The sequence below is a fragment of the Cyprinus carpio genome, chromosome B24 (assembly GCF_018340385.1).
Source record: "Cyprinus carpio isolate SPL01 chromosome B24, ASM1834038v1, whole genome shotgun sequence".
Taxonomy (NCBI): Eukaryota; Metazoa; Chordata; class Actinopteri; order Cypriniformes; family Cyprinidae; genus Cyprinus; species Cyprinus carpio.
The window spans coordinates 5,418,438-5,519,710 of NC_056620.1; the positions used below are offsets into that span (position 1 = coordinate 5,418,438).

General features: G+C 36.1%; 2 protein-coding genes across 2 annotated transcripts; both read right to left on the reverse strand.

The window, feature by feature from the left end:
- Positions 1-16,796: 16,796 nt before the first annotated feature.
- LOC109078103 (probable G-protein coupled receptor 158) lies at positions 16,797-73,308 on the reverse strand. Its single transcript, XM_042751838.1, has 5 exons — positions 71,781-73,308; positions 58,884-58,995; positions 28,742-28,844; positions 25,125-25,354; positions 16,797-17,021 (listed from the first exon to the last, which is right to left on the reverse strand). The coding sequence occupies exons 1-5, from the start codon at positions 72,623-72,625 to the stop codon at positions 16,812-16,814; spliced, it is 1,500 nt and encodes a 499-aa protein (XP_042607772.1). The 5' UTR covers positions 72,626-73,308; the 3' UTR covers positions 16,797-16,811.
- A 6,776-nt stretch (positions 73,309-80,084) lies between these two features.
- On the reverse strand, positions 80,085-84,735 carry LOC109102460 (patched domain-containing protein 3-like). Its single transcript, XM_019115797.2, has 4 exons — positions 84,037-84,735; positions 83,780-83,901; positions 82,470-82,615; positions 80,085-81,820 (listed from the first exon to the last, which is right to left on the reverse strand). Exons 1-4 carry the CDS (start codon positions 84,733-84,735, stop codon positions 80,085-80,087), a joined length of 2,703 nt encoding a protein of 900 aa, XP_018971342.1.
- Between the last annotated feature and the right edge of the window lie 16,538 nt (positions 84,736-101,273).

Here is a 101,273-nt window from a genome sequence, read left to right on the forward strand (position 1 = left end):
ACCATTTTTAGTCAGTTTTTGCTACAAATCCTTAAGCTCTGGTTAATTGTGACTGGTGTTTCATTGGGACTCATACCTGATTGCGGTTGCACCATGTCCAAATGCTTGTACCAGGTGAGCTACCGAGCAAGTTTTACTACAACTGAAAAGCCATCACACATGTGACTGGTTATATAATGCAGCTTGAAAATGCATTAATTTAGAAATAAAAGCAAGATGGTATTAGTGTTTTGAGGTCCTAGCATGTCCTAACAAGTCTTTATAGTTAATTTACATATTTGAAGCCCCCTGCAATGAAGCTGGAAAAAGCTGGAAACCACAGTGAACTTATAATGTATATGTAAGATTTTTTTTTTTTTTTAGACAAAAATGTAGGTAGAAGGCAACATTTTTTTTCGAATGAGCCTACTGTATGTTGCTCATAGAATGCGATTGCATATGGATGATGCATTTAAGAATATTGCAAGAAATAATACATCATACCGAAAATCCACATGTTTTTTTGCCTACTGTTTTCAGTGACACTAATTTGATACTGCTTACGTCATTGCAGTAGTGTAAGTAGTGACGTGGGAATATTGAGATGTAGAGAATGTAATCAACAATTGTTTTGTCTTTCAAATCCAGTTACTGTGTTATATGTAAAAAATGTCTTAGAATTTAAAAATGTCAAGTGATGAAATTATACTGCTTCAGCTACCAGGGAACATTCTCAGATGTTTTGCTAACATTCTGCCAAGGTTTTTCAAAGTTATGAACCAAACATTCATCCAGCATTCTAAAATGCTGGGTTAAATACAACCTAGTGCTGGGTGGAATTTGGACAAACCCAGGATTTTGGAGGTTTTTGACGCGCCAGCGGTTACGGGTAAAATAGGGTAAGAATGTTTTAACCCAACCTTCTGTGTAGTAACCCAACCGCTGGGTCAAAACATCCCAAATCCTGGGTTTGTCCATATTTCACCCAGCACTAGGTTGTATTTAACCCAGCTTTTTTTTTAGTGTAACATTAAAGGAATGTTCATTCAGCATTATCTGTTCTTTAATAATGTTCTCAAAATGCACAATTACATTTTAGTTGGATCTTTGTTGCTTTTTGTGTGTGTGTGTGTGTGTGTGTGTGTGTGTTTTTGTTGTTGTTGTTGTTTTATACTTGTTTTAGAATGTTTAGATAACATTTTAAAGTAATGTTCCCATAATGTTCGCAAAATAATAAAATTTAATGTTTTTAAAACTTTTTTTTTTTTTTTAATAAGGACGTTTGTGATTTGAATGTTCAGAGAACTTTGATAAATAATGTTTTTGTAACTTAATGGAAACGTTAGCACAATGTTCTTAGTGCAAATATTTGTTAGCAGGGACGTCTGATTTGACACGCTGTTGATTGTAGGTTAAAGCAAATTGCATTCTGGGATGCATTACAGAAGTGCACTCTGGTAGTATACAGCACATATTTGCAATAGTACACTAGCTTTGCAAGTGCTCCATACGTATAGAAAATTCACACATTGTGCACAGTATACATAGAGAGAAAAAAAAAAAGTATGTTACCTATCATCTCCTCCATGCCACTCACAGCAATGCATAATGGACTTGCATTGATGGCCAGTTGAAAGTTGATCCACACATACATCAGTCAAAGATCAATGAGAATTAATGTAACCTGACCTCTGTGTGTGTGTGATGTGTGTCAGCACCAGAGCCCCATCCAAAACATGAAAGACAAAGAAGAACAAACATCTGAAGCTGCGTAATTATCAGTGTGTTGCAGATGTGCCACGACCCCCCTTTCGGGACCGTTCGTGCTAATCCGATTAGCAGAAGCATTAATGGTCGTCCCACAGCAGTGGAAAAAGATGCAGGCACATGGTTATTTTGGCTCACTAGCTCTGAGTCAGACGAGGGATGTGCCGCAACTCTGGGGGGAAAGCCGAGAGGAGGCGACGGAAGTCCACGTTGCCTGGATCGGTGAGGCGAGACTGTATTTTGCATGCTGCAGGGAAGTCTCACTGCGCTCGGAGCGTTACAAAACACACAGCGCTTCAAGTGGCTGATTCCTCAGAGGGCTTGAGAACACAAAACGCAGTTGCCGTGGCGAGAGACGACAGAGAGCCAGACGGTAACCAGGTTGAGAAAAAACACTGAGTTATCCAATACTACACGATAGTGTAACGATATCACTAAACCTTCATATTTTTTAACCTTTGATCTTGTTATAAATATAGTATGTTTTTATTCTTTATTTAATTAATTTGGTTGTTTATTTTTTATTTTGTATTGTATTTATTTATATAAAATATAGATTTTTTTGAGTTTTTGTCTGTGTATGTGCAATAATGTGAGTATTATATTACAGGCACACAAAAAGGTAAATATATATTTTATATTATTAGCAAAAGACTACATTGAATACACAGAATACATATAATTATGAAATATTGGAAATATGATGTCTAGCACCTACTGTAACACTAACACCTTAAAAATACAAAAACAAAATTTACAAAAAAAAAAAAAAAAAAAAAATAAAACAAACAAAAACCTCACTCTTGCGGTGAAGGGGTTTAGCTGAATGTCAGGGCAGTACGAAACGGAAAAAGGAAAGAGACAGCTCTGACATTTCCACAGTTTGCCCGGAGCACTTACATCCACTCTAAATATTAGTGATGAGAAGAACTTAATGACGAGACCTTCCCTCTTCCCAGAAAAACTGAATCTTATTGAGAGAGAGAGAGAGAAAGAGAGAGAGAGAGAGGTGCACAGAGGAGCAGCTGACGCATGTCTCATCTTTGGGGATTTGACAGAGCTCTCATCCATCAGAGAAACATGCTGTTGGGTCACACCTGCTACACAGCACACACATGCATGGTCAGCACTTACTAATTTTATGTTACTGCATATTCATGAATCAGTACATCTAAACAACCTATAACGGCTCTACATTGAATTTTAAAGATTTTTTTTTTCTTGCATCACAAATGGTTACAATTCAGTTTTTCATGACCTTTTTTCACCCTTTCCCTAACCTGCAGAATAACAGTGGGTCTTCTTTAATACTGCACCTTCTATACAATACTTCTATGTGTAAATTATCTCTGGTTATGACTGGCTAACCAGCGGGCGTAGATCTGGACAAAATCATACTCAAACAATAAGTCTATACACTAGCTTTCAAAAGTTTTGGATCAGTATACTGTGTTTCTGAGTCTCTTACGATCACCAAGACTAGTTATTTTTTTATCAAAAATATAGTAAAAACAGTAATATTGTAAAACATTATTACAATTTAATATAACTGTTTTAGATTAAAAAGGTCATTTATTATTGTGATGGTAAAGCTGAATTTTCAGCAGTCTTCAATATTTCAGTGTGTCAATATATCAGATTTTTTTTTTTTTTGTGGAAATATGAAATAAAAAATAATTTTGAAACAATTTTTTTGCTGAATAAAGGTATTAATATAGAAGATATCATAAATTCAAATATAAATAGTTTTTTATTTGTGGCATAATTACAAAAAAAAAAAACACATCCCTTTAAGTTACAATTACAATGGAAGAGGATATGAATTCACAGAAACGTAAGGCTTGTAATTTTATAAAAGCAGTTACATTAATTCTTCTTTGAGCTGTAAAATTGTTCTCATCATTTTAGGGTCATTTTAGGGTTTTCATGGCAACAAAAATTGGATTTCATAGAAAAGGCTATTAGTGTGCATATTGTTTGCTCCTCGTTTGGAAACAATTCAAAATTTGAATAATTAATGATTGTTAATAAATTTGAAAGTGCCTCACTGCAACACAGACCTTTTCTTGTTTCTTTCCTTCTTTCTTTTTTTTTTTTTTATAAAAGGAGTGACAAGTTGAAAATGGGTGAATACTGAATATGTGAATATGTAAATGTGGATGGTATGTTTTATGTGCACATGTGACACTATTACCACAGCATCAAAATGTCCTCTTAAATAAATAAAAAACAAACAAACACATAAATCCATACAAACTATAGGTCTACAGGCCCAGGTGATGAGAGAGCCACCTGACTGCCTGTTCCCTCCTCAGCAAACTAGAGTAAATGCCAGTGCATACTGCATACAAAACCCGCCTCTCTTTCATTCCCTTGTTTTTAAACTCTCCATTAATATTCAATGCTGAGTGCTGGGAATCACAGTGATATTCCTGCTTGTTTCAGAAGATTGGGGTGGGTAATATGAGTGAAAGGTTGCATCGGATTTTAAGTACACAAAATTGTTATGAAGGCTATTAGCAGCATCTCAATTACGCAATAAAGCCATTCCTATGAATATAGTTACAGCTAAAGTATTTTTCACAATACAGCAGGGTCTCAAGTGCCTTATTGTTTTTACAATATATGCTTACAATGCATATAAAAACGAAAAAGGACTATTGTTTTTAGAACAATGGATTGTTATTTTATAAATTAAACTGCAGTAGTTGATGATAATGTATTTATTCTAAATGTGTGATGCAGTTATGATCAGTTTGCTAAACTGAATTACCTTAGATGTAGATTTACCTACAACACGCAAGCAAATCTGTAAAACATGATCACAGTTTAACTAATAGGAGGTAACAAATTCTTAATTTCCCTTGTGCAAAAGTACACATTACCATACTTTAAAAAGATTAATTGAAAAAAAAGGAGAAAAAAAGGTAAACCACATTTCCAGCTAAAAACACAATCAAGACTATCTTATGTTGTATTTGATAGAAAAGAAAGTCATATTAGGACGAATAGAGGAAGCTGAATAAATGATGAGAGTATTTCTGGGTGAACTATTCCTTTAAAAGCAGCAAAATAAAGACACATTTCCCCGGTGAAACTGTGTGAGAGGTACTGTCGTGCCGTCCGGCTCATCTGTGTCTGTGGCACTAGCCTCTGGAGTGTAAACCTGAGAACAGTGTGTTCCTCATCACTCACGCAACATCCACACAAAAACACACACTCCTCTTCAAAGCTCGCATGGGCATTCACTCACACACACTTCATTACACCCCTTCAGGGGCTCCATCCACTCACAAGCCGAGGCCAAAAAAGCATTTATTATTTACCTTTACATAATAGTCCTGGAAGATTTATCTTAATGCCTCCCGCTTTCATTTCTTTTCTTTTTTTGTGAGTTTCAACCCCCCTGCAGCTCACTTTTTTCTTCGTCATTCTCAAAGAAAGCACCCCATTATGTAACATGTCGTTTTCTCTGCACATCTTTGAGTCTTTGTGTAAGACGAAGAGAAAGAAGCAGAGTAGGAGTGGACCTGTCAAAGAGTGTTTGAACACATGCTCTCCCCCAAACACACAACCGCACACACACACTCTCTCAGAGATTGATAACACTGCAGTCAATCACGACGGCAGAGGAATTCACACAGCCGATGCCATCAGACTCATGTGGTGGAATTCAGAGAAACCCTATTAGTGCTGTCAGTCAAAACTCACACAAACTGCTGTGATTGGCAGAGGAATACAGGAAACAGATAGTGGCAGTCAGGAAGTGTACAACACAAAGGCAGCAGAAAAGAGGGGCAACGTGAACAGAAGTAGTACTAATAATACTAATTATAGTACTTGTACAGTATCTGCAGTATTCAGTATGTATAGTGTGTAAATTATTTCTGTATGCATGGAATACCTGGATGACAACCACAGCAATCTATGCTGAGTACTGAAACAGTGCAGTTCATCTTAATCTTTATTTTCATTGAGATGAATGAATCAAAAGTACCGTACCAAACAATATTTATATTTTTGTATTTATTTTCTTTATGTTTAGAAAACCATGTTAATGTCATGTTACGTTTGTACTTTTTTTTTAATTCATGTACTCCAAGTTATCCTAAAACATGGTATTACCATGTTACCTTTTATGAAAATTAAGTGTGCTTAATTTTACTTACTGTGCACATTTAGTGTAATTAAAATATCAAAAAAGTAATTATTAAAAAAACTGTACTTGCAGATAATATAATATTAATGAAATAAAAGGCCATGTTAGTGTACTTTCAAATTATACATTTTACTGTAAAGTACAATTTCATATAATTGTTTTTTTACAAGCTTTTGTAATACTTTAAACAGTAGTTATTTTGATTTTTTGACTAAAGCACATACTTGATTATAATTTTAACTAGTTTTTAATGTAGTTTTACACTTAAAATGAATATATTTTATTTTATATTTTTATTTTGCTAAATTGCAACTCATTACAAATGTGTAATTCTTTTTCAATTATATTTATTATAATTATATTTAAATATACAACGTTTCAATAGAAATGACGTTAAGGTTTATTTTAGCTTCCCATCAATGTTTGTTAGTACATTTGACACAACTTTTTAACCATAAATCAAAGACAATACACATGTTTATAAACTTTACATTTAAAGATATACTACTTAAGTGGGTATCTAACTGCATTGAATAAAATACATTTTTGTTTAATTGAAATTAACATGCAGTTAAGCATCTAAAATAAATTAAGAATATTATTTCTGTAATAAGTACTATTTTTAAAAGTATGTAACACTGTACTTCTTTTTCACAGGGGACTCTTTAGTATAGTATTTGTTAATTGACATCACTTCCACCATTCCATTACATGTCTTCTGAAAATAAATCTACGGATGTTCTGTACTGAGGACATCTCTAACGGGTTCAGGAATGAATGCCGGGCAATGATGCTGAGATAGCATGACTCAGTCTTTCAAGCGCTCTCGCTTCATCAAGGCAGCACTTTCACAATGCGCTTTAATAAAGAACTTCCGTTTCCGTGGAGCGATGTGGTTTCAACAGCTGGGCTGTGAAAGCTCGAGCAGATGAGATGACGTCCGAAGCCCTCTATGCAACTGAATGCTGTTATTTATTACAGTCATGCATGATCATTAGCTGGCGTGTTCTTCATCTCCACCCCCACACCAATCTCCAGGCACTTGGTAACAAAGGCCACGGATCATGCCGTTGATTTGCTCAAACTGACGTTTAATGCTTCCATGCAAATGTTGATGCATGATTCAGAAGTTCCACCGTCTTTGGGTTTGCAATTTAGCATTTCCATGAATTGGACACAAAATATGGCTTGAAGAGCTTGAAGAACTTTTCTTCAGTAAATGCCAGTGAAAGGATAACCTCGGCTAGTCATGCTTTTATAATTATTGGAATTCTTGTTTTTATTTTTACTTAATAGCGGAGTAGAGACAGGAAAGTAGGTGATTTTTTATTTTCTATTCAGTTTTGTTTATTTATTTATTTCTATTGTCAATACAGTCTTGTTTGGGTCATTTTCTTTTCATGAAGGAAAATAAATAAATAAAAAAATAATAAGAAAAAAAATTGGTAAAAATTAGCCTAAGTTGGGCTTTGTTATTTGTAGTTATTGACAAATTCCTATTTCCCATAAATTAAAGAAAATATTTGATTGATGTTTCCTTCTTACAATAACCTGGCCAAAATTACTGAATACTTGAGTCTGACACTATAGTGAACTTTATAATGTGTAAATGAGAAAATGCAAATGAATTTATCCATCATGCTGTACAAAGAATTCAATTAATGTCAAGTTTAACTTTAGATGTCACATTTATTTATTGTTTGTTTGAGTAATTGATTGACTAAAGGATCGATTGGGAGAATCTTCATAATCGTTGTATAATTAACTGTTAGATACAGAAGGTCAAGACATTTAATGAAGTGTTTGAAGTGTTTAAACCTTTAGCTACTTTTCAAGTGGAGTTTAATTTTAATGTTACATAATGTAGCAAATAAATATGTCTCAGCAAATTTAGCTTCTTACAACGTTAAAAAAAAAAAAAAAAATTAATGGGACATGGCAGTGGCTCATATTCATGATGTACCATCTGATAAGCACCTAAACCACAAAGTGTACAATAGTGCTCTTTAGAATAACTAATAAATGTATTTTATTATTGGTAGACAAGATGTTATTGGTTTGTTATTGAAAGCGTGAATGATAAAGCTGACTAAGGCAGAGATCAATGAGACAGACATCTCAAGGTCAGAACATAGACCATCTGCTTATTGATCCTGGATTAGTTTTCGTGGAAACCCACATATATTCTAAGAAATTGCCTTATGTTCTTTAAGAGGTGGTGAGAAGTGTGTGTAGGTGCGTATTATAGCACAATTAATAATGCAAGAGGTTCCTGTCCTTCAGAGAAGCAGAAGAAACATCGTAAACATTTGCTTTTTATGCGTGAACATAATGCTAGCCAATCCATTCAATCAATCATTTGGGAGATTCTCGTGTAGCTGCATTCAAAGGTCCTATATTGAGTGATCTAATGCCTGTTTCCTAGCAGTGACCTTATGCCATCCATCCTTGACCCCTGGGAAGCTTCTATGTTCTTATATACCAGCTGGACAAATGCAGGATTAGACAGAGCGTGCACCTTTTCCCAAACACCATAAATAATTGAGCACCAGCAGAGGTCATTCCTGGAGCAGGTCTAATTAAGGATGGAGATGGAGCGTGGAGACTGGTGGTTTCTGGTCCATGAAGGCGAGAACACAACCTCACCAGGTGTGTTTGTATGTGTGAGTCAAGAAATGCTTGTGCAATAGCATGCTGTAAGTTTGACAGTGCACAGCGAGAAAAGTCTGGCCTGCACATTTGGATATATTGTAATATATTTGGTAGTTTGATTTTTTTAATTGATATGGTTGTATTTCTAATGATATTTTTTTATGTTTTAAAATAAGATGAGAAATCTTGAATTAAAGGGATAGTTCACCCAAAATTGAAAATTCACCCTCATGTTGTTTCAAACCTGTAAGAACCCAAATTAAGATATTTTTAATGAAATCCGTGAGCTTTATGACCCTGCATAGACATCAAGGGAACTGACACGTTCAAGGCCCAGAAAAGTAGTAAGGACATCATTAAAATAGTCCATGTGACATCAGTGGTTCAACCGTAAATTTATGAAGTCACAAGAATACGTTTTGTCCACAATAAATAACATAAATAATGAATTTATTCAACAATCTCTTCTCTTCCGTGTCAGTCGACTTGTGATCACAAGAGTACCAAGCCGCATGCGTCAGGAGCCGGTGTTCTGACATAGAACCCGGATCTGCTGCACCTTGTTTACAAGCAGAAGAAGATGCACGCTGTAAATAAAACACGTCTTCGAAAACATCTAAGATTTTGACAAAGAGGATGACTTGCATTTTTTTCCAGTCTAACTTATTCGAAACAGAATATACAGACAATGAACTAAGAGAGATGGACATTCTACGTCAGAACGCTGGCTCCTGCGTTAGCAGCACCACACGTATGCATTATGGTACTCTCCTGAACATGTGACAAAAACTGACGAGAAGAAGTTATCTTCAATTGAAAAGTATTTCAAGTCATTATTTTTGTTTTCTTTGCACACAAAAAGTATTCTTGTAGCTTCATAAAATTAAGATTGTATCACTGATGTCACGTGGACTATTTTAACGATGTCTTTACTACCTTTCTGGGCCTTGAACGTGGTAGTTGCGTTGCAGGGTCAGAAAGCTCTCGGATTTCATCAAAAATATCTTAATTTGTGCCCCAAAGATAAATGAAGGTCTTATGGGTTTGGAACAACATGAGGGTGAGAAATTAATGACAGAATTTTCATTTATTTTGGTGAACTGTCCCTTTAATAAAGTAAATAGGGTCCATTTTTAATTCATGGAAAGTTACAAAGAAGCTAAGTACTATAACAAGATACTTCAGATTGTCATGGGTCAAGCAGAATGTAATTTTACAGCAATAACAACAGCTTGTCTGAGAGGTGAGAGGTGCTAGTCTTTTCAAGGCTTAGCTAACATTAATCTGAATGGTGATAATGTGAACAGGCAGCTTTGGGATGATAACATCATCCATTTTCATTCTTTCACAGCTCATCTCATTCTTTTCTCTCTTCTCATCCCATTTGGTTTGTAATCTGTGAGAATGTCTGTGTGGACATGTCTGGTTTAGGTGTGGGGAGTAGTTGGCTCCTCTTTCCCACATTCGGGGGCAGGAATAGGAGGTAATGGCTAGTGTTGTGTCCTCTGAGTCCTGAGGCGTGCAAATTACATCTAGTTTGGCCCCCACGGAATCAAGAGTTCTCTCTCCTTCAGAGCCATGTGCTGTTCCCTTCCCCGTCATCACCAAATCCACTGAGATATTTCTGATAGCATTAGGTTAATAGGTATGTGACCTGTGCTTTGTGTGGGATAGAGAGAAAAAAGATGGGAAATACAGCAAGAGACATGTTTGTGTTGTTAGTGTATGGGTGTATTAAAAAAAGAAAAAATGACTTTTGAGCTTTTTTTACTCTGCAGCTTATACTGGCTTAGAACCACATGCTTAGACAGGAATTCAGACAATCTTAAAAAAATACTAATGACAAAAAAATTCAAATAAATAAATACTGATGCTCAAGAAGGCAACACAATGAATTAAGAGATGGGGTGTGTAAACTTTTTGAATTGGATGAATAGGGTAACTAAGAATCACCAATTTATGTTTACATTAATTGCCTGTTTACATTACTGTTTAAATGAAAAATATGTCATTAAAATTGAAAGTAATCACTTTGGTAATCCAAAATACTTGTCAGATATAGCTTTTTGATTACCACCCATTTAAAATGTAACTTTAATGAAATACTCATATTTTGTATTTTAAGTTACTGTACATGTTTTCCGTTACTCCCCAACCCTGCCCTAAGGCCATCCAAGATGTGCATTAGGAATTTAGCATTACATCACTTGCACATCAATGGATCCACTACAGTAAATGTGCGCCAGAAACAATGGTTTGAAGTTAAAAATTGATTTAATAATGAATCTGGTTTTCATAAACATGCAGCTTTTTCTTTCAAATCCATTAATTGATGGACTGGAGTCACTTGGATTATTTGTGGATTATTGTGATGTTTTCATCAGCTGTTTGAACTCTCATTCTGATGGCACCCATTCACTGCAGAGGATCTATATTTGAGCAAATCTGTTGTGCTGAAGAATCAAACTCATCTTGGATGGGCTGAGGGTATTTTCTTTTGTAATTAGAAATATAAGTGTCCTAAAAATTACATTCAGTTCACACTTAAGTATATTCTTTTGAAGAATCTTATTTCTGTAATAAGTGCTCCTTTTAAAAGTATGCTAAAGTGTACTTCTTTTTTCGCAGGTGTCAGTAACATAAGGCGCACAGACAGGAGAACGACGGGTGTCCTGTGATCCACTTAATCCACAGAAAGGCAGTGGCATGTACCGACCCAAAGCATAAGGCCACACCCCATCCTGTGCCGGTCAAAACGCACCAGAGCACAGCAGTGTGTTTGTCATTAGCCTCCCGATGGGCTGGGCTCCAGTGTCAGGATGGCAGCAGGCCATTTGAACACGGAGGGGAAAGAAGTGGACAACTGGAGAGGGAGGAGGAATAAAAGGTAGAGACTGCTGATGGAAAAGAAAGAGGGCCTAAGGTGAAGACTGTACCTATGAGGTACATGATATTCATGCTCTCACACAGATTGATGGAGGGTGGAAATGCTCAGCAGGGAGGGAAGGTGTGTAAAACATATGAGGGACTTGAGGCACAAGGGAAGAATCACATCCCAATGGAGATAAATGAGAGAGATGCTTGAAAATGGGGAGATCTGCAGTTGCTCCCGCCAGGATTTTAGGATAGCAAGTATTACAGGAGTAGATTACCCAAAAAGTAACATTATTACATTATTTACTCATCCCCATGCCATTACAAACCAGTAAGTTGTTGTTTTCAATGGAACACAAAATAAGAATCTATTCACAGCTCTTTTTCCAAATAAACTGTCCTGCAGCTAAGACCCAGTTTCCAGTAGTTCTCAATTTCTGGCTAAATACTGCAGCTATGCTAATTATGGAATACCATCATTTTGGCCCACAGTAATCAGAAAAATGTTACAAAATATCCAAATGGGACCATGTAGCTCTGCGAAAAATTGTAAACAAATACACTCTAAAAAATGACCTGTTTCCACAACTTAAATAAATGCATGGTTGCAGATTTTCTGGTAACTGTCTGTATTTTATCTCTTTCCCTGGTATTGACAAGATTTTTCAACATTAATGACACAACGCTTCCCTGCCATTGATGAGTTATTCCAGCAGTTCTGAACAAATCTTCTGAAATACACGTGAAGAAGATGATCTGTGTAAACCAGAAGGATCATGATCATGATCACCAAAAATTCAACAGCAACTGAATCTGAATAGCATAATGATACTGAGAAAATGGCCCATTCCGATTAATCAACCGACAGTTTTTTAAATGGATACTGATCAAAAACAAAATTAGTGCTTTACTATTACATTTACGTTTCTCTGTTTTGGTAACTAGGATTTACACAAGCTCCAGTCTAGATCCAGAACACCTGAGAAGAGATGATGCCAGCCCCTCAGAGGACCTCAGATGATGCTAACCCAGAGACAACATCATTTTGATTGCATAATTGCTGTAAATAGTGTTAATCGTCTGTTTGTTTACGTCTTTTATTGATTTTTCTGAACATTTCTGCCGTATGCACATAAACTGACAGTCATTACTGATAAGCTACTACTAAATATTGTAGAAACTTAATTTTCTGTAAAGTTGCTTTGCAATGATTTGTATCGTAAAAAGCGCTATACAAATAAACTTGAATTGAATTGAATTGAATATAAAAAAAAAATAAAAAAAATAAAAAAAAAAAACCTGTACCATACTTTGTAAATGAATAAAAAATATAAATTATTATATGGACTACCTGGTCTCATGGCAAAAACGTACCTGGGGGAACTTTTTCGCAAAACGCGAAATACGTACCAATAGGTACACATCACTGCAGTTTCCAAATGAAATGAACACTAGAGGCAGTAAAACTCTGAAACCTTTTATTCCTTTTCACACAAATTTACAGAGTTTCGATTAATAAAGTGTAATTTTCGCACAATTATTTGAATATTATGTTATGAATTCAAAACTATTTTAATACGCTGGCAGATTTGAAAACTGATGCATTTGAATGTTAGCATTGCACATATCCAGCTTCATATCTATGAGTTTTCTTAGACAGTAGGTTTGTTCGGTAGCTCACAGAGTACAGAGACGTACTTGAGAGGTGAAGAGCTCCGGTTTGAATCCCGTGTAACTACGGTTCGACAAAACAGTTGAAATCTGACAGAGCATGTTGACAGAGCATTAACTTTTAGCGACAGTCCCCGGTTATTTGAATTCTGAACCGCCACAATATGTCCCTGAAGCAACGTAATATTAACACAGAAATTTGTACCTATATCAATGTAAAAAACAAAACAAAAAAAAAACGTGCCAGGGTTCCAACCTGTCTTCCAACTAATACGCTCGTATAGGTCGTTTGTCCAAATCCCTGAAATACGGCCCATCAGAGCGTATACTACAATTGTGCCCCTATCGGCAAAAGGTCGTTTTCATATTAATGTTTTGTTCTCTTTTATTTGCACTGTGATTTGCGTTTCGTGTAGCTCAGTTGGTAGATTATTGTGTTATACCTTGATATGCAATCATGCTATCATGGGTTCGATCCCAGAGAACGGACGTGCACGTAAAATGTATATGCTCAATAAATCATAATTTAGCATGATTTCTATGAGGGTTAGGTTTAGGGGGTGGGGTTAGGTGTGCTCATTCGAACGAATAAGCCACCCAGTAAAATATGTTCGAATTACTGTGAGATCGGTGTAAAAAGTCCACACATTGCATTTAAATAAATGTGCGTTTTGATTGGTAATGAGGTTATACGTCATTTCATGACGACAGACGCAAGGCGATACTGTCATTATTTTTACGCCCGCTAGAGGCCGCTTAACTTTAAAACTTAAATAAAGGTCGTAATAAGATGCTTGCACAAACGACCTATATGGTCGTTTTTTTGTTGGAGGACAGGCTCCAGGGTTCATGCATTGAACCTGTTTTAGCACCACTAAGTGGACTTTTCTCTTTGAAACTGCGGTGAAATGTGCAGTAAGGTACGTAAAAATGGTTTTGTCAGAAGTTTTTATGAGACCAGGTTGTATATTGACCATTAAAGTTAGTTAATATTTTATTAACTAATGTTAACAGAAGAAACTTAAAAATGCAAAAATGTACTAGTAACAGTAAATGTTGAAATTAACACACTGTAAGCTGGCAACAAAACTCTGGCAGGAAAAGAGTTAATGTGTCCTTGTTACATGTTACACAATGTAAAACCCGAGAAGCTACCAGAAGATGAAGCTTTAAGGCATTGGCAGCTAATGTGACTTAAATGACAAGCATCAGATATGAAGTATACAGAGAATATGTGGATGGTTCAAAATTCACCAACACAGGTTCCCCGTTAATTGTGCATGGACAGGGATGAACAAGCAGCCAGAAAAGTGTTTGTGTGTGTGTGTGTGTGTGTGTGCACATGTAATTCGGTTTCCACTCTCTCTCGCTCCACATCCTCCGCCTTATTCCAGACGCTGTAGAGCGAAGTTATTGCATGTGACATGCTTAGCAGTAGGAGAGGGGTGCGAGCTGAAAAAATTGCATTACTCCACAAAGCAGAATGCCAGGGGAACAAGATGAGATACATCTCTGCTTCTTGATAACACTAGAATTATTTAAAGTAGAAGGGGGGAGAAGGAGTGAAGAATATTTTTCAGTCTATATTTAGATTGGGAGCAATTGCAGCAGAACAGACAGGCGGAGCTTCTATCTGCTTCAGATGAGCTACACGGTGGGCCGTGAGCGGGCAGATCTATCTGTCTCTGAGCTTCAGATTAAACCACAAACTGAATCAGAGGGAAACGGCAGCTCGAAAAGAACAGACGCATTCTCATGGGCTACATGTAAACTGCTAAACGTAATGTACAGATCTAATATTTTGACATCTAGCTGATATTTTCTCCTGTCTGATAATATTCACTTTAAACTAGAGCCATCAGTCAGTTAAAATATTTAATTATGATTGGTTAATGTGATAACACAGTTGCTTTTAAGGGCAGAGAAGTTAGTAACGTGTAGTTAATACCAGTTTGTGTGGATGGCAGAATGTGTGCATAACTGTATGACACTAGAATCAAGACAAATAAATGATAATAAAATATTTTACAATATTTTAAACAATCAAACTTATTTAATAAATAAAAAGAAAATACCATCTATGATTCTCTGGACAAAAAAAAAAAAGTTGTGTTTATATTTTAAATATATTTATATATAAAATTAAGTATAGGAATATAAATATTTACATGTATTTACATGTATATATTTATATTCATATATTCATATTCAATATATATTTATATTTTAAATATATTTATATATAAAATTAATTATATGAATATAAATATATACATGTAAATACATGTAAATATTTTCAAAATATATACTGTATGTGTGTGCCTTTATATATACACGTAATAAATATACACAGCACACACACATATTATGTTCACAAACAATTCAATTTATTTATTATTGATATTATATATATATATATATATATATATATATATATATATATATATATATATATATATTGAATTTTATTCCAGCTAGTTTAACTTTGTTTAACTTTGTTTAATTTGTATTTAAATCATTTAAATGGAAATTCTAAATGAATAAAAATTAACAATAACTTGTAAAAATGACAAAAATGCCACAAAATTACTACAACTTTAACTAAAATTAAAATGAAATTGAAAAATACAAAAATAAAACCTCATTTAAAATATTAAAATATTAACAGTATCCCAATGATATTAATAGCTGTATCTTTTTTGTTTTATATATATATATATATATATATATATATATATATATATATATATATGATATATATATATATTTATATATATTTATACAAGAAATTCATTAAAAGATTAAACAGGACAATTTTTTTTTTTTTTTTTTTTTTTACTCTACCCAAGTGAAAAAAAAAGCACTGAATGTTAATTCAGAATTTTAAAAATGTTCATCATATCAGTCTTACTGTCTTACTAAACCTAATCACCCAAGAAGTCATATATAAGATATCAGATTCAGGAACACATTTGGAAGTGGCCAAAAGCATATGCTAAAAATTCCTAAACTGGTACATTTCTAAAGGTAAACAAACAGATAAAGGCATCTGTTTTCTATGCACTGGGAATTACGGTCACACGAAGAGCGATTAAATAGCTAAAATGCTCCTCCACCATCATTCCAACTTCATCTCAGATTATTACTTTCCAGGACCTTGTATGTGCTAGTTGCTTTAATTACAAGCCTCTAAATCAGTTCACTTTAATTACATTTACCCTTTCATGTCAAGACAAGTCCACAGTTTCCTGTGAATGCCACTAAACTGCAATTACTGTGAGCCAAACGGCTTTGCTGAATTAAGCACATGACGACATCTGTCTAAATCAATACTTTGACACATGGACAGCAGAGATTGTCCATCAGTGAAATATCTCAGCCCTTATTTTATCCCGCATTGCTTCGGTGCATATTTAGCTCCATGTGCAATGCCAACAAATGTATCGTCCTATAATGTCAATACCTTTGTAAATGTGACTTTTGCTGTATTTTATGTTGAGCTCTCACAAAAATCCGTAACATCAGTGAATTCAGCATTGATGTAAATACTGTGGACTGACTTTTCTCCATGTAAAAAGTCCCTTCTTTTTTTTATACATATCATGCAAAAATTACCAGATTTAACAGCAGTACATGATCATGACAAGAGTCCATAGAGCTAAACTCAAAATGATCCCGGAACATTTCTTTAATGCTTAAATTAGTCCCATTAAAAAGACATTCTCCATCTAATGGCAACATTACATTGCACTACAAGTCTAAGGATATTAGTCACCAAAGTGCCATTAATTTGAACACCCCTAAAGTAATAAAGTACATAATAAAAATGACTGCGTTCATTAAAGCTTACCGGAAAGTAGAGGAGGAGCGCTCCAAACAAGATGGCCTCTAACAGGATGAGTCCTGATGCTCTGATACTCTGAAACACATCAAAAACAACACATTGGAAAACCTCTTTCTTCAAACTGTTCTCTTGCTACAAATGGGTCAGTAAAAAGCCATTCGTTTGTGACTAATGCATAACGTATGCCTTTGCGCATTCTCCTTGGACTATTCTAATGTGTTCATCTTTGTTCTCTTCAGACTGATGCCTTGCCCTAGAACAAACCTGCTCTGTTTAACATTCACTCAACATTAATTTGATTGAATTTTAATCCACTTTGAGTGTTCGCCCCGATATCTGTAAGAAAAAAAGTGGTAACACTTTATTTTGATAGTCCACTTTACACATTCTACTAACTATGTGTAACTTAGTACAGTAACTACATGTAAACGATTTAATCCCATCGGTCATAATAGTGACTGTAGAGAAGGTTTTCATTTATAAAGCTGTCTGTTAATGTTACTGATGGATGTTTTAGTGCATTTAATGGAAATATGGAAAAATGTGATGTATTTTTTATTTTTTTTTACTACGTGAGAACATGGTGTGTAGTGTGAGAGAGGCATGGCTTGTCGAACATAGCAAATGTAACTAAAGAGGGTGGGTTTTTTGTGAAGTGTTAACTGACCAATCACTGTATTGCCTCAGTTCAAGCGGCACATGTGAACCAATCATTATTTCAAAGCGTGAAATGAACATGAATGAACATCAGAACTTATTTTATTTCAACCATGAAAAGGCGACAATACACAATATTTTTCAAGTTTAGGTCCACCGATGTTAATCTACTCTCCTGTCTGATTTGTTTGTTGAGCAAGATGGCGGATTCGGCGTTATGATTGGTCAGATCACCTGCCAATCAAGGTCTTTGTGAACGGTCAACTGCAGTTGTTAGTGAAGGTTGCACTTAAGTGTCGCAATGACAAAAATTACAGTGAATACTACACTAAATTAAAAGTTCAAATGTTACAAATAATTTAATTTGTTGTTGTTTTAAATTTTGTTTAGTTAAAATGGGACACCCTTTTAATAGATAAATGCGATCTCAGGGGAGGAAAACTCAAATACTAATCAATGAAAATGTGAAAAGTGGTCACATTACCCACAGGTGTCCATTTTTTATTTGTATTATTATCATTTTTTTTCCTCTAGGTGTGGCACTGTGGCATGTATATGTCATTTGGGCAGCTGGCTCAGGTATGTCTCCTTTAAAGCAGAGAAAATGAGAATTCCATTAAGAGGCAACAGGTGTGCTGTCAAATGCTTTCTGAAATCAAACGGCCAATAGAAAGCACTTGACAGCGTGAGCTGAAACAGAACAAAATTTCTAATCCTAACTCTGTCGCTTTTATTTAGACTTCTCCAGCATTTATGGATCGCTTTCAGGCAGCGCCCAGGCGAAGCATGCTTCCAGAGTAAATTAAAATGCTGGCACTATCAAAACTGAGTGCCCAGCCTAAACGGCGCCTCACTGCAGGGATTAATGAACCTTCCTCGCAGTCAGTGTGAATCCAGTCTACTATTACTCAGGCCACAGACTGCATGTCTGCTCAAGCTGAGACAGTAGCATGTGCGGCATACGCTTCTGAAATACTCTCTATATACATTAATAATGTCCTAAGTATAGTAAGTAGCTGTCCGGATTTTTAATCTGTACAGACTTCTCCTGAGAAAAAAAAATAAAAAAATCTTAATGAACCTATAATTAACAATAAAGAGTTTGGACATGATATTAACTGACATCATCAAAGAGAAAGTCGATGTTAAACTACAAGTTGAACTGAATCATGCTGGCATTTGCCATAAGTGACAGAAATCACTAAACCTGCTAAAATTATTCAAATGTATGGGTGTGGAAACCTGTCAAGAACATTTTCAAACTTAATTTTAATTCAGCTTTGACTCAAATGTAACATTTTACAAATGTAATTAGTAGTCGACCGATATATCGGCCTTGGCATTTGGCATTTTTCAAAAATCGGTATCGGACGATAAGTTTTTCTGCCTGGTGATGTGATCGAGGCGGGATTTTTATTTTGAGCACACAGTGCTCACATTCTCCCTCTTGTTCACTGTTGTTGTTAAGAGTTCTGTCTAATATGAATAGAAGTCTGGCTAATAATCAGTCAAATAAAAAAAAAAATATATTTATTTATTTGTGAAAAATACTTTGTGTTACGACCTGCGTTTCTTGTAGTTGTGTTGTGTGCGTGTGTGTTCTTTCTCCTCCCTCTCTTGTTCTGTCAGATCTCTGAGAGGATGTCCGCTGATGGGGTGTATGATTACCATTGGTGGTTGAGACGAGGCGTGGTCTTTATAAGGATGCTGCCGGCATTCAACGGGGACCTCATTGTTGGTTCGGATGCGGTTGGGTTGAGAGCTCCTGGATCCCTTCTCCGGCCGATGATCAAATTTGTTACTTTCCAGCGTAGTATGAAATCTATTGGTCACGTTCATTCATTTTCAACCTTGTGTACTAAGAATGTGGAGCAAAGGGGTGTCCTGCCGATTTGTTTTGGCGTTTTCGATCTTATTTGGGTTCTGTTTTGTGTTAGGCAGTTAGGGAAGTAAAATGTATTTTACTTTTGTTACTCGATTAGGTTAATTATTATCCTCTTTTTCTTTCTAGATTCATTTTATTTGTTATTTTGGCCTTTGGGACACCCAGGAGAGATGCTCTTTATTTCACTTGTTGGTTTTAAAATAAATCTAATTACTTATTCTGATTGACACCATGTATTTATTTGATTATCGACCGGAGTGATTCGTACTTGGGATTCCATTTTGTTATGCCCTGTTGAGAGTTCTTTTAACTACCCCTAGACGTGGGGCGTAATACTTTGTCATCTAAAGTATGTTTATTTTACACAATTATTTTTTAATCCATTGCCAAATTATTTCAAATTCCTTAAATATTAATGAAAATATATACATATATATCAGCTATCAGCCCCCCTGCTTTCCAAGATATCGTCATCGGCTATCAAAAAACAGTATTGGTTGACCACTAAATGTAATGCTAAAAATAAAACAAAATTAGGAATAACATGTTATACATCAATGAGGTTCTTTCCTGTGTGTCATGCAAGTCCGTTTGAGCTAAACTAAAGCTTGAGAAGTGATTGACATATCCCTTACATATGATACAATGGAAAACACCATGACATTGTAGATGAATAAGATCTATCTGTGAAGAACAGCTAGACTAATATCTCCCTTTCCTTTCCTAAAGTAATAGTTTAAAGCAAATAAAACTTCTCTTTCCTTCCTCAGCAAATTTTGTCTCTTTCCCTCTAATGGTGCAATCCATTCATTTAGTCTCCCGGAAACTCCATTCTCTCTGTCCTTTATCAACCTTGTCTGAGTCTCAACCTGTTTCTGCTCTAAATATCTGTTTAATTAACTCATATAAGCTTAAAATATACCATTTCTTATCTCCTTGGCATGCTGCCTAACATTTTGAAGTAAAATCAAAGTGCAAAGTGACAACCTGCAGTGATTAGTATATTGTACTTTTGCAATTATGTTGAATTCAATTACACATTCAACAGAGCAGAGTTGACAGATGGAAACAAAGATATTGAAATATGATGAAAACCAAGGCTCACAGGAAATATGTGCCCGTAACTGCATTTTTGTAAAACTCCAGAAACGTACCTATAATGTACAGTAGGTGGACAACCAAAATGCAAGTCAGTCACGTGTTAAAGTTATTCGCGAAACTACCCCTAGTTGGCGCAAAGGCACAGGTTGCAAACTGATTGTAATTGTAAAATTACAACAATAACATCATAATATAACATTGTAACATACTTAAAAACCATTAGAAAATTTACAGTGAGTTAATTTCAAAATGGTGGATAGTCGAATTATGCCTTTACTGTGTGACCAAAAATTGAATATTTTCTGTTTCAGTTGTTTGATCACGCTTGTGCCTCACGTGTACTTATTCACTGGAAACAGCGCAGCCGTTCACCATGCCATTCGTCGTGAGCACGTTCCACTTTGGCATATTTTTTGCTCATTATGTCCTATTTTACCTAATGAATAACAGTTTAGCTTCAAAATAGAAACCTTTGGATTTGTCTCGAATTTGAGAGGTAAGCCCAACCTTACCTTATGTTTCGCTTTAAATTATTATTATTATTATTATTTTTATTATTATTATTTTGTTTATAGCTAAGCCTACAGGTCCTTCTCAAAAAATTAGCATATTGTGAAAAAGTTCATTATTTTCCATAATGTAATGATAAAAATTAAACTTTCATATATTTTAGATTCATTGCACACCAACTGAAATATTTCAGGTCTTTTTATTGTTTTAATACTGATGATTTTGGCATACAGCTCATGAAAACCCAAAATTCCTATCTCAAAAAATTAGCATATTTCATCCGACCAATAAAAGAAAAGTGTTTTTAATACAAAAAAAGTCAACCTTCAAATAATTATGTTCAGTTATGCACTCAATACTTGGTCGGGAATCCTTTTGCAGAAATGACTGCTTCAATGCGGCGTGGCATGGAGGCAATCAGCCTGTGGCACTGCTGAGGTGTTATGGAGGCCCAGGATGCTTCGATAGCGGCCTTAAGCTCATCCAGAGTGTTTGGGTTCTTGCGTCTCTCAACTTTCTCTTCACAATATCCCACAGATTCTCTATGGGGTTCAGGTCGGGAGAGTTTGGCAGGCCAATTGAGCACAGTAATACCATGGTCAGTAAAACCATTACCAGTGGTTTTGGCACTGTGAGCAGGTGCCAGGTCGTGCTGAAAAACGAAATCTTCATCTCCATAAAGCTTTTCAGCAGATGGAAGCATGAAGTGCTCCAAAATCTCCTGATAGCTAGCTGCATTGACCCTGCCCTTGATAAAAACACAGTGGGACCAACACCAGCAGCTGACATGGCACCCCAGACCATCACTGACTGTGGGTACTTGACACTGGACTTCAGGCATTTTGGCATTTCCTTCTCCCCAGTCTTCCTCCAGACTCTGGCACCTTGATTTCCGAATGACATGCAAAATTTGCTTTAATCCGAAAAAAGTACTTTGGACCTCTGAGCAACAGTCCAGTGCTGCTTCTCTGTAGCCCAGGTCAGGCGCTTCTGCCGCTGTTTCTGGTTCAAAAGCACACTCCTGTGCACGGTGGCTCTGGATGTTTCTACTCCAGACTCAGTCCACTGCTTCCGCAGGTCCCCCAAGGTCTGGAATCGGTCCTTCTCCACAATCTTCCTCAGGGTCCGGTCACCTCTTCTCGTTGTGCAGCGTTTTTTGCCACACTTTTTCCTTCCTACAGACTTCCCACTGAGGTGCCTTGATACAGCACTCTGGGAACAGCCTATTTGTTCAGAAATTTCTTTCTTTGTCTTACCCTCATCGCTTGAGGGTGTCAATGATGGCCTTCTGGACAGCAGTCAGGTCGGCAGTCTTACCCATGATTGCGGTTTTGAGTAATGAACCAGGCTGGGAGTTTTTAAAAGCCTCAGGAATCTTTTTGCAGGTGTTTAGAGTTAATTAGCTGATTCAGATGATTAAGTTAATAGCTCGTTTAGAGAACCTTTTCATGATATGCTAATTTTTTTAGATAGGAATTTTGGGTTTTCATGAGCTGTATGCCAATATCATCAGTATTAAAACAATAAAAGAACTGAAATATTTCAGTTGGTGTGCAATGAATCTAAAATATATGAAAGTTTAATTTTTATCATTACATTATGGAAAATAATGAACTTTTTCACAATATGCTAATTTTTTGAGAAGGACCTGTATATTATTATATACTGCAATTATATTTATCCATTAGAATTATATATTTTTAATTCTTGTTCTGTGCTGATAGTTATATTTAAAGGATTTGTTTGTAAAGTGAGGGGAACTAAAAATATCCTGTTGGTACATTATAACATTATTAGGCCTGCCGTTATTAGCTAATATATTCTGCGCTCAAGCACATGCATTAAGTTTGCCACAAAGCACAAGCAGAAGTAGCCTAATAATTGTGAAAAAGGACATTTTAATTATTTATTAATAAACTAATGTATTCTTGTCAGCTGCAAGATGAAATTCGCAGTACTGACTCTCATCTCGACAGGATGCACATAATCAGTATTTGCTTTCGTTTTGAATTGGTTCATTTAAAAGTAGACATTTCAAGCTTTCTGTAGATATATTTCTCATGTAGCCTATGTAAGGCACCCCAGTTTTAAGTTATTTCATTATCAGGAAAAAAGGGGGGAAAATTATCATGAGGGCGATGCCCTGTCATGCATGAGCATCAATAATTTTCCACACAAACACTTGAAAATGAATAGTAAAAGAGCACATTTCTTTTAGGTTACAGTATGAGATCCACATTAAAGATATATCTTCACAAGTCTACAACTAAGACAGATGCAGTAATAACCTGTTAATTAAAGGCCATTTGATGTTTTAAAATAATCTAACGGCTGATGCCGCTCCAATTCGTTGATTTTGTTTGGTTTAATAAATCTCTTTTACATTAAATAATAAAGATACAAAGCAGGTTAAGTTAGATATTATTGTACAAATAATTATAAAATGCTATAGACTGAGAATTAGATTGCAGTTTCACATTATGCATATGCATTACAAAGTTAAATATTTTTTACATGCAATGAAACAAAATAAAACAAAAAAAGATTTGTAATGAAGAAAAAATATGTAGACAAATAAGAATAAATGTTGTGCATCGCACTCATCTTCATGCACGTCGCAAATCTTGCACTCTGATATTTTAAGGAATAGAGTACACTCCTGCACTTAAATGCGGCTGCAATTTTCTTTTTTTTAGTTTTAATTAAATTGTATGAAAGCAAGTAAGAAGGCCCCCTTTAAAATCACTGAAGTTGTCAATTAATGAAGCTCTTTTTTACATCGTGTGCACTTTGTTGATTATAATGAGAGAACTTGAGTTTAAACGTGAGGACATTTTATTAATCTGTCCATTCATTTCAATTTCAATGATTTAGCTAAATCATGGCCAGGTTTAATTTATTCGTTTCTTGTTTTAGCGAAATTATTCAGTGCCTCACGTTTTACTAAAATAATGAAAATAATTTATAAAACAGGCAACAATTTTTTTAATCAGTGTACAGACAGATATCTTTTCCCCAAGTAGTTATCTGTCAAAATAAATGATAGGTAACGAATAACAAAGTATGTGTGTGTTTTATTCTGTTTTATTCGCTCTAAGAAACGAACATAACTTATTAAGTAGTCTACTAAAGTTTCATCTGTGAAAATGAAATATTTTAACTACAGTGTTTTTCTTTCATTTTCCTCTGACTGCAGCCGTCAAATGTAACACATCAGCGAGGCAAAGCTGACAGCTATTTGTGCTTTGATGCGTTTGTTTGATAACTTCTGGTTAAAGCGCCACTCAGGGGTCAAAAGCTGCAAATGCACTTTGCAGACGCGGCGGCTGCGGCGCTCGCGGCGGTAGAAAGCACACTCTGGTTGGCCACCTACTGTAAGTACAATTCACTGCGGTTTACATCTGAAATGAACACAAGAGGAAGTAAAATGCCAACAATTTGTATTCAATTGTTTGATTATAAAGGCAGATTATCAATTAATTAACTTAATTGTTTTCATGAGGTTCTTTTGTGCAAAAGTATATCCTAACGAAAAAATAAATGCTTTTGCTAGTTATTCGAATTGATTTGAAACTAAACTTGTTTTTGTTAATTACTATCGATTAGGTATATAGGTGGAACATTAACTTCAAACGCAGTGAAGTTTTTAGCACCATTCACCGAATATTTCATTTCTGCTTTCGGTGCCAGTCAATGGACCTTTCACTTTGAATGTGTTGCAAAGCGTGCAAGAAGCAACGAAAAATCATTTAGCTGAAATGTAGTCTCAAGCATATATTTCCAATAAACCGGGTTTGCACAATATAGATTACACTTGCAAATATAAAGTATCTCAAAACCATCTGCTTTCTAATTTAACAGGGAATAAAATGTCACCTAATGGGTATAATACAGTACACCCGGCGTACGAGTGACTAATTGTAATGTAACTCAGCATGGAAACACCCCAGTGTCAATAAGAACAGGATGTGCTTCACGGAAACAATTGCCATCTTAATTAGCTCCCTCCGGCAGTACACGCTTACCTTGTTCCTGCGGAAATGGTAGAGCAGCACCATAATGATAAAATCCACCAGCATGCACAAGCCCTGGAAGGAGAGCACCGCCATACGCAGGGCGCCATCACCCCGGGCCACGCAGGGCGTTTCGTCCTTGCAGAAAGCACAGCCTTCTTGGCAGGGCAGACAGTAGCTAGAACTTTCTGGAACATCCCTGTGATGTGGCAAACTCTCCTTGCCCTTACCAGTCGCTTTCCCTGGAAAACAAATCAAATAATATTACATGATGTTCATGTAATGCATCACTCTGCATTACATTTCAGTTGCTGTATCTTAACACTTGCATATATTTGCATACATTATAATCACACCATCAAAAAAGTGCAAACAATCGTGAAATTAACAGCACAGACGTGACATTTAAAGCGGTCCAGCCCACCCTCGCTTCCAGTCATTGGTGGTCTCATCAGTAGGCAACTCACACTGTTTCATGTGCTAGCCAGGGTGGATGGGTGTGGACACACCATCTGGGCCGTCACTTTGATGCACCAGTTGTTTCAGCCTCAGTTACAAATCTCACATCTTTTTATGAAGACAATTTCATGGTATTCAATAGTTTTATTTTCTCTTAAAATCCAGCTGTGATGTGAGTTATCACTAAAAAATAATTTCAAAATATTATTCTTTTTTATTTGCTGTTTAATGGCAGTCAGTGATTAACCACACTGCAAGATAGTATAGAATAAGTAGATTTTAATGGTGAAGTGTATAATGTTTCCTATGCAACGATAAGTTGCAAGGTCATGAGTTTGAATCCCTATGCATAATAAACAGAAAAGTGTATACCTGAATACAATGTAAGTTGCTTTAGATAAAGATGTCTGCCAGATTTAAATGTACAAAAATATATTTTCTACTATCTCAAATCATTTTGCACCCACTCTCAATCATTAAAATCTAACAGGTCATTTTTAAGAAAAACCGTGAATAATGACAGTCCCTTACAGGCTGCAGGTTTGCTGTCAGCCCAACATACAGCAATTTTTATCTGCTTCATTCTTTAATAGCAGACTTTTTGTAAAGTCACTTTAAATTGTGAAATTTTGTGTTTAATTATATTTTTTTAAACTCACTGTTAAAACTTGTTTTGATTGTTTATAACACCAGGATTTTTAAGAAGGATTTGCAGAGCAGCAGGTGCTACACACAAAGATTGACAGACTTTTATTATATCCTTACTTTTATTCTTATATTGTGAGTTTCTCAAACCTGGTGTGACCTCTCTTCATGATGTAAGTTTGAATGTGTACAATGATGACTAGGCTGTGTTGGAGAAAAAGTGTAGAAGACTTTGACTATAGTGCTTAAGTTGTATGGACTACATTTATGATATGTGACCCTTGACCACAAAACCAGTCATAAGGGTACATTTTTTTAAATTGTGATTTGAAGATCATCTGAAAGCTTAATAAATAAGCTTACCATTGATGTATGGTTTGTTAGGATAGGGCAATATTTGACCGAAATACAACTATTTGAAAATCTGGAAATCTGCAAAAAAAAAAAAAAAATTCAAAATATTAAGAAAATCGCAAATAATGCTGTCCAAATGAAGTTCTTAGCAATGTATATTACTAATTAAAAATTAAGTCTGATATATTTACAGTAGGAAATTTACAAAATATCTTCATGGAACATGATGGAACACTTCATGAATGAACCTAATGATTTTTTGCATACTGTAAAAGTAAAATCAATAATTTTGACCAATACAATGTATTTTTGGCTATTGCTACAAATATACCCCACCGACTTAAGACTGGTTTTGTGGTCCAGGGTCACATATTTCTGTTTTGCTTTTTATATACTTATCTTTAGGGCTTTTCACACTGCACTTTCTCTTGGGTTACTGTCATTCTAAATCCATCTTTTAACCTGCATGGTTATAAACATTTCACACTTGCAGTCTAGTAGTGGGGATTTTTCACCTGAACTTATGAAACCCTCTTAATCCTCTTATCTCGTGCCTCATATTCATGTTTTAGATGGTCACAGAATCACTGCAAATTGTGTAAACAGTTGTTTCAGCATTTGAGGGGAAAATGTCAAATGGGGAAGAAAAACAAGTCAACTGGAGAAGAGACTTTTTTATTCTTACCTTTGTAGTCCAAAAAGTCCATAATGGGAAAAAAAGGAATATATAATATAAGGATGTGCAGTGCTAGAGCAGTTATGTAAACAGGTTGCATGCTGCATTTGTTCATTCAAAAGCACTGACAGTCCAAATATGCAAAAAAAAAAAAAAAAAAAAAAATGTTAATCTGAAGTTACAGGGATAAACTGTATTTACTTTATTTTTTTTTTTTTTGTTTTTTTTTTTTTTTTTTTTTTTATACCAAGGACACAACATAACCCAGAATTCTGTTTACCTGTGATCACCCAGGGTTAACTATTTCAAGTGCAAAGGCTTTTTGTGTGTGTGTGTGTGTGTGTGTGTGTGTGTTGTGTTTGTGTGTGTGTGTGTGTGTGTGTGTGTGTGTGTGTGTGTGTGTGTGTGTGTGTGTGTGTGTGTGTGTGTGTGTGTGTGTGTTTTTCACGAAAGAAAGTCATACAGGTTTAGAACAACATGATGGCCTGCCTTTTCATTTTATGTGACGTGTTCCTTTAACGTTACCTTACTATGATATATGGAATAAAAATCTAACTGATGACATGAGATACATATACACAAAATATTGCATTCTAAACATAAACCAGGATAATGAAGACCTGTAAGACGTCAACATTATTTATCCAGAAAACTGAAGGGATGATGGCTCAGTAGAGCAGATAAAAGAGAAACACAAGGAAGACGGCCAACTTCTCCCAGGAACACACTTATCAGAGATCACTGGAGGAGATCCAGAGATGAGCTATCACAGATGGAGGACCTGTGGTGATGTCCACATATCTGTCTGCCTCTCTACCTCTCTCTGCACAGTATGGAAGGAATATAGCTTTACAATCTGTTCTTAAAGCAGATAAAAGTTTCTGACTTCACCACAACTACAAACTCATTGCAAAACTATTCAGCGCTCCAGAATCTGGACTGTTTTTATGGTGCCTTTCTGTTAAAATTTAGAATAGCTGCCTATGTGAATATATAGTAAAATATAATTTATTGCTGTGACCAAAGCTGAATTTTTATTACTCAAGCCTTCAGTGTCACATGATCCTTCAGAAATCATTCTAATATGCTGATATGCATTCAAGTCTTGCACAGCTCAGCATCTGTGAACACTAAATCCCGCCTTCTACACTTTGATTGGCTATTTCAAACATTTTGACATTGACGAGCGCTTTTGAGCTGCTGCACTGAGCAGGAGCACACGTTGAATCAAGTGGGCCATATGGGCCATTCCTCTGGGCCGATGGAAGGATATACGTACATTTACTACAATTCATTTTTATATATACAGTATATTTACATTGCGGTGCTCCAGATGGTTTATATCTTGTTCTGTTTATATTCTGAGCATAGCACTTACTACAGTATAATATAAAAACATCTGCTAAGAAATGTAATGAAGATTGCCTGAAATTACATGTTTTATTCAAAAACAATACACATACATTGATCAATAACATTTTAACATACAACTTACTTTTAAAGCCATTGACTGCAACTCTGCTTGGATGATAAAAGCCGCTTTTGCAGTGACATTTATACTTGTCCAGCACAAATCCATGACCTGGGATGGGCAAACACTGTGGAAAAAAAGAGAGAGGTTGGAAATATCAAAACCATACCTATAGGAGGCAAGACAATATACCTGGGAAAAGAGTTTCAAGAAGAAAAAAACACATTTATGCAGGATGTTTGTGTATGATTCAATATACATTAGAGGTTAACGGTTCGATTCAGTAAAGAATAACTTAATGTTACTCACGGTTTCTTTGTAATCATTTGTGAAATTGACTAGCAATTTCTAAGTGAAAATAGTTTCAAATGTAAATCCTACACCATTCATTCATTCATTTTCAGTGTATATATTTATTTGGAGATTAAAAAAAAATTGCATTAAATAAGTTTTTGTACATTTTATAAAAGGATCAATATATTCTTCTAAAATAAATAAAGTAATAAACAATAGGAAACGTCATTTTTTAAAAGTTGCAAATGAGGTTTCAAACCAAATATAGTACATACTATAGTGATATTACTAAAACATGCTTTTATTGCAAAGTTCCAAACCAAATCTAGTGCGTACTAGCAATATGCAATATTGCCGTCACTAATAATATAATACTTGCTATATTCACACTAGAAAATATTTTTCTTAATGGTAAAATAAGTTTCAAACCAAATATAGTACCTACTAGCAATATGCAATTGCTATTGGCAATAAAAAAGTACCTACAAGCGATATTCATACTACAACATACTTTTTCAACAAAGTAAGTTTCAAACCAGATATAGTAACTACTGGTGGCATGCAATTTCAGACGTAGCTACAGAGTTATTTTTCAATTATTATGCTTTTGTAGCTGCCTCTTCAAGCAGTACACAGCAAGGCAGCTCATTGGTTTTGGAACAGAGTGAAAATTCATAGCTTTATAGCTTGTACTTTATTGCTTTATTATAGGATCTACACAGCTTCTTCTCTGTCAATAAAGACAAAGACTAACTTTCTACTAATAGCAAAGAGCCACTGGGGAGGCCGGGCTGCCGACTCTAGAGCTGCAATCTGTTCAGCAGGTTTAATATAACAGCGGTGTGAGTTTGACTGAACTGATTTAAACAGTCCTCTAATATATAATATTCAAACAAGGACATTTTTGGCACAGATCTCCATGCGTGTGCCAAGACATAATTAATATCTGAATTAAAGACAGACTCATTTGCTGAATTCAAAAAGAAAATTAATTCAGTATCTAGAGGTTTCCTTCATGAAACAATAGGTCAAAAGCGGGAGTGTGTAATCATAATCCTCAGTATTTCAGGCCTGAGTGTTTTGGACTGCAGTCCAGGGCCCAAAGCAGACATGTTGACCCCAGCTCAATACCGATCCACTCCAGCACACACTTAAACAAGCTATGAAGGGCCAAAGCCTTCATATTTGAGCAGAACAGCAGCGATATCAGCCGTAATGAAGCACAGAATGGTAGAACACTTACACAAATCCATCTTTAGAGAGAAGAGGGCTCTATTTCTGTTTTTCATGCTTCTATAGGATCAGTGTTTGAAGACAGATAGCCACAGGAGAATGGCCAGAGAGCATTATGGGCTCACAGCTAAATTATAAATATATAAATTACAAGTTTTTTTTTCAGCAGCATGTTTTGAAATAGCTATACTGGCAGTAACAGTAAAATGTTGTTGGCACACTGTAGTATGAAAGAGTGTTTTAATGACCTAAGTACACTCAGTATGCAGTAAACAGAAGGAGGTTATCTGGAGTGAGAAGGTTTTTTTTTGATGATGCACAGTGCGAGTTATTTGGCTTAAAATATAATTTTATTTCTGGCTCTGTTTGCACCTCTAATTAGCAATTCCTGTTTATAAAAAAAATAAAATAAAATGACTTAAGTTAAGTTACTTAAGTTACTTAATTCTTTACCAAAATACACAACTGTTCAAAAGTTTAGGGTTGGTAAGGTGTGTGTGTTTGTGTGTGTGTGTGTGTGTGTGTGTGTGTATATATATATATATATATATATATATATTATATATATATATATATATACACACACACACACACGCATACAGGTGTATCTCAAAAATTAGAATATTGTGAAAAAGTTAATTTTTTTTTGTAACATTTCAAAAAGTAAAACTCGCATATATTCTAGATTCATTACAAGTAAAGTAAAACAGTTTTTTTTTTTTTTTTGCTTTAATTTTGATGATTACAGCTCATGAAAGTCGAAAATCCAGTATCTCAAAATATTAGAATATTTCCTAAAATCAATAATAATTTAAAAAAAAAGGTATTTACAAAACAGAAAAGTTCAAGTTCTTTAAAGTATGTTCATTTATGCACTCAATACTTGGTCGGGCTCCTTTAGCACAAATTCCAGCATCAGTGAGGTGTGGCATTGAAGCGATAAGCCTGTGGCACTGCTGAGGCACTATTGAGCCTTCAGCTCGTCTGTATTGTTGGATTGACTGTTTCTCATCTTTCTCTTGAAAATACCCCATAGATTCCATATGCTTCTGACGTTGTTTCTGTTTCAGAAGTGGCTCGGTAGCTCTTTTCCTGAAGATGTCTGAGCTTGGTGACTCTTGATGCAAGTGTTTGAATCCATTTTGCTTGACAGTATTCTCAAGCTTGCGGTCATCCCTGTTGCTTGTGCACCTTTTTTCTACCCAATTTCTTCCTTCCAGTTAACTTTGCATTTAATATACTTTGATACAGCACTCTGTGAACAGCCACCCATTTCAGTAATGACCTTCTATGACTTACCCTCTTTATGGACCTTTGCCAATACTTCTTTGATAAATAGGAAGTTCAAAAGAAAAGCATTCATTGAAACAAATATCTTTTGTAACATTATAATAGTCTTTACTGTCACTTTTGATACATTCAATTTTAAATTACTTAAAAAAATAAATAAAAAGAAACTTCTTACTGAACCTAAAAAAAAAAAAATGTAATAAAACCATTTATGATATTTTCTATAAACCTAATATAATGCATTATAAAGGTATTCATAATGCCTTAAATATATATTTTTAGTTGTTACACTTTTTCATAAATACAAGTTTACATAAATATTAAGAACATAGTTATATAACATTTAAGTAAAATACATTATAATCCATCATAGCATGAAGAGGTAAGTGTCATAATACAATATAAATGTGGTTACAATAACCTATGAGAACAGTGAATATTAAATTTTGGTTTTATAAGGCATTTTGAATAATAATTTTTAATCAACTCAATGCAACCAAATATTCAAGATTAGAGATTCATAACAAAAGAAAGCTGAACAACTGATCTCTGGTTTGCCATTAATCTGGTTATTGTGGTTACGGTTGTAATTATTTTTTTTTTATTTTGTTTTTTTCTCCACTTAGCCATCACATTTTGAGCTATGGCTTTTATCCTTAGCCGAGCTGAGATCAAGCATATCTTGACTTCCAGTAAAGAGACAGCAACACTCCCAATATTTTTCATTGTGTACTCCAGGAACTGACCCCTTGGGCTTCAGTCAATTCCTGCAATAAAAGCTTCAGGAATCACACAACTGAAAACAGCTTCTGTCCAAAATGAGAGAAACAGACTCTGGCCCACGCTGAGAGGAAGGGACATGTTCTTCTGATAGAGCGTGAGCTGCTGTGGGTATTGAGCAGGTGAGAGCTTCAGCTGGGAACACTCTATCCTAATTAAATCCAGACAAACACATCGCAGACACAGACACTGGCAGATCTAAGCCGCTGGGAGGACACAGGATGAATTCAGTAGCTCTACACACCTTCACGCTGTTCACTTTTAATCAGAATGAGAAAGTTAGAAACATTTGAGAGAACATTTGATTGACTAAGACTAGGGATATAGGGATTGGTTTAAATAAAGGAGCTCCGTCTCCAATAGGGCTGCCCTGACAAAAGATTTTCCTAGTCAACTATTAATCATTCATTTAGTCAACTAGTCACGCGTTTATGATATTTAATATGTTATAACATTTTCTGCTCTGTGCATTCAGAGGGCTTTGGGACACGAGCAATGTCTTCTCCTTATGTTCCAAAGCAACTGACACTTGTTGCAAAAGCCCCGAAGTGCTAATTTTAAGACATCAACTCTTTCCACACCATTGATGGAATTTTCAGGAGATAAATTGTAATTGCTATTATAAATCTTCTGAAAGAGTGCTGAATGTCTGGATCAAAACATGGTAAAGAGAAAGCAGAAACAAGCGATTGCATGTGTACACAGATGCATGTGTAAAATAATGTGATCATCAAACATTAAACAACATTTAAATTAAAACTGCCAAATGTTATTGAATGAAATGTCGACAAAGTGGTATAGGACTGTGGAAGCTTTGGGAGAACTGATGGAAGTGTTCTGATCATTGTTCTGAATCTGATCTAAAAATAGTCTTTGCCAAAAATGCAATTTTCTCAGACTTTGTTCAATTAAAATGGCAGAAGCTGTTTTGTTTTTTTTGATATTATTTGTTGTTCGGTTTTTATATATAAAAATATTTTTTTGGGGATGAAAGTTTTGTAAAAATGATGAAAAATGCTGGCGGTGACGGGCAACTTTTTTTCAAGAAGAAGAAGAAGAAGAAGAAGAAACGGAAAGATTTATGGCAATATTTAATATTCCACTGCCAGAGAAAGTGAAATTAAATTACTAGTGTATTGGTGTGTGTGTGTGTGTGTGTGTGTGTGTGTGTGTGTGTGTGTGTGTGTGTGTGTGTGTGTGTGTGTGTGTGTGTGCGTGTGTGCGTGCACGTGCGAAATGTGCTATACAAATGAACTTGACGTGCACTACAAAAGTATAACAAGCAGAAACTTGGAAAATAGGAAAATAGGTTTGACCAGATTGCAAAATACAATACGAGCCGAAATATAGCTTAAACTTATGGACTCATGTACCTCTCTAATTCAGCACAAATGTTTCTATGGTTGTGATATAACATTTAATTGCTTACCTTATATTTCTTTTGTAAACAAAGCTTTGTACTAAAATTGTGCTGCAATATTCACCTAAAACATAATTTGCTTATAAAAACAGTGGCTATTTGCACTATTTGCAAGTGTAAAAAGCAAATAAATGCAATAGTGCAAATAGTGATAGAATCTATTAACACTATGTTAATTAGCAGGATTTTCTGCAGTTTATACTGCCTATTGTAAATGTGGCAATTATCTGCACCTCAGTATTGTAGTACATTATAAAACAGTATGCAGTAATAAGGTATTGAGTATAATTAAGAATTTTAATTAAAATTATTAAATGGATAGCCCTAGTCTTCACTGATGTCACAAATGTATCCATCTTTTTCCTGACAAACCAATGGTAGCCACCATGAGGATTCTCTACTTATGATGTACTTAATTTTTAAAAACTGTACTTGCAGTGTAATTAAATAGAGTATACTTTTATGACTGTGTCTTATACACTTAAGTACAGTTTTAAAAAGTGCACCTTGTAAGTTAACTGCTAGTGTATTATAATGATTTTATGTTTGTTAGGGTTTTAATAGGTTTACATATTTTCTTAGTTCCTTGTATCCCACTTTTTACTGTATATTATTTCCACAAAAAGTACTCTTTTTAAAAGTAGCCTATGCTAAATTTTTTTTTTTTTTTTTTAGCAAAGGATGTTTAATATACTCTCGTTTACCTTTTGATCTGATTTCCAAATTTTTTCTTTGTATCAATTGACATGTGATTTATCTCACAGCAAGCTGGTTTGACTCAAGCTTAGTACATTACTGAATAATATTTTGAAATGCCTATGGATCAAATATAGAGGCTGCAACCAGTGCCGGTTGCCCTCTCACTCGGACTATCCCACCCCCTCACTCAAGATGAGTGTGAAAATAGATTTTAATCTATGAAATATAATGGTTTATTTAAAAAATATAGCTGCCAAATGTATAGGCTTTCTCGTATTAATATGATGCTACTATAGCAACAATTTAAGACAGTCCATTTCACAGTCGCATTTTAATTTTTACATCTGACACACAATCTTCCCGTGCAAGCGGTTCAACTAAGAATGCAGCAATACTGATTAAGCAGCCCGATCTCACAGCAATTCGTACATTACGAGGTGGCTAATTTGTACGAATTCGTACGACCACACTCGTACAAATTCATACGATTTTTGCCAAATCGTACGTATTTTACGAGTTGCACATTCGTATGAATTTGTACGAATGACCTACACCAAAGCCCGCCCCTAAACCTAACCGTCAGTGGGGTCTAGCCAAATCATACGAAATCGTACGAGTGAGGTCGTACAAATTCGTACGAATTAGCCACCTCATAAAATACGTACGAATTGGTCGTGAGATAGCATTGGATTAAGCTAAAGGTATGATGAAATAATTTTTAATGTTTGATAGAGAGTTAGATGATCGTAGTTAGTTGTTTATTTCACTGTATTGTTATTGTTTGTTGCTGTTCATGTTGTTCAGTGAATGTATGATGTCAGGGAATTGGTCACAATAAGCTTGTTTCATTGTTATTATTAAAAAATTAAGAATTTATGTTGTTATCACTTGTCCGTATTTGTCATAAAACCGCTGACTAAGTCATTTATTTCCTGGATGTCAGATTTTCGAATTTGGTGGCTATGCGATTTTGTTTTATTCAATACTCTGACATCTGTATTTGCTTAGTAGGATCATTCACTCAGAAGCATTTTTTATTCCACTGCTGTACTTTTTCATTGTATTTCAATGTAAATGCGCTACTCGACATCTTCGAATGCTGCGCTCTCGTCTCAGGTCTTCAGATTCTCGCACATAATACATCATTCTAAAACACGGCGCTCAAGTTCAAATAGGCTAAATTCAGTCTCTACAAACATGTCTCTTGCACTTAAAAAAAAAAAAAAAAAACTTCCACTGACCTGTCTCGCGTCTTAAACACTACCTGTGTGAACCCAGTATTCCAATAGTTGTAGTAGTAGCAGGTTTGTTTACGATCCGACAAATACGTGAATAGGCCACATATGGTTTGGTTTTGTTTTTTTACTTTGTGCTACGTCATCGCCCCCTTTCGTCACCTCAGCTGCCTCTTCATCAGTGCTGCACTGGCGCCGGCTCTGGTGGCCACTGATGTTCTTTTGTGTCATCTGAAATGGCCATGCTATGCCAAAACTAATAGAGTAACCAAAATATCTTTACAACAGTGACCCGCAGTTTGCAGAGGTGAAATCGATCTAACTTTCCAGCCATAAATCACAGTGATCCTCAGACATCCACCGGTTTCTTGCATGCGCTTCCTGTTTCTCTCATTCTCTTTTAGTCTTTTTGTGAATGTCAAAGGCACAGTTGTGGCAGCTGTCAGTCAGTGTGTGTGTGTGTCTGTGTGACAGGCTAATTGGCCCAGTGACACTGCTCACACTCAGAGCTAGAGGTTTTTAATGGCGGCGTCACACTGTCATGCCAGGAGGTCCATTCCGCGTACACATGCCTGTGGTCCCAGCAAACACCTCGACCAATAATAGGACTCCAACTGCACTGATGTCTGACACTTTTATCTTCTATACCTGTATATGATCCTTACTCCAGAAGCATATTAAAAGTTTATTGAACAATGTGGGTCAACCAAGTTATACCAATGCAAAATTCCACTATTGGTCTGGACTTGTTGATTTATAGTGCTGGTCTAGGTGGTCAACCAGCTTTAGACCAGTTAAACATAGCCAGAACCAGTGCGATCCTGTCCAAATTAACTAAATAAAAGAATGGATTTACATATTGACTAAAATTACACTTACACATATGCTTTTGTCCAAAGTGACTTAAGGGATACTCCATCCCAAAATTAAAATTTTGTCATTATTCACTTACTCCCATGTCATTCCAAACCCATAAAAGCTTTGTTTGTCTTCAGAACACAATTTAAAATATTTTGGATGAAAACAGGTAGGCTTGAGACTGTCCCATAGACTGCCAAATAAATAACAGTGTCAAGGTCCATGAAAGTATGAAAGACATCGTCAGAATAGTCCATCTGCCATCAGTGATTGAACCGTAATGTTATGAAGCAACGAGAATACTTTTTGTACACGAAGAAAACAAAAATAACGACTTTATTCAACAATTCCTCTCCTCTGTGTCTCTCCAAATCAGCATAGCACCATTTTGACAAATCTGACTAGTATGCAAGCATGCTCATGGCACATACGTACAAATGATGGTATTTTCACGAATACCTTGTAAAATTAGTGAAGAATTTAAAATAACGGTTCTTTTGTATGGTCACATCAGGACATGACATCATGTTTTTGGCTCATTTAGATGCATTCATCTATCACTCGAAATGCACCAATTTTGTTTGGAAGTGGACCTAGATTCCCTTAAAAGGCTGTTTGTTCGGTGTGCACCAAGGTTTGGATGGCAGCATTCACACTTATTGAATTAGCCACACTGACAAAGCAATTGCACCAGAGTTCTCTTGTGAAATAACATCCTGTTTTGGGTTCATTTAGATGTCTTGGGTCTATGTTGCATTAATATATCAGTCGAATCTGCACCAAAGTTTATTTGGAAGTGGAAAAAGATTCCCTTAAATGTTGGTTGTTTGGTGTGCACCAAGGTTCAGATGGTAGCATTAACACTTATTTAAATGAACCATACTAACAGAGCAATCACACCAGAGTTTAAGCGAAACAAACCTTCCAAGTGTAAACACCCGACCCTAGGTTTCTTTAACGATCCCTTCATTTATTATCCCCATAGCAGGTTGCTTTAATTAGCTTTGCATTGTTTGTTTGATAACTTTTATACTCTCTCACAGGCAGAAATTGGAGGAATATGCCAGCATAAGCAGCAAACAGCTCTACCTCAATTGGCCTGGGAGTAGAGAAAACAATAACGCTGTGGTGTTGGATCTATTTTTGTGACGGGTCTAAACCAGCAGGAGGGCCTTTGAAAGTGCTTCTAAAAACATAGAACAGCAGCACACAGCACGCAGCCCCATCACTCCTGCTTCTGCAGGCCAACAGATCTAGGAACAGAGTAAGGCAGACAGACACGTGCAGCGGAGACGGAGGGGTTTTGGCCAGCATGTGGGGTCAAACGCTGGCCGTACTGAGAGACAATGTGTCCTGAGATCTGGCCTCAGATCAGCTCTGGAGCTAATGCGAGTCCTCGGGTGGGCTCTACAGCAGCTGAGGGTGAGAATCAAAACAACCAAATCCATCTGCTCCATATGCTGATGTCTAGCAGTTTCCAGGATGATATTATAAACAAAAGGTGCATCGCAACAGGAAATAGAGCTCTGGGTGTCTTTCTACAGCTTCCCCAGTCTGTGCAGCATGTTTCCGTCTGCTCATTAAGTCTCTGTGGAGTCGATGTGTCGATTTTCAGTGTTTTCTCCTATTTCAGCTTAATAGGTATACAGTAAGTATAAGTAAGCCGTCTACAGGTTGATTCCCCTGAAAAGTGTAAACACTGTCTTCGTGGTGCTTTCAAAATATCTTGATCAACCCAATATTTCAAACTGGCAACACTTTATTTTAAAGAGCAGGTCAGATGGGTTTTTGAAAAATCTCTCTTTTGCAGTTTATAACGTAGCTATCCTTAAATGAAAACAATCTGCAAAGTTATAAATCAAAAAAAGTGCATGATAAATAAAGAATATTGTGCTCTCAAAAGAGAGAGTCGGTTCACCCTGAATTCGCCGTAAACGAGTCGTTTTATTTTCGACTCTTTTGCCTGGTTGCCTGTACGTCACTGGGTACACATTTGCATAATCCCCGCCTGCCCGCGAAATACGAACAGAGTGTGATCTGCCCACAAACACTTTTGCTATTAGTGGTGTTCAAGGATACCACAGAAATACAATTCGAGCCTTCTGTTGTGTGCTTGTCATTTTATCAAGAACTGCTTCTCTAATCTGGGCTTTTATCTTTTCGTTGGCTTCAGACAAATCTTCTTAATTTGGACTAACAAAACTTCGCTGAACCACGACCGGTAAGTAGGACGCAATTGATACGTTAGGTGTACATCCGTTTCAATTGAGTGCTCAAAATATAATGATTTTTTTTTGTGCCAATATGTGATGTATACCTAGTGCAGCTTTAGGTTTCCAGGTAAAGCACGATATTACTGTCTTACTGAAAGGTAGTTTCTAAAAAATTCGCGAGTGAAGCTAAGAATATGTTCGATTATTGTAGACTGACGTTGTTCTAAATTACTTTTCACGGTTTAATAATAAAGAATGTAGTGTAGCACACAGACTTTTATAATACTTGTGAAAACTGCTGTTTATTGTGCTTGCTGCACTGCCAGTTAACAGGGTTGAAATGCGGGAGAGATGAGTGATTTCGGTTGGTGCTCCCTGTGATACAAAAAAACTGTTCTGCGTTCTGATTAACGCAAAAGTTAAGACCAAAGCAGTCATTTTGTCTGAAGTCGTTCTCCGATAAACATTACACGAGTAGACATATTTTTGGTTTACAAAACTGTATTGTTTTAATCATTTAGTCACCACGTTAGCACCTCGGCTAACGTAGTCCACCCTAGTGTTCACAGTTTAGCAGCTAAACTTTAGCTGTGGGCAACATTCGCTGCTTGCATAAGTGTTTTAATATATTTTAATGTCATTATAAGAACGGATTGACTATATTATTTTTTTTATGTAAAGGGTGCCTTGGTCAATGGTAGCGCTGGCTAACTGGCTCAAGGACTCATCTCTGTCCAATCACAACGGTTTGGCCAGCTGACAATGCAATCAGAGCAGAGTAGGCTTGAGGAAGGGAGGGGCTTGCTCTCAAACTTGCTTTGAAAACAAATCATTTCCTAATCATTTGGCAAATGACTCAATATTAAATGTATATTCTAGAGAGAAAATTACAATGTTTTCTGACCTTAGATGCATATGAAACCTAGATGTAGGGAGCCTCCAATTACAATATTGGACACTTTAAAAGGATACCATCTGACCTGCTCTTTAAGAAACCAGTTCTTACTATTAACTAGTTTTGCTTATTAGCATGCATACTGGCTACATATGGTGACCCTGGATCACAAAACCATCTTAAGTCACTGGGGTATATTTGTAGCAATAGCCCCAAAAATACATTTTTTTGGGTAAATTTTTTATTTTTTTTTATTTTTTAAAATCATTAGGATATTAAGTAAAGATCATGTTCCATAAAGATATTTTGTACATTTCCTACTGTAAATATATCAAAAACTTATTTTTTTTGATTATTAATATGCATTGCTACAAACTTCATTTGGACAACTTTAAAGGCAATTTTTCTCAATATTTAGATTTTTTTTGCACCCTCTGATTTCCAGATTTTGAATTAGTTAGTTTGCATTTCGGCCAAATATTGTCCGATCACTAATAAACCTTAAGCACCAGCAATAGCAAGCTTTTATTTATTCAGCTTTCAGATTAATGTATAAAAGCTAAATTTAAAAAAATTTACCCTTATGAGTGGGTTTTGTGGTCCAAGGTCACATATTAGTATTTATAAAGCACATTATTAATGCCCTTTATTCTGCATATTTTAGATCCCTTAAGCCTACCTAAACTTAACCAACTTAACAACTATTAGGAGTTTTTATTGAGGCAAAAGTCGTAGTTCATAATATATCGGGACTTTGGTCCCCAAACTAAAGGTTGTGTGACCATCAAACTGGAATCGAACCAATAGTAAATGAGTTTGGGGGTGGGGCTATATACAAGTATTTTGACAGAAAGTGTTCTGGAAACCTATTGAAACAGCCATTATTTATTATTGTAACACAGATATACATCACTTCACCTTAAGTTTTAGTGTGGAAAAGTAAGTACACTATACCTTTAGTACTTATTATGGAAAAACTATATAGTTTAAAAAGAATATAAGTGCAAACTGTGTGCCAATCATGTTTTTTTCAAAGCGCTTAACTTCAAGTCAATTTGCAAATGAATGCAAAAAGTGTTATACAGTAGTTTAAAATTTGCAACTGCAGAGTGCTTTTTTGCTTTCTTAGAGGAACATTGCAGTGCGCAGTATTGGTCGTGTTTGTTTTGGTTCATTTGTGATTTAAAGTATGTTTATTTCAATTCCAGTTCCTGCCTCCTTCCTCCCTTATAAAGGTTTTACAGTCGTATCTACTGAAACTTGTAATGCATTTACATTTATAAGTAATTACACATTTGTAATGATGAATCATTGATGTCTCTCTTTGTCATCTCACTGGCTCACCACTGGATGGACTACGGATATGAGAAAGGTAAAGTAGACATTGAGATGTTGGTGTTGCAGTGGAGGTCACATGCAAATATCTACCACGGCATGACACCAAACTGTGCAAAAACAAGTCATTTCAGACAACTGGTTTAACAAAACAAATGCTCTTTTTTTTAATTTATACTACAATGACCTCTTATATGCACAAAATGATAACTTTAATTAATGTTATGAAATCCCTTTAAAAAATGTGTTCAGTCAAAAATAATAAGTGTCTGTTGATGATCATGAATATTAACATTATCTGTTTACCCGCACTGACACTATCAGATGAAGAACAAAAGAATATTCCTTAAAAGAGACCAACATCTTGTGTTTTGGATTAATTTAATTCTGCCTCAGTGTCACCTGATGATGTGCTTAAAAAAGGATGTGTATTTCTAGCCACACCGTATTTAAATCTACAAGTCATTTCCCAGTTAAATCATAGTCAGATTCAATCTCTATGCACCCAATTAAAGCAAGCACTGCTACACCGAGGGCCATACAGACATGACTGGAGGCTACACTTTAACAAAGACACATCCTCTGCCAGTCTGACAAACATCATTAGGCAGGAATAGCTCGTCTTCTTTAATTGCAGCATCAGGCCACAGCTGGGATGACCCTGTATTTGGGTTGAGAGTATTTCAATGACAAACGCTATTAATTGTTTGGGATTATTATCAGGTCAGAGCATAAATGTCACAGAGATGTCATCAATACTAAAATGAGGCATACTATACTGAGTGTGTTGTCCAGACATTGCCTGAAATGTAGAGTTACAAGCTATCAAATCAAGTACGTTTTTTTATTTTATTTTATTTAAATGAGTTATTTGTATTTAAGGCAAGCAATCTAAGAAATAAATAAACCATTAAAAAATATATAGTCATTAATAAAAAGTTTTAAGTATAAACTTGACTCAAACGTGTGATCGATACATTGTCTGTATTGAAATGTTACAACTTTAACCCACATAACACTGATTTTAGGTTTTAGGATAAAATGTTTTATTTTGACATCAGGATTACCCTGAAGAAATATACAAACTGAAGATCAAGATATACCAACAATTTTTTAGACTGCAAAACAGAATTGTAACATGGTGTGACCAGAAATGTAAAAATTTGCTAAAAATGTACTTCAAACCTCAGAATATCCGAGATGTAGATTAATGTTGTCTCTTCATTGAACAGATTTTGGAGAAATTAAAGAAAACATTGCATCACTTGCTCACTAATGGATCCCTCTGCAATGAATGGGGGCCGTCAGAATGAGAAGGACAAACAGCTGATAAAAACCATCATAATAATCCACAAGTAATCCACCACACCACTTCCAGATCCATCAGTTGACATATCTAGTAAATCCGAAAAGCTGTATGTTTCTATTAATAAAACAAATCCATCAACAAGACATGATTTAGTTTAAACCATCCCATCTGCTCTGACAAACATAAAGAGAATATGCACAGATCAAGCAGCGTTTACAAGTGTAAAACAGTCCCAAAATAGTTCTTAACAAATACAGTATGTGGGTGGATTTTATGTTAGGAGGACAACAGGGATTTTCACTGGAGGAAGCATTATTATGGATTATGGGCTCATATTTTTGGCCAGAAGCATGGTTTGCAAACTTAAAATGCATAAATGTAGATTAAATTATTAAATACGTACAGCTTTAAGTCACTTCAACTTCGCCTTCAAGACAGTTCCACATATGGTCTAAAGTTACTTGTGGATTACTGTGTTGTTTTTTTCAACTGTTTGGACTCTTATTCTGACGGCACCCATTCATTTGCAGAGGATCCACTGTTGAGCAAGTGCTAAATTTTCCTTGATGAAACAAACCCATCTTAAGTGGTCTGAGGGTGAGTAAATTTTCAGAAAATCATTATTTTTGGTTAAAATATTCCTTTAGGCATAATTTATCAGGATATACCAGAAATACATCATCATGCATTGAGTGTGGTCACAATGTCCAGCGACCAAGGCTAGGGTTTGCTGGATATGTGTCATGATTACACTAGGGCCATAATGAAAAACCCTGGATGGCGTATGCTGTGATGTTTGCAGCGGTGGAAGCATCCCATGGGGATGGAGGAGATCAGGCTATTTTTACAGCCAGACCTGAAGCTGACACTCACACTAACACATTTCACATGAAAGCTAATATGAGAGATCCTCTTTCACAGGCATGAACAAAAAATTTAACTGATTCTACTACTACACCTGGTATATAGTTGAATGTTGATTTATAATGTGTCGTGTGTGTGTGTGGTGTGTGTGTGTGTGTGTGTGTGTTTGTTGGGATGTGTGTGTGTGTGTGTGTGTGTGTGTGTGTGTGTGTATATATATATATATATATATATATATATACACATATCATATATACAGTATATATATATATATATATATACTGTATATATGTATGTGTATATATATATATATCTATATATATATATATCTATATATATCCTATATATATTCATTAAATTAATTAAAAGTAGCAGACTTTTACATTGTTGTTTTTTCAAGAAAATGTTTTTCTTGAGTAGATTTCTGAAATCTTGAATGATTTCTGGAAAAATCTAGCAACACTGAATTCATCTTTGCCATAAAATGGCTGAAATATTCATGATTTAAATGTTCTTAAAATTAGTGCAAATATATTGCAAATATTGTTCATCTAACACGTTCTGTCATGAACTTCTTAAATAAGAAACAAAAAACAGGTTGATTAAATCTAGATAAACCTGAAACATACAGGATGCAGTGATTTGATGAATTAAGCGTACATTCGTCCTCTGTCTTCTTGTATTTCTGAAGCTCATGTTTTTATTTATTTAGCTTGCTAACACTGCTACAGCAGAGCTCTTCTTCTGCACGTGATGTGACCTCATGCTGGGAGATGACATAATTTCTCATCCTCGTGTCGCTAGAGGATTCTTTCTACATCTCTCCTCTCCTGACCTCGCTCCCTTGATTCCCGTGTTAACACTCGACTGAACTCACCGGGCAGGCTGTGCAATAAAACTTAGTTTACTTTGCAGTCTTGGACCAGATTCCCAATACAAGAATCAGTACCAAGAATGAATCTGAAACTGCAATCCTCCCTTGTTAAAAATTAAATGCACTTAATTGTATTGAATGTGCATTGGTAGAGTATTAGAAATCTTAAAAGTATATATTGTTTAAAAAAGTTGTCCGTGCAGATAAATTTTTGCAGTTAAATTTAATTAAATGTTCTAAGGGGATTTTAAATGTACTAAAATGCAGCTTGAAATTGCAAATAAAAAAGAAATAAAAGAAACTCCATTCTAGTATATATTTTTTTAATTTATCAAAGATGTTTCCAAGTGTGGCAGAACACTTCAAAGACAACAGATGTAATTATGAATTACGAACACATATAATGATGCACTTCAATTCAATTCAATACTTTACTGGGTCAAAAACTTGCATTTAATACAATTTATTTAAACATATTATTTAAACTATAATACATTTTCACTTGATTGCAATTAAAACTTAAACAATTAAAATTGTGTAATTAGTACTCTTTTTACATATGCTAAAATTTAAATCTCTTTGCAGTCTGAGAGACCACATATCCATGTTTAATATCGTTTTTTTAATTAATTAAAAAAAAAAATAAATAAATAAAAACATTTAATACATTTGATATCCTAGCACTTGTCCTAATATTTTTCTAATAAGTTTTGGGGGGGGGGGGGGCGGGGGGGGCGGGGGGGGGGGGGGGGGGGGGAGGGGGCTTTTTCTAATAAGAAAATTTGATCAATTTTATTACACATATTTCATGGGGACCCAATGAATTTTCATAATTCATCAATACTATTTGCAATTGGGTTTTGATTTAGTGGAACATAATAAAATAATGTGTAGAGGAAATGCTTTCAAAATTACACACAGCATCGTAATTGTTTCAAAGTTTAAGAAACCTACATAGTGTAATATGTATGTGTGTGTGTGTGTGTGTGTGTGTGTGTGTGTGTGTGTGTGTGTGTGTGTGTGTGTGTGTGTGTGTGTGTGTGTGTGTGTGTGTGTGCATGTTATAGAATTAATATTGGCAAAACTATGAAAATTAAATATATTACAGATAAAAAAAAAATATGACAACTATTACATGAAATACATTTCTTAAATTATCAAATGTAATATATATGACACTGATCAAAAATCAAAAGAAAAAAGTAAAAATTATAGGATTTACAAATACTCAACTCTGAGGGCAGGAAACACAGTGCTCTCATCCTGGTGGTCAGTCAGATAGCAGGTATCAGATTGAAACAGCATTAGTCAATTAAACACTGTTCTGTTGACACCTATTTTAATACGGCCGGGGCAGCTGCTGCCAGTGCTGTCGAGCAGATGAAGTCTCTCTCTCCTCTATGAAGATGAATGGCCCCAGCACTCACCGAGGACAGCGTCGTTCACCATTACAGCCAGACAGCTGTGCACCCAGTGAAATGAGGAAGAGAGGGGGAAATGAAGCTGGCTAAGTGGGGCTCAGTCAAATGGACTGAAGCCCAGAGCAAACAAACATGTTTATCCTCGGCTATTTTCTAGCGGCTCATTACATCAGCGTCACTGGCAGATCTGAGGACGGGACGGGAACATCAGAGCGAGCTGATGGAGCGGGAGGTCACAGTAATCGCGCACAGCAGACGAAACAACTGCTTAAAGGTGAAGTGTGTAATCTGTGCGCCACTAGGGGCAACAGCCACTTGTAGGTGGTTGTCAGGGCATTGCTATGCAGATGCAAAGGTGTTTCTGAGTGATTTTATTTTATTTATTTATTTTTGGCACATTACTGCAGTTGCTATGGCATTGATGGTTCCTGGGTATTTTGAGACATTACAAGTAGATACTTAATGGTCCAGGTTCACTAAGTATGAGCAATAATAAACGTGATGCTAGATTAATAACATAGCACAAAAAGTTGTGCCATCATTAACGTACAGTAGCATCACTATTACTTTAGCAACTCTTTTTGTACAGGTTTATTAATTTATTCAAAATACATCTGAAATGTATTTAAAACACAAACAGTGATGTAATTATATTTTTAATTAAATTCATATCCATAATAATTTCTTTTTTTTAAAGACATTTATAATGTTACTAATTATTTATTTTTCAAATAAATCATTTCCATCCATCAAAGAATCCGAAAAAAATGTATCAGGATTTCCACAAAAATATTAAGCGGCACAATGTTGATAATACTCAATTTTTTATTTAATAAAAAAAAAGTGAAAAAGCAATTGCGACTTTTCATCTCAAATTCTGACTTTTTTCCTCACAACTGTTTTTTTTTTTCTCATAATTTTGAGATATAAACTAGCGATTGTGAGTTATAAAGTCAGAATTGAAAGATTTTTTTCTCAGAATTGCGAGTTTATATCTCGCAATTGTGACTTTTTTATTCCTTAGAATTGCTCATTCTGACTTTATAACATGCGATTGTGAGTTATTAAGAAAGAATTGTGAGATATAAACGCGCAGTTCTGAGAACATATAATTTTTCCCCCTCAGAATTCTGAGAAAAACGTCAGAACTGCAAGAAAGATTCTGACTTTATAACTCGCAATTGCAAGTTTATATCTCACAATTCTGATGGGAAAAAAAGTCAGAATTGCGTGATGTAAACATGCAATTGCAAGAAAAAAAAAATATTTTGAGATAAAAAGTCGGAGTTACCTTATTTTTTATTCAGTGGTGGAAATGTGCTTCCATAGTTTTCACTGTATTTTTACTGTATCAACTGTCTTCTTATCATAATGAAAAACACCTTTATTATCTTTATCATAATTATTATTATTATTATTGCACTGAAGAGATTCCATTAAAATATAATAAACACTCTGAAAAAAAACAACCTGAAACCGCCAAATTGTTTTTGCTAGTTTCAGCCCGACGCAGTTCTCATTTTCCCGTCCTGCACCACGTTGTTTAATTAGCAAATGCATTTGCACCCATTTGTGCACCCATGGGCGGGCTGGTCTAAAAAAGAGGTGTGTTCAGGCGTATTGTTGGTGTGTTGCTATTTTGAGGAACTGAAAATAGACTGCGCTATAGACCAACTCAAAACTGGTCTAAGTCTGGCGCAATATTTTTTCTTTGCTATTTAAAAAGCGTATTAATAATATGCACCTATGGGTGGGTGCAGCAGCACACTAACATTTTTAAAAATTGAAAAATGACATTCCGCTGGGCCCATGTAGTGTGCCCAAAATTTAAAACAAAAGTAGTAAAAATAGTTTCATCTTTTCCAAACACTACAGTTTTTTCCCCCTTGAGCCAGACATGGACATGCATTTGCATATTAGTAAGCTAGCATATATTTCATCAAAAGTAAAAAATTTACACGCTTCAGCTTTAAACAGATATTCTACGAATATACTGTCAAAAAGTAGATTTTGGCTCTAGGCATCTGTCTATTACCATGTGAGAGGTTCTTCAGATAAGCTGAAGGAAGTCGGGATTTGCCATGTGGAAGTTATTTGGCAGCCACATGCGGCCAGCAGTGTGGGAGTGTGTCCCACGGGTGGGTAAAAATGGAGTGTGTGCCAGCCGCAGGGGTGATTCAGTCACGCTCAGAACTCATGCTCTCAGTGTGAGCCGCAGACTGCTGCAGTCGCTGTGTGACCGTGTCAGACTGCACGAGGACTGACGCTCGCTCGCGATTATTATTGAGAAAATCGCCTCTAAAGTTGTCCAAAATGAAGTCCTTAGCAATGCTTTATTACTAATTGAAAATTTAAAATTTACAAATTATCTTTGTGGAACTTGATCTTTATTAATATCCTAATGATCTTGATCTTTGGCATAAAATAAATATTGATCATTTTGACCCATCCAGTGTATTGTTGCCTATTGCTACAAATATACCCGTGCTACTTATGACTGGTTTTTGTGGTCCAGGGTCACATACATACTTTATATAATGAATCCTCCAACAGCAGAATCTTACTTCTTTAGCATCAAGAAAATTAATTAATTGTCCAATTATAATATCTTAGTTTTAACATCAATATATATATATCATATGTGATTGCATTTTCTAAAGATAATTACAGATATGTAGTCTTACAAATAACATACAGCAACAGCCAGCATATAGGAATGCCCATATAGCCCATAAGAAGTACGGAGAAAACTGACATGAATAGACAAAGTTGCTGGCAGTGTGAACACAGCTTCACAGTCCAGACCTAATTCCAATCGAAGAAACGTGGAATGATTAGAAGAGATTGATCTGGAGCTGTTTTCCAAGGAAGTGTATATAAAAACTTGACAAATCAAATGTGTTAAGTTAAATGCAGCAGACTCTTGTTCAAAAAGACTGGCTGCTATAAAAGCAAAAGGTGCTTCAACAAAGTAACTTTTACGCATTTAGCAGACACTTTTATACAAAGCAACTTATAGTGCATTCAGACTAACATTGTTTTTTTTTTACCTAACATGTGTTCCCCTGGGAATCAAACCCACAACCTTTGCAATACTAAAGCAATGCTCTACCACTGAGCCACAGGAACATTGACTAGTCGATACATGACTAGTTGTGTGTATAACAGGGCCTAAAATTAATGCTCGCCAAGTGCCAAATACGAGTAAAAACTGGCATTGATGAGTATATGAAACTGCGGTTTTAGGCCTTGTGTAAAATTTATTAATTAATTGTTTTTTCTCTTTCTCTTTTATATATATATATATATATATATATATAATATATATATATATATATAGATATATATAATCTATTATATATATATATATATATATATCTATATATATATATATATATATGATATATATATATAGATATATATATCTAGTATATTTTCCTTTTTAAAAGTTATTTGTTTGTTACAAGAATTTGGGTTTGTAGTCTTTTTTTCCAGTCAGATTTCAGAATAAAACGATCCATTGTACAACATATACTTTGTTAATATATCATTTAAAGCCATGCAGGATAAATCATCTGAGGTTTTTGGTTACTATTCAACTTTTAACTGACACTTTTTTTTTTTTTTGTGATGCCGTTATTAATTTTTGGACAGCAGCCACATAAAATCACATCATATCAAATCTACTTACAGCTCACGATCGGACTAATTCATTTACACAGGAGGAAACTGCTCTAAGCAGTCACCAAAAAAAATAAAAAAAAAATAGCCACCGCTATGGAATGGTATTGCTGGCCTGTTGCCACACATCATGATAGAACTGATTGTCATATGGATGTGGCGGCAGTAGTTTTTGCCATGACCAAATAAATGTGATTCATGAGTCTTTCCGGTTATGGCTCTGGCACACATTCCCTCACATGCTCTCTATAAATGGAGCTGTACTCCACTGTCTGTAATTCTTCATATCAGCATCCTGATTCATTACACAGTCTATAAATAGACGACATTATCACAGCAGATTGAAAGAGGAGAGCAATTTATCATGAATGAAGCAGAAGGTTATGCACACCATGACAGCCGAACACACAAATATAATGTGAAATTATGAAGAAAAAAAAGAAAAAAAAAAAAACAACCTTGGCCTAGTGCATTCAGACAGTACATTTGTAAGCTTTTGCTATAAGGCAAGCATCACTCTTAGTATTTCTCTACTTACGGTCAGTGATTTGAACAAAGTCCTAGAATTTCAGGGGCCAGTCGCATGTGAGGGTGGAAGATTTTCCTATGCCTAATGTTTTGCTAATCAGTCTAACTCAAACAGAGAGTCCCTGACTCAATTTTTTTATTATTATTATTATTATTATTATTATTATTGATTTTATTATTATTACTACTACTACTACTACTACTACTACTACTTACTTACTTACTTATTTATTTATTGGCACAATGTAACTGATGGAACAATATTAACATAAAAAAAATGAGTAATCCACTATTTTTGTAGAGGGGGAGTAAAAATGACTTCAGAAATTACTTTTTATTTAGTAAGTATTTAGGTCTTTCAGTAAAATCTGCTTAGCAATATTTGTCGCATTAAATGCCAATGGTGATTTTTTTTTTTTCTGCATGCCTACAAGAAGCATTAACCAATATCTTAATTTCTTATTATATCTTTTTATTATAACTTTTTCTTTCTGTATCTTTATTTTTAAAGGGATACTCCACCCCAAAACTGAACATTTTGTCATTAATCACTTACCCCCCATGTCGTTTCCAAACCAGTAAAAGCTTTGGTTTGTCTTCGGGAATCCACAATTTAAGATATTTTGGATGAAAACCAGGAGGCTTTGTGACTGTCCCATAGACACCAGGCCAAGTAGAATGCACAGTCAGGTCCAGAAAAGTTTGAAAGACTCTTCAGAATAGTATCCTTTGTAGTGTAGCTGACATTAAGGAGCGCACAGCAGTTTGCGCTCAGCAGGTGTTTTTCCAAAATGGCACTACAGTTATGTGGGGAGAGACAGAGGAGACGAATTGTGAAATAAAGTTGTTATTTTTGTTGCTCTTCTCATACAAAAAGTACTCTCGTCGCTTCAGAACGATTAATGGTTGAGTCCACTGATGGCAGATGGACTGTTTTCTGACGATTCTTTTCATACTTTCTGTACCTTGACAGTGTATTTTACTTGGCATTCTCTTGGACAGTCACAAGTCTCCCGTTTTTCATCCAAAATATCTTAAATTGTGTCCCAAAGACGAACGAAGATTGTATGGGTTTGGAACGTGATTAATGACAAAAGTTTGCTGTAGGGTGGAATATCCCTTTAAGGACCTGTATGATCTATTTTCAGAGATATAGGGATTTTCAATGTGTCTCTTTGAATAATTCCTTTTAGCAGCAGGATCTAATAAGCCAAGTATGGTGACCCGTTACTCAGAAATTCCGTGCTCTGCATTTAACCCATCCAAAGTGCACACACACAGCATTGACACACCCCTGAGCAGTGGCCAGCCATTTATGCCCGGGGAGCAGTTGGGGGTTCGTGTGCCTTTGCTCGTCATGATATTGCCGGCCCGAGACTTTGAACCCACAACATTAGGGTTAGGAGCCAAACTCTCTAACCACTAGGCCACGACTTCCCCAAATTGTACAAAATTGTTTAAATTGTACACATTTTTCAGTGTACAAAAACCAAATGTTGGCCAATTTTGCATTTAGCTGATACTTTTTCTACTTTTAATGTCTCCATTCAATCCAATTAAAGATTTTTCAGCTTTTAGTATGAATATGTTAGCCTAAAAGGGTCATGAACTGAGAAACCAAAAATTTCCTCTTGAGGTCTTGAGTCCTTGAGAACTCAAACTTCTTGTTAGTCTAAAAGCAGCTTATATTGAAGCCAGTCTGCCAAAATTACAGCTTTTGAAATGTTCTACTCTATGATGTAATTGTGGATAAGCACCGCCTCCGCAGAGGGACGCTTCAGTGCCTGCATCTACATTGCTGCCTGTTTATCCACACCCAATTGATTCGTGCATGTACTGTGTGGTTATGAGAGAGGCGCACATGCAGGCATATACAGAAACCAAGCAATAAAGATGATCCAAAAGACACAAGACTCTGTGTCATGCCAAGCTGTGGTCTTTGCATTGCCTTCTTCTGACCCAACAGTTAGGAAAGAGTGGAATGTTACTTCATTTTTAATGACGTAGTTTTCAGACCACATCAGTAGACTTGGTCCTTTGTTCACTTTTTTGTTACTGCAGATTCGGTTGCAAACAAGACACAATTTGATGCTGCGCAGTATGGGAGTACCTCAAGGCTCAGGTTACTAGGGCCGTTTACTTTTCACGTTTTACATGTACCCTTGGGAGATATCAGGAACCCGGTGTCAGCTTTCACTGGTAGGAGCAATTCTGAATGATACTCAGCTCTATAGTTCTTCACGCCCCGGTAAAACATACCAAATTGAAAAACTAACAGGAATACATAGTCGATATATAAAAAATGGATGATGAGTAATTTCTTACTGCTAAGTTCTGAATTATCGGACCTAAAACCTCCACATATAATAACCGCTCTGTTAATTCCTCGTCATCAGTTCGGAACCTAGGTGTGCTATTTAAGAGCAATCTTTCCTTTGAAAGCCAATTTTATAAACGTATTAAAACTGCATTTTTCCATCTCAAAAATATATCTAAATTGTGACCTATGCCTCTCAATTTCAAATGCAGAAACATTTAATGCATGCGTTTCATTACCTCAAGGTTAGATTACTGTAATGCTTTATTAGGTGGTTTGTTCTGCATGCATTTAATAAACAAACTCTATGGCAGGATATTAATCCCAGCAAAACTCCAGCTGGTCCATAATTCAGCAGCTAGATCCCTTATTATAACCAGGTAGTATGACCATATTAGCCTGGTTATGTCAACACTGCACTGGCTCGCTATTAACCCTTAAATGCATGAATGTTTCGCCAATCATTATTACATATTCGGGTCTTTAGCGACCCGGACCTATATATCTAGCACAGATGGATCTCTAACTGTGGCAATAGCAAAAAACTCTCTTGATATTTCAAGAACAATTACAGAAGCATAAAATAAGCATATTTCAATACCTTTTGAAAACTTAAAAGGTTTTAGTTTTGAGCAGATGATTTTACCATCACTGTCGTCGTCAGAGCGCACTTACACAGTACATTCAGCATCTGCCTCATATTCACGATCTCAGCCATATTCTCAAATCTATAATTTTCAATGACTTCATATTCAATATTTTGTCACTGGCAGATTATTCACCACATCCATCATCAAATGACAGTGACATTTATATTTCATTGCGTATAGTAATTGCTCTGCATTAAAGCCATTCAAACCAGTAAAAAATTTTAAATTTAAGCTAGAATAAAACTAATGTTTTTTTAATTAATTATTATTATTTTTCTTTTTTTTTAAGTAGAGGCTCTGATCTTGATTTTGGTGTATTGAATATTCAAATGTTCATACAGCAAAATATACTGGAGGCCATCAAATTTTAGTGAAAATCATCAAAATCACTGGCAGTGGCTGGCAACTTTTTTTCAAAAATAATAATCTAATAATACATTTCTAATATTCAAATCCTTTAAAGGATTGTTAGGCTGCATTAATTAGGTCAACAGGAAGCAGGAACTCTTCCCATAACACCCAATGTACTTGTTACATAGTAAAAAGAATGGCATCATCTGCACTAATATTAGTCTCTTTCTTTCTTATTCTCAGGTCACCATAGCCACCAGATCCAGTCTGTATCCAGATCAGATGGTGGATCAGCACCCCGAGATGACCTCTACAGCCCTGAATGTCAGCAGAGACCAGTAAAACTGGATGAGCCCAAGAGACAGATCCCCAGCGAAGACCTCGTCACTTAGATGGCCATTGGGACAGGACCACGGGAACCAGATGAGTCCTCTGCACAATCTGACTTTGCTGCAGCATGGACAACCTGCTGGTTCGTCTGGCCAGAGGTAGACATTGACCCCCACCGCTGAGCTGGTTTCTCACAAAGTTTTTTTTTTTATCCATTCCTGTCACAGACAGAGTTTTGGTTTTCCTTGACGCTGACAGCCTCTGGTTTGTTTAGTAGGGACCACACTAACTTCTCAGTGATATCACTCACACTTTAATTGCACCGCACAGATGCTATTTAATGTGATGTGAGGTTGACGTTGATATATTTAATTTTGATGTTGATTTGACTTTAAATTGAGTGTTTAGTGTTGTCCTTTTGGCATTATTGACACACTATTTTCCTAGTTTGATACTGTAAGCTGCTGTAAACAGTCCTGTTTGTGAAAAAGCGCCATATAAATAAGGTGACTTGACTTGACTTGACTCGACAACCTGCCACACCAATTCAAAAAGTGTTCTGATGAGCCTTTTACTTCTAAATTATGATGTTTTTTGATGGTAAAAAATCTCGACGACATTATAAATGGACCTCAGAGAACAGTACATATTAAAAAAAAAGGGAGTTCATGGCGCTTTAGATCTATCTATAAGCTAGTGTGCTCCAAAACACTGACAAAATTCCACATTTAGAAGATCTGAGCATACAAATTACTACGGTAGACGGGAACAATACTTCCTTTCCATTGGGCCAAATATAGTCTGGTTTTGCTGTCACACAGTGAGCTCCGGTGCAGAGACACGATAGCACAGAGAGGATCATATGTGCAAGTCGGCATAGAATTTTTTAAAGCAATATGGGATGAGATTAGGAGGAGAAATGGTTAGACAGACTCCGCATTAGAAACAGACTGACGAGTAGAAGAGATTAACACCGGTGCCATAAACCAACAAAGACACGCTTTTCAAACTACACATCCTCAGCATGATTATGAGCACTGTTGTCAAATGTGGCTTTCCTGAGCTGGATCTATGGCTCTGACTGAGCTGTGAAATAAGCAAAACGCTAGTTTTTTTGTTTGTTTTTTAAAGGGTGGACTGCTTGATAGTCCTGCCCTGTCTTCCTGTTTCAGTTGAAATGACATCAACACATTGCATAAATCTTTTTTATCATTTATATATAATTTTTTAAGGCCCTATACAATCTATTTTCAGAGACAGCGATTTCACCCTTAACATAATGAAACAAATATTGTTAAAGTCAACAGATTTTACTAATATGACCTACCCAATCAGTGTAAAAACAACTATTGACGCTGCCTTCTTTCTGAGTCATTTTTTATCCCCCTGTAATTTGGCTCCAAAATCTCAGGTGGGGTGGGGGGGGGGTGAAAACTGTGAAAAACCCCTCTACAAAATAGTGTATTACTCTGTAAATATTCATCCATGATATTTAAAATGTTAGCTTTCATCGCAATTTATGTTTGTCTTTTTAACATTACCAAAATCAAAAATTTGAGCCATGGAAATTTCCTAAATTTTGTTGATTTTGACCCAAATGAGACCGCATCTTGAGGCAACCATTGTAAACACCCTATTGTGTTATCATGAGGGCAAGTTTTGCAAGAACCACTCACATTTTTATCTACTTTGATCTACTTTTAAAACCACTTCTTCCTGCCCCTTTGAAACCTGAGAATTTCTTCCTACATGCGTCCTTTATAATTAGCAAACTCAATCTGTGCTTCTACTTTTACGAGCAGAATTTCATAAGGAAGCACAGTTTTTCCTCATAACGTCCATACCGTGATTTTTGTAAGGAATATCAGGCCTGTAGAGGCACAAGGTTATAAACGATGGCCCTCTTTAATGCCACTTCCTCTGAGCCTCTCTCAGCCTCGTTTCCTCATTAGTACCGTAGCCTATCGAAACCATACATCCCTGTCATACAGCGAATGAGGTTCAACGGATATTAACATCTCACACTAAATCTTTTTTTTTCTTTAACACAGCCTACAGAGAGACATAAATGGAAGGAAAAGTAATTACTCCACCAGTGGATGTATTTCTAAATATCAAACTTCAGAGGGGGTTCAAACGCACAGGCTCATCTGTTAAGTTCAGTGGCTTAAAGTAGCAAGAACAGCAGCGTATGATCAATGCAAAACCAGCAGGTGTGTGACTCACCAAGAAAAGATCAATTCAAAGTGCCGCTGAAAATAGCACAGCTATTTCACCAAAATAACCAAATGGTAAGTCCAAAAAGAAAATGTGTGCACGTCTTTGAATCATGCATGTTTGTCTGCCTTTCTACAGACTATTTATACCCTGGCGGATATTTGTCTGTCTAGTCTAATTTTGGCCTGATTGTGTGACTAACTCTACAAACACTAGAGGATGAGCTGTTTACTCTTATCTGGTTGGGTGTACAGCACAGAAAAACTTCAAATTACACAACTTTTAAGAAAAATGTGTGTGTGAAAGGGTCTGAAGGATCTCTTTTTTACTATCAATTCTTAAAGAGAAACTATGCTTGCAATTATAAAGGTCAGTAATGTACAATTTTCCATTAACACATAGGCATTCTTAGCATTTATAACTATTTTTAGGAGAAAAAAAAATAAAGATTAAAGGGATAGTTCATCCAAAAATTCAATTATTCTTTCATTATTTACTCACGCTCATGTCATTCCAAACCCATGACTTCCTTTTATTTTTGAATCACAAATTAAAATATTCTTAATGAAACTTGAGAGATTTCTGTCCCTCCTTGACAGATAACCATTTTTTCTATCCCTTTAACAGTGCTCCATTGGCTGCTATTCTAGAAAGCCGAAACCTGAACTCAAATCTTTCTCAACTCAAAAACTCAAATGCCTGCTGTTTGGGAAAATAGTTGTCTAACAGTTCTGGGAGGCAATAGAGAAATACTTTGATGACAGACTTTGCTCGGGCATTTAAAAATGACCATAACGAATTTTTCAGATGCTATGTGAAAAGAGATCGGTCCACTGGTTAGTCAGGTTTTGCCGTCCCATAACGCAAAGTCACGTGACTTTTTTGATGCGCATGGAGGAATTTACTCTGCAAATGCATTTCCATCTCCCATTATTTTAATTAACTCTTTTTTGCACAAGTCAAAATCCACCTCAAGCGAGTGTAAAAACTTTTTTTTGGTGAATAAAGGGATTTTTATTCGAAATTTGGTGTTTCCATCACTCGTTTCTTTTGATGCGAGTACTTCAAAATGTGCATAAAAACAGGTTGATGGAAACACAGCAATGATGACCAAGGTTTCTCTCATTTTAAGTATTCTTTGATTATTGCTGTATTGCTGACTTCGAACTTCTTCCATTGGAAGTGCTGAGACACTGTCTTTAGTAAACTCTCAATTGATTGAAAACTCAACAGTCCTGGTCATTGTTCATCTGGTCTCTCCAATGGCTCCAACTGTGTTTTTAATATTGTTTTGCATTTAAATGCACTGCTAGGGTGGCTTCTGGAAGGTTACCAAAGGACTGCACTCCTGTAGATCACACTTTAAAGTATGATGCTAGCAAGGTCATGGGTTATGCATGAACGCTTCACATCAAAGCTTAATACTGAGGGTTAGAATTTGCACTGAGCCTAAGTATGATTGATGCTTGTCTTGCACAGTAGGATGTTTTTAGCATCCACAGTCAACCCAAAACCAAACCTTCAACCACAATGGCTAAATGCATGTGCAAGTACCGGATTACACATTCCGGGAGTCCTTTGCTAATGATATTCTTGGTCTGATGAAGTCAGAAATCTCTTGGCTTGACTCTCTTAAACAGGTTCAGTGACATGTGGGCTGCAGTTTCAGCATCAGACATCTGAGATAATGAAGCGAATTACAGCTTTTTTGCATAGAGGGCTCTCTGGTACGAAGCCGCTATCCTAAATCACATTACATTAAAACTCCTGATTGCAATGCAGTTTTGAGCTCTATTTATAAAAAGCGTCACCAATCACAGACCTGTGATACGAGGGGTGGATGAAAGCTATTATGACAGAGGTCACAATTCAGTTGCATAATATAGTAAAGATGCTGTGTCGCAATGTGCGGTATGCTCGACTGTGTCTCACACACACGCATACTGTGCAGTGTCCATCAGGAGGCCGAGCACACAAAGAGCTTTCTCAATTATTCAGTGCACCCTGTGCAATCTATTATATCACATCCATTATGAAGGAGCCAAACCTTAAAAATCTATTCTCTTTATAACTGCAATCCTCCAAGCATCAGGTTTACTGCATTAAGAGACAGCAAAATCATTCACTGTTGAGCCAGAAGGTCAAAGATATATATAAAAATGTCTTTTGTTATTCAAAATAACAGCAGGATGAACGCCATGAATCAAGAGCAGAAATCACAAAGTGAGCTGGCATGCTGTTCTGCAATGATGTGATTTTTTTTGACTACTTTGTAAGAGGTCCTGAAAAGTTCAAATTATTTATGTTCTTCAGCAAACCGGGGATATTAAAGAAATAGTTCATCCAAAAATGAACATTCTGACATCATTTACTTGATGTCAATGATGTCAAACAACATTAGTTTCTGTTTGTCTCATGATGAAACTGGCATAAAAATGAAGAATCAAAGCAGTAATATATCATCAATGCCTTTTAGTATTAATGGCATGGACACACCATTTTTTTTTACTACATATAACTTAATTTTAGGGCTTAGGTTTTGAGCTGTTTAGAAGCTATCATATGACTTTTGTTGACAATTTGGTGCTTGACTTTCTGTGAAAAAAAAGTAGGATATTTTTAAATAATAATATCATATCATATAATATCATATCATATAGTTTTAGTGTGCTTTTTTCTTAAAGTTCTTAAAGACCTGAATTTATTGGGTTTTTTTAGACAAATTAACTGTGTCAACTGCATTACATGAAAATTTCATTATAGTTTAAATAGTTTACATTTATATTATAAATGCAATTAGCTGAACTTTAGATTGACTTTTTGTAACTTATATGTAATTTGAGTGACTTATATATCATTTCATTATTACTATTATCTTTGAAATACTGCCAATATATATAATGTAATTTCTATTAAACGTGTCATGTATATTTGTAATTACAGTGTCAGAAAGCTCTTGACATTTCATCAAAAAATATCTTAATTTGTGTTCCAAAGATGAACAAAGTCTTATGGTTATGGAAAGACATGAAGTAATGACAGAATTTTAATTTTTGGGTGAATTATCCCCTTAAGTGTAAAAAAAAAAAAAAAACCCTGTCATGAAAATGTCAACTTTTTCAACTTAACTCAATAATTATTTTAAAGGTATTATTATACCTTTAAGATTTGAAATACACAAGTGCTCATTCAACAGAATCAAGTGCAACCTTTTTCACAAAGGCTGCCACATGTACTTTTCCTTTAATGTTATATTCTAATTATATTTCTAGTCCACTGAAGTATGTCTTGTCTCCTGGGATGTATTAAATAAGACAAAACTTTGGTGTTTGCAATCATGACACTGAAGCAAAAGCTTGAAGTTGGACTCACCTCCATAGTGGTGAGGTTGCACCTGTGTGGCCAGGCATCTGCAAACCAGCCATCTGCAGAGCACTGATCAATATCCACATCCTGCAGGCTGACATCCACTCGAACAACACCCCTATATGATATGATAGAGCACAAGAGAAAAAGAGAAATTAATCTATTGATAACTGCAAAAAATCTGAATTTTTCTTTAAACGTGTTAAGTAAAACACTGACACTTTAAATATACACTTACAGTTCATCACACATGGACATTTAATGCTAAAAGTGCGCTAAAAGGTTTCTTCAGCTTTGATTGCTAAGCAGAAAAGTCATTGATTGACAAGTCTATTCAAATCCTAAATTGTGTCTTTGTTCTAAGTGACATAACAACCAATGTTGATGTGTGTCTACAAGGATCCATTAAGACTTTGCATTTTCCGTATTGATATTTGTACCCAGCAAGCAACAAATCATCAATAAGATGATCAATACACTCTTTATCAGTCTGGTCTTCCTCTTCAGTCAGCAGAGAGGAAGCTTTTGCATTCTCATCAGCACTCATAAAGGGAAGAAAAGGAAATCAAATCCTCCAGAACCTTACAGACATTCACAGCTGTCTGCACCAGCATTCTCACATCTGCTGACAACGTTCTGGAACATTAAGAACAGGCTTGTGCAACATCCCAGTCTCAGCTGAGAGAAATCACATTATGAAGCACAGATGCCCATGCGATCTAAAGGCCTGTTCACACCAATACGAATTTGGTTTGATTTGCGCATGCAATCCGTCTGTTCAGATGGGCTGAATACATATGCAAATCACTCTCAGGCAGAAGGTGCCACTTAAGAAAAAGCATAAATTAAGATAGTGTGCCATGGCTTGATTCCTGTTGCAGCTTTAAGGGGTCATATGATGTGATTTCAGTTTTTCCTTTCTCTTTGGAGTGTTATAAGCTCTTGGTGCATAAAGAAGATCTGTAAAGTTGCAAAGACTAAAGTCCAAAATCCAAAGAGATATTCTTTATAAAAGTTAAGAGTCAACCACCCCTACCTAAAACAGCTTGTTCTAACACGCCCCCACATGTCTATGTCATGATGTGGGAAGATTTGCATAATGCCGCCCAAATGTTCATGCAAAGAAAGAAGGCATAACTTTTATTCTCGCTGTTGCTGCTGCCACCATGTCATGGAGACGCTGTGTGTTTCATTGTGAAAGTGAAACTACTTTGTTTGGCCTTCCAAAAGAAGACACAACTAGAAAAAGAGGTTAAGTTGTATTTACAACACTGTTCCAGAACAGTTCAACCCAAATATTCAGATGTGTGACGCGCATTTTACGGAGGACGAAAGCTGTTTCCTGGGAGAGTAGCCTACAATGCCGGTGTCTGTTTCTATAAAGTGGGGCAATTCTAACTTTGCAAGGACAGTCTGGTTCTTCTGACTCACAGCCTGTAAGTATGTTTTCATATGTAAAGGATTTGCCACTGATGATTCAAATGCGAGTTTTGAGCAGTGTAGAGTAGCACTTGTTGTTTATCAATTCTCTGATCATGAATGCAGACATGGTTTTATGTTTACGCAGCGTGATACATCTTAGAAGTCATTATGATCAGTAATTATGCCCCCACTGGATGCAACAAAAGCCTCATTTGTAATGGGTTTTATTGGTTTTGTCTCGTCGAGCAGGGACACATGGCATCACAGTAATGGTGAGGGGCACAACATTTCCATCACAAGCTTGAGGAATTCGGCCAATCACAACACACTGGATAGCTGGCCAATCAGCATACATCTCGCTTTTCAGAATGATGAGCTTTGTAAAAAAAAACCAACCGTTTTCAGAAGACGGGGCATAGAGGAAGAAACAATATTGTACAGTACGTGGAAAATAATGTGTTTTTTCTTTTTTTAACGTTAAACCAAATAAACACACTTGCATTATACCAAATACACAAAATAATGTTCTTTTTAGCAATGTAATATGACCCCTTTAATTATGTACCAGAATGGGACTGGCTATTATACTCTGATGTTGGATGACAAATAACTTCAAATAATTCATACAGAAAGTAGAGTACATAATGCATTCAATAAGTGCATAGTATTGTAATGTGGGAGACTAAATTCATGAAAATGTACCGTAAATAGGCTACTTTATAATGCTTTTACCAGTAAGCAACCACCAGTACAATATTGTGGTTTGCAAAGGCACCAATCACAATTTCTTTAGAATATTATATATGTAATCCAAAGTCTCTCAGATGCTGATTGCTCACTGAAACCATTGTTGATGCTTCCAGGTAAAACTGAGCAATATTCAAATTGACCACAAAATAATAACATTCTAATTTTACATCATTTATACATTACTTTCTAACATATATTTTGTGTTTTGTTCATTGATTCAAAAATAAATAGAATAAACCTGTGAAATCTTTGACATATTAGCAATCATTACCAATGTCAGATGCAGTCATATGATTTTTTTTTTTTTTTTTCCACATAAGAAGACATTAATTGATGTATTGGAGTGGGTATGGATTACTTTTGGATTATTATGATGTTTTTATCAGCTGGTTGGACTCTCATTCTGACAGCACCCCATTCACTGCAGAGGATCCATTAGGTGCAGTGATGTAATGCTAAATTTATCCAAATCTGTTACGATGAAGAAAAGAAACTCATCTACATCTTGGATCTCCTGAGGGTAAACCATTTTGATAACAATTTGATATGGAAGATACTATATATCAAATACTAAATCAAAATATATATTTATATAACCAGTTGTTTCCTGAAACCATTCGTGGAAATTCCATAAATCGCTTCGATGCAGTGGTCTGTGGGGGTTAACGAAGTAAGTTGATTTGGATATATAGTATCAAAGGCATATGAGAATGATGCTAATAATCCTCTAGACTCCATCTTTCTCATGTACTGCAGGTGAAAAATCATTAGAAGCTATACTGTGGTGCACGCTGGTCCTGAAGGCATGCAAACATAGATCAGAAAACACTGAGGAGGAGGACTGCCTAAGGTAACACAGATCTCTCTGCGACTTTATCCATTTCCTGTCTTTTTCTCTTTCTTCCTCTCAGACAGACACAGAAGGTGCAGTCATGGAATAGTCTCTGCTTGCCTTATTGAAGCCTTGGCCAAGCAGTGTGCTAATTTTAGCAGCCGTGTTCATCAAGCGTCGGACCGCCACATCATCCTTCATCCAAGGTCAAATAAGACCTATGGCTCTGTATTTCCGTTATTAACTCGCAAGACAGAAAGTGAAAAGTGAAAGTGAAAGTGACGTGACATTCAGCCAAGTATGGTGACCCATACTCAGAATTGTGCTCTGCCATTTAACCCATCCGAAGTGCACACACACAGAGCAGTGAACACACACACACTGTGAACACACACCCGGAGCAGTGCCATTTATGCTGCGGCGCCGGGAGCAGTTTGGGGTTCAGTGCCTTGCTCAAGGGCACCTAAGGTCTGGTATGAGGGTGGAGAGAGCGCTGTACATTCACTCACCCCCACCCACAATTTTCCTGCCGCCCCAGACTCGAACTCACAACTCCCTTCGATTGGGAGTCCGACTCTCTAACCATTAGGCCACGACCTTCCCTGATTCCGTTATTAACTCGCAAGACAGAAATCTTAATGATGAAAAGCCTGATGATTATTGGGATTAGTATAAATTGACTGTAATTACTGTGGCAGACGATGTGACATTGGATTGCATTTCTGTCTCCCCTGAGATTGAAATGAGATCTGAAGACACTGACGAGATCTGTGAGATTTATTTGTATCTTAATCGACAATGTTCAACAAGACATCTATATCTTGTTAAAATGCACAACATAATTGTCAACAATTTTTCTCTGACTTCTCAGAGCACATTAGCTTGCTTGACTAACACATTGAGTAAGAAGTAATACATAAAATGTTGTAATTTACTTTTTATCCTTTACAAAATGATAGAAAAATTGTACTCTTATTTTTTTTTCAACAAATTGTTACCATTTTATTAAATGCACTATATTTATTATTTTTTTTTTTTATTTTTTTAATTATATATTATATATACATTTTTTTTATATTCAAATGCTATTCATTTTTAGATATAATAGGCTAATCATTATCATTTATTTGCATTGTCTCGAAAAGAGTATCCAGACATTTCAACTGCACAGTTAATTTGCATAAAAAAATGATACACACACATAAATAATTAACTGCAAATAAGCTCCATCTAGTTTTATTTTATTTATTTATTTATTTTTTAACTGCTAACTACCAAACTATGAAGGTAATATTACTTTAAGTGGCAAGTTCACAAGCACTTAAATTTACATAATTTCTGGGGTTGAAGCACTGATTGACCAATTAGATGAGAGACGGTGCATCCCTAATTGATACATTTATATTTACCATAAATCAAGAAAAAGAATACTTTATTTTTGCTTTTTCTCACATTACAGTGCAAAACAATTTTTAATCGTTTTGTTTTGCTTTTAATTTTAACGTTTCTTTATGAATTTTGACATGGTTAAGACATAAATCACATTACTTGTTGTGTATCATAAAACAGTGTTCATAAAATCTATTATCTTACTCTAACATAAAACTGACATTGTACATGCATGCAATACTGACCTAACGACAATTTAACATAAACAGTTACCAAAAGTGAGTGTCTAAAACTTCAGAAGTGTACATTGGAGTGTACTTGTACGCGGCAGCAAGATTCATTTTTAATGAGCCGAAAAGAATACACGTCACACCTCTATTTATCAACTTGCACTGGCTATCAATAGCTGCTCGCATAAAATTCAAGGCATTGATGTTTGCCTATAAACCACCACTGGCTCTGCACCCCTTTACCTAAATTCATTACTTCAGACTTATGTGCCCTCTAGAAGCTTGCGTTCTGCAAGTGAACATCGCTTGATTGTGCCATCCAAAAGAAGCACAAAGTCACTTTTACGGAATTTTAAATTAAATGTTCCCTCCTGGTGGAATGACCTGCCCAACTCAATCCGAGCAGCTGAGTCCTTAGCCATCTTCAAGAATCGGCTTAAAACACATCTCTTCCATCTTTATTTGACCCTATAACTTTTTCCCTCACTATTCTAATTCTATAAAAAAAAAAAAAAAAAATGTAACTACCTTTCTAATCTTTTTGTATCCTATCTATTTTTTTCTTTTCATTTATTATACAATTATAAAAAAGACCTCTATCACTAGCTTGCTCTATTCTTTTTCTATTCTATCTGTTTTCTTTTTATTTATTATATTATTTAAAAGCCCTTGCTACGTATACTGTGTTTAGGCTAACTGAGACTTGTTATAGCACTTATATATCATTGCTCTTTTGTTGTTTTTGATTGCTTCCATTGTCCTCATTTGTAAGTCGCTTTGGATAAAAGCGTCTGCTAAATGACTAAATGTAAATGTAATGTAAATGTACATTGGAAGACTTTTTATGACTAGTTCCACAATGTTCTGGAAAGTTCCAGAAAGCACTACAATATTAAAGAATGTCACAGACACTTCTAGAATGTTCCCATCCTTGCTAAATATCTTTAAAAAATAAAAAAAAAAAAAAAAGTTTGCAATTTGTAATAAACCACTGATTAATTAATTAATCATAGAACATAGAACAAAATATTGATGCAGCTACATGAAAATAAATAGTATAATAATGATTAGCAACACAAAATTACATACGAAATGTTAAATTTAATGAAAAAGTTAAATTTTTGTTACATTATGTTACCTTTGGTAAAGCTACATTTGAGACTGATTAATTCATTTAACATGATATGATTCTAAAGATGCATTTTGTGCTTTTTTATTGCTTTATTGCTTACATGAGAAACCTATTTTAACCTATATTTGTAGAAAAAGTGCACTTTTATCATAATGAATCATCTGCTCTGTTACACAGCTGTCATCAGTGGTTACAGTACAATTTTCTTCTTACAAACATTATTATAAGAAGCATTATTATTATTATTATTATTATTATTATTATTATTATTATTATTATTATTATTTATTAGTAGGCTATTGTTGGCATTGGCAAAGGTTAGTCAAACGACTTGTGTAACAGTAATACCCTGTCAGTGGTGATCAAAACCAATCTGCTCTATTAATCCAAGTTAGATTATGATCCCGTAATGTCCTCAAGTACTTTTTATTGTATAATCCTGTTTGTAGGAATGAAGCAAAATATCAGTGATCGGGCCAAATAAGATAAGACATGTCCTCGCTGGATGGCACCCAGACGATGCAGTTAATTAGATCTCTGTTCTGAGGACTATTTTGGGCTCTGTATGTCCAAACAGCTGATCAGAGAGAACAGCAAAGTGACGATGATGCATTCCATTTAAAGCTGGATGTCCGATATGATTTCTCCTACTTTTGGATGTTTCATTGCTCCAAAACTGATTCAACCTATAAAAAAAAAAAGTTGTTTTTGTTGTTTAATGATTTTTTTTTTTTATTATTATTTATTTATTTTTACAACTGATGCAGTGAAGTTAGTGTCCGTGCTACAAAATCAAAAGTGATTGTATTTCAAATGCATTTTAACATTTAAATCAAATTTTAACATACTTAGTACTTAAAATACTTTAAAAGAAATACTCACTGAAAATGTTTTCTAATGCTTAATTGCATTGTTCATTGCAATTTAATGAAACCGTATTATAGTTTAAATTTATATTAAACGCAATTAGCTGAACTCTAGAGTTCTTTTCTGACCCACCTCAGTAGGACTAAGTATGACTGAGTATCTTTATAGGTAATTTTATAATTATATTATACTTATATTGTCTTGTGCAGGTACTGCCGAATAAACTGACAAGCATTTATGATAAACTAACATGCCATTTCTTTTGAAACTTGTATATCATGCACTTAAATATATTTGCAATTATACATTTATAATGAAGAAGCTGCAATTCGGTACATTTGAAATATTTGTAAATATAGTATCAAATAACACTACATTTAAAATTATAATCTAGTATTTTGCATGTTTCTTTCATGCATTTCATGCAAACATTTTAAAATGTATTTTCAAGAAAAACTTTTAATGACATTATTACAAAGTGCATTTTAAAATAGAAACAACAATTTAAAATTGATTGATATAAATTATTGATCTTTAAGTGCACTACCAATGGACATTAAACACAATTAAGTGCACTTTTTATCACAGTGGCGTATGGCATAAAAAAGTCATATATCTTCCTATTTTTCCTAATAAATGACTTGTTTTCCTTTGCTTAAGTCGTCATTCATATATATCAGTAAATATCTTTTCACCAATGAAAACAGAAGTTTACTAAACGTAAATTATTGCTAGGTTTAGCTTGTAAAGGAACAATGTCTGTAGAGATAGTGTTTGTTGATGGGGTTGTGTTGTGATGGTGGTGTGGTGGGCTGAAATGTGAGGGCACAAAGAGCCGCTGACATTAAAGATCGCTGGGCTGTCTGCTTTGATAACGGCCGACAGTACTCGACAGAATGACCCCGGTGTCACAGCACAGACGACAAGCAGGGCCTTGAGTCACATTAGCCAAAACTCGTCCTGTCAACCTAATGAATTCCCCTCATTTTGTTTCCTTAAAATAGAAGCACAACATGACATTGAGATCATACTAAAACATAATGCTTCAGTGCACTTGATTTATTAAGAGGATGCTTTTAAGACCGTCTGCTATTCAATAGACATGTGCCTTGAAGCTAGCTGAGGTTCTGTCGCTGCCTGAACAAATACTAAAAATTACTTTACGCTTCGTCCATCCATTTTTCATGAAGTCCATGGCAGAATGACAGTTTGCTCTTTAGAGAGTATGTATAGCAGTCTCCTGTTTCATTGTGCAGGTTTTGTTGGCTAATTGAATTTTATCTAACTGTCTTCCTTTCTTTTTGGACTACATTAGCATAACAGCGCTCGTGGCGAGATCTAGCTTCGCGCTGGATGAAAAGAGGTGACATCCGTCTTCATGCATTTTCTTTTTAATGAGCTCCCCCTTTTTATGCCAAACTGAAATTCAATTCAAATAGAGCAGAACAGCAAGAAACTGTTCCAGCTAACACAGGAAATGGATGGATTTCTCCCAAAGGACTCGATTTTCTCAGACAAGAGGTCAGATAGGACATCTATGGAAGCCTGTTTCCGCCACTGAATAAATAATAAAACATGATAATTCCGACTTTTTATCTCACAATTCTGACTTTTTTTTTTCTCAGAATTGTGAGTTCATATCTTGCAATTCTGACTTTATAACACGGAATTGCGAGTTATAAAGTCAAAATTGTGGGGTTAACAGACTTTTTTCTGGGAATTGCGAGTTTATATCTTGCAATTCTGACTTTTTAACTCGCAATACTGACTTCTTCTTTTTTTCTCAGAATTGTGTTCATATCTTGCAATTTTGACTTTATAACACATAATTGCAAGTTATAAAGCCAGAATTGCGACATATTAAGTCACAATTCTGAGTTTGCAATAGCGAGTTTATGTCTTGCAATTCTGACTTTATTTCTCAGAATTACGAGTTAAAAAGTCAAAATTGCAAGATATAAGCTCGCAATTCCATGAAAAAGTCAGAATTGCGAGTTTATATCTTTATATCTCGCAATTCTGACTTTATAACTTGCAATTTTGACTATTTTTTTTCTCAGAATTGTGTGATAAAAAGTTGCAATTACCTTGTTTTATTTTTTATTTAGTGGCGGAAACGGGCTTCCATAGACATCAGTATTATCAGTAGCCATTTCCAATGCATTCATATTAGCTATGTTCTGAATGGAATACCAGTTAGTGCTTAATGAATACTGCACTGTATACACTGTATACTGCCTACTATTTTGAAAATGACTTTCTTACTAGTAATTTTAGCAGTTTTTTTATATTTTATATTATATTTTTATATTTTAAATCTAATATTACACTATTACCATTCAAAAGTGGATCAAAGATAAGACATCCCATTTTGTTGTTTGCATCAAATGAAACTTACAAAAGTTATTTTATATTCATAGAATGAATATTACATGCATGTAGAGTATCTATTGTAATGTTTCAAATAACGTTTGTGAAAATAAAATGTCAAAATATGGGTAAAATAATGCTTCATCATCATTCAGCAATCAACATAACATTATATTTATGTAAAAAAAATAGTAATAATAAAAAAATACAGCATGCATATTAAGGCCTGTACTTATTAAAATATAGAAATAAAATATTATCAACCTAAATTGTATTATATTTTAAATTAATAAAAACTGGTTAATACTTAGTGGTTTGAAGGATAGTGGCAAAGACTGGTAAAGATTTAAAATGATAATTAATTCATTTTGGGGGGGTTATTTTTAATGTCATCTAATGATTCTTGTTCTAAATATGCCTCACATTTTTTATTTTTTTTTGGGTGTATAAACTATTGTTACACTGAATGGCATTATAGTGGATGTGTTCTGTATATCATGGTAAAAAAAAAAAAAAATATTATTTTATTATGTTTCATTTTAAATAAATAAATATAATAAAATAATAATAAATACATACAATGGAACGCATTCTATTGTATGGAAAATATTAAGTATAAATGTATAGAAAAATAAAGTTGTATTAAACTTATTATTGTTTTGATGCTTGAAAACCCTTTGAAAACAAATACTTGAAAATAAAAATAAAAATAAAAATAAACATGATGTTATAGAAATGGCGCTGTCTCTTTAAGACTACCATGCCAGTAGTAATTGGCCTATTCCAAACTCGGCCTCCCTTGGGCTCTTGGCAGGAGCTTGTAGGGCAGAGGACCTACAGCCCATGTGGGTTATAATAGGACATTGTGGATTTGTGTATCCCCAGAGGCCCCTGGCAGACTGGACAGCCTTAATAGAGTTCACTTTTCCCTCCATCCAACCCTCACTCACACCTGACAAAGGAGAAAGATTGCATGCTATGGTACCTTAAGATCTATTTAATGTACAGTTATTCAAATACAAAATATGCAAAGAAAGTACACAAAATTACTAAACGTATGAGGGGGCAAATCTTAATGTTACACCATACACTGCTATTCTAAAGAATTGTGAAGGTCCGAATTTGTTGCAGCATTTTGAGGACAGTACTCAAGTATGCAAATCAAGGTCTACATGGTAGCAGTCGAGGGTGAACTGAGAAAAAAAGTTCAAAAAGTAAATATCCCATTACACTTGAGAGAAATCAATCCATAAATGCACGGCTACATAAAATAGCAGCATCTGTGAGAGAAAGGCATAGCCTTCACCATACAGACAATTATTGTTGCTCATCTGGAGCCAAGAGATAAAATGAATTTCAATCTTCTATAATGGTTTGCCACTGCATGTCATTGTTTCATGAGCACTTCTCATATGATAATTAGTCCTATACCAGACAAATGCTTATAATCAACAAACTCCTTTCCACGTGATTTAAAACAAACAGTTGCCTCAGTTGCTATTAATCTATTAATTTTTTAATAATGGATTAAAACCTTGAGAGACCTCAAAAAAAGTTTTACAAATAAAATGAGTATTTTGTTAATTAATTATAGAATTGTTATATGTAATTATTATAATTATTATAAAAATGATTAATTCATCAATATCATCTCTAATATTACATTTTTAAATATTACATTCATTGCACAGCATGATATTTTATAACTTGAACTAACCTTTTCTTGTCATAAAATGTTTTATTTAAAAACAAAAAATGCTGTCAAAAAAAGTTCATATTCTTCATATGTCTGTATGTTGGTTGCACCATATGACTTTTTAATTTCATTATTTACTCTTTATTATAATATTAGACCATTGTAACACAAACTAAAAAATATCAACATGTATATATACATATATATATATACATATATATATATATATATATATATATATATATATATATATATATATATATATATATATATATATATATATATATATATATATATTTAAATATTATTAACATGAAAGAGATTTATTTAAATCACTGTATGTATGAAGTGCATTTTAATGTATTTTTGAATACATAAATTTGAACAGATCCAGACAAAATAATGAACATCACATCATTGACCCCTGGGCCAATAAGCAGCCACCCAGAAAAACCTAACAATAAACCACCAAATAACCCTAGCCAACCATATAGCAATGTGCTAAAAAAAACACTTAGAACACCTTAGCAACCACATAGCAATAATCTAGCAACCAGCCACAACACCCTCGCACGCATTGTGGCAATGAGCATGTGCTCAAATTCCCTCCAAAAAAAGTACCAATATATTTACAAATCGTCATACGTGTGCTCTTCATGTCCTTTAGCTCAAGCTACACTAGATAATGGAACTTGTCAAAGTGAAGAAAGACTCAACTAGATGTAATTAACATTTCACCTACACAAATATCAGGTTGTCCGTCACAATAAGAAGTCTAAATTTAACATTCAGACACACAACATTACTCTAAAAATGTCTGCAGATGTATGAGAGGTGCCTCTTGTTGCTGTTGTACATCTTTCATTATTTATTCATTATCGTATTGACTGAAAGGTATCCTGGGAGTGAAGACCGGAGACATTGCATTACAGAACACCCCTTCCCCCCTTCATTGCCCCTTTAGAAATATGTGTAGGTGGCAAAGAGTGGGCCTAAAGACAACAGGATGGATCTACCTTAATGTCATGGCCAGCAAGTGTTTCGGAATTCATTACCCAGGGGATACAAGCCATCATAAGACGAAGCCTTGGCCAAATATCGACCTGTGCAGAGAGGTTACAAATTACAGCATAACTACTGAACAAACCCAGAGAGACACTGGCTTCCGCTGGCTTTCCTCATTTAGATGATAGACTGGAGAATTTGACAGTGGCATATACAGTATAAATGGAAACACTATTTTGCTACACGCTGCAAATTGAGCTCTGAATTGTTACATACCACAGTCCAGCTATGCATTTAAAGCAATCACATAAATGATTTGCTTGAAAGAAGCTACAGGACCGGCTACACCTTTTAAAGAACAATTGTGGTTGTAAAACCAGTCCATGGTGCTGGTGCCTGTGGGATTAATTAGTAAACAGGAAACAGCTCTATACTGTCTCTGAGCTCCGGTGTTACCGGCCCCGCTTAACTTATCTTTGAGTCGAGGATCCTTGTACACAACATGTTAGCCTGGTCAGTCTAAACATCTCCAATGACCGCGGTTGTATATTGAGAAGGGAGCTGATTGTTCGGGGGCCGAGGGGTTTCTTGCTATGCAACCAGCATTGGTTATTTTTAGAAGCACTCTCTACACCTGCAGTGATGGTTTGCCATACTAACCACAGCATTTGTGTTATAAAATACAAAAACGTGAACAATAAGACTATAAAAAAAAAAACATTATTGTTACTGTAACGTGGCAATTCTGTTATAATAAATTGCTTTGACACACTCATCTCTAAGCGATAACAAAATACTTCCACACTGAAATGCACACTGAAACATTTTCTTTTGTTTGTTTTGTTTTTTTGGTATTGCAAGAAAATTTTATACAAATAAACCTGAATTAATTCTACAGTAATTATACAATTTAAAATAAATAAATAAATAATTCATATTAAACAGAACATAATCATCATCATATTAACATATTCTTTGTGGATAATCTGCACTGTCATTTTTTTCAAAGATGTAGATAAAAATTATTAGATTGTTTTACAAGAAAATTCTACTTTAAAATGCCACATTTAATTCAGTGTTTTACTTAATGTTTATTTATAACTGTTTGTGAAATTTGGCAATTTCTGAGTAAAAATAGTTTCTACGGCATACATTTTTTTCAGTGTGCATTATGAACAACTGAACAATCCATCCATGTTACCAAAGTTACCTGAAGTCTGGATTCCGGTTGGGTTTAAGGCCATAGAAGCCAGCAGACAGTGTCACGAGCCATCTGGGAATGAAATTCCCATTTTCACACTCCAAATACGGAGCTGACCAGTGAATTTGAGTTTTGTCGGTAATATAACTTTCTCCACTGCGCACAGACGCGTCAAAAGAGGCAAAATCTTGACTCAGCACTCGTTTTTGGAGATGGGTCTTCTTTTTATTTTTATGCTCATGGTACCACTCGGTATCAGCCGTTCTGTTCTTCAGTATATGGTGGGCAGTGCTGGATAAATCCTGGAGAATGATCTCTCCACCTGCCCGTGTGGCCTGAAGGTAAACAGGTGGCCCTTCAGGAGGGGACTCGGTGCTCAAGGTGACCACTGCTCGATGGATCTTGATGTCTCCCTCCAGGATACTCCTGACCAGAGCGTGGTACCACTCCATATCGCGTCTGGGGCTGTGATCTCTGGACCTGTTCGTTTGTAGGATCATGTTGAGGAAGTTTGTGGCGTGAAGGACTGTGTCCAGGACGCTGCGCATGGAGTGATGCGCGTCTCCGCGCGTCCTTCCTCGCAACCCCGCCAGCTCATATCTCCTGGAGCAGTTGCCGTGATTTAAGGTGGAGGAATCCCCCGTGTGCAGAAACGCACTCACCACTCTGGGTACCTGTTCCTCAATCTTCTGCGCTAAACCCGAATGGGGCTTCCGGAGGTGCGCTTGCTGGTAGCTGTGCGTGTTATAAATGGGCAGCTTTGCTTTTAGGTCCCGATCATGTTCCACATATCTATAATTTGATCCTATAACAAATCCCACTTGCAAGAGTAACGATATCCGGATTATGGCCATATCCTTCAATCCCGCTCTTTTACCTTACCAGCTTCAGTTCACCAAATCTGATGCGAGAAATCACAGCTGGAATGTATCAAATCAGCACAGCATTTTCACCTGTGGATTTTCACGCATTTCTGACACCTGATTCCTGGCCAGAAAACAATTATTGCATCGGTAATCCCTTTCCCCTCAGGTGCATTGGTGTTGTTTGTGTAAGTGATGCTGATTCGGTCTTGTATCTCCTTGCAGGAGCGCAGCAGATGTGCAGGATCCCCGACGCTCTCCTCCCAATATGATGCTGGACCCCAACAGACGTGATCGACTGAGAGAGAGAGAGACAGAGAAAAAATCCTATTTTTCGGAGGCAGGGAGTCAGTACTTCACATTTGGATGACAAACACACTCCGCCCTCTTTCGTCCACTCCAGTCTCAAAGCATGAGAACGGCAGAAACCCACTAGTGATGTCCGATTCGCGTAGGAATCGTTCATTGAGTCGATTCTTTCAACGAACCATTTCGCAAAACAGACTCGTTCGGTCAGAGCGTTTATCCAGTTCTCGGCTTGCAAATCAGCTACACTGAACTGAACCGTTCGAAGGAACCGATTCGGGGAAATGAGTCGGACTTCCCAACACTAACATCCCGTCTTCTTCTTCACCTTATAGGGTTTAGGAAAGTGCCCTTGATTGGTGTATGGTCATTTCTGCTGTCAGTCATTTGACGGAGGGCGTGTTTGTAAAATTGAAGGAGCTATCCAGTGCTGAAAGGAGAAAAAACATACATCGAAAAAAACGACGATAAATCACATTAAGGTTTCAGGTTTCGGTAAAAATAGACGCTCGATGGGCAGGAGTACATTTATAACAGCTTTGCTATAAACGTAGCCTACTGCGTAAACGTCAACAGGGCGACGCTGTTTAAAAGACACTTTGCGCTGAAATAAACGGCGTTGCTGTCGAGGTTAAATTACGCGCTAGTATTGAGAAGTAACAATAAAAAGGAATTGCCGTGGTTGTTTATCATAATAAACAGATCGCGTTCCTGTTTTCCGTCTGCGTTGTTTTTTAATTGTTGATCTATAACAATATGACGGACGTATTTCGCCGTTGTCTTGTCTCGCTATTATTTCTAAGCTCGTCTGGTTAAGACGCCCTCAGCTGTTCAAAACGTGCTTTAAAACCCAAACGTAGCGTAACTTCAGTTCCGCTGCGCAACGTTGCGCTGTTTTAATAGTTAGTTGACATGTATAAGACGGACTTTGGTAACGTTGCGTCGCGTCCCCCTGTTGCGTTCATAGTCTCGCGTCAAAAGAGTCGCGTTTTTTTTATTTTTCAGACACCAGTCGAGTTAAAATAGTGCTCGAAAAACCGCGTCTCGATATAATTGTGATTTCCAATCCTGTTGCGTTCCGTCTATTTGGTATTGAACGCAAAACGTGTCTTGACACAGACACATTCGAACGCGTTCTTGCTTTTGAGTCGCGGTCTCTCTTACAGCACCGCGTCTTAGACGTCGTATGAAGTTTTAAGTTTCAAAACACGTCTCCGACACGCTTTTTGAACGCAAGAATGCGTGCTGTGCGAACGGTCCCTAACGCTGATTTAAATACAAGTCAATGCTGTGATACCGAACAAACATCAATTCTTGAATTAAACATACAAGCTGAACAAAGCTGTTTGCTTCGAGGAGACATCGAGTGCGCAGCACTGCTTGTCGTTCACTGGGGAAATACTGCAGTGAAGCGAACAGCACAGGATGAATGCATGCGAATGCGTGAGGATGTGAATCATGGTGCAATATGAGTCATCATCACCGCACGAGCGCTTAATCCAGATCTGTAAACAATGAGATGTTCAGAGCGGAATCTAAACGCGTGCGTCAGTGGCGCAAATGACTCAAGCGTCCAAATGAACTGAAATGGCACATAAGAGCAAACAATGGGTGATGCCATCACTGTCTTCAGAGGTACACGGCTCGGGCTTACCAAAGCTCCTCATAGAAAGTCATGTCCCTGAACCATATAATACCAAATAATACTGATCATCTATCCAATCATAACTTAGCTCCTGATATGAATTATATAAAAAATGAAACAGGGGCTTGTTGTCACATGGAAAAGCCTCAGGAGGGATATATATATATATATAGATATATATATATATATATATATATATATATATATATATATAATATATATATATATATAGATATATATATATATATAGGCATATATAATTATAGTTAATTAGAAGGCTCTGAGTCAAAAGTCTGACTACACATGCTGGTTTTCTCTAGCCTAAATTGGGATATTATTCTCCTAAACGAAATGAGCAGTATTATCATTCACTCAAAAAATAGCTAAAAATAACTAAATATAAATATTAAATTACTGGACACTATAGTCTTGTTGAACCTAAATTAATTGTATAGAAAGGCTCTCATTATTTTAATTTTATACACAGAATGAACGATTCTGCAATTTTGAATGTTTTTTTCAATACAGTAGCTCGACTTGGGTAATTTAAATCAAGTGTTTTGTGTTTCATAATTTTAGATGAAAAGCCAGATATCCAAACAGAGAGGTGAAATACAGAGGAAAGTATTTTAGTTACTGTAGTTAGTTAGTTAGTTATTTAGTTAGTTAGTTAGTTAGTATTTCACATGGCAACTGCTGCAAATGTGAAGAAGCATGTTTCTACAATGTGTGTAAATTGACTTTTAAAAAAAAAAAAAAGCTACTTACATTGCATTGAGGGAACACATTTTAAGTTCTTGCTTTCCCTGGGAATCGAACCCATGGCCAATGCTAGCAACATGCTTTACTGTTTGAGCTACAGAAATGTTTTTAGGGTTGAAGGAAATTTTCATAAACTTGACAGGTCTGGAAAAGGCCAGGATATTTTTTTCTTGGATTTTTCTTTATTTTATAATTCATGGTTTTAGCAATGGCTTCACTGACATGCTCTTTTAACACTTTCAATTATATAGAGATTTTCAAAAAAGGTTGAGTTTTTACAGGCTCTTGTGTCCGTAAATTTGGGCTAAATCTGTTAAGGTTATTAAACTAATCTTTCTTTCGGCATCTTTAACGCAGTTTAAAGAAAATACTCACTTTTTCGATTGGTAAAGCAGCAAGACGCAAACAAAATGCAAGTTAACATGATTTTAATGTAAAAATCATTTTCCAACCTTTTCTATGTACAATAATATTTCAATTAGCATTCTATAACAATTTCTACAAACATATATCTCATATATCTCTTAACAGACATGTAAGATTACAGTATGTGTGTGATGGCATGCATTAACTGGTTGTCACAGTGTTTCATGTTGTGACAAGCTTCTGAGGTGATTGGCTTCTCACGTGATACATTCAAAGCAAAATGAATACATTAATGATCTTATGGCACTGTTGTGTAGACTGCTTTATAGAGGTGCAGTTTTCAATGCAGTTTTCAAGACTAAACTCCTCTGAGTCAAAGTTTTTCCCCTCTGTTTCTTTGTCCTTTTTTTAGGAGTTTTATGACATGTCATCATATCATATGCAGGGAGAAGACAGGTGAGACCAGGGGTGACTGGAGTGTGTGGCCACAGAGGGGATGTGTCAGACCCTTATAAACAACCTGATCAGGTGCATTTGGCAGCCATGGGGGTAGAATATGTCCATTTGCTGTAACATCTGCTGCACCTTATAATTTTTAATGAGGAACAGTGTATACAATAATTTAGCAAATGTGTACATTTTGAATTTTTTTTTTTTTAATTGAACAACCTATTCACTGAATGTGTAAACAGTCAGAAAAAGTTTCTGTCTTAATCTCTGAAATGATTGCTACACTTACTACCAGTGACCTTCTAGAATAAAAGTAATCTTGACAAACAGTCAAGAGGTTTCAGTCTTTGCAGATTCAAACAGATAGGAGCTGTACTTGCAGGAAATAGCTGACCAAGTTGGCCGCTGAGTGAACTGACCTGCCTTAAAAGGATCTGTAAAAAGGATACATTTAGATTAGGACTTTCTTATATTTCAGAACTCTCTAAAAGGTTTTGTTATGGGAATGACTGGTATCTGCTGTTGTAAAATATTAGGTTTGTGTGCAAAAGCTATCTGACAAAGTGCCCTGCAGTCATATTTGCAAATAGCCACCATTTTATAGATTAGAGAGTCACAGCTTCTAAAGCAACCATCCAGGTTATTGATAATCTTGAGTTTGCATGGGTTATTCCAGACTACAAAGTTGCAATATTTACATTATCTTTATTATGTCATACAGTATGACAACATTCTTGTGCTGCTGAGGTATTCATCTTTCATTTACACAAATGGCCTGGGTTAAAGTAGTATTTTTTCTAAATTACACTTTCTAAATTAAGTGAATTGTGATTTTCCATTCCATTCAGATTTAAAGGGTTCATGTAATGTTGCTAAAAAGAACATTATTTTGTGTATTTGGTGTAATGAAATGTGTTTATGCGGTTTAAGGTTCAAAAAACACATTATTTTCCAGATACTGTACATTATTGTTTCTCCTCTATGCCCCGCCTTCTGAAACACTCGATTTTTACAAGGCTCATCGCACTGAAAAGTGAGGTGTGCTCTGATTGGCCAGCTATCCAGTGTGTTGTGATTGGCCGAATGCTTCAAGCGTGTGACGCCCTTAACATATTGTGTATTGGGAAGAGTATTAACTTTTATAAAGAATATCTCTTTGGATTGAGACTTTGGTCTTTGCAACTTTACAGATCTTCTTTTTGCACCAAGAGCTTGAAACACTCCAAAGAGAAAGGAAAAATTTAAATATGACCCCTTTAAACTTCTAGAAATTAATCTAAAGCTTGTTTAATTTGACTTTGCAGAAGTCTGTTATTATTAATGTCCATTTTTTATCCTTAAATTTCATTAAATTTCCTTAAAAAAGATTATGAATGATGCTTTATTAGCAGAGATAAACAGCTTATAGGGTGCCAAAATCCCATTATTATCGCATTATGAGGGTGAATTTAAACACACTCATTGAGAAATGACTCTTCCTACATTTTTGCAAAACTCCGAAACATACCTATAGATGCAATTCACTGCAGTTTCCAGCTAAAATGAACACTAGAGGCAGTAAAACTGTTTACATGGTTAAACTTTAATTTCTTTTCACACATTTGACAGATTATTGATTAATAAAGACTTATTTTTGCATGGTTCCTTGTAAAATACTGTATTATGACACTTTTACCATAGCACATGATTTGTAATGTAATAGATTTCAGTGCTTATATCATACAACCCAATGAAAGGCTATCTGATGTGGCAAACTTAGTCGGTAGCCCACCTGGTACAGATTGCACTTGGGATGCGGAGAGCTCGGGAACGAATCTCATGAAATAAGGGTCAAGTTGAAGACTTGTAGAAGCAAGCTACTGTACAATGGCATGATTGGTTAAGCAAATACTTTTTTTTTTACATTTGCTTTTGTTAACACTCTTGGTTAGGTTTACGTCATGTTGAGGAGTAGCTAGTTACATGCAATAGCTTTACGTAATTTAATTACAGAATAAATGTAACTGTAATCCATTACAAATGGGGTTACATCTGAATATTTTCAGTAAAAAGCTAGGATATGTTGAATAATATTATTTTGTTGCTTTGCCTGTTTTTGATGTGCATAGTGCTCCCTGCCATTTAAAGGCTGTTTAGTAAAGCAATGCTATTCTGATGCTTTTCTTGGTTCTTGTTTGAATTTCCAGTGCACCACGTCAAAACCACCCATTATATCAATCCATAAAACCTGTCTGAGAGTTGCCACCATGGCGAGTGATAAAAATGTTCCAGTGCTGTTCTTTAAAATGAAATAATTCATTTAAAACATTTGTTAGTATTTTAGAAAAGTAATCAAAAAAGAATCAAATGTAATTAGTTACATTACTTTAACCCCTTAACTGTCACTCACATTTTTTAAATAGACTTGTAAAGTGCACAATCCAAACTTTCAAACGATGAATTTTGAGATTTTAAGTTTTCAGTTGATATATGATTTCTGATTATTTCTAAAGTGTGATAGAGAAAAAGGCAACGAAAAATACTTTTTTTTGACAAAGGTCAGAACTCCTGTTATGATGTAGATATTTGAGGGTGCACTCTTATCATAAATTAAACTATTACTTTTCCTACATAATTTTTAACAAAAAACATTGGTAAAATATCTATTTAGGAGTCTTAGACCTTTCCAACGATATATAGTTTATCATGATTAGATTAGGATTTAATGGTAATATAGTGAAGTAAATTTAGGCGTCCTGTATACGGGACAGTGACAGTTAAGATTAATAAAGTAAGTGAAACAATTACACTACTTATTACATTTTAAATAGGGTTACTTGTAATCTGTAACCTGTTACATTTCCAAAGTAACCTTCCCAACACTGCTTGTCATCTGTAGCTTGTTTTATTAGCTGCGTTATTTTCAGTATGATAAAGCATTAACCTTTCAGCACCAGTCACCAGACCTTTAATTTCCAAACCGTTGTGACATGTACAACAACAAACATAAGATATCTGTCAGGGTTGGGTGAAGGGATTAGACCAGGACTCAGTGATGCAGAAATGATGGGCTTTTATTAATAGTAAAAATAAAACAAAAACCAACAAAAACTACCCCGAGGGGGAAAACAGGCAGGCAGGCCAGTAGAGGCAACAGCAAGGCAAGGCAAGACAGGATCAGGCAAGAAACAACAGGGGTACATTTGACAATGAACTGGCACAGGACTGCAAACACAAGTAGGGAGCAAACAGGGAGGGTAATGAGGGACAACCGGTGGGGCAACTGAACCAAATCAGGTAACAAGGTGGGTGGGGTTAGACAATAGACATGAGAGCAAATGTCACACAGAAACAAACAAAACAAAAGCCATGTGCTTACACAAAACAAAAACACAAGCACATGGCCAGCAAATCAATCACAAGCCATGTGCTTGAACAAAACAAGACATGAACACGCAGCCACATATTCACACAAAACAACATGACAACAGACAACATGAAAGCATACAGCCAATGAAAAACCCAAGCAAAGGACAAAACATAACAAGAAAACACATGGCCAATATTAACACGAGCTGCATGCAACAACACGAGACAATGAGAAACACAGAACACAACAACACATTTGGACAGAAGAGCGTACTATACGCGCCACACACTGGACATTTCAATTTGAAGGTGTTGTGAAATGTGCTAAAAGTAATGTATTATCAACCACTGGGAACTAGGATGACAGTACATATAGGATCTGTACTTGATGTTGCTATAACATATAAGAATACACATATATAACATTTAAATAAAAATAATGCATTTCAACTTGTCAATACACATACTCACTTTCTCTGCTAAATGAACCTGATAAGAACATGTAACCTAACATCACAGAGAAACTAAAGAATACAGACTATTTTATTTACATAATTAAAGTACACTCAGTTTCTATGGACAGTCCGGGTCACGGCACCAACCTGAAGGCATCTCATTATTTGGAATAAAATATATTTGAGTACTCTGTGTTTTAACAGTTTGTCTACACAAATGGGAATTGTCCTTAGTAAATGCATAGTTATCATAAGCCATGCCTTTGTTTTCAATCATAATGACTTTTGGAATAACATCAGGCACAGTTGTTGTTTTCTTCTTAGTTTCGTTTGAACTGCAGGACAGTAGGGTCAGAAACACTGGGATGAAGATGATACTGTGAGCCAAACCAAAAATCATAACGAGGAACATGATCTTAAAGAAGGTCCTGAAGATGTGGTTCTTGGATGCAGCCAAAACAAGCACGCCTATTATTGTAGAGGCAGCTCCTTGTAGCACCGGATAGCCCAGAGAAAACAATGCATCAACTGCACGCTCATTGGCTGTCGATTTTTTGCTCGAAACAAACGCATATGAAATATGTGCAGAGAAGTCGACAGTGAAGCCAATGCACACCACCAGGATGATCATCGAAATGGAATCTAGGTTGACACCCCATAAGGCCATAAAACCTGTAACACCGGTGATGACCGAGCCGATAGAAAATGTGACCCACAGGGAACAGATTGGGTTTGGGATTAATAACAAGGAAACGACCAACATGACAGCTGTGGTGAAGCCCACATTTTGAATGGTGCCGCTCACTATGACCAAATATTGGTCCAAGTAGATGAACAATGGATGGAACACTAGTAGTTTAGCTGCACTACAGCTTTGAGCTGTGTTTCTGAGTTCATTGAACATCATTATCTCCATACTGGCGTTGGAAATATCAAAAGTCTGGACAAAAAATCTTGAAGCATTGATTTTGCCTTCTGCGATATTAACGTCAAGCTTAAACTCTGGATAGCGCTGGAAAAAAGATGATAAATTCTCCATGAAGATGTTTTCATTGTCTAGATTCAGGCCTTGGGTTTGAGCAAATTGTAAGTAAAAGTCTAACCAGGAGACAGACAGCTTTTGATTGACAAATGTCAAGTTGTAGAATTTTTCCATGCAGTGGTTTAGTTCTGATCTGCTGCTCTTATTCCAGTATGGCAACTCTTCAGAAACTACAACCATGACATTTGGACCATATCTGGAGAAGAATTTCTGATTATCATCATAATAATTTACTACATACGAATCATCAGCTGCCAGGTCCCTCATATTAATACCCTGCTGTAAATTGAAACATCCATAGATGCCTCCAGCCAAATAACCCAAATACAGCAGCATCACACAGACTTTGGTCCAGGGCTTGATCAAGAATGGACCATAATAGAACTTGAAGAAGTGTGCTATGGGCTGTTGTTTCTCAGCACCGGTTTCTTGGTCATAGTCGCCACCTACACAACAGAGTTGATACGCCAACGACTTTCCTTTGGTAGTCTGTGTTGGGAGTTTGCAGCAGGTCAGCCAGTGTCTGTTACTCTGCTCTCTCCTGCCGTTTAGGGCTAGAACACTTCCAAAGAAGAGGATGTTATAAATGTAACAGAAAATAATGGATGTGCTGGTGTACAAGCAGAAGGCCTGAACTGAGCGAAATTCACTCATGAGCCCAATGTAGAAACCAAGAACGTCAGTCAATGTAGTGATAGTTATAGACATGGCGGCTTCTTTGAAGGTTTCTGCCATTCTCTTCTCCACTGGATCCTTCACTTTGGTTTGTTGCCAGTTGGAAAGCATGATGAACATGTCATCAACACCAATGCCTGTGAGAAAAGCATGCTCTTAATAAACCAACTCTAAACCAAAGGGGCATTTAATATTCAATTAGCACTTTTAATTGAAGTTTCATGCTAAACATTTTAAAATATTTTAAAACAATGCTTTTAAAGTTATACAAACATTTGCATTTGAACAGAAATGTGAAATTTTGACTATAAGAAAATTAAGTTAGGTTTGTTAAAAGTTGAAAAATATGCCAGTGCAACAAGACAAAATCTAGTCTTTCTGTAGTCTTCAGTGTCACACGATTCCTCAGAAATAATTTGAATATGCTAATATGGTGCTCATGAAACATTTCATATTATTATCAATGTGCAGATGTACAGCTTAATATTTTGTGGAACTCATGACTCATTTTTTTCAGAATTCATTGATGAATAGAAATTTCAAAAGAACAGCACTACTTACATTATAAATGTCTTTACTGTCACTTTTTTTTTTAGCAGTTTAATGTTTCCTTGCTAAATAAAATAATTTCTTTAAAAAAACATACATTTTTGAATGGTACTGTACTTATGAAAGGTGCATTCTTTGAAACAAGGCTTAATGAAAGAAATTATTGAGTACAACAAAAGAGTTGCTTTTTCTTTTCTTTTGTTCTTTTTTTTTTTTTTTGCACAAATACACACTTACCCAGAATCAGGAAAGGTGAATTAGCCACTGTTATTACGAATGGCACTCGAAAAAGGAGCAGCAAGCCAAAGCTAGAGAGCACAGCCAGACCCGCAGACATAACTCCCATGAAAGAAACCCAGATCTTGTTCCTCACATTATCGAGACTGAAATCAAATGTAAAATAATGCATGACCACTAGTGATTTTTTTTTTTTCTCATTCAATAGAAATATTTAATCAAAATATTGGGTTGGGTCCACCTTTTGCTTTCTAGCATTTAAGGTGGCTTGAACACTTTTCTTTGTTTTAATTTATTACAATTATAAAACTTTCCAAGACAAACATTAATAACACACACAAACACACACACTGGATTCCATAGGGACTTTCAATAGGCGCAATGGTTTTTAAACTGTACAAACTTTATTTTCTACCCCCTTACCCTAAACATACTCCACAAAAAAAAAAAAAACAGTATTTTTAGATTTCCAGAAAACTTCATTCTGTATGATTTATATTTCTGATTAATTAAAAAATTACTGGTACTATCCTTGTGGGGACTTTTGATTCCAAGAATGCACACACATACTGGTATTTATTTATTTATTTATTTATTTATTTATTTATTTATTTATTTATTTATTTATTTATTTATTTATTTTTGTGGAGACATTGCATAGACATAATGGTTTTTTTTTATGTTTTAATGTTTTTTTTATACTGTACAAACTGTATTTTCTATCCCCCTACCTTAAACCTACACTTGCAGAGTTTTTTTTTTTTTTTTCAACTGCTTACATGCAAAATCTTTACCTGTCACACAATTTCTGAAACCTGAAACTCAAACACCAGAACAACACACCAAATCTGCAAACACTTATATGTTGATTCTCAGCCTTTGGTTTTTTTTTTTTTCTTTTTTTTTTTTCAAAACACAACACACAGTTCTCTGTCACACACAAAAATCTAACAGGAATTAATATTATGGCAAAGGTGTTTGCAAATGTACAGTATGCTTTTGAGATGTGTTTGTGATATTTTGAGTGCACTGTTTCATTTTGCAATAAATGTGAGGCATTTTGCACCTTGTGTGGAGTTTTTGGATTTGTGTGTAAAGTAAAAAAAAAAAAAAAAAGGCAAGTTTTGAAAATGTAAGCAGTTGAAAAAAAAAGTAAACTTATCCCTTATAGAAAACATTCAGCTATTTTAGATTTTAAACATTTCATTCTGTGTGAACATATTATTATTATTATTAATATTATTATTATTTTTTTTAACTTTATGTTTACTCCCTGTAGTGTCTGAATATGTGTGATATCTGTTGCTTACCGCATGCAAGAAAACACTGAGAAGGAGATTGCAATTGAGTATGTTATTGAAAAGAGAGGAATGCCATCTGTTGTGTGTTTCTCTATCTCCTCTTGTCTGGAGAGCGAGGTAAAATGAGACACCTGCAGATTAAGACAGTTATCTACATACAGTATATGCTACTTATATGGAAATACAGTATGTACTGAGTTTACAGATAATTTGGTCTACAATGTATTTGCATGTGTAAACAATCCCTTACAGGCTACTTACAGTACCTTGAGTCCTTTGCTGAGCGTTTTTTTGGATAGAACATTTTGGAACTGTTGAAGCCATTCAGAGGTTCCATTGTTATCCTGCAAAAAGTAGAAAAGTCTGATGGCACGTGCCTCCTGGATCACGCCTCCTCTTTCTTCAACACCTCCTACTGTAGAGCCAAGAAAAACATCTTTCCCTTTCCATGTTTTTATCGGAAATGATAAATTGGCGAATTTATTATCAATAATGTCCAGTATGGGATTTGAGACACAGTCCCCATTTTCTCTGGCACAAATATCTTTAAAACTTATCTGAGTTTGATTGGTTTTGACAGAGAGACTATGCACTTGCTTGTCAAGCTCACTGATTTCCTCAAACAAGGCACCTGTTAAAATGTTTCCTTCCACAACAGAAATTATGATCACTGAATAGTTTCCTTCACCATAGAGTCTTTGATTTGAAAACAATGAATCATTACTTGGAAAAGTTTCTTTTACAAAGTGTCTGGCTTGCTTGGAAGGTCCATTGATAGGTGTGAACTGATTCTCAACGTCATTGTTCTCGCGGTCTTTGAGAAAGTACAGTCCTCCTCCCAGAGCAGCGGACATTATCAGAGGAATGACAAAAAACCAAACCGGATAAGAACCAACCAGATGGCCAAGTTTCTCAAAAAGCTTAGAAACAGGTTTCTCAATGCAGTCTGTACGATAAAATGCCATAGTCTTCAAGGAAAGAGGAAAAACAGGCAAGACTAGACTGAAATCTGTTCTGAAAGATGTTCTCATCTGTTCTATTTATTAGTCTACACATTTGCTTAAACCCTGCCCAGAGGTGTGTTCATACAGTATAAGGAGGGTGATTTTGTAATAATTATCCAGAAGAAATACTGGCATATTTTATATTTCCTCAAAATCATTTTCATTACCCCAGGGCATTTGAACTATGAATGGAGGAAGTTTTTATTTATGGAACAGTTGGTGACAACAGTTATTCATTTACCACAGAAAAGGTTAAACGTCTAAAGGTAAATGCAATATGATCAACCAAGTTGCATGTGAAAGCGGTGTTATTCAGGCCTCTGACTGGCTGATCATTAAAAATATAGCTTGAACTCAGTAAACAAATACCTCAGAAAAAAACTGAAGCTGCTGTGGGTTTACTTCCCCAATTATTTTTGCAGGTTGCGGACAACTAGTCAAGAGTTTACTTATGGCAAAAGACACTAGTGGCAAAAACATTTTGTTTCACACACTGGTCAGTTTTGAGATTTGGGCTATTTGGCACAAATACTCTCATAAGTGTTTTTTATTCCACTTTAACTATTTGTATCTATAGTATGGGGGGGGGGGGGGATAAAGGCCTCCTGTAGTGAATCCATGCATTTTTGTAAGAAAAATATCTATATTTCAAACGTAATAAACACTTTTCTCTCACTTCCGTAGTCTATCAAACGCGGATCCGTTCCGGAGGATGACGCAGCACGTATGCGCAGCTCGTGCTCCTCTTAGATATTCTAGTCTCGTGAGTTTGCTTATAGGAGCAAAGGAAGCAAAGTTTCCTTATTTTAGCAAAGGAAAACCAGTCTCCTCTTGGTTTATATCGAAATACTCCAACATTTTTCTTTGCAAATCCTCGGTTTGTACTTCTAATTCATGGCAGGCGTTTAGTTTTGTTCTCTCTCCGCATTTGTGAGGCACGTTTTATTATGGATGCACACACTTTATTTGACGACTTGTGGACTGTTCAAATGTAACACCCACTGACTGCAGTGATAGAGTTCGGAATACCCAGGACAATTTTTAATATAACTCCGACTGGATTTGTCTGAAAGAAGAATGTCATATGCACCTAGGATGCCTCGAGGGTGAGTAAAACACAAGCTAATTTTCATTTTTGTGTGAACTAACCCTTTAAGACACTTCCAATTTACAGGTGGCAGGAAATAAAGGTTACTATTACGGGAACTTAGTACTTTAAAGTGAAAAAAAGTGAAAGTCGTGACATTTGTCAAGTATGGTAACCCATACTCGAAATTGGTGCTCTGCATTTAACCCATCCAAGTGCACACACACAGCAGTGAGAAGTGAACACACAACCGTGAACACACACCCGGAGCAGTGGGCAGCTATATCCAGCGCCCGGGGAGCAACTGGGGGTTCAGTGCCTTGCTCAAGGGCACTTCAGCCATGGGTATTGAGGGTGGAAGAGAGCGCTGTTCACCAAAGTGACCTGACTCTGAAAACACCAGAAGAAAGACACCAGGTAAAAGTCAAGTAACAGTTAAAAAGGGTTATCCATGACATACTGTTAAATTTTGGAGAAAAACTGGAGAGCAGTTATTAATCTTCATTGATCTAATGGCTTGGAACAATTTAGGAATATTTTAAGTTTATTTTAATTATTTCATCTAAACTCTTCAAAAAATAATTTAAAAAAAAAAATCATTTTTTAGCATACTGTATTTTAAAGATAATTTTGTAAAACCCAAATAAGCTTTACAGACAGTATTGGCAAGTTGGTTTTCACATGGAATTGGGCTACTTTTAAACTGTTTCTGTGGGTTGATTTTTACCTGTGTGTTAAAGGTTTGACATACTGCATAAATTATATTTGACTAAAATGCTAATATTGAAACACTTTGTATTTTACCAATGATAAAACAACACTAGATGTTACACTTTGTGAAGCAGGGCCACTGGTATGGAGCCTTTGAGCTGTGTTTATGATAACTATATACAGTGATTTTCATTTTGCATCTATTTAAGGTATGGGAATATCATATGTTGAGTTTTGATCTTTGGAATATGGTCATTGGGATATTTTTAACTGGCCATTAGACAAGGTCACAGTTACAGGAACTTAAGACATTAAATCAGAACACACACACACACACACACACACACAAAACAGAAAAACAATGCGTAGAATGTTTCTTTTCTTTTTTCTTTTCTTTTCTTTTTTTGTAAGTTTATATTTGTATGCATGATTATCCTTTTTTATTATTTTTTATTTGTTTATTTTTTACCATATTTTATGGTACCCTTTTAATATATGTAATCAATAGAACATAATTACAAATTACAATTGAAAATTAACGAAAGAACGAGAGAATCAAAATTATTTTGTAATGTGCATGTTTTGTTGCATTTTGGGCCATCATGACACTAAAATAAAAAGTAAGGCAAGGGAGGCTATGTCTCCTCAAAAAGTTGGATGAGAAAATAATCGATATTACAAAAATAAAACAGCGCAAATATGACCAAAAATGATATTAAAAGTCTAAAAGGTCCATTGACTTCTACAGAGACCCCAAAGCATGCCGTGACTTTTCTGGAGGCTCATTGAGATGAATGGGGGAAAGTCACGTGAGAGGAGGCAATGTCTCCATCGCACTATAATTAGATATGATCGGTTAAGGTTGAATGTGATTGGTTCATGTGATAAATCCCGCCTCTTGTTTTCATGCAAGCTCGCGGTCTGAATGAAGGAAATTATGGTGTTTTTGACTAATTATAAAGTAATCCCGCTTAGATATCACTACTTTATGTCACATCAAAATAAAACTTGAACTGGTCTGAAAACGTGATGACTGCATCAGTTTTTAGTTAGCATTCAGTGTGATGAAATGAAAGATATATCTTTGTGTCTGTGGCAGTGTTTACAGAGCTTTTATGTCGATGACCCGGGATAAGTTAACTATTAAAAAGAACTGTTAAGACTGCACCAGACAGCCAGCTCCTTAACCTCCTGTCTGTAAGCAGATTTGTCCTGAATGAGGCTTATAAGTGTGGTGTCGTCTGCAAACTTCAGGAGCTTGACAGAGGGATGTTTAGATGTGCAGTCGTTGGTGTAGAGGGAGAAGAGCAGTGGGGAGAGAACACAACCCTGAGGAGCTCTAGTGCTGATTATACGGGTGCTGGATGTGAGTTTCCCAGCCTCACTAGCTGCTGCCTGTCTGTCAGGAAGCTGTTGATCCACTGACAGACGGAGGTGGGCACAGAGAGCTGAGTTAGTTTGGGCAGGAGGAGGTTTGGAATCATAGTGTTAAAGGCCGAGCTGAAGTCCACAAACAGGATCCTCACATAAGTCCCTGGTCTGTTTAGATGTTGCAGAACATAATGCAGTCCCATGTTGACTGTATCGTCCACAGACCTGTTTGTTCTGTAGGCAAACTGAAGAGGATCCAGTAAGGGTCCAGTAATGTCCTTTAGGTGGGCCAGCACCAGTTTTTTAGTTTTTAAGACTTCATGACCACAGACGTTAGGGCCACAGGCCTGTAGTCATTTAGTCCTGTAATTTAGGATTTCTTTGGGATGGGGATGATGGTGCAGCATTTGAAGCATGAAGGGACTTTGCACAGCTCCAGTGATCTGTTGAAGATCTGTGTGAAGATGGGGGCCAGCTGGTCAGCACAGAATTTTGTTGGACACCTGGCGCACCTTCAGTCTTCGCTGATCTGAATTGCAGGTGTGGGGGAGTGGGAGGTTGCTGGAGGTGTTAATGGTTGTGTGGAGAGGTGTTCTGGGTGGGTGTGGGGTGTTTTTTCAAACCTGCAGTAGAACTCATTCAGATCGTCTGCCAGTTGTTGATTCTCCACAGTGCTGGGGGATGGTGTCTTAAAGTTGGTGATCTCTTTCAGACCTTTCCACACTGATGCTGTGTCACTGGAAGAGAATTGAATCCTTATTTTTTCAGAATAATTCCTCTTTGCCACTCTGATCTCATTTTCCAGTGTGTATTTAGCCTGTTTATACAAGACATTGTCCCGCTTCCAGTAAGATTCTTCTTTGGCCTGATGGAGCTGTCTGAGTTTTGCAGTGAACCATGGTTTGTCGTTGTTGTAGGTTAAATGAGTCCTGGTAGGAATGCACGTATCTTCACAGAAACTGATATATGATGTTACAGTCTCTGTGAGCTCGTCCAGATCAGTGGCAGCAGCTTCAAAAACACTCCAATCAGTGAGGTGGAAACAGTGTAAATCCCGGTCTGCTTCATTAGTCCATCTTTTAACACTCCTTAAAATAGGTTTAGCTGATTTTAGTTTCTGCCTGTAGGTCAGTATAAGATGAACCAAACAGTGATCAGAGAGTCCTAAAGTGGCCCATGGGACAGAGTGATATGCATCTTTTATTGCTGTGTAACAGTGATCCAATATATTACTGTCTCTGGTGGGACATGTGATGTGCTGTCTGTATTTTGGCAGTCCACATTCCTCTTTATAGTTTTTTTTTTTTCTATCTGACTTATGAGCTCATGGACGGCAAACGGTTATTCTGAGGTCGCATTGTTTACAAGTTTTACATGAGACATTTCAGTAAGTTGTACTGTATCTTATAAAATACCTTTTGATGTCTATTCATGTTTATTTCGTACTAGTGAACAGAAAGATATGATAGGGGTGACGAGGCAGGTGCAGGTCCTGGAATGCACAAAAAAAACGGTGCTGAAAACAGCATGTAATGTGCTCAAATAATCTACCCTTTTACTATTGTACTAATCTTCACAACACTCGAAAGCTCACATGCTCTGATTGGCCAGCTATCCAGTGTGTTGTGATTGGCTTAATACCTCAAGCGTGTGATGGAAATGTTACGCCCCTTAACATATTGTGATGCCCTGTCCGGCCAGAGCGATGAGACATAAACATTAAACCCATTATAAACGTGATATTGTCACGGTTGGTAAACCGTGATCTCTGGGTTTTGCACTTTGTGGTGAAATCTGTGTGTTTCGTGTCTGCACTGATTAGCTTGTGGGCGTCTCCGTTAATTGTCATCAGCAGCAGCTGTCACTCATTACCCTCTCCCTATATATATGGCTTGTCTCATGTCTTGTGTTTGTGAGAGCGTTGTTTCATGTTTGGTAACTGTTCTTTGCTTCTGTGTTGTTCTGCGTTGGATGTCCGTGTCTTCCCCCGGAACCTCATCCACTCATCGCACCTTCACAAGCATCACCACTTACCTTCGGCTCGATTCCCCGTAGGTCCTGTGCCATCCTCTCCTGCTGCCAACTCACCATCACCATCTGGATTACTCACCGTCTCCCACCATCTTGGATTGTCGTCTTCCCAGCGTTGTTTGTATTTTTGTGTTTGTTTTGTTTGGTCTTCATTAAACTGTTTCATACTCGCACTTGTTTCCAGCTTCTCCTTCACCCAGCCGTCACAGATATATGTTTGATTTTTAGACTTGTCTTCTTTCGGAAGGCCAAACAAAGTAATTTCGCTTTCTCAATGAAACAGCGTCACACACCACCTTGAGTGAGTGGAGACCAGAGGCTTAGAGTGAGCCACGGTCTAGAGTGTGCGGAGGCCAGCTTGAGTGAGCAGAGGCTGGTTGTCTTGAGAACGGCGCGGCCGGCGGATTCTACGAAAGAACTTGCGGCAACCACATGTGACCACCCCAGGCTGGACTCCGCTTCCTCCAAGGTGAAAACCCGATCTGATGATCCACAGTGCAAAGTTGATGTATTTCCTCAGCGACTAGCACGGATCAGCTTGACGAAGTGGATATCGTCCTCTTTTGGAAGGCCAAAACAATGTAGTTTCGCTTTCACAGTGAAAAACACACAGCGTCCATACGACATGGGCGGCGGCGGCGGCAACAACAAAACTACAGCGAGAATAAAAGGTACGCCTTTTTTCTTTGCGTGAACATCTGGGTGGCGTTATGCAAATCTTCCCACATAGTGACATAGAGATGTAGGGGCATGTTAGAACGAGTCGTTTTAGGGGGGTGTGGACAAGTCCTAACTTTTATAAAGAATATCTCTTTGGATTTGAGACTTTAGTCTTTGCGACTTTACAGATCTTCTTTATGCACCAAGAGCTTGTAACACTCCAAAGAGAAAGGAAAAGTTGAAATCGCATCATATGACCCCTTTAATTTCACAACAGGTATAGCATAGTTCACAATTACATAAAGCTGTCTATAATATTAATAGATAAACAAATGCTTGCTTACCTTATCTAGTTGTCTAAAACACCCCACACCAGTTTCGGGTTTTATTGGGTATGTCTGTGGCAGTTCTGTGTCCTTTGGCTATCCACGACCTTATGTATGGAACTGGATTGAATTTCAACAGTGGGTGTCCAACAAGATTCAGAAAAGGTAAGTATGATATGGTGGATGTGTGCAGAGAGGCACGGTTCGGGGAGCAAATCAAGTTAATTTGGGAAAATCCATGCTCACACTTGGCACTTGATATAGAAATGCTATTGAAGCTGCAAATAGCTCCTTCAGTTTATCAGGGATGCATTTTCCATCTGAATCTCTGTACCATCTGTAGGCCCGAATGACTGCACGTGGGCTGTCAATCTCAAAGTGCCAACAGTGCAATTCAACTTCAGTTTCTCCGTACATCACACCAGTGTTCTCGGGCCAGTACTGTGCGTAAAGCACCGTCAACTCCTCAATAAACTTGTTATATCCAGTCTGATCTGGCAGCCGCCCACCTTGAGATAATATATGTTCCTCCATGTTCTTAGCCAAACTTGAGAAAAACAGCCTTTGGTTTAACGTTTTGTCGCTGGGTTTTCCTTAGTTCAGTGTAGCGCCCTGGCTATCTGTGGGCAGATATTCCTTAGCTCCATTCGTTTTTTGTTAGATGCGCTATAAATTGCATACAGTTTGTCCATCGATATTTTAAAATAATTAATAGCGCCTATCTCTTTCACAATGTCACCTACTGCAAGTTCAAGCCTATGGGCTGAGCAGTGCCAGACAGTAATATTTGGGAAAATGTCCCTGAGCCTACTTGCTACTCCGCTTTTGTGCCCTAACATAACAGAAGCGCCATCACATGTTACTCCAATGAGGGATTTAGAAAGAAATTCCTCAGTCAAATTTAAACGTTCAAAAGCAGATAATAGATGACGGACAGGTCCTTTATCAGTTAAGTCATCTAGCTCTACGAGTTCAGTAAAAATGTTTGTAGGCATGTCCATACCTGGCAAATGAACCCTAACATATATGATCAAAGCACTCTTTTTATTTAAACTGGTCGACTCATCCAACATTAGACTGCATTTAACTCCATTTAACACTTGGCAGTCAATCTCCTGTTCAAAGCCATATGACGTTTAGCCTCCTTGTAGGTTGTGCAAAAAAACTCTAGCTGTAGTGGTAATCTATTCCGACTGACTATTAACAATAGCCTGTACTATCGTGTCTCCTTTCACCTTTTCAAGAATGTCTTGAAGAAGGTCCAGGCATTTTGCATGTTCAAATACTTTTTTTTTTTTGAGGGCTTGTTGCTGTTTTTTAATATCCGAAGCAGAAGAGATCACGGTGCACATGACCCATTCCTTTGCTAGTTTCATTCCCCCAAGTCTTTTCTGGCCCTAATGACCCCAATGTAGGCACATGTTGTGCAGCCCAATCTAGATTTGTCCATTACAAGCCAGGGATAGCAGGACTGTTTAATACTGAACTGAGCTTCTGTCCAAATAGTGCATTCCATCCCTGAGCTGTTGCCAAATGTCCCAACCTCTTCTCCGCTGCAAGCACTCTCCTCTCCCTCCAAATCTGAACTGCATTGTAGGCCTTCCTGTTGATCCTGGCTGGCTGGTGCCATGGCAGTGATAGCCCCCTGCTCGTTAACGACGCCAGTAGCATCCTGCATCTGCTCGGTACCACAACTGCCCTCCTGTATAGTCATCTCACTCCTGGTTCGTTTAGCATCATCATTTTCTTCTTTTCTTTTGAAAAATTATAAGATTTAACTGTCTTTTCAACATTTTTATTGCACAAGATTCCAACCCTTAATCTGACTGCTTTAAGTTTTGGCGGTTAGACAATTAGGTGGTCTGTGTACATGACGTAATTACGCAGCGCTTTTCATGTCCGAATCCCACTTAATAAAAAAAAAAAAAACTAATAAATAACATGAAATGGTCTTAAAATGTGCATGTTATATATATATATATATATATATATATATATATATATATATATATATATATATAAAATATGTAAAATTTATTATATAAATGTAAAGTATTGTGTTCGGTGTTGTTGTTTTTATACCACGTGAAGTGGTGGATCTGCGCAAATATGTACCATAACACGGACAATGAAAACCTGAGAGGTCCCGAATCCTGTTCCGGCAGGATCTGGCTTAAATTAAGCCCTGCTCATGCCATAATAAAGAGCAGCAAAACCACATTTATTGTTTGAATTTCAATATGAATTTGTCAGACTTTTAAAGCTGATATTTTCTTATTTAAAGTCAACAGATCACAAAGCTTATTGTGATTGTTGGACAGCAAGTTCACTGCAAAATAATATTAAGTTCACGCAAATCAGAACACAGCACATAGACTAAAGATCTTGATAACAAGAAGATATGATAACAGTATCGATTATAAGCAAGAATTGTTAATGATATTGCTAATGTCCACACAGCTGACAGCTTTACCTGTTATAGTTTGTTCCAGTTGTGTATGAAATAGACAGTGCTTTTCTGCATTTTTAGTTTGCACGTCTATGTCATTTTTGATCTCTCTCATGATGCCACAACTGGAGGTTCAGTGTTGCTGTTCGGCAAAAATAGAGAGTCATGCATCATGGTATTCTCAATAATGGCAGAAGACGGTAACTTGGGGGAGAAGAATTGTTGAATAAAGTTCCTTTTTTTTGTGCACAAAAGTATTCTCATCGCTTAATAAAATTACCATTGAACCACTGATTTCACATGGACTATTTTGTTGATGTTCTTAGTACCTTTCTGGTCCTTGAACTTGTTAGGATCCTTGCTGTCTATGAAGTGTCAAAAAGCTCTCAGATTTCATCAGAAATATCTTAATTTGTGTTCTGAAGATAAGCGAAGGCTTTACAGGTTTGGAACGATGTGAGAATTAATGACAGAATTTTCATTTTTGGGTGACACCAAATATAAAGTGGAATCCACAACTGTGCTGGATATCCTGATCATCCGTGTTATAGGATGTCGCATCACTAGGAAATTTTACAATTTGAAGACAAAACTTTTTGCCACTGTTACTTTCTCATAAAATACTCAGTTCTTCTAACCCTTTCCAAGATTTTTTCCCCCTGCATGGTTGAGTGCGGCTGTGACGGCTAGTGAAGAGTGCTGTTCCAGCCTTTAACAGGCGGTAGTTTTGAGCCCTCCGGGCCCCTGTCACTCAGCTGTCAGTCCCAGCCCATATGGGCCCTCAGAGAACAGTCTAATATCATATTTCACACACAACCCGCTCAGGGTCAGTGATTTCCCAGATGCAATATGAGAAATGGACTCTTCATCAAAGAGAAATAAAAGGAAAAGAAAACACTACCCACAATACAGACTTAAAACCATTCTAGAAAATGAATCTTTGTTGCTCTTTTGAGGGGGTAATTATTGGTGCAGTTGTTTAGGAAAATACATATATGGAGGAGATGAAGAGATCAGTCAAATCAATATTAAATTAAAATTAAATTAAATTTGTGCATTTAGCAGACGCTTTTATCCAAAGCAACTTACAGTGCATTCAGGCTATCAGTTTTTACCTATCATGTGTTCCCAGGGAATCGAACCCCCAACCTTGCGCTTTGTAACGCAATGCTCTACTACTTGAGCTACAGGAGCACTATATATATATATTATGTATATAGCTGTCAGTAATCAATGTCATTGTAGAAACAAATATATTTAGTCATCCATGATTCCAGAGTGAAGGTGTCCAATAACACTTTTGTGATATAGTAAGTAGCAATGGGCTGGTAATAAAATATGATGTACCCTAGTCAGTGCACTTTTAGGTGCACAGAAATTAACATCAACATGAACAATGAACATGTTTTACAAAATATTATGTTTTCACAAAATTTCTGTTTGTGCACATTTAGTTTCTGCAAAAATAAATAAAGAAAGAAAGAAAGAAAGAAAGAAAGAAAGAAAGAAAGAAAGAAAGAAAGAAAGAAAGAAAGAACTGATGGAGGGAACAGAGACATTGTGTCAAAAGTCCGACTCTAGGGTTAGCACTTGGGAGGCCAGACACCTCTGACATCATTGAGAAATTGTTGAGCATAATTTGCATAGCTGGCCATGCTTTGGACATCTGGGTATAAATAGGCCAACATAGCATTTGCTCACTCGTTCTGTTCTGACAAGTCGAGAAGCATCTTAGCCCATTCAGTGTCAGATCAGAGATGTGGCATAAGGGACACAACATCTCTGTCGCCTCCATCAGGGGATGAGGGTTACTATACATAACCAAGACGTTCCTTTTCAGTTGGTCACATTTTGACGTTGTGTTGAAGTCTGAAACTAGGGAGCCCTATACTAAACACAACAACTGCTGAACTGTGATACAAGTCCATGGGGGCACAGATGTTTACAGGCCTAGCGTGTAACAACCTGCTGCACCTCTCCTCCTTGTAATCCTCCAGTACTCAAGACTTCATTCTCCCACACCTGGGAGAGCCAACATATAAGAGAGAGGTCATCTCAGCTGGTGTTTTTTCTCATTCTGAGAAAGTAAAAATAAGTAACGGTTGAAATTACTGGTTGTTAATTTTGGGAAAGTGTCCATTTAGGTAAAGGTCACTATGGAGACCACATCCTATGGGCTTACTGAAAGGAAGTACTACATAGGAAAGGTTTCTGTGGTGGGCCCCACATAAGGGGAGAACTATCAAACACAGAAGCAAGAGACTGACTGTCTGTCTAGGGAAAACACTGAATCCTAAAAAAGGAGAGGGGCAGTGGACTAATACACATACTGTATGGGGCTGCCAGAGGGAACCACAGTATATGGAGCACTAATCCATTACAAGCGATTACTTAAGGGATAATTCCCTATTATGGATTCTTGTAGAGAATTCCTCTTCTAAACTCAGCCATGCAAGGAGTGCTTGAGTGATGGAAAGGTAGTCCAGGGTTCATAAGAAAGAACTGAACTGGACTCAATGAGGGCAAATTAACACCTCAGGGAGGAGAAAGGCACTAAAAAGGCACATATCCAGGCAGGGGTCTCAGAACAATGTGAAAGACCGCTCCGAATTCTGGGCATGATTCGTCAATGGAAAGGGCTTGGAGATCTCATACAAGGTAGAAGTGAGTGCAGTCAGGAAGTCTTCATAGAGAGGGCACTAAGTCCAACTGACTGAAGCGCCTCAAACAGATTTCTCTGAAGGACCACTTAGAGATCCCAAGTGGGGATAAGGCATAGCCTTGGAGGATTCAACCTCTGGGAGCCTCTTAGGAATCTGATAACCAGATCATGCTTCCCCACAAATCTGCCATCTAAAGTGTCATGGTTTGCTGCAATAGTGGCCACATACATCTTTAGTGAAGATGCAGACAAGCCCTCTCGGGGGAAGGAGAGCACAGACCCAATGCCACAACTCTGAGGATCCTTCCCATGGGAAGAACACCAATTCATGAAAATGTGCCATTTCAGGTTGTATAGCCACCTCATAGAGGGGGCCCTAGCCCCTAGCCTGTCTTCCATGGCTTTGCACAGAGTCTATGTCATCAGGTTCACAGGGGAAAACATATTCTTGTGCAGGCTCCTGGGCCAGCTGTGCACCCGTGCGTCCGTGCCAAGTGAGGCCTCGGTCATGGAATACCACAGTGGGCAATGGGGGGATTCTCGTGAAATCGATGTGCTCCTGACCTAATCAACTCCCAATCAGCTGGACTGTCTGGGGGAGAAGCCTCCACCCATCTCAGAGCATGACCTGCCATTAGAGGGAGTCCACTACATGATTGAGGTTGCACAGAGTACCTTGTCTGCCAGGTCTGTCAAAGGAGCCACTAACGAATGCGAGAAGTATACCGACATGCATCATGCTGGCTCGAAGACTGACCTGTTGCAACAGAGTATGAGGTAGCCCAGAGGGCATAGTCGGTCACTGAGTGCAGTTCCTGCAGAATCTCTGGGTTGGGATCACCCTCGTGCAGTTCTTTTAATGTCTTGGCCTGACAGACCAGCAGGATGGCCATGGCACTCTTTCTACCTGGGGGACCTGCATATACCCCCTCGCTGGACTCCCATCGAGGGTGGTAAGGACGGAGGAGCTGGCATAACATGTTTTACCTGAGAAAGACACCTTACATTATTTTGTCAGCTCATGCCAGGGTGTGGCCAGCTATGCAAATTTTGCTCGCCAATTTCATTGGCCTTTTCTCAATGATGTTGGTGTTGTTTGAGATTTATAGTTTTACGGGTTGTGTCGGGATTTGTTATAACGTAGATGTTGATGATTGAACATGATCTCATTTTATATTCTTTGAAAGAAAGTTGTGTTTGGAATCGCATAAATTTTAGCTTCATTTTTCCATTTAGCTTGTAATACTTTTGCTTAAAAAAAAAAAAAAGGTCTAAGTGAAACTTTTTTATTACAGGGTTTGGCACTCTAATTTATAGTCCCTAATAACTGTAACAAAATATTGGCAGCTGTGTCCAGTCCAGTCTTCTCTGCAGTGTCTACTTTAATCCCACAAGTCTACATTAAAGAGCAGGAGACAGACTGGCACCTGCAATTATCCCTGTTCATCCAGCCATGGGCCTATTTCCCTACACTACACTCCTCTTTACACAAACACACACACACACACACACACACACACACACACACACACACACACACACACACACACACACACACACACACACACACACACACACACACACACACACACCTGCCAGTAAAGGCTAAATATTATGACTAGCAGACCTTTACAAACAAGCACACAAAACTTTTTTGCATTCCCATGCAAGCCTAATATACAAGGACAGCTTCACAATGTCATGCTGCATTTAATTATTCATGCCAACACCTTGCAAATATCACAAAAATTCCCTGCACTGCTACATTGTACTTACCATGCTAAAACTGCAGTGCCTTTAAACATCCAGTCAGGATGTATTGTAAGAAAATAACTGATTAAAGAATTGCTGAATATATATTCTGCTATATTTGTATAAGACTAACAAGGGCACCCAGACTCCCTATTGTTTAAAAATATAAATGTGAAGTTATTTTAACAGATATTATTGTTGTCATAAGCAGTCTTGGATACCTACAAAAGCCCCTTTCCTCTAGGCATACAACTGCTGAGTTAGCAACCAGAAATTCATATCTCTATGCGCGGATTCATTTCTGTTCCTGTCCCTGTTGAGCTTGAGCTGGTTCATTCATTATATCTCATTCATTCAGCAGTAAAGGCAGATGTTCATTTGTGTTATGTTATAAATAGTTATCACATTTAATAAAAATATGTTTAAGTTTGTGGTGGGTGTTAAAAAGAAAGAAAGAAAGAAAGAACACTTGTAACTGACACACACACACACACACAGACACACACGTGTGTGTGTGTGTGTGTTAAAAACATTAAATCAGATATACAGTACAATATTGTTTATAGCTTTTCCCACAGTAATAAACAATTACCTGCGGGTAAATAAATGATGCAAGTATTCATGTTTTTGCATAGTTATACTTTAATCGCTTGTTTAAAACATAATTTGTTAGTAATTTTACTTCCTTTTACTGGCACAAGTAGGTCTAGGAATCCCAAGTCACTGTATATCCTTCAAGTTATAAATGTTGGAACAAGACTCACAAACATTTACTTGGAATAATAAATCATTAAATTTGGGCATTGCCTTTATGACTGTTGATTTGATTTGTTTTTGTGAACAACAAAAGGTCAATGTCACAGTAAACAGCACATATTATATTTTAAAGAAAGTATGCATTTTGACTGAACAACCCACTTTACCATTTACTACAAGGTTGGTAAATGATGATAATAGTTATGCTTTTAGATATGCCATTATGATCAATGTGCTCTCAACTTCATATTCAATAAGTCAAGTTTGGTGAAATGTTAGACTACCCAGAATCCTGGAAGTAAAATTATGGAATAATGGTATTACCTAATAGTAGGCACTATTACCATGCGACTTATGAGTTTCTTTCTTCTGTTGAGCACAAAAGAAGATATTTCGCAGAATGTTGGTAACCAAACAGTTAAATGCATATTTTTTTTATTATATAAATGTAATATTTTCTTAATTCTATTTATTTTAATTTATTTATTTTTATTTAACTTATTGATACACAATACCCTGTTGGGTCAACTTAATGGCTGCTCTTTGTTCTGCACTATTTTCCACCATTTTAAGACAAACGGATTTATTGTGTTTTCATATTCAAGAGATTATAAGCTAGATACAACTTTTTGGTGGGGTTTGCATCGAATGTTCTTCGACTTTTATGCATAATTAATTTGTTTATGAATAAAGATTGATCTGTTGAAAACAGTTATTTTGAGTTAGATGCCAAATGCTCTCCTCCTATTCAAATTTTACATTGAAGGGGTGAATACTACATATTTGCCCACCGGCAACTATAGTTGCCACACATTCTAATATGATTTTCAAGAAAATAAACTAAAACCTGGGGAAATTAATGAAGAACATGTTCACATAGGACACTATTAACATGACTATATGCATGAAACCATTCGGAAAAATTGGGCACAAATGGGTTAAATATTGTTTTGAAATGCATATGCAGAAACTGAAAAATACTTCTGTTGCCCAGGCAGCTGAAAAAAAAAAATGCACTCAAACTATTTTATTATGTGTTAGAAGTTGCGATAAGGAAATAAAGGTCACACTTCTACATTACAGTACTTCCTTTTACCAGCACCATCAGGTCCAGGAAGTTCCTCAGATTCAAGTGTCTACCCTTCATGCTCCATGAAGAAAAGATGCTATCATGCAAAAGTTTCTTAAACTGGGATTCAAGCTGTTCAAAACAACAACAACAACAACAAACATCAGGCAACACAAACATTTACTAGTAACTAGGGTTAGAACATCTGCCTATCTGACAAGAGAGCATATTTAAAAGACAATAATATTTAGACAAGTTTAAGGATGTCAGCCTGAATGGAAATAAAAATAAATAAATAAACAAACAAAAATAAATAAAAATGTGGTTATTCACACAGTATCACAGCTTAATTTTTGTAACTCGCTGTATGATGGCATCTTCACCGCATCTGTTTTTAAAAAGAGAAAGAATAGAGTATACGATTCCATTTCCCCGGTACTAGAAAATCTGTACTGGCTCCCTGTTCATCTAAGATCTTAACATTTGTATACAATTCTTGAAATAATCAGGCACCTTTGTACCTTATAAACCTCCTGATATCTTATAATCCCCAGAGCCTTGTGTTCAGAAAATTATACATTTCTGGTAGTGCCTATAGGACAGACCATCAAAAAGGTGATTGAGCTTTTGCAGTAATGGGGCTGAGACTGTGGAATGAGCTGCCTTTACATATTAGATCTGCTAAATCTCTGTCAGTGTGTAATAATCTGCTGTAAGATCATTTTATGCTGGCAGCCCATAGTATGGTGTATGTGATTGTTTGATCTGTCAATATGTGTGATTGTCTTTTTTTTAGCTTTTTATGTGGCACTGTGATTAACCCGCATGGTCTTTTAGTAGTGCTATATAAATTATTCCAAACCCATATATATATATATATATATATATATATATATATATATATATATATATATATATATATATATATAAATATATATATATATATATACCTAATGGAAAATCTTTATTTTATTCAAATTATTTTATTCTAATTCTCACTATTAACAAACTTTTCCTAATTTGCTACCTATTAATAGTTATTCTTAAATGCAGTCTTGTACAACAGATGTTTCTGTTTGTTTCAAATTCATTTCAGATCTAGTTTGTTTGGTTCAAGGTTTAATGTTCTTTATTAAATATTGTTTTGAAATGCATATGCAAAAATTGAAAAATACTTCTGTTGCCCAGGCAGCTGAAAAAAAAAAGAAGAAAAAAAATGCACTCAAACTATTTTATTATGTGTTAGAAATTGCCTGAATGTCGATAAGGAAATAAAGGTTGCACTTCTACATTACAGTACTTCCTTTTACCAGCACCATCAGGTCCAGGAAGTTCATCAAATTCAAGAGTCTACCCTTCATGCTCCATGAAGAAAAGATTCTATCATGCAAAAATTTCTTAAACTGGGATTCAAGCTGTTCAAAAAAGTAAACAAACAAACAAACAAACAAACAAACAAACAAACAAACAAACAAACAAACAAACAAACAACAACAAAAAAACCCATCAGGCAACACATAAACATTTACTAGTAACTAGGGTTTACACAATGTTATATAATAACCACCCAGCAAGGTGTTTCTCCACTTAAGTGGAAGGTTCGGATGACCAAAAAAAAACAACAA

Bases quoted from the DNA above. Each gene is read 5' to 3' on its own strand.
- LOC109078103 (XM_042751838.1), bottom strand. From the start codon at position 72,625: ATGGCCATAATCCGGATATCGTTACTCTTGCAAGTGGGATTTGTTATA. The intron at 58,996-71,780 runs GTAACTTTGGTA...CATATCATATAG, and splicing joins AACCGGAATCCAGACTTCAG to GGGTGTTGTTCGAGTGGATG. The intron at 25,355-28,741 runs GTAAGTTGTATG...TTTGTTTTCCAG, and splicing joins TGCAGTCAATGGCTTTAAAA to GGAAAGCGACTGGTAAGGGC.
- LOC109102460 (XM_019115797.2), bottom strand. From the start codon at position 84,735: ATGGCATTTTATCGTACAGACTGCATTGAGAAACCTGTTTCTAAGCTT. The intron at 82,616-83,779 runs GTAAGCAACAGA...ATTTGATTTCAG, and splicing joins TCAGTGTTTTCTTGCATGCG to TCTCGATAATGTGAGGAACA. The intron at 81,821-82,469 runs GTAAGTGTGTAT...CTTTTCTCACAG, and splicing joins TTCACCTTTCCTGATTCTGG to GCATTGGTGTTGATGACATG.